General features: G+C 47.2%; 1 protein-coding gene and 1 non-coding gene across 2 annotated transcripts; one reads left to right on the top strand and one right to left on the bottom strand.

Annotated features, from left to right (window-relative positions):
- Positions 1-1562: 1562 nt before the first annotated feature.
- Positions 1563-1635, bottom strand: TRNAT-UGU (transfer RNA threonine (anticodon UGU)). The gene has a single exon. It is a non-coding gene; the product is annotated as a tRNA-Thr (tRNA).
- Positions 1636-21519: 19884 nt separating this feature from the next.
- CHRFAM7A (CHRNA7 (exons 5-10) and FAM7A (exons A-E) fusion) lies at positions 21520-72879 on the top strand. The gene is made up of 12 exons (XM_056866033.1): positions 21520-21708; positions 21863-22395; positions 27737-27780; positions 29985-30124; positions 48222-48266; positions 54846-54955; positions 64701-64780; positions 66251-66418; positions 67930-68124; positions 70378-70464; positions 71683-71792; positions 72321-72879. The coding sequence occupies exons 1-12, from the start codon at positions 21520-21522 to the stop codon at positions 72834-72836; spliced, it is 2217 nt and encodes a 738-aa protein (XP_056722011.1). The 3' UTR covers positions 72837-72879.
- Positions 72880-126486: the final 53607 nt, after the last annotated feature.

Genomic DNA, 126486 nt, shown 5'->3' with positions numbered 1-126486 from the left:
GTTCGCCTATTCTTAAGAGGGCTGAATTCATAAGCTCGTCCTTTGGCCCGGCAGAGAACCTGTCTGAGGAATGTCTTCTTCGACACAGGGGATCATAGAATCATAGAGTTGGATGGGACCACCAGGGTCATCTAGTCCGACCCCTTGCACAATGCAGGAAATTCACAACTACCTCCCCCAAATACCCCCAGCGACCCCTACTCTATGTCCAAAAGATGGCCAAGATGCCCTCCTTCTCATGAACTGCCTAAGGTCATAGAATCAGCCTTGCTGACAGATGGCCATCTAGCCTCTGCTTAAAAACCTCCAGGGAAGGAGCGCTCACCACCTCCCGAGGAAGCCTGTTCCACTGAGGAACCACTCTAACTGTTAGAAAAATCCTTCCTAATGTTTAGATGGAAACTCTTCTGATTTAATTTCAACCTGTTAGTTCTGGTCCGACCTTCTGGGGCAACAGAAAACAACTCGGCACCACCCTCTCTATGACAGCCCTTCAAGTATTTGAAGATGGTCATCATGTCCCCTCTCAGTCTTCTCCTCTCCAGGCTAAACATCCCCAGCTCCTTCAACCTTTCCTCATAGGACTTGGTCTCCAGACCCCTCACCATCTTTGTTGCCCTCCTCTGGACCAGTTCCAGCTTGTCTACACCTGTCTTAAACTGTGGTGCCCCAAACTGAACACAATACTCTAACGTTTGGATCCTTCCAGTGGGTTGTGACATCGGGGCTCTCTTTAATAGGGTCATCTGCTCTGGGTTGGGAAACAAGCTGGATATTTTGGGGGCGGCGCCTGAAGAGGGCGAGGTTTGGTAGGGGAGGGACCTCAATGCCACAGAGTCCAATGGCCAAAGCGGCCATTTTCTCCAGTTGTAATAGCGGGAGATCTCCAGCCACCACCTGGAGGTTGATACAAATAAAACAGTAGTAGGCAAAAGTAATAAAGCAATAGGCAAAAGATAGCAAGCAGCACAAACAGCAAAGCTGTCACTGTATTGCAACCACCACCTGGAGGTTAGCAAGAAAAAAACAGCACAGAGCTCTATATATTTCAGTTACAAAAACTATAATAAATTGATACTATACATGACAAACAATGTGACCAATGTGAATAACCACCAAAAGTGTAACAAAACAAACAATACAGACATAGAAGATCATCTCTCAATATGCATCAAAAAAGTTATGCTTTCTTCTTTGCACATAACATTGTTGCAAAGTTCTTCAGTAGTGCATCAATTACAAATTTCTTCTTTTCGCCCGCTTTAACATTGTTGCAAAGTTCTTCAGTAGTGCATCAATTACAAATTTCTTCTTTTCACCCGCTTTCCGGTCCTGATCTACCAGCCACCTTTTGAATCAATGGGACACGTTCAGAAAGGGTGGTCAGACAGACCAAGGATGGCTCTCCTCCTCCATCTAATGGCTGATCAGGAAATAACACCGAACCCCTGAATGCAGAACCTTAGTCCATCAAGGTCAGTATTGTCAACTCAGACTGGCAGCGGCTCTCCAGGGTCTCAGGCGGAGGTCTTTCCCATCACCTACTGCCTGGTCCTTTCCACTGGAGATGCCAGGGATTGAACCTGGGACCTTCTGCATACAAGGCAGATGCTGTTACCACTGAGCCACAGCCCCTCCCCATGAGCCTCTGCACCATGAGGTTAAACCGGCTTCAAGAACTGCTTCTTGCTTACCAGCAAGGCAGAGAGAAAATTATCATTTTAAAAATAGCTCTTCCTTTCCGCGAACTGCTTCCTCTTTCTCTCTTCTGCTTTCCTCACCCCCGAGGAATTTTTAGAATGAAAAGCAAAAGAGAAGTAAAGCAGAAAGACTCCTCCGGTTCTTCGTTTCGAGATGATGCTTTTCGTGTTGATCCTCCTTTTCCCAAGAGAAACCCCAGGTACGTGACCTTCCCGGAGAACTCCCTTTTACTCCCTCGCTTTGGGTTTCGGGGTTTAGGAGCCCACAAATTCTTGCATGATGCAGTTTCGGTTCCCGGGGATGTTGTGGGAAGGAGCCTTGTGACACCTCGAAAACAAGTAATTGATTGTGGCGCGCGCTTCTCTCGATGCATGAAGTGTATCTTCAGCAAGCAGACATAGATATACACAGTTGTCGAGAAAACGACTGGTCAACTGTGTAGTTAAGACACCAAGCAAAGGCAGCGGAGGGTATCTTCCAAGATTCGGATAATGTGGCCTCTAAGCTCTGAACGCTTCTGTCTCAGTCTACTGTGTTTTGGCCACATCAGCAAACTACAATAAGCCTTTGTGGGATCCATCCAAGGCATGTGGTCTAAAAACTATAATTCGGGGAGTGAGGTTAACATATAGGGTTGCCAGGCCCCTCTTTGCCTAAGGAGGGCGGGGTTTGGGGAGGGGAGGGACTTCAATGCCACAGAGTCCAATTGCCCAAGTGGTCATTTTCTCCAGGTGAACTGATCTCTATCGGCTGGAGATCAGTTGTAATAGTGGAAGATCTCCAGCTAGTACCTGGAGGCTGGAAACCCTAGCTGGAGATCAGTTGTAATAGTGGGAGATCTCCAGCTTGTACCTGGAGGTTGGCAACCCTATTAACATATCCTTTTTAGTTTGTGAAGTTCAGGGGCAAGATGGGCTGTATGAAGTTGGGCAAGATGGGCTTGTGAAGTTCAGGGGCAAGAGGGAATCCCGATAGACGGGCTTGAAGTCTGGGACCCTGCAATATTGTTCATTCACGGACTCTTTTCACAGGGGCTACCTTCTTTCACCAATATGACGAACATGGAAATCACACATTGAACTGCAGCCAATCGGCTACTACGTACGTCTGGTGCAAAGGTTCTCAATCCTCATCCGTGCTAGAGTTTGAACCGATTGGCAGCCCTCCAAACAAGACAATGCCACAATGCCCAGGGTATTACAAAGAAAAGGTCTTACCCACGTCTGCTTCCTCTGCTGGTGGAATATTTGCATGCGGACCCTGGACCGAGAACTGTATGTGCCCCCTTTTTACTAATATCACTCACTGCAGCAATTTCGACTTCTTCATAGTTGCAGTCAGAAACCATATGGAAGGTGAGAACCGAATTGATGGTGCAGGTAGGGTTGCTAGGTCCCTCTTGGAACTGGCGAGAGGTTTTAGGGACGGAGCCCGAGGAGGGCAGGGTTTGGGGAGGGGCTTCAGTGCCCTAGAGTCCAATTGCCAATGCGGCCATTTCTCTCCAGGGGAACTGATCTCTGTCGGCTGGCACAGGGGGGAAGCGGGTAGGGTTTGGCACCTCTTGGCGTGGGATTATCAAGATCCAGCGCGGTGGAGTCGTGAAGAGCGGTGGACTCTAATCTGGAGAACCGGGTTCGATTCCCCACTCGTCCACATGAGCGGTGGACTCTAATCTGGTGAACTGGGTTGGTTTCCCTCAATCCTACCCTTGAAGCCAGCTGGGTGACCTTGGGCTAGTCACAGTTCTCTCCGAACTCTCTCAGCCCCACCTACCTCACAAGGTGCCTGTTGTGGGGAGGAGGCGATTGTAAGCCGCTTTGAGACTCCTTAAAGGTAGAGAAAAGCCGGGTATAACAATCAACTCCTCCTCCTCTTTTTCTAGTGCTTGGCGTGTCAGGCTAGGATGGGTGGGAGACCCCAGGTTCGAATCCCCACTCTGCTGTGGAAGCTCGCTGGTTGACTGGGGCCAGCCTCACCCTCTCAGCCTAACCTACCTCACAGGGTTGCTGTGAGAATAAAATGCAAAAGTGGAGGATGATGGAAGCCACTCTGGCTCCCTATTGGGGGAAAGGGGGGGGGTAAAAAAAGTCAATAATTGTGTTCAGGTGACCACAGGTGAGACCCAGCCAGAGGGGCTGAGTTGAATTTTGGGCCAGGAGGAGGCTACTCATATGCAGCTAGAGCAATGTCCCATTTGGGGAGAGGGAAAGAGAGAGATGGGTTCATAAGATTCTGCGGCCTGGTCTTTAATACAGCCCATCTCCTTGTCTCATGCCTTAATTACATAAGAACATAAGAAAGGCCCTGCGGGATCAGACCCAGGCCCATCAAGTCCAGCAGTCTGTTCACACAGTGGCAAACCAGGGGCCTCTAGAAAGTCCCCAAACAAGACCACTGCAGCAGCACCATCCTGCCTGTCTTCCACAGCACCTAATATACTAGGCATGCTCCTCTGATCCTGGAGAGAATAGGGATGCATCATGACTAGTATCCATTTTTGCTAATAGCGATGAAAAGTCCTCTCCTCCATAAACCTGTCCCCTCTTCAAGCCTTCCAAATTGGCAGCCATCACCACATCCTGGGGCAGGGAGTTCCACAATTTAACCATGCTTTACGTGAAGAAATACTTCCTTTTATCGATTTCAGATGTCTCCCCCTCCAGCTTCAGCAGATGACCCCACATTCCAGTATTATGAGAGAGGGAGAAAAGCTTCTCCCTGTCCACTCTCTCCACACCATGCATAATTTTATAGACCTCTATCGTGTCTCCCCTTAGCCACCTTCTTTCCAAGCTAAACAGCCCTAAGTGTTTTAACTGCTCCTCATAGGTTAAATTCCGGGGTACGTCAGGCAGAAGCATCTCAGACGGCTGACCTCGCTTTTGAGTGTGGTCCAAGTCTCTCCAGATAGAAGAGAGGAGCTTTGGCATGTTCTTATTCAATAGTGTGAGAAACAATTTCACCATCTCCCGGGTTTGTTTCATTTTGCATGCAGAAGAGAAGGCCTTCGGGAATGTCACGAATCAATCAGAACCTGTCACGGACGTCCCAGAAAAAGGCAATTTCACCCTGACCTGTGAATTACAAATTAAGCACAACTCCACAGAACTGACCCTGTACTGGATTAAGGAGACCGCTCCAAGCCAATGTCTTTTTTCTGCTACAAACGAGGGCTGTTATGGTCACAATTTTTCTTACGACGTCAGTTGCTGTGTGGACACCGCTGTCAAAGAGAGGCGGATCAATCATTTGGTCAACTTCGACGGACAACAGATACGTCACAGCCTCACCGTCTTCAATGCCAGCGCTTCCGACAGTGGGATGTATCTGTGTGTGGTTACTATCTGGAAAGGGAAACGCATGTGGAAGGTTGCCAAGAAAGTGTCCATAGAAGTCAAGAATTATACGGTGTCGCATGAGCTTACAACAGGTAATAGAATTGGCAAGAGAGGAATTCACGAGTACTCACATGAACACATGATGCTGCCTTATACTGAGTCAGACCCTTGGTCCATCAAAGTCAGTATTGTCTACTCAGACCGGCAGCGGCTCTCCAGGGTCTCAGCCAGAGGTCCTTCACATCACCTACTTGCTTAGTCCCTTTAGCTGGAGGTGCCCGGGATTGAACCTGGGACCTTCTGCATGCCAAGCAGATGCTCTACCACTGAGCCATGGACCCTCCCCAAGATAATGAACCTCAAGGTCACATGAAGCTGCCTTATACTGAATCGGACCTTTGGTCCATCAGAGTCAGTATTGTCTACTCAGACCGGCAGCGGCTCTCCAGGGTCTCAGGCAGGGGGTCTTTCACATCACCTACTTGCCTAGTCCCTTTAACTGGAGATGCCGGGGATTGAACCTGGGACCTTCTGCATGCCAAGCAGATGCTCTCCCACTCAGCCACAGCCCCTTCCCATTTTCTTCTCTTTGCCATTCCCTCTGGCTTTGCCATCTCAAGCTCTGTAATGTGCCCCCCCATCTACATGCCCTTCTCACAGAGCTGCCAACCTCCAGCTGGGGCCTGGAGATCTCCCAGAATTACAACTGGTTTCCAGACTGCAGAGATCAATTTCCCTGGAGAAAAATGGTCAAGGTGCCTCCCATCTCCAAGCCCCGCCCTCCCCTGGCTCCACCCCCATTTCTCCAGGAATTTCCCAGTGTTGAGTTGGCAACCCTACGTCCTAGCTTGGCTCTACCACCCCCTTGTTGATCTGGCTGCAGAATCCCCACAGGGGGGAAGAGAAATTGAAACGGAGATTTTCGATTCTATGAGAAATTTGGAATCATCCTTGATTTCAGTTCTAGTTTTTCCCACGTCCATTCTCTGCTCAGGCATCATTAAAGTAATTAGCTCCAAGACTGAAAAATGCACAGAGAAGTTTAACATTTAGCATATTATTAGATCCATTTTTGCAGCCTATTATCACCATAAAAATGTTTTCTAAATAATTTGAAAACACTTTACTCAGTAAACCTGCACCTGATTCAACAGCTTTTCTGCCTATAGATGTAATACTATTTCTGTTTTTTTTTTTTTTAGACTACTGTTGTACGAATGTGTTGCAAATCTCCCTAGGAGTGGTCGGGGGTGTTATTCTCGTCTGTGGCATAATATGGTTCCTTTACTGGAAGAAGAAGGCAAAAGGTAAAAAAAGAACAAAGCAAAGCGAAACGCCAAGTGTATAATTTGTTGAAGGGGTTCAAATACAGGAACTTCAGCATGCTCATTTATCTGTTACAGTAAATCCTGTTGAAGAACGTCCAAGGTAATACGTTTGCTACGCTGTAAAAAAAAAAAAAAAATCATTTTCGTGGGTTTTCTTCCAGCCAACTAGAAATGATTTGGAAATAATTTTCTATTTTTATTTAGGAATCAGACAGAAGTTGAAATGGAAGATGACTGTAAGCGTAATTCTTTTTATTAACATTATTATTCGTTTACTGGAAAGGATGGTTCACATCCCTTATAAAATAAATGAAGTAAATAAGTAAATGAGAAGGACATGTTTAGAAAGCCGCGCACGAGAGATTTCTTAGCGCATGTTTTACAGAACATCCCGTGAATAATGACCATGAATCTGACTTCAAATTCAGGGGTATGACTGGCGCACATTTATCAATTTCAGCTGTGGCGTAGGGGCGTACCAAGAATCCCTGCTTTAATTTCTTAATGTTGCAGTGAGAAGCCTTTTCATTTTGGGTGGGTTTTTGTCGGCGGTGTTCCCAATTTGCTTGCTTCTTAAATGGCCAATGTGTCACCCTTTATTCATTATATGCTATTTATCTGTGATGAATGCTAAAAAAGAGTCAAAATTGTACATTTGTAGCAGGAAAAAATCAGTGCGATTGAACTGAAAATCATGCAAAAAAATATGACCTGCAGCGTCCATTTGCACAAATGAAAATATTCGTATATGTTTCAGGAATGGCAAATTGGAAATAATTCCTAGATGCTGGAGCTGCTCTCCAAAGCTGCTGTTTTCTCCAGGGAAACTGATTTCTGTCGCCTGGAGATCAGCTGTAATTCCAGAAGATCTCCAGGTTCTACCTGGAGGTTGGCAACCCTACAGGGTCTACATGAGAGGGAGGGCACCTTGGCCATCTTCTGGGCATGGGGGTCACTTGGGGGTGTGTGGGGGGAAGGTAGTTGTGAATTTCCTGCATTGTGCAGGGGGTTGGACTAGATGACTCTGGTGGTCCCTTCCAACTCTATGATTCTGTGATTTCCAAATGCCTCTTGACGTATAGAAAACATGGGGACAGAACTATGTACGGCTTGGCTGTGAAATGAAGAACCCCTTATTTTCTTGTTCCAGTGAATTCTTGATTTGTAAACCCCTTCTCCCCAATGTATTTGGATTTCAGTCAGCAGGATCCAACCTCTGTCTTTGATCCTTTTGGTCTTACAGGCTCCCCTTATGCAGTGAGCAGTCGGAAAGACATCGACGGGAATGAAACCATGTACTCGGTCGTGACGTACCCCCCGGAACCCCTGCAGGGAATCTCTGCTTCGCCGGATGGCAAACCAGCTTCTGAATCTGAAGAGAAACTGCACACTGTCTATGCTCTGGTGTCCAAATAGAGAAATAAAGTCTTCGGCATGCAACCAGATTTGATTTTGCACATGTTCATTTGTCCTCTAAAAAACCAAAGATGCCATTTGTTTCCCAAAGGATTTGAATTCATGGAAGTTCAATTTGTGCACAAATGAATCCACAAAGGTTTTTGAATCAGATGACAGGCTAGTTTGAACTACTGGCTTGGAGCCTCAGTTTGGTTTCTAGCTGATGCACCATCTTAGCTTGGACACATGAAGCTGCCTTCAACTGAACCAGACCCTTGGTCCATCAAGGTCAGTGTTTTCTACTCAGCTCTCCGGGGTCTCAGGCTGAGGTCTTTCACATCACCTACTTGCCTAGTCCCTTTAACTGGAGATGCCAGGGATTGAACCTGGGACCTTCTGCATGCCAAGCAGAGGCTCTGCCACTGAGCCACAGCCCCTCTCCAGGGTCTCAGGCAGAGGTCTTTCACATCCCCTACTTGCCTATTCCCTTTATCTAGAGATGCTGGGGACTGAACCTGGGACCTAGGGCTGCCAGGTCCCTCTTCGCCACCGGCGGGAGGTATTCGGGGCAGAGCCTGGGGAGGGCAGGGTTTGAAGAGGGAAGGGACTTCAATGCCCTAGAGTCCAATTGACAAAGCGGCCATTTTCTCCAGGTGAACTGGAGAACTCTATTGGCTGGAGATCAGTAGTAATAGCAGGAGATCTCCTGCAAGGACCTGGAGGTTGGCAACCCTACTGGGATCTTCTGCATACCAGAAGCAAGGAGATTTGAGAAAATTCTAGGCTGGGCCTAGAAAACTTTAGATGCCTAAAGTACTTAGTACTTAACACGGGAGACCACCAAGGAAGCCCAGGGTTGCTACGCAGAGGCAGGCAATGGCCAACCACCTCTGAGCGTCTTCTGCCTTGGGAGCCTACAGGGTCACCATAAGTCGGCTGCAACTTGACAACACTTTCCACCACCACCAACCACCACACACCAGAAGTCTTCCATCAGAGCATCTGTTGGGGGGGTTTCTCTAGCTTTGCGTGTCCCCTGCTGAACCCAGAGATCCAACTTTTCTGACTTCTAAGAATAGCTCCATCTTCTTAAGGTTCGCAACCAATTCACGTCGGCTGTGACTTAACAGTAAAAATGAAAATAAAAAAAACAAGACACTGAAAATCATTTCTATGACTGCAGAGAAAACACACAGAGAGACATGTTCAGAATGGATGGGACGCCAGGGTCATCTAGTCCAACCCCCTGCACAATGCAGGAATTTCACAACTACCTCCCCCCACACATCCCCAGCGACCCCTACTCCATGCCCAGAAGATGGCCAAGGTGCCCTCCCTCTCATGATCTGCCTGAGGTTATAGAATCGGCATTGCTGACAGATGGCCATCTAGCCTCTGCTGAAAAACCTCCAGGGAAGGAGAGCTCACCACCTCCCGAGAAAACCTGTTCCACCGAGGAACCGCTATAACGGTTAGAAAATTCTTCCTAATGTCTAGATGGAAACTCTTTTGATTTAATTTTAACCCGTTGGTTCTGGTTCGACCTTCTGGGGCAACAGAAAACAACTCTGCACCCTCCTCTGTATGACAGCCCTTCAAGTACTTGAAGATGGTTATCGTATCCCCTCTCAGTCTTCTCCTCTTCAGGCTAAACATACCCAGCTCCTTCGACCTTTCTTCATAGGACTTGGTCTCCAGACCCCTCACCATCTTTGTTGCCCACCTCTGGACACGTTCCAGCATGTCTACATCTTTCTGAAGCCGTGGTGCCCAAAACTGAACACAATACTGTGTCAAAAAAAATTCGGACCCAAAAAATAAAATAAAAATCAGTGCACTTGGGATTGTCTCCAAGGAGGTTCGAGTCAATAGAAGCAGAAAGGATTTTCCTCTGAAGTCTGACGGACAGGAAATTGCAGTTAGGCTCCGATGACAGCTAAGCGCCACCCCCTTAATGCAATCGGCAAGGTTCGTGGGGGGCTTCGATCTAAGAGCAGGGCCCCTTCGCCGGTGCTGTCGATGGCTGTATCGCCAATGCCATGCGATGTCACCAGTCTTTAATCTGTCCGGGTGACGGCAGACGAACAGCCTTCCGGAAACGGTCCTGACAAGCCGCTAACGGTTTCCATTTTTTACTGTCCGGTCTGTTGTCACTTTTCATTACATTTCCTTCCCCAACGGCTCGAAGCCGGCAATTTGCAATCCGCCAAGGGCCGGTTCGGGCGGAGAATGACCCGCAGAAGATTTCGGAAGCTGCTTTTAATAGAGGGACGGGGCCGATCCTCTGTTATTATCTGGTCTCTGCTTTGGCCATTTCTCTTAATGCATCTTACCCTGCGGGAGCCCTCAATTCAAGATTTTGCTTCTTGGGAAGGCTTCCTGGCCTTTGAAAATACTCCGTTGCCATGGGAGACACACAGAAGACTCCACGTTTGTTGCGAGAAGCCTCTCTTCTTCTGAGGACATGAATAAAATAGGTGAAATGCCTCCGCTCGAAGAAGTCATCCCTGCCAACTAGGCCTGAGTGGTTATTATATCAATTTTATTTCTCGGCGCACCGGGAATAACTAGGCACTGCACATAAAAATACAACAAAGGACTTCGCCCTTGCAATTTTTTATTTTATCGTAAGGCCTCGGGCTTGCAATCGGACAGACAAGATATACAAATGAAAGGGGGATACAAAAACCAATGAAAGACACAAGAATCAGATCAGTTTGGAGGTACAACACGTTTTTGGAGGGAGACTTGTACCTGGCTTTCCAGATTTCCTTTTACAATCTTGGTGGGAGAACAAGCCTGGTTATTGGGGGCAGGTGCTTCTTCCTTTGACCCTGAGCCATTTACTCAGCAGAAATTGTCTTTCTTGAGCTATTGTTTGCCCCAACAAGGAAAAGGGCAGGCACTATCTTGTATCTGACATCCTTCTACATGGCATAACAGAAGAAGAAGAGTTGGTTTTATATATCCCACTTTTCTCTACCTTTAAGGAGTCTCAAAGCGGCTTCCCTTCCCCTGCCCGCAACAGACACCTTGTGAGGTAGGTGGGGCTGAGAGAGTTCGGAGAGAACTGTGACTGGCCCAGGGTCACCCAGCTGGCTTCATGTGGAGGAGTGGGGGAATCAAACCCGGTTCTCCAGATTAGAGTCCGCCACTCCTAACCACTACACCATGCTAGCTGCTTGGGATGGTAAATCCGCTTGGGATGGTTTTGGAAATAGCATAAATGAAAAAGAAGAGATGATTTTTACTTTCTCTACCACTTAAGGCAGAATCAAACCAGCTTACAATCGCCTTCCCTTCCCCACAACAGGCACCCTGTGAGGTAGGGTGGGGCTGAGAGTGTGACTAGCCCAAGGTCACCCAGCTGGCTTCATGTGTGTAGGAGTGGGGAAACCAACCCGGTGCACCAGATTAGAGTCCGCCGCTCATGTGGAGGAGTGGGGGAATCAAACCTGGTTCTCCAGATTAAAGTCCACCGCTCCAAACCACTGCTCTTACCCACCACAATACTCCTTACCCACCACAATACACCACAATACTGCCTTTTTCTGAATATGGCTTGCTTTTCATTGTTCTGTGTTCATTCTTCCTGTTTTTCCAGGGCCTTTAGTTTTATCAATGGGACCACGGCCACTTCTCTGCTGGACTCTTAATTCAATTGCCAACTGGGAGTGGCATCTCTTGAACATTTTTTGGGGGGACGACACATGCACACTCTTTTGATCGAGTGTTCTTAATTGGATCATAAATACTTTGCACATGCATGTTTGTACATTACTTCTTGGGAGCTGTAGTTCATCAGTGTGCATATTACGTGTGCGTACGGGGATGCTCTGCATCGCTTAGGGGACTGCACATCACTCTATGTGCATCGTATGTCCCAACGCCTGGCCCCATGATCCCGAACATGCTCGTAGTAGCTATTTCCTCTCGCTCAGGGTGATGATAATTGCTGCTGATCGCAGAGGCAAATCCTATCCTCCCCAAACAGCAATAAATACCAGAAATTTTGTTTAAAAGATGAAAGAAATAATCAATCGAAAATAATAACAAACAACCCGAGCAATCTCTAAACGCCGCACAAGGGGGCAGCACCAAACTGCAGATTCTTCTTCTGCCAACCACAGCATCCTATAATTCGCATCTTTCCCATGGTCTTTGGCAAAGCCTCTTAAACTGTGGGTCGCGAAAAATTTGGCAACAGTAAAATTATATGTATACCAAAGAATTGCTTTAAAATAAATTTCTTTACGATTTATTATCTGTAAATGCTTGATTTGTATACCTATTTTATATACCTATATACCCGGGGTCGGGTAAAAGTTTTTCGGGCAAAAAGGGGTCGCGAGCGGAAAAAGTTTAAGAAGCCCTGGTCTTCGAAATTATAGGCCACAGATGAGGAAAACACCAAGGGCATTTTTGAAAGCCGAACTCAATCTGCCTGCTGATCGCAGATCTGTGCTTGAACACATGAACACATGAAGCTGACCCTTGGGCCATCCAAGTCAGTATTGTCTACTCAGACCGGCAGCGGCTCTCCAGGGTCTCAGGCGGTGGTCTCTCCCATCACCTACCTGCTTAGTCCTTTTAGCTGGAGATGCCGGGGATTGAATCTGGGACCTTCTACATGCCAAGCAGAATCTCTACCACTGAGCCACGGCCCTTACCAATCGGTATTGTCTTCTCAGACTGGCAGCGGCTCTCCAGGGTCTCAGGCAGGGGTCTTTCCCATCCCCTACTTGCCTGGTCCCTTTAACTGGAGATTCCAGGGATTGAACCTGGGACCTTCTGCACGCCAAGCAGATGCTCTACAAATGGAGCCCTACAAGCAGATGCTCTACAAACGTGGCCCTTCCCTTTTCCTCTCCCAGGTTGTTGTTCTGTCCCACTTAGATGTGAAAAAGAAAAAGAAAATAATAATAATGATGATGATGATGATGATGATGATGGTGATGATGATGATGATGATGATGATGTAATTCCATTCAATCCCGACCACAGTTTTTCAGCGCGAACGATATGAAAGCAAGTAGTCACGTCAAGGACGCATTTCCACTCTGGGCTTTGAGTGTGATGTTTGAAAGGCTCCTTCCTTTGAAGCAAGCTCCGCTGAAATAAATTGGGCTTGCTTCTCAGGAAATGGGTTCAGGATCAGGACTCATTTGTCAACCTTCGAACCCCACGTTCAGAATGCCACCGGAAATCCCCCTTGGGTGTTTTGAGAGATGTATACCTCCAGCCGGATTACGTTCTTCGAGGTACAGAAAAAGAAATCAGAATGACTCGCCTGGGCATATTTTGAGGCTTACAAACGTTCTTCCTTTGCTCTGAAGAATGATTCTACGTGTTATTTGGAATGAGGTCCCTGAATGCTTCAGACTGGGGAGGGAAGCATGCATTTTTTTATTGGTGGCTGCGCTGTCAAGTTGCAGCCGAATTATGGCGACCCCGTAGGGTTTTCCAGGCAAGAGGTGAACAGAGGTGGTTTGCCATAGCCTGCCTCTGCGTAGCTACCCTGGACTTCCTTGGTGGTCTCCCATCCAAGTACTAAGCAGAAGCTAACCCTGCTTAACTTTAATGATCAGACAAGATTGGGCTAGGTTGGCCTATTTTTTATTAGTGCTTTAGAGCCAGCGTGGTGTAGTGGTTAAGAGAGGTGGACTCTAATCTGGAGAACTGGGTTTGATTCCCCACTCGTTCACAGGAGCGGCGGACTCCAATCTGGTGAACCGGGTTGGTTTCCCCACTCCTCCAAAATGAAGCCAGCTGGGTGACCTTGGGCTAGTCACACCTCTCTTAGAGCTCTCTCAGCCTCACCTACCTCACAGGGTGTCTGTTGTGGGGAGGGGAAGGGAAGTACATTGTAAGCCGGTTTGATTCTCCTTAAAAGATAGAGAAAGTTGGCATATAAAAACCAACTCTTCTTCTATATATATATAGAGGCGTATTTGAGGAAGCTAATAATGAAAATGCAAAAACATTCATAATTCCATATAACAGCACAGTAAAAAACACACACCATCCTACCAACTATAAAGGCAACCCACGCTTAGCACTCATAAATCCACCAGCCAATGAAAGCAGCATGGGGGAGAAAAAAAAATCTTCAGAGCGAGCCATAAAACCATCAGAGGGACAGAACGCAGCCCGTGAAATAGAAAACAAGCCACATAAAAAAAGATGGGATACGGCTTAAATTAAAAAGCTTAGGCAAAGGAAAATGCTATAACCTGGTGCCTAAACGCCACCTAAACCTAAGCCAAGCCTCAAGGGGCAGAGGGTGCCACCACTGAGAGACTCCTGTTTCTAGTTGCCACCTTCTAGGGACAGGGGTGGGAGACAGTGCTTGGAATGAAGATCTTAAATGGCAAACAGGACAGTATGGGAGGCCGACTTCCTTCATACCCTGCAGCCTCCAGCCACATTTAATGCAGACTTTCTTCCTCCCATCCAAGTACTAACCAGGGGCAACTTTGCTTAGCTTGAGAGATGAACCCATGAACCCATGAAGCTGCCTTCTACTGAATCAGACCCTTGGTCCATCAAAGCATTGTCTACTCAGACCTGCAGCAGCTCTCCAGGGTCTCAGGCAGGGGTCTTTCACATCACCTACTTGCCTAGTCCCTTGAACTGGAGATGCCGGGGATTGAACCTGGGACCTTCTTCATGCCAAGCAGATGCTCTACCACTGAGAGATCTGATGAGATCAGGCAAGCCTCAACCATCCAGGTCAGGGCCATACATTTATGAACATCTTTTATTAAGGTATTCTTAATTTCCAAAAAAACAATCCCAGCCGTGTTCCCACACCTTTCCCCCCGCAGCACAAAGATGGCATAAGGGGTGCATAAATATGCTGCATTTCCTTTCTATTTCATGGTGTCAGAAGTGTCTGTCCTTTGTGCTTTGGTGTGTATTTGTGGGTCCACATTGTGTGGCTACCATATCCAATCTATAGGACATAAATAACGGACATACGCGAGATTTTTTTTTAGATCTGAGCAGAAATATTTGCATAATGCCGAATTATCGAGGCCATTGGAAACAAACACACACCCCTTTTTACAGGAAAACAGTGTGAGGAGACAGAAAATGGTGTTAGAACAAAGGATCGCAAGTTTGATTTGCACCCAGGAGGAGAGATATCGAGTGGGGGATGTTCAAGACAGAACAGGCGGGATGAGAAATTCGTAATCATCTTCCCCGCAGCGGAGAGAGGAGACATCTGATGGGGGAAGTAGATAAAGGGTTCAACGATATTAGGAAATCCTTAGCCCTCCAATGTTATATCTTTGCTCGCTTCCAAAGATTTTATCCCAATGTTGCAAAGGTTTCTGGGGACTCGCATCTAAAATTTATGCCCCTTTAAAAGGTATATTGTGGTTCTTCATTATTCAGGCGGGGGGGGGGGGTGCGACTTTTGATCAATTGCAGTTGTTCATTCCCTGCAACGTTCGATACAGAATCATTTGCTTCCTGCCCCTCTGAAGCATACATCTCTTAGACTCCCCCCCCCAAATGCAAATGCACAGACCTCTAGCACACCAGAGATCTAAAAAGGCAAATACAATCTTGGGCTGTATCAACAGAAGTATAGAGTCCAGATCATGGGAAGTGATGGTATTGCTTTACTCTGCTCTGGTTAGACCTCACCTAGAGTATTGTGTTCAGTTCTGGGCACTACAAATTAAGAAAGATGTAGACAAGCTGGAACGGGTCCAGAGGAGGGCAACAAAGATGGTGAGGGGTCTGGAGACCAAGTCCTATGAGGAAAGGTTGAAGGAGCTGGGTATGTTTAGCCTGAAGAGGAGAAGACTGAGAGGGGATATGATGACCATCTTCAAGTACTTGAAGGGCTGCCATATAGAGGAGGGTGCCGAGTTGTTTTCTGTTGCCCCAGAAGGTCGGACCAGAACCAACGGGTTGAAATTAAATCAAAAGAGTTTCCGTCTAGACGTTAGGAAGAACTTTCTAACAGTTAGAGCAGTTCCTCAGTGGAACAGGCTTCCTCGGGAGGTGGTGAGCTCTCCTTCCCTGGAGGTTTTTAAGCAGAGGCTAAATGGCCATCTGTCAGCAATGCTGATTCTATGACCTTAAGCAGATGATGAGAGGGAGGGCACCTTGGCCATCGTCTGGGCATGGAGTAGTGGTCACTGGGGGTGTGGGGGGGGGAGGTAGTTTGGAATTTCCTGCATTGTGCAGGGGGTTGGACTAGATGACCCTGGTACCTTCCAACTCTATGATTCTTTGATTTTATCAGGGATCTGACCAGTCCTCTGCAACCTACGTTTTGTGTGTGTGCCGAAAAAAATCACTTTAGAAATGGCCCACGGGGAAGTCAGATGCACCAATATCTCTCCACCCTTTACAAATAAGGCGACAGATATTTGAGACAATTGTGCAGGGGGAAAGGTCTCATTCCAAACATTGAAGGACTGTCAAAAGCAGCGGGATATCCCAGCGGGTGCAATATTGCTAATTGCATGTATTGAATCGCTTAATAGAATGCTATTAACAAAAGCCATCAGGTTTTTGTCCTTCTGCCAAAGCCCTCATGACAACAAGCGCGATTTCTCCTTCCCTGTTCCATCATCATACAGGCCCTGCAAGGTAGGCCTTGCTGAGAGAATGCGACGCGTGATTAAAGTATTAATAAAAGAGACGCTTTACATTTTAAAAACATCTTAACGATCCCAACGTAAAGCATGGATCAGACCCAGGCCCATCAAGTCCAGCAGTCTGTTCACACAATGGCCCAACCAGGTGCCTCTAGGAAGCCCACGAGCAAGACGACTGCAGCAGTATCATCCAGCTTGTGTTCCACAGCACCTAATATAATAGGCATGTTCCTCTGATCCTGGAGAGAGCAGGTATGCATCATGACTAGTATCTATTTTGACTAGTAGCCACGAATAGCCCTTTCCTCCATGAAGATGTCCATTCCCCTGTTAAAGCCTTCCAAGTTGGTAGCCACGACCACATCCTGGGGCAGGGAGTTCCACAATTTAACGATGGCTTTGCAAGGTCAGAACCGTGCTAGAACTCAAGTTGGTTATGAATAGAAAAAAAAAAACGCTGAAATGTCCTCCTAGTAGCCATAATATATGTGTTATTCATAAGGCCTTCACCTTTTCGATTTGCCTCCAGCTTTTACAATGGGGTTACTCGGTTCTTCTTGTGCAGTTTCCTTATTCATGTTTGCTTGTGAACAGCCACTGGGTTTTCTTGTTCCTTGCCTTGTTTGGGGATAAGAAACTCTTATGGACTCTGTTAACCGCTCTCCTTTAATTATCTATGTAACAGTGATGGATGGATGGTATAATGCTTTGCGGATTTAGTGTGTGTTAAGAATGCAATAACTATGCTTTAATTAACAACCTTAGAAAGGAAGCAGAGATTCTCTAATAGTATTTACTTCTGTGTACTGTACCGAGGACAAACCTATAGGGTTACTGAGGTGTACGGTTAGGAGTTAAATGATCTGGTATAGGAAAGCTAACTAGATGCCTGGGGTTTCATAAGTGCATGCCTATATCTGAACCAGGCCTGACCAGAGTCATCCAGAACACCACCTCACAGGGTTGTTGTATGGATAAAATGAAGGAGAGAATAATGTAAGCCCCTTTGAGTTCCTGTGTGTGTGTGTGTGTGGGGGGGGAAGGTGAGGAATAAATGAAAAACAATCAATAAATTTTATGATCTTTTTCTTCAGCCAGCTCAGTTCCAAACAAGAGATCCAGTTAATGTTCGTATCATTTTTTCCCCTCTGAGGAATTAATCACTTGAGGATTTATGATTTTAAGATGACAACCTAATTGTTTGTTTACCTGGAAATGAGTCTTCACCGTTCAATGCAGTTTAGTGAATGGTAAAATATCCCCCAGACGTTAAGCTGTATAAATGAAAGATTCATAAGGGGTCTTTTACAAAGACGAAGAAGCCGTCTTGCAAATTTGAACTTGACAGCGGGTTGAAAAGTAAAATCTACGCTGTCAGCTTGCGTGTGCGTTCTCACATACCTGAGGTTATTGCCTATCAAACAATCAGAGGAATGACATTTCATTGGGAAATGGAGCTTCTCCCTTACACAATAACCAGAGTTTCAAGCCTGTTTCAAAATGCTCTGGAATAAAATTAACGTTTACCATTTGATAACCCTTGCATGAATTCTAAAGTTCTGCACAAGGAAAAGAGCAGTTTCTAGTCCCTTGTAGCTGAAAAGTATCCATGTGACGCCTAGTAAAACCTCACGGGCATTGCATAAGGAGTTACTCAGTAGGACTGTGAAGGTGGAAAGAAACCTGACCACTGGAGGTCTGTGGAACTTCCCAGGACTGGCAGAAGTAGAACATGAAGCAAATTAAATATACGTAAATCTATACAATTTGTATAGTGCATGCAGGACCGGGCCTTGGCGTAGAATGTGGGATTGTCTTGGTTACAGGATATTGAATTTTTTTTTTAAGTAAAGCTTAGCTCAAGGTGAGGTACCTTCACAGCTAGACCTGGGGACTCTTCCAAAGGATCAAGATGATTTTAAATCGACTGGAGAAACCTAAGTTGTCACGCCTGCTAGTTTCTCATTTAGTGGAGAAACCCTGTCACCTGCTATTTTTCAGATCTGCTTTTCTATCCCCCTGATGAATATGCAGAGCTAATATACATGCACCATTTCAATAATAATAATAATAATAATTGGTTTTTATATGCTGACTTTCTCTACCTTTTAAGGAGAATCAAACCAGCTTACAATCTCCCTCCCTTCCTCTCCCCACAACAGACACCTTGTGAGGTAGGTGGGGCTGAGAGAGTTCGGAGAGAACTGTGACTAGCCCAAGGTCACCCAGCGGGCTTCATGTGGAGGAGTGGGGGAATCGACCTGGTTCACTGGATTAGCCTCCGCCACTCACATGGAGGAGTGGGGAATCAAACCCGGTTCTCCAGATCAGAGTCCACCGCTCCAAAACCACTGCTCTTAACCACTACACCACGCTGCTTCCCAATAAAGGGGGGGGGAATCATCTGAACACACAGAAGGATCTAAACCCTTTCCCGAATGATCCTCCAAACCCCACAGGGTCTCAAGAATGCACTGCTGTTTCTGGGTTCAGAACCAGTGGGCATTTGTTAAAGCAAGGTGCCTAAATATCCCAACTCTCTCTCTCTCTCTCTGTGGCCTTAAACTTAAATCTGATGTTTTACGGCTGACCAGATCAAAGGGCAGTAGTACCATCTGGAATCAAGGCAGTTGGGCCCAAAAAATGCTCCACAGGGGGAGGCCAGACAGATAAGAGGTTGGCAGCATGACTAATTACAGATTAAAGGTCCCCCTCCCCATATACACATACCTGATGAAATCACTCTCCACCTCCCATATGGGCATTTCCCTTTTGGGAACCAACCCTCCCCTGTTTAGCTTTCTAATCAGGGTCACCAAGCAGCCCCGTGCGAATCTGTGCATCTTCCAATATACGTCTCACTTCGTTGGAGGCAAACAGCTGTAGAATTTGCATCTATATACATATGTATGCCCGAAGGGAAGTATTATGCACTCCAACCCAGGAGAAATCTTCACTCAGAATACACAGCGGAGCAAGTTTCAAATCAAATAATAGTCTTTCGCACGCGGGGCTTTGGAGGGTTTGAAACACTCCCCAGGCAGCGTCACGCTGATTCGCTCAGCCCTGCAGGGTAGGCCAGTACTGAAATAGGATTGCAATCCACTGCAACAATTTTTGTAAGGTATCGCCGGCTTTTACCGCATTGGGAACCCACTTTCTGTATGGTTTATCATATACCTTTGGCCTTAGCTAGCTGGTTGTTTGCCTTGTTCTCTGGTTCTGCAAACCTACGTTATTCGAGAGCTGTTTTAGGCTGTCTGATTGTTTTCTGCCCTGTAACCCACTTGGAGCCTCCAGAGAGAAAAGCCAACTCTAAGCAAAGTAAATAGTAAATAATGAGAAAATAATAACACAACTAGAGGACCACAGAGGGGAGAGAAAGTGAGAGCTGGCTGAGATCATATTGTGAAGCTTGTGACTGAAAGGAGAAAGGCACCAAAGACCTAGGGTTGCCAACCTCCAGGTGGTGACCAGATAGGGTTGCCAGGTCCCTCTTCACCATCGGCGGGAGATTTGGGGGGCAGAGCCTGAGGAGGACGGGGTTTGGGGAGGGGAGGGACTTCAATGCTATAGAGTCCAATTGCCAAAGTGGCCATTTTTCTCCAGGTGAACTGACCTCTGTCAGCTGGAGATCAGTTGTAGTAGCAGGAGATCTTCTGCTATTACCTGGAGGTTGCAACCCTATGACCTGAATTGCAACTGAGTTTTAGGCTAAGGAGATCAGTTTCCCTCTCCCTCCCAATGCCGGCTCTCTCCGGGCTTCACCCCCAAATTCTCTAGGAATTTCCTGACCCAAAGCTGGCAACCCTGTCTCATAGCTTCAGTACCTTCTGATACATGATTGGAACTACAGCTATCTTTAAACCCAGCCCAACAAAACAATTATAGTATTTCAGAGGGGTGGGGGAATCCCTTCCTTCCAATGCACCATTCCCCTCCCTTTTGCAAGCATTGCTGAGCCTTGAATGATCAGCCCCAGTTGGGAGAATTTATAGGGCAAACAGAAATGCCATTGGTCCCTTATGTCAGCTGACAAGAGGCGGGACTAGTCGTTTCCTGCGAGAGCAAGTTGCAATACCACCTTTTGGCACAGGAGGTGCTCGAGAGCAGCACTAAAAAAAAACGACAACCAACCCAACTTTTAAATCGTTACAACAACCCTGCGAGGGAGGCAAGGCCGAGTCAGCGCGACTGGGCCAAGGCCACCCAGAGAGCTTCCGTGGCAGAGCAGGGATTAGAACCTGCACCTTTCAGATCACAGGAACACATGAACTGGTGTGGGGAGGGGCTGTGGCTCAGTGGTAGAGCCTCTTCTTGGCATGCAGAAGGTCCCAGGTTCAATCCCCGGCATCTCCAGTTAAAAGGACTAGGCAAGTAGGTGATGGGAAAGACCTCCGCCTGAGACCCTGGAGAGCCATGGAGAGGGGTCGTGGCTCAGTGGTAGAGCCTCTTCTTGGCATGCAGAAGGTCCCAGGTTCAATCCCCGGCATCTCCAGTTAAAAGGACTAGGCAAGTAGATGATGGGAAAGACCTCCGCCTGAGACCCTGGAGAGCCGCTGCCAGCCTGAGTAGACAATACTGACTTTGATGGACCAAGGGTCTGATTCAGTATAAGGCAGCTTCATGTGTTCATGTGTTATACTGAATGAGACCCTTGGTCCATCAAAGTCAGTATTGTCTACTCAGACCGGCAGCGGCTCTCCAGGATCTCAGGCAGAGGTCTTTCCCATCACCTACTCGCCTAGTCCCTTTAACTGGAGATGCCGGGGATTGAACCCGGGATCTTCTTCATGATGCTCCACCACTGAGCCACGGCCCCTCTCCATGGCTCTCCAGGGTCTCAGGCAGGGGTCTTTCCCATCTCGCCTAGTCCCTTTAACTGGAGATGCCGGGGATTGAACCTGGGACCTTCTTCATGATGCTCCACCACTGAGCCACGGCCCCTCTCCATGGCTCTCCAGGGTCTCAGGCAGGGGTCTTCCACATCACCTCCTTGCCTGGTCCCTTTAACTGGAGATGCCGGGGATTGAACCTGGGACCTCCTGCATGCCAAGCAGAGGCTCTGCCACCGAGCCACGACCCCTCCCTCTGAGCCGAACAACTCTAACCACTCCACCACGCTAGGTCTCCATGTCTTCGCCGTCGAGATTTGCTGCAGGAGGGGAGAGTGCCTCTGAGCGTGGCCAGAGCGCCTCCCCCCACCTCGCTTCGCACCCCGGCCGGCGGTGCGCCTCGACTCAGGAGCTTCCAGTGTGGGCGGCTGAGCTCCTTGAGCCAGGCAAGCAAGGGCAGGCGGCTCCTCGGCCGGTCTACTCGGGAGTAGAAAAGGGCAAGAGTCCGGTAGGACCTTAAAGACTCACAAAAATATTTGCTGGTAGGGTAGGAGCTTTCGTGAGCCACAGCCCTACCAGAAAATATTCTTGCGAGTCTTGAAGGTGCTCCTGTGGACTCTTGCCCTTTACTACTACTGCAGACAGACGAACACGGCGACCCGTGTGAATGGTCTACTCGGGAGTCAGCCCCCCCCCCGCCCTCCTCGCCCGCGCGCCGCCTGGGCATCCGCCAAGCCGCTGCAGGAGCGCCGGGCTGCGCGACCCCGGGCGGCGAGGTGGGTGGGATCCGGGCGAGGGAGGAGGGGAAGCCCTATAAAAGCCCCTATAAAATCGGGGGATCCGCATTCCCTCCGCTGCTGCGAGCGCCTGCAGGCGCCTGGGGCCAACTTCTCCCTCTCCCCCCCCCACCCCCGGGTCTACTCGAGAGGAGGGAGAGCCGTCACGTGGAGGGGAGGCGATCGGCATTGGGGAGCCGGCGCTCGGCGGGGGAAGGGGAGCTCCGGCGCCGGCTCCAGCCCGGGGGCTGCGAGGGGCCTCCCGGCGTCCCTCCGGGGCTGGAGCCCCCCGAGCGGGGCCGGAGCGCCGCTGCCCTCCCGGGCCTGGGCCGCCGCCCCCGGGATGGGGCTCCGGGAGCTGTCCGTGGTGCTGATCGTCGCCGGGGGACTGGTGCAGGGTGAGTGGATGGAAAGGGGGGTCGGGTGGGGGGGCTTCGCCGCTGTCACCCTGGCTAGCCTTGGCCTCGGTGGGCCGGCCCCAAGACTTCGGAGCCGCTTGGCATTGGGGTTTTCTCCCGCTCCCCTAATGAACTCCGGAAGCTGCCTCCCACCGAATCAGACCCCCGGTCCATCGAAGTCCGGCAGCGGCTCTCCGGGGTCTCAGGCGGGTTTTTTCCCCCATCACCTACTTGCCTGGTCCCTTGAATTGGAGATGGCCGGGATGGAACCTGGGACCTTTTGCATGCCTAGCAGAGGCTCTGCCACTGAGCCCACCGAATCGGACCCCCGGTCCATCGAAGTCCGCTCAGACCGGCAGCGGCTCTCCAGGGCCTCAGGTGAGGTCTTTCACAGCACCTGCTTGCCTAGTACCTTTAAGTGGAGATGCCGGGGATTGAACCTGGGACTGTCTGCATGCCAAGCAGATGTTCTGCCGCTGAGCCACGGCCCCTCTCCGTGGCTCTCCAGGGCCTCAGGCGAGGTCTTTCACATTACCTACTTGCCTGGCCCCTTTAAGTGGAGATGCCGGGGATTGAACCTGGGACCTTCTGCGTGCCACTTCGGAGCCACTTCGCATTGGCTTTTCTCCCTCTCTCCTAATGAACACATGAAGCTGCCTTATACCAAAGCACACCTTTTGATCCATCAAAGTCAATTGCCTGCTCAGACAGGCAGCAGCTCTCCAGGGTCTCAGGCAGAGGTCTTTCCCATCACTGGCTTGCCTGGTCCCTTTAACTGGAGATGCCGGGGATTGAACCTGGGACCTTCTGCAGGCCAAGCAGAGGCTCTACTACTGAGCAACGGCCCCTCCCCATAATACTAGAGTGTGGGGGTCATCTGCTGAAGCTGGAGGGTGAAAGATTCATAACAGATAAAAGGAAGTATTTCTTCCCACTCGCATAGTTAAACTTTAGAACTCCCTGCCCCAGGATGTGGTGATGGCTACCAACTTGGAAGGCTTTAAGAGGGGAGTGGACATGTTCATGGAGGAGAGGGGTATTCATGGCTACTAGTCAAAATGGATACTAGTCATGATGCATACCTGCTCTCTCCAGGATCAGAGGAGCATGCCCATTATATTAGGTGCTGGGGAACACAGGCAGGATGGTGCTGCTGCAGTCGTCTTGCTTGTGGGCTTCCTAGAGGCACCTGGTTGGCCACTGTGTGAACAGACTGCTGGACTTGATGGACCTTGGTTTGATCCAGCAGGGCCTTTCTTATGTTCTTATGGATACAGAGAGGAAGAGGGGAGGGCTTTCGAGCATGCACAGAGCGCCCTTTCCGTTCCAGAAGAACTGCTGCCAATTCTATTCATTTCCTTCATTGGTATCCTGCCTTTCTCCCTGATGGGAGGCTTAAAAGTGGAGTTCCCTCATGTTGCATTTTATCTTGCTAACAACCCTCAGAGGTAGGTTAAGCTGGGAGGGCATGACTGGCCCAGGCTTCTACGGCAGAATAGAGATTCGAACCCGGGCCTCTCAAATCTGACAAGACACTAGTTCTGGACTGTCTTTGCAGGGAAGGGTTTGGAGACAAGGGGACGGTGAGAGTTTCGGAACCTGATGCTTTCTTGTGTTTAGATATTTTCTCACAGTTTTCAGTACCCATTTTGGGCATTAATGGGGATTATCTGGCTGTAAAATGGAGAGTGTGCTTCTGGACATGCACAGAGTGCCTTTCCATCCCTGCCAGTGATTATCTGCAGTCAATCAGCCATGCATCTGCTGCAAAGAGCAGGCTTAGAACCTGGCTGGCCCTCTTTTTCATTGAGATGTTTAGTTTTTCACCAGGAGCCTTCCATCTCATGTGTTTACTTGGGACTTTCTCTGCATGGCTCTGAAGTCTTTCCAGGTAGAAGCTAAAATTGGCTCACCTGATCATTGCAGAATCCCAGGGATGCTCTAAAGACAGACAGAGACTCCTGCCGGCAGGATGCGGGATATGAAATCCCACATCGTCTTAGAACTGGCTTGAAATGTGTCCATATTAGAACTGAAGTGGGTTGTGCGTGTGTGTGTGGGGAGGAATCCCCCAAGCTGAAATTTGCTTGCAAAATTTCATATCCTAATCTGATTTTTCTGCCCCGGTATTGCCAGTGGTGGATATTCAGGGATCCAACTAAATGTAAACTTTGAAAAATCCCACTGATAGGGAAGATTTTACTCCTCTCGTTGAAACCAACGGGGTGTAAAAGTGCTGAACTTTGGATGGATCGGTGCACTTTAAAAAAAATTGGGTTAGCTCCATTTAATATCCTTGCTCTGGTCTTATTCAAACAAATAAAACTGTAAGGTTTTTTTTGATCCCTCAAAGTTAAAAAAAATACAGATAATAACTGGCACTTAGTAACATCCTATGGTGCAATTATTAATTGCGGGAGATATAAATGCCCGGATAGGACAAAATGATGACGCCATCCTAAACCCACAACTGATACCTATTCTGACTGAACTATTTCCCTTCTTATTCAAGAGAGAGTCTAGGGACAAGAAAATTAACCTTGCTGGTAAACACCTACTGAATTTTACCCTAGAGCACAACCTGAGAATCCCAAATGGGAATAAGAACTTTGATTTTTCAGGAACTTTCCCATGTCTAACTCTGCAAGGTGCTAGCGTGGTAGATTACATAATAACCTCTTCCAGTCTTTCCCCATAGATTACGAATAACTGGCTCTTAGCAATTATAGGGGGTTACCGCATTATGTATTCCCAGCGATGTATTAAGAGTTTGAAAATGTTATAAAAAATACTGTTTGCACTTTCTATGAATTCCCACCAATGTATTAAGAGTTTGAAACTGTTATAAAAAATACTGTTCGCACTTTGTTTGGCCCCCTGAGCTGTGAAGACGTCTTCCAACCATTTTTTAGCCGTGGCATCCAAAAACCCTTTTAAAGCGGTGTTTTTTATAACATTTTCAAACTCTTAATACATCGCTGGGAATACATAATGCGGTAACCCCCATATTCAGAAACCGAACGCACCGTTTGGCCTTAATGGGCATTTTACGACTTGTTTTGCTACGTACGTGTGCACCTGCATAAAGCGCCCCAAAGTTGAAGCCAACTTACGGCAGCCCCTTGCGGGGGTTTTCAAGGCGAGAGAGGAACAGAGGGGGTATAGCAACCCCAGACTTCCTTCCTTCCAACAAGGTGTGAGACCAATCAAATCAAAGCCAGCCCTCGCCAGCAGAACAAAAGGAAATCAGAAGAGGAGCAAACCTCCTCTTCAAGAATACCACTGATTAGCGACTGATGTAGCTTTGCATTGCGGATTCCGCGGTCCCTTGGGAAAAAACTGGTAATCAGGCTAGTTGAAAGGATGGTTTGGTTATGATTAAGGCTTAGTGCGTAAATGACGGGTTAACTCTCCGCCCGATATGAGCTGATTGCCATTCTTATGGGAACACTAACGTGGCTGGCAGGTCAACTCTAGGCAGAGTTACGCCCTCCTCCGCTCGTCGACTTTAGTGGGCTGAGAAAGGCCTAACTCTGCTTAGGACCGCACTGCGAGAATCCCGCCCTTAGGCTGTCTGCGTAAGCCTGCCATCTACCATTATTATTTAGAAAAAGTATATGCTGCTCCTCCAGATACCTGTTCCAAGCTCTCTGTGCATTTATTTACTTCATTTGTAGCCTTCATTTTCTCCCCAATGGGGACTTGAAATGGCTTACATCGTTCTCCTCTCTTCTGTTTTACTCTCACAACAACCCTGTGGGGTAGGTAATGCTGAGAGGGTGTGACCGGCCCAAGGCCACCCGGCAAGCTTCCATGGCAGAGTGGGGATTTGAACCCGGGCCTCCCAGATTGTAGACCAACACTAGACCTCGTTGGCTTTGTAAAAATGCCACCTTTCTTTGAAGGAGCACAGGGGGGCATACAAAGCCTCCACAACAAACCTGTGAGGTTGGTGCGGCTGAGAGAGTATGACTGGCCCACCCAGCGACCGTCGTGGCAGGGTGGGGATTTAAACTTGGGTCTCCCAAGATCCTAACCACTAGGCCACATTGGCTCTCACTTGGCCTGGGTAATGCATGAAGGGGAACATAAGAAAGGCCCTGCTGGATCAGACCAAGGGCCCATCAAGTCCAGCAGTCTGTTCACACAGTGGCCAACCAGGTGCCTCCAGGAAGACCACAAGCAAGACGGCTGCAGCAGCATTGTCCTGCCTGCGTTCCCCAGTACCTAATATAATAGGCATGCTCCTCTGATCCTGGAGAGAATAGGGATGCATCATGACTAGTATTCATTTTGACTAGTAGCCATGGATAGCCCTCTCCTCCATGAACATGTCCACTCCCCTCTTAAAGCCTTCCAAGTGGGCAGCCGTCACAACATCCTGGGGCAGGGAGTTCCACCGTTTAACTATGAATAAGGTGGCAATGCAGTAGCAGAAATCTGGGGGTGGTGATGGTAGAATAGACTGGAGGTGAAGGTTTATGCAAGATTCCACTTTGGAACGCTCCCCTATGTTAAAAATGTAGGACCACAAGCAAAGAGATGGGCAGAATCTTTCTCCTTGCTGGTTTTCCATTTGAATGAATGGGTTTGTTTTTTTAATGCAAAGAAACATTAATGTATATGTACACACACATTGACTCGATAAAGTAAGTCACGGTCCTCAGTTTGCAAGACCTGAGCAAGATTGCCAATGATAGTATGTTGTGTGTGTGTGTGTGTGTGTGTAAAGTGCCATCAAGTCGCAGCCAACTTATGGCGACCCCTTTTTTGGGGTTTTCATGGCAAGAGACTAACAGAGGTGGTTTGCCAGTGCCTTCCTCTGCACAGCAACCCTTGTATTCCTTGGTGGTCTCCCATCCAAATACTAATCAGGGCTGACCCTGCTTAGCTTCTGAGATCTGACGAGATCAGGCTAGCCTGGGCCATTAATTCATAGGGTCACCATAGGTTGAAAGCAACTTGATGGTACGTAATACACATGCACACAAAGGACCATTCAAATCTTGCACCCCCACCCCCCACCTATGGTCTGATTCTGAAGTGGTACAGTCCATTCCTCCACCTCATTTCCCTGCATGCGCCAAGCCGAGCCGTAGAGCTGTGAACTGGGGTAGTAAACTGCTACAGGCCTGTTTCGAACAGTATCTCTTCAGCCAGCAGTGATTTATGGGTGCGTATGCAATATTTCCCCACTGCTTCCCCCATATAAACCTGCATGCCAGGGCAAGCAAGAGCGCGCAACACTAAATCCTTCTCCTTAATGCGTAGGTTTACAACATACAGGGAGGGCTTTTTTAAAAGGAGGAACGTTCTGAACGATGCTCCCCCTCACCTGCAGTCTGAAGCGATACAATGCAGATTTACAGTCCTGTCGATGCCCACGTAACAAGAGGCTCAAAGCAATCCTCACAGGGACTTTGGCTCCGTGGTAGAGCCTCTGCTTGGCATGCAGAAGGTCCCAGGTTCAATCCCTGGCATCTCCAGTTCAAGGGACTAGGCAGGTAGGTGATGCGAAAGACCTCTGCCTGAGACCCTGGAGAGCTGCTGGTCTGAGGAGACAATACTGGCTTTGACGGACCTTGATGGTCTGATTCAGTATAAGGCAGCTTCATGTGTTCTTGTGTTCATCAAACTAAGCTTAGCTGGGAAGGCAACTGATTGGGGAAAACATGTTTTGGGAGACATGTTCTCAGTTTGGAAGAGGGCAGGCCGGATTATGTAGTTCTTTCCCAGATTTCCACAAAAGTTTGTAAACTTTTCGTGTGTGTCATGTACTGTCAAGTGGCTTCTGACTTATGGCAATCCCATGAATCAATGTCCTCCCCCCAATGGCCTCTTGTTAACAGCCTTGCTCAGATCTTGCAGACTGAGAATACCACTCTGTCGATGCTCAGATGTCTTTCCCATACCTTCCAATCCACCTGCTGGAGTACCGCCCTGTAGCGTGCCACATAAAAACCACTGGCAGGAGCTGAAGTTACAAAAGGGCGCGCTGGTTTCTCTTCAAAGAGAAATTCCTTTAAGAAAAATTAGAATACGCGGAATCAATCGCTATGCCTAACAACCTGAAATTTGGAAAAAGAAATTGTCTTCCAGGTTTGATTCCCCACTCCTCCACATGTGCAGTGGACTCTAATGTGGTGAACTGAGTTTGTTTCCCCACTCCTCCACTTGAAGCCAGCTGGGTAACCTTGGGCAAGATACAGCTCTGTTAGAGCTCTCTCAGCCTCACCTACCTCGAAAGGTGTCTGTTGTGGGGAGAGGAAGGGAAGGCAATTGTAAGCCTTTAGGGGAGGGGCCGTGGCTCAGTGGTAGAGCCTCTGCTTGGCATGCAGAAGGTCCCAGGTTCAATCCCCGGCGCTTCCAGTTAAAGGGACCAGGCAAGTAGGTGATGTGAAAGGGCTCTTCCTGAAACCCTGGAGAGCCGCTGCCGGTCTGAGTAGACAATACTGACTTTGATGGACCAGGGGTCTGATTCAGTATGAGGCAGCTTCATGTGTTCGAGCCGGTTTGATTCTCCTTAAAGGTAGAGAAATAGCGGGGTATAAAAACCAACCTTCTCCCCACAACAATGCTAGTATCAGGCAGTTTCAGACATACCCCTGAAAGCTGGCTAAATTTCACTTTATTGGAGCAATGTACACATTTTCCAGACCGCTGTGGATAAAATTTAGGGAAGGCTTGGCGGTCATATATTAGGAGGTTGAATCTGAAAGCGTAATGGATCTTGACAGGTCATTCTGACTTCAGCCAACCTTGTCATTCATTCTCCTCCAGTCCCTTCTTTGCTGGAAATGCCCAAATTATTTGGATGAATGCGCACTATGCCCTCTCCAGAGCTTCCCTTCTGGACTTTACCAGGAAGGTTCAGATTGCCTGCTTAGCTGCAGCAACGGGAAAGCATTGGAGAGCCGCCTAAGTGTTTGGGCTTAAAGCTGTGGAGTATCATCAGGTACGACTCCAAATTGAATTAATTTCTTGTCTCTCCAAAGATTACTTTTTTTGGGAAACAGCCCAGGAAGGAAGCTGTTGACGGGCAAAGCAGAGTGTACTTTGTGCTTTAAGATGTTACATTCAAATCCCAAACTCAAACAGAAATCTGAGACCTGTGCAGATCACACACTTAAGTTTATTTGCTTGTGAGAGATCCTGCCAATTTGTTCTGCTTTGCATAATTCATTTCAGTTTTGCTTCTCTTCTGGAGGAACAAAACTAAAGGTCAATGGAACACTGAAATGCCATATCCAATCACTTCGAATTTAGTCATCTTGGGTTGGAAGCTGTTTCCTTCCAACAATGGTCCATCTAGTCCAGCATCCCATTTCCCTGATGCCCTCTGAAACTCTGCTTCCTTCCAACAACTTGATTTCTCAGGTACGCTGCCTCTGAACATTTAAGGTTTCACGTACCCATCGTGGCTACTAGCTATCGATGGACCCATCCTCCATGAAGTCCTCCTGGTAGCATTACTTTGAAAAACAGAGATTTCACAATAAATATTTGGCCTGTAGTTATTTTCTGAGTACTTCTTCTGCCGCCCGGTTGACAATTGTTCTTAAGCTCTCCTCCGCCTTCCGTGTCCCCAGTGTCCCTGCAAGGAGAATTCCAGAGGAAACTCTACAAAGAACTCTTGAAGAATTACAACCCGCTGGAAAGGCCGGTGGGCAACGATTCCCAGCCTCTCACCGTCTCTTTCGGTCTCAGCCTCATGCAAATCATGGATGTGGTAAGTCTATCTTTCTTGCTTTCCAGTAATCGTCCGTGCATCATTTGGGGCAATGCTCGCTTCCCGTTCATCCAAGGGGGAGTATCTTCCAGGACAGCCTTGGATAGCTTCTTTGCAGGACCCGCCCAAGGATTTTGCCAAGGGCACCCAAGCCACCCTCCTTATGCCAACAGAGGGAAAGGAGGAGTGAGTGGGTGAGTGAGTGAGTAGCCAGCATGGTGTAGTGGTTAAGAGCTGTGGTTTGGAGCAGTGGTTTGGAGCGGTGGTGTCTGATCTTGAGAACCGGGTTCAATTCCCCACTCCTCCACATGAGCGGCGGAGGCTAATCTGGGGGAACTGGATTTGTTTCCCCACTCCTACACACGAAGCCAGCTGGGTGACCTTGGGCAAGTCATAGTTCTCTCAGTCTCAACCACCTCACAGGGTGTCTGTTGTGGGGAGGGGAAGGGAAGGCGATTGTAAGCCGGTTTGAGTCTCCCTTAAGTGGTAGAGAAAGTCGGTGTATAAAAACCAACTCTTCTTCTTCTATCCTGCCTGAGACCTGTTCTATTTTTTATGATATTTTATTAGAGGTTTTTAAATTATACTATCTCTTTGATCAGATGTCACTCGCTGTGAGCTGTCTTGCATTCAGCATTATGGGAGGAAGGTGGGGTAGATGCATTTAAAAATAGAAGAAGTAAATAAAAATTTGAGGCCCCCTGTCCCAACCTGGATGGTCCAGGCGCTAGCCCAATCTCGTCAGATCTCAGAAGCTAAGCAGGATCAGCCCTGGTTACAACTTGCATGGGAGACCACCAGGGAAGTCCAGGGTTGCTGCACAGAGGCAGGCAATGGCAAACCACCTCTGAACGTCTCTTGCCTTGAAAACCTTATGGGGGTCACCATAAATTGGCTACAACTTGATGCCACTTTGCACATGCACAATATTGTCTTGAACACACGAAGCTGCCTTATACGGAATCAGACCCTCGGTCCATCAAAGTCAGTATTGTCTACTCAGACCGGCAGCGGCTCTCCAGGGTCTCAGGCTAGAGGTCTTTCCCATCACCTACTTGCCTAGTCCCTTTAACTGGAGATGCCGGAGATTGAACCTGGGACCTTCTGCATGCCAAGCAGAGGCTCTACCACTGAGCCACGGCCCCTCTTTATGCAAGCTTCCATCGAATTGGTTCATCCTGTGTGGTTTCTTGGGCGCTGAGCGATGTATGAAAATAAGGGAAAGGGAGCTGCGTTGGGACTGAGTTGCATAATTGCGGCACAGTTTAGTTTTCACGCGGCATGGGATTTATTGGTTTATTTAAGAACATAAGCGCCCCCAGTGTGTTCTGCGTTTTGCCGTTTGTTAATGGCTGGCGGCTATGAAGGCTGGTGTGGGGAAGCCACCGAATGTGCAAAAGTGCCTTTGAAGTTGGCCGACATCGCGGAAATTGGCCACGGCTTCCTGTCTGCTCTGCTGGAGCTGTTCCCGGCATGTCAGGCCTTCAAAGGCTTTGGATGCCACGGAGCACAGCCCCATGTAATTCAGGCTGCGTATCGCAAGGCACAGAGCAAAAACAAGAACACCCCACAATCAGCTACTCACCTGCATGGTATAGTGGTTTGGAGTGGTGGTTTGGAGCGGTGATCTGGAGAACCGGGTTTGATTCCCCACTCCTCCACATGAGCGGCGGAGGCTAATCTGGTGAACTGGATTCCCCCCCCACTCCTCCACATGAAGCCAGCTGGGCTAGTCACAGCTCTGTTAGAGCTCTCTCAGCCCCACCTACCTCACAGGGTGTCTGTTGTGGGGAGGGGGAGGGAAGGTGATTGTAAGCCAGTTTGAGTCTCCCTTACGTGGTAGAGAAAGTTGGCATATAAAAACCAAATCATCTTCTTTAAAATGGGCAGTAAGGAGGTGGCTTTCCGGGGGGGGGGATTTCCCAACTTCAAACATGATGATAAAGGAGTCTCAAAGTGGCTTCCCTCCCGCTACAACAGGCACCTTGTGAGGTAGGTGGGGCTGAGAGAGTTCAGAGAGAACTGTGACTAGCCCACTGTCACCCAGCAGGCTTCATGTGGAAGAGTGGGGAATCAAACCCGGTTCTCCACATTAGAATCTGAGAGCCAGTGTGGTGTAGTGGTTAAGAGCGGTGGTTTGGAGCGGTGGACTCTGATCTGGAGAACCGGGTTTGATTCCCCACTCCTCCACATGAGCGGCGGAGGCTAATCCGGTGAACAGGATTCGTTTCCTCACTCCTACACATGAAGCCAGCTGGGTGACCTTGGACTAGTCACACTCTCTCAGCCCCACCTACCTCACGTATCTTTTGTGGGGAGGGGAAGGGAAGGTGATTGTAAGCCGGTTTGACTCTCCCTTAAGTGGTAGAGAAAGTCGGCATATAAAAACCAACTCTTCTTCTTCTTCTACCTCACAGGGCTGTTATGGGGGTAAAATGGAGAAGAGGAGAATGGTAGATTTGTTTTTGGAAGAAGGCTGAGGTTCAAATTTGAAAGCTGGAAATGTAAAGTTATCCCTACCCAGGGTTTCCTTGAGACAAAAGCACTGCATAACTCCATGGGAAGGTATAGATCAGTGGTTCCCAAACTTTTCGAGCCACGGTCCCCTTGGTTCCACAAACTCAACCCCCTACCTTATCCTATTAAAAGCATGATTCAAAATAGGCGGCTTGCATGACTCACTAAAGAAGGTAATAACAATACAATTTCAAAACATTAACAATTAATTTCACATCTATTCAAAATCAAATTAAAACTTTTTAGTTGAACTTTATTCAACGAAACTGATGAACTTGGTCTAGCGGTACCAGCTATTATTCAAAGTCTGGAAAAAAAATATTCTGATAGTTTTCCCCAAATTTGCGAGCATGGTGCCATAGCTTGATCTATTGTAAATTAGTGAACAACACAGTCGAAGGGGCCCGCCTCTAGCGCCCCCTGCTGCCCCCTTGTCTCTTAGTGCCCCCCCAGGTAATCCCACAGCCCCCCAGGGAGTGGTACTGCACACTTTGGGAACCACTGGTATAAATGTTCCCATGTGCTTTGGTACAGCGGCAAGCCCAGGAGAACATCACCTATGACCATAGTTTAATTAGCTGAATTCAAGAGCCTTGCACAGCACATGAAAATGACATGTAACTAGGAAAGTACCTCCTCAATGATAAAAAGAGAAGCGAGCTATGAAATAATCTTCCCTCAAGGCCAGAATTTACAATCCGAAGGCGTAAAGGGTTCTCTCCCCCCAACGTTATGCAACTGCCATCCGCCATCGGCGTGAGCAATCCAGTGTTAATTAACAACGGTTATTTTAAGATGGACCTCTGGCCTTCCGAAGACCTCCCCTGTGTTGGAACCGTCTCAACAGCTGTTCATAGCAACTCACATTAGGAACGGATCGTGGGATGGGTTTACTTTTACCTGCAAGGGAAAATGGGCAGGAATAGCTCTTTTCCTCGCAAACTACTCCTCCGAGTGCTGGTGGGCACACCTGTGACATACGTTTGGCTGAGAGAGGCTGACTAAACCTAAGCTGAACTTCACATGAACACATGAAGCTGCTTTCTACTGAATCAGACCCTCGGTCCATCAACGTCAGTATTGTCTACTCAGACTGGCAGCAGCTCTCCAGGGTCTTAGGCAGAGGTCTTGCACATCACCTACTCGCCTAGTCCCTTTAAGTGGAGATGCCGGGGATTGAACCTGGGATCTTCTGCATGCCAATAAGATGCTCTACCACTGAGCCACAGCCCCTCCCCTACTTCCACAACGGAGTGGGAATTTGAGTCTTGAAGGGCTGTCATACAGAGGAGGGTGCCGAGTTGTTTTCTGTTGCCCTAGAAGGTCGGACCAGAACCAACAGGTTGAAATTAAATCAAAAGAGTTTCCGTCTAGACATTAGGAAGAATTTTCTACCAGTTAGAGCAGTTCCTCAGTGGAACAGGCTTCCTCGGGAGGTGGTGAGCTCTCCTTCCCTGGAGGTTTATCAGCAGAGGCTAGATGGCCATCTGTCAGCAATGCTGATTCTATGACCTTAGGAAGATGATGAGAGGGAGGGCATCTTGGCCATCTTCTGGGCATGGAGTAGGGGTCACTGGGTGTGTGTGGTGGAGGTGGCTGTGAATTTCCTGCATTGTGCAGGGGGTGGACTAGATGGCCCTGGTGGTCCCTTCCAACGCCACGATTCTATGATTCTACGAGTCCACGTCTCAGGTAGGTACTCCAGATTGGCCCCCAAAGCAGGTTCCTCTGGTATCATCTGAAGGATTGCAAAACCATCCTCGACTCTAGATTTCACCGCCTCTTGCCTGCACAGACCTCTGTTCCATCTGCCTCCTGGATATTCGGGATCCAATTCTTTGTGTTTGCTCTGGACCGGATTCCATTCGACACCCCATCTTCAGTCCCTTATGCCGTATATTCCTGGTGGTTTGCCTTCTCCCCAGCAGCCAAAACAACACAGACGGCGATGCCATCCATCCTCCTAGATGAGAACTGTCAAAACCAAAAGAAAGCCCCTCTTGCAAAAGAAGAGGAAGGAAGAAGAAATAAATAAATCTGGACAAGTGGATCAAATTCTGCTCAAATCAGCAGGCGCCCAGTGGCACCCAGAAGATAGATGTAAGCTGCTTATCATACTTCAGCAGCCTCTTTTGATTCCTGTGGCCCTGACAGAAGCTCATCAAATTGGTATTGTTCTTCTAGTTGTTTGCTTTCTGTAGGTAGAATGCAGGGATTCTGTCTCCCCTTCCTCCTCTATTTTACATTTGCTCTCTGTCACTCAGAGAGAGAGAGCTCCTTATTAACATTTCAAGCGACGTATTACAGTGATGTATATTTTCATTTTCCTGAACGTCTAGGTTGTCATTCTCCCCGATAGACGGTCAAGTCAGTTAATGAATCCAAGGAGCCCTAGAACACCACCCGTGAAACCAGGAACTAAAAAATCCAGCATGGAAAAGGCAAATAGGAATATTTTAACTAACGTGCACGATGTTCCGGAAATTAGAGATGCGGATCTGGAAACACCCCCCCTCCCGGTTCGACTGTCACTCGTTCGTTGCCTTTTGGCATGCCACAGACTCGAACTATTTGCGATGAGCCAAACTGTTCAACGGAAAATTGGCTCCCTGCTCACAACGGGCGAACAGACCGCGAACCAAGCTAGCAGGCGTTGGAGCATCCTTATTATCTGTAAGGAGGGACGTTTTAAAAAGTTCACTTTAGTCAAATTCACTTGGCTGAGGTCTTTCCTCTTCTTGTGTACTTCTAATGGCTACTTCTCTTACAGTTATGATTTATATTTTATTGAAGAATTATTTTTAATCAGGTGGCTGACTGAGTCTTATGTAAATGACCTCTGAAAGGGAGAGCAATAATCCCTAGCACAGAATTAAATATCACGCAAGGATTTTATACAGACTCACAGTCTGAACCGGTACAAGTTTACTCTTCTGAATTTCATTAGTAGAAAAGAGCATGAGTCCAGTAGCACCTTAAAGACTAACAAAAATATTTTCTGGCAATATTTTTGTTAGTCTTTAAGGTGCTACTGGACTCTTGCTCTTTTCTACTACTGCAGACAGACTAACACGGCTACCCACTCTGAATTTCATTGCGAGAGCCAGCGTGGTTTAATGGTTAAGAGCTGTGGTTTAGAGTGGTGGACTCTGATCTGGAGAACTGGGTTTGATTCCTCACTCCTCCACATGAGTGGCGGAGGCTAATCTGGTGAACCGGGTTGGTTTCCCCACTCCTACACCTGAAGCCAGCTGGGTGACCTTGGGCTAGTCACAGTTCTCTCTGAACTCCCTCGGCCCCACCTATCTCACAAGGTCTCCGTTGTGGGGAGGGAAAGGGAAGATGATTGTACGCCAGTTTGATTCTTCCTTAAGTGGTAGGGAAAGTCGGCATATAAAAACAACTCTTCTTCCTCTTCTTCTTCCCCCCCCAAGTAGGAAGAGCAGCCCAGATAGCAGCCATTGCTAAATAATAAACCAAGGGCCTTCATCCATATAATCCATGTTAAGCAAATGGCATGATCAATGCAATTTTAGCTGCGATATCCTCCAATCACACTGAGAGGTTGAAGCTTGTAATGCAATACCTGCTTTAGAAACTCCAGCATTTTCCTCATTCTAAATAGATTTAAATAATCATCCTTTGCACACTTTGTTGTGAATGCAGTGAATGCAACAGGAAACTGACAACCTTTCTTTGCATCGGCTGCGAGGGTGCAAAGGCCCCATTAATTCCGAAGGCGCGGCAGTTAATACACATCTTCCTAATAGACACATGTTAAGTGGGCATTTAGGAAGGTGCCAGCTATGATTAAAGAGTCTTTTGCTGAAGCCTTGTGAAAATGACTGGGGGGGGGGGTCTTTGAAGATTAAACATGATGGATTGCCCCGGCAGAGGCTCAAGGCTGGGACCAAAAGCATCCCCGTTTAAAACTGGAGCAAGGGCCAGCAAATCTGTATATCTCCAAACCCATCCCGGCACTAGAAACCAGCAAATGCAATAGATTTGTGGTCCTGAGTGTCATTTTTCTGCCTTGGGCTTGCAGAGTCCCAGAGTCCTTTGGGCAGGTTATGTTAAAACGTTGATTCATAGTGTCGCCATGAGTTGGAAGCGAGCGGACGGCACTTAACACACACACTAATCAATTTTATTACTGTTTTAGTCACAGACCTTAACAATATCCAGATTAAAACCATACACAATATATAACCCACAACACCCAGAGTTACATGAATAAAATTTTTAAAATGTTACAAACAGTCACGTATTACTGCTGATTTAAACATTATGGTTCCATTAAAATATTTTTTTCTATTGCAACTTTGGAGCCTAATTTTCAACAACTTTCTTCCTTAATTTAGACGCTAACATGATTTAAAAAAAAAAAAAGACATGCTAAGTGTGATCTTAGAATTAACGTCTGTCATTAAAAATCTAACTTGGCCCTCAACTGTATCAAATACATCTGGGATATTTTTGGTTAATTTAAAATGAATGGAGTCATAAGATGAGCACCTAAACAAAATATGTGGGAGGTCCTCTACTGAATTTGTGGAACAGGGACAAAGCCTTAGATTATGGGGGATTATTTTATATCTGCCATGGGTATAAGCTAAAGGCATCGTTTGAAATCATGCCATCGTTTGAAATCAATGCTCTCCTTAACCCTGGGTCCAAACGCACACACCAGCGTGGGGTCTCTAATGGATCCTACTTAGGGTTGCCAGTCTCCAGGAGAGTTTGCCAACGGCCGGGAAATCTCCCGAAATTACAACTGATCACCAGTTCCCCGGGGGGAAATAGTTGGAGGGTGGACACTATGGCGTTATACCACGTTGAGGTCCCTCCATTCGCCAAACCCTGCCCATTCCAGGCTTGCCGAGAAATATTCAGGAATTTCCCAATTCTGGAGTTTGCTAAATAGTTTACCAGGTTCAGGATTTGGCCGGTGGACTGGGCATCTCTAGAAGGAGTCGCTCAGATCCTAAAATGGCTTCTGCTCCAAGCAGGACTTTTTCAGCTCTCCATTTTCTATTCAGAGTTAAAAATTAGTATTTCAGATCTCAGATTCCTGTTTTTTTTGCACGCATACTAGAAAGGAGAGGGCCTGCAAAGAGCATTTTCCCCTTGTCGGAGAGACTTCAACTGTCCTTTGTTTCCGTACATCTCTAAAGGACGTTCCTTCTGGCAAGTTGATCGATCAACTTTCTGAACGCTGCAGACAATGCTCGGTGGGACATGTTTATCTCGAGAACAGCTTCCCTATCTGGTTTTTTTTTATAGCTTTGTTTTCCGTGTCGAACGGTTACCGAGCCTTGCTTAGCCCGGACGCCTCAGGAAGATTCCTAGGGAATCTTCCATCATGCTGTCCAGAAAACAGACACCCCCCCTTGTTCAGACGGATGAGATAATTGTGCTGCTTAAAAGGCTCCAAAAATGTAGCCCCAAACAGGTAATGGAGAATTGATGGATGAACGGGAGGAAGGGCAACCAATCACTGACTGCCTGGAGAGTCATTCTACTTGTCTGGAAGTGATCGCAACAGTTTTCCAATAGCAGTGTTCAATTCTAGGACTCATGGCGTTAAAACACTCCCCGTTTCATGCACTGATTGTGGAAATTCATCGGCGTCGCAATCGGAAACTAAGCAGGGTCGGTACTTGGAAGGGCAACCACCAAGGAAGACTCTGCAGAGGAAGGCAACGACAAACCACCTCTGTTTCTCACTTGTCTTGAAAGCTCCTTGCTGGGGGGTCGCCATATGTCAGCTGTTACTTGATGGCCACACAGAGAGATCTTAGAATCACAGAATAGAATAACAGAATCATAGAGTTGGAAGGGACCACAAGGGTCACCTAGTCCAACCCCTTGCACAATGCAGGGAATTTCACAACTACCTCCCCCCCACATACACCCCAGTGACCCCTACTCCATGCCCAGAAGATGGCCAAGATGCCCTCTCTTAAAAACCTCCAGGGAAGGGGAGCTTACCACCTCCCGAGGAAGCCTGTTCCACTGAGGAACCACTCTAACTGTTAGGAAATTCTTCCTAATGTCTAGATGGAAACTCTTTTGATTTAATTTCAACTTGTTGGAGCAAAAAGCCAGGAAACCCCAACTTCTAATACATCTATTTTACTTCTTAGAAACTCAATACAGATTTGTTAGTTCTGTCCCAGATACTATCATAAATATGTCTGGTTTTTTTTTTTTTTTTTACACCAAACAAGATTATACTGGTATGGCTTCTTTGGCAATCTCCCTGGATGAAGAATTTAGCATTCAATTCATATTGATACATCGGCATAATTAATTAAAACCTTCTGACCTGAAAATGTGAAAAAGAGCAGAGACAAATGCAACTTTGCCTTATCCACTTCTAGTTTTGCTGATTAGACTTGCAAATATACTTTCCACAGATTCTGTTTGATTGTTTTTACTGCCTAATAAGAAAGGTAATTTGTTGTGCATCAGTAAAAAAAAAAAATCCAATTAGGATTAAGCCGAGCAGTCTATTTTCATTTGCTTCAATTGCATACGCTGCGGTCGAAGAGAGGAACACTAAGATCTATAGTAGCATCGGCATTTTGTGAACTTCTTTGAAAATCTTCCAAACAGTCTATTGTGATGCCGACTTTCTCTACCACTTAAGGGAGACTCAAACCATCTTACAATCACCTTCCCTTCCCCTCCCCACAACAGACACCCTGTGAGGTAGGTGGGGCTGAGAGAGCTCTAAGAGAACTGTAACTTGCCCAAGGTCACCCAGCTGGCTTGGTGTGTAGGATCGGGGAAACAAATCCAGTTCACCAGATTAGCCTCGGCCGCTCATGAGGAGGAGTGGGGAATCGAACCCGGTTCTCCAGATCAGAGCCCACCGCTCCAAACCACGATGCCAAAATTTGTGCTCTTTGTACAACAAGAACTTTGGTATAAATTTCCACATTCAAATGCAGGTTTAATGTATGCTGATAAATTAAGGAATTACATTGACCTGGGTTAGTAACACCTCATATACTTGTTTGCATGTTATTAAAAACATATTTAAATATATTTGCCATTGAGATTAAAAACCATGCAAAGTTTTCAAGGTTATGATCGCTGAGTACCAGCAAGTTAATTACCAAAGGATAAACACTTTTGAACATCTAAAAATGTACCGTAGTTGAGTGATGCCTAGATTACACTGAAGTGGTAAATCTGTGCCTGATATTCTGGGGAATTTGGAGGGGGAGCCTGGAGAGAGAAGGAAGGCTTCTGATTGGCCATTGGAGATTTGATTGGCTGGACAGATGTTTAAAAAGTTGCTTCCGCAGCAGCTGCCCCACAGCTGGAGGATCTTCACTGTGCGCCACACTGGCTCCCCGTTCTGCAGCCCACCTTTGGAATGCCAACAGGATTGGAGGGGGTCTTCATCCATTCTTCTACAAGGACTAGGGTTGCCAGCTCCAGGTTGAGAAATACCTGGAGATTTTGGGGGGTGGATCCTGAGGAGGGCAGGGTTTGGAGGGGAAGGACTTCAATGGGGTATAATAGAATCATGGAGTTGGAAGGGACCACCAGGGTCATCTAGTCCGACCCCCTGCTCAATGCAGGAAATTCACAACTACCTCCCCCATACACCCCAGTGACCCCTGCTCCATGCCCAAAAGATGGCCAAGATGCCCTCCCTCTCGTCATCTGCCTAAGGTCATAGAATCAGCATTGCTGACAGATGGCTGTCCAACCTCTTCCAGGGAAGGAGAGCCCACCACCTCCTGTTCCACTGAGGAACCGCTCTGACTGGTAGAAAATTCTTCCTAATGTCTAGACAGACACCATAGAGTCCACCTTCCAAAGGGGACATTTGTCTCCAGGTGAACTGATCTCAGTCTGCTGGAGATTAGTTGCGATCCCAGATCTCCAGCTACCACATGGAAGTTGGCAACCTTAAGGAGGACATTGGTTCTTGTAGGTTATCCGGGCTGTGTAACCGTGGTCTTGGTATTTTCTTTCCTGACGTTTCGCCCGCAGCTGTGGCAGGCATCTTCAGAGGAGTAACGCTGAAGGACAGTGTCTCTCCAAGGGACAGTGTCCTTCAGTGTTACTCCTCTGAAGATGCCTGCCGCAGCTGCGGGCGAAACGTCAGGAAAGAAAATACCAAGACCTCGGTTACACAGCCCGGATAACCTACAAGAACCAATGAACTCTGACCGTGAAAGCCTTCGACAATATCTTAAGGAGGACGTTCCAGAAAAAGCTCAGACATATATGGTACGTGAGCCCAGACGTAATGGATACATGAGCTCATATCAGGAGATGTGGAATGAACTGAAGGCGCTTGAGACAGCAACCTTGCTCAAGCTTTGCAGGTTTGGACAATATCTGAGAACTCTACATCCACCATCTTGTTTTCTGTGGCTAAAGAAAAGCAGGATCGCAGGATAATAAATACAATCGGTTCTCTGAAGTTGGCTTTGTTGGGAGAATGGCTCCTCCAGTTGGTAGACCGCCACCCCGGACCGGACTTGACCAAAACGCAGAATTGTATTTTATTTCGTTTCAAAGAAATAAAAGATCTGTTCTCCGCCACCTGGATCAAATCTTTGCCAGGCGCCCGGGAGTTTAACCTTGCAAAATCTGAAGAAGGGTGGAATAATTACATCGGAAGCATGGAGGGGGAAAAAAATCAGATGCGAGATAATGAACTGATTAACCTCCTGGATTTCGATGGCGCAACCATCAAGTAAATAACAGCAACCCTCCGAGGGGGGAGGAAAGGAAACAGTCGTGGCGTTGGCAGAAAATTCTCTCCTTACTGCACGGATGAAGCAGATCGTGCTGGTCTCATTATGGGACGCTGCCCTGCGGGCCAGCTAGCCTGGAGGCAATGAGGAATGCATTTGGGCACGTATTTATTTCATGTGCCGCCAAGGCTTGCTTCTAAGGAATTGTGGGTAGCGTTGCTGAGCATCGTCGGGAGTTGGAAGGCATCAACGGGCTGAGAAACTGGGGGAGGGGAGTGCAGACAGGGTTGCCAACCTCCAGGTAGGGGTCTGGAGTTCTCCTGGAATTACCATTCCTTTGTCTATAGCGTTATACCCCACTGAAGTCCCTCCCCTCCCCAAACTCCACCCTCCACAGCCAAAATTTCCAGGTGTTTCCCAACTCAAGCAGACAACCCTAGTTGTTAGGAAGCGAGCGGACATATCTCTGCAAACAGTCTCACCCCATTTACTTTTAAAACATCTCACATGAACACGTGAACACATGAAGCTGCCTTACACTGAATCAGACCCTTGGTCCGTCAAAGTCAGTATTGTCTACTCAGACCGGCAGCAGCTCTCCAGGGTTTCAGGCAGAGGTCTTTCACATTACCTACTTGCTTAGTCCCTTTAACTGGAGATGTTGGGGATTGAACCTGGGACCTTTTGCATGCCAAGCAGATGCTCGACCTCTGAGTAGGGTTGCCAAACTCCAGGTAATAGCAGACGATCTCGGGCTATTACAGCTGATAGAGATCCAGCCGATAGAGATCAGCTCACCTGGAGAAAATAGCCGCTTTGGCCATTGGGCTCTATGGCATTAAAGTCCCTCCCCTCCCCAAAACCCGCCCTCCTCAGGCTCTGCCCCCAAAATTTCCCAACGATAGCAAAGAGAGACTTGGCAACCCTACCCCTGAAGTGGAAGAAAAAAGAGGGGAATGAAACCCAACCTAAAAACAAAAGCTGGGTACCCGGGGTTGGGTGAGAGGAAAATTTATGTAAGTCTATGTGGAAATATTACAAATATATTTTATTAGAAATGCTATACAGATTTTAAAATTCTTTAAAAGCATTAAAATGGCACAACCCTACCCCTGAGCCACAGCCCCTCAAAAGGATGTGAGTTCGTTTTATTGTCTGTATACAAGGGAAAATACCAGCTATCAGCTCTGTTGGATACAAATTTACAACCTCCTATGCTTTCCTGGTGTCAGCGACCTTCTTTTCATTAATTGCTTGGTCTTCACCTATTACTGCAATTAACCGTGCAGCAATTTAACTTCTGTGGAAGAGGGAGATAGTTTACTTGGCCAGTGACTGACGGAGGAGAAAGGGCTAGCTCCACTCCAAGAAGGGCTGGGGCAAAGGAGACCAGAAAAACCGAGTGAATTAAATGCTGCTCTAGTCAGCTAAATGGGTTGACCATTCATTTGTCCCCAGCCGGCTCTCAACCATAACTCTTCTTTGATTTAAGGCTGGCCATTAAGCGGAAAAAGAACTTCCTCTTACGGGTAAACAAACACCCACCTCCCTTCCTTCCCCAAGAAGTCATTTTCTTACTGGTAAGCTCAAATGCTTCTTCAACTCCATCCATCCCCCACCCCCGTCATAAAGATAGGACAACCACTAAGTCCTTGGACAGTCAGGCAATCTGGAAATATAAGGAGGCATGCTCTTAAACCCATGAAAAAACGGTAAGGCGTTCAGATCTGCAAAACTTTAACATTGCGGATACATATTTATCTTTGGGGAAAATTATCACCTGATAGGGTTGCCTGCTCTGGGTTGGGGAATTCCTGGAGTTTTGGGGTTGGATGCAACCACAAGTACAACAACGCTTCTCCCACAACAACCGAGAGTATTGTGTTCAGGTTTGGGCACCACAATTTAAGAAGGAGTAGACAAGCTGGAATGAGTCCCGAGGAGGGCAACAAAGATGGTGAGGGGTCTGGAGACCAAGTCCTATCAGGAAAGGTTGAAGGAGCTGGGTAGGTTTAGCCTGAAGAGAAGACTGAGAGGGGATATCATAACCATCCTTCAAGTACTTGAAGGGCTGTCATATAGAGGAGGGTGCCGAGTTGTTTTCTGTTGCCCCAGAAGGTCGGACCAGAACCAACGGGCTGAAATTAAATCAGAAGAGTTTCCTTCTAGACATTAGGAAGAATTTCCCAACAGTTGGAGCAGTTCCTCAGTGGAACAGGCTTCCTCAGGATGTGGTGAGCTCTCCTTCGCTGGAGGTTTCTAAGCAGAGGCTAGATGGCCATCTGTCAGCAATGCTGAATCTATGACCTTAGGCAGATCATGAGAGGGAGGGCACCTTGGCCATCTTCTGGGCATGGAGTATGGGTCACTGGGTGTGTGCAGGGGAGGTAGTTGTGAATTTCCTGCATTGAGCAGGCGGTTGGACTAGATGACCCTGGTGGTCCCTTCCAACCCTATGATTCTATGATTCTAACCCTGTGAGGTAGACCAAGCTGAGAATTTGTGATGGGCCCATGGTCACTCAGTGAGCTTCCATAAAGGAAGTGGGGATTTGACATCGGGTCACCCGGGATCCTCGTCTGCCCCTCTTTCCACTACACCACACCGGCTCTGATCCAGTTCCCCAAGATTATCTTACAGCATGCTCTTAAAATTGGGTCAGGAGATGAATGTTCTCATATGGGACAAACTGCAAAGGAAACCAACACAAGCGAGGCTCTGGAAAACGGTTTCCCGAGCCTCTTCCCTCGTCCTTCTCCTTAAGAAGTTAAGCGCCACTGCGGTTCAAAAACCGCAGAAACGTTTTGGCATTTCACCGAGAAACTTTGGTTCCCCTGCAAAAGGGTGTGATTTATCCTTTTCCTTGCAAACGCGAAGGATTGATATTTTTGCGAGGAGGATCCATTATGCTCACTTTCCGGCGAGAGACGCTAACCACCTGAAGCCGGCCCTTGTGTTTCCAAATGAAGCTGTTGGAGAGGCAGCCAAGAGGAACAAAGCTTCTGGAAGCAGAGGCCTGCCAATCTCTCTCTTGTCTCAGTGAGAACCGTCCAAAAACCCCTTTAGCGCAGGCCCTGAAAACCCAGTCGCAGAGCTTTGGCAGTCGTGGAGGTTTTCACGGTTGAGTAACAATCGCTCAGAAGATGGGCGTTCGGGGAGGGAAACCTCACTGCAGCAATCCAAAGGGGAGCGATTATGCCCCCCAAAACGCTTATGCATTTTAAATGTTCTACGCAATGAAAGACACAAGAGGGAACTGGCGGGTTACTGGAAGACGCTTTGTCTTTGCCTATGCTCAGCCGCTAGACAAGACCGATTAGGTTTGCAGGGTGGGGATAAAAAGAACTGGGATCCTGTCGATACAGAGCAGAAGAAGAGATGTTTTTTCTTTGCCAACTTACTCTACCACTTAAGGAAGAATCAAACCGGCTTACAATCCCCTTCCCCTCCCCACAACAGGTAGGTGGGGCTGAGAGAACTGTGACTAGCCCAAGGTCACCCAGCTGGCTTCGTGTGTAGGAGTGGGGAAACAAATCCAGTTCACCAGATTAGCCTCCGCCGCTCACGTGGAGGAGTGGAGAATCAAACCCGGTTCTCCAGATCAGAGCCCACCACTCCAAACCACCACTCCAAACCACCACTCTTAACCACTACACCTGAGCACAAGAGAAGGAGGCAGTAGAGCAGTCTAGGAAGATCAGGGTCTTCTTGTCTGCTCTGCTGCCGCCTCTTTGCTTACCTAGAATGCAACTCTTAGAGGTCCCTTCCTTTCGGCTAACTCTTTAGCCCTGTTTACAAGTTACCGCGAATGCCCAAATAGCACGTGCCACATACGCTTGTTTGTAAGGAAGAGCCAACCTGTGTTCACTTTATAAATGAAACTGGGGACCAGTACCTGGACGAAATGTGTGGTTTAGGGTCACCAGCTCCGGGTTGGGGAATTCCTGGCAATTTGGGGGCTGAGCCTGGGGAGGGGAGAGTTTTGGGGAGGGGCTGGAGCTCAGCAGAGACATGATGCCATAGACGCCGCCTTTTCATGCTGCCATTTTATTCAGGGGAACGGATCTCCATAGTCTGGGGATCTGTTGTAATTGTGAGAGAGCTCAGGCCCGAGGGCATTTCCCTCAAAGGAACACCTTCAGCGATAGATATCGGAGTGTCGAAATGGCTTTCTTTCGGCCTGACCCAAGCTAGCCTGATCTAGCCTGGGGAGGGGCTGTGGCTCAGTGGTAGAGCCTCCGCTTGGCATGCAGAAGGTCCCAGGTTCAATCCCCACCATCTCCAGTTAAAAGGACTAGGCAAGGTAGGTGACGTAAAAGACCCCCGCCTGAGACCCTGGAGAGCTGCTGCCCGTCTGAGTAGACAATACTGACTTCGATGGACCGAGGGTCTGATTCAGTCAAAGGCAGCTTCGTGTGTTCATCTCGTCAGGTCTCTGTAACTAAGCTGGGTCAGCCCTGCTTAATACTTGGATGGGGGACCACCAAGGATGTCCAGAGTTGCCACGCAGCGGCAGGCAATGGCAAACCACCTTTGTTCATCTCTTGCCTTTTTTCAGGTTGGGTCCTGGGATTTCAATTCCAGCCCAACGGACTAGTCATGAAGCTTGGCTTCGACTTGATTTAAAAACCACATTCATGTTTAAAGAGTGTTTCTATGAAGAATTCCATTGGGTTTATTCCTTCCGGTCTGTCCTGGGGTTTTACTGGGGGGGGGGGGGATCAATGAAGTTTTTACCGTCGACTCCAGCGGGCATACGCTCAAGGGCTAGCTATATTGATTTACGCCCCGTGCATGTGGGACTTCCACGCGCTGTGAGGGTTTTCAAAAAATACGCAGACGCTTCGGTGGGTGATGCATTACCCAAATGTTTGTGCGGCTCAGAAAAGGAGAATGTGGCCATTAGCGTTGATGAGGTTTTACTCTGAAGCTCCGGCAGTTATGGCCAACACCTTTATGAAGCCATTAACAAAAGCCTCCGAGGAAGCGGCGTGCTGATTATGACTAATGGGTTGTTTTTGTGTGACTTCCACACAAGGCATTAGTGGGGAAAGGGAGTCCTTTCTCCCCCAAGTCCTTAAATCACGTTCAGCTGGAAAGTTGGCATTTGCTAATGAGAGATGGAGCATGACAAGGAAATCTATAAGTCTTCCATAATTCTGGGGGGGCGGGAACCATTCCTGTTAAGTTTTATGGATACAGTACACACAGAAGGGAAATGCTTGCCTATAGGGGCTCAGGTATTTGCTTCTTTAATTCCCTTGTACCCCACCTTTCTCCCCAGCGGAGACTCAAAGTGGCTTACATGGTTCTCCTCTGCTCCGTTTTATCCTCACAACAACCCTGCGAGTAGGGTGGGCGGCTCCGGGTTGGGAAATACCTAGGGATTTGGGGGGGCAGAGCCTGAGGAAGGCGGGGTTTAGGGAGGGGAGTGACTTCAATGCCATAGAGTCCAATTGCCAAAGCGGACGTTTTCTCCAGGTGAACTGATCTCTATCAGCTGGAGATCAGTTGTAATAGCAGATCTCCAGCCACCATAGGGTTGCCAGGTCCCTCTTCGCCCCCAGCAAAAGATTTTTTGGGTGGAGCCTGAGGAGAGCGGGGAAGGACTTCAATGCCATTGAATCCAATTGCCAAAGCAGCCATTTTCTCCAGGTAAACTGATTTCTATTAGCTGGAGATCAGTTGTAATAGTGGGAGATCTCCAGCTACTACCTAGAGGTTGGCGACCCCAAGCCACCCCCCGGAGGATGGCAACCCTACCTGCAAGGTAGATTAGGCTGAGAGTGTGTGAATGGCCAAAGGCCACCCAGAGAGCTTCCATGGCAGAGTAGAGATTCGAACCTGGGTCTCCCAACTCTAAGCACTACACCACCCTAGTGCAGGTTGTACTCTTTTGTCTTAGATTTGTTTTATGTTTTTTCAGCCAGGTTTGGGGCTCTGCTTTCCCTTTTGAGTTACAGTTGGGTACCCGCGGCACATGGCAACGTGGGTACAGAGCTTATGCCAGGCATATGTGTAAAGCCGCTTGCTGATTTAGTAGCATGCAATTTGTGTGGGGAAATGAGGACATTCGATCCTAAGCGGGTCTACTCAAGATCTGACCTGGGTCAATTCAGTGGGGCTTACTTCCAGGAAAGTGGTTTTAGGATTGCACTGTTGATCGGGGGTGGGGGAACAGTGTCAAGAGAGAGAAGGTGGCAAGAATATTTTTAAAATGGCAGGTTTGATTTGGACATGCAACTTTCTAACTGCTGTTTTATTCATTGAGAGGAAGGACAAAAAAGATTGGATAAAAAAGATGCTGGAATTGACTGAGATGGCGAAGCTTACAGCTTTGATAAACCAGAATGATAATGTACAATTTTGGGGGGAATGGGAGGCTTGGAGAACCTACTGTGAAAATCAATTTTTAATAGGACCATTTAAAGGATACTCTTTGATCTAATCCCTTATCTATACTTTGTATTAATTATATATTAGGTACTGATTTTATAATGTTGGATAGGATAAGAACAGTTTAATTAAAATAATATTGGGATTCGCTCCGTTAGCAAAAGTTTATACCATTTATTTTTAGATGGGAGAGGGGGAAGTCATTTTATTGTTAAATTAGTGATATTACTGTTTTTTAATTATTATTACTATTATTTTTAGTATTGGATATTGTTTCTATGTTGATATGTTAAATGAAGAAAATAAAAAATTATTTAAAAAATAAATGAGAGGATTGAACACTGTGCTTAAAAGTCCCAGCGGAGGAAAAACGGGGGCTTCGGCTCTCTTTGACAGCCATTTTATCTCCTTTTTCTCAATGCAAATGTTGATTTTCTTCCATTTCTTTCCTTCCGCAGGATGAAAAGAACCAGGTCTTAACCACCAACATTTGGCTACACATGGTGAGTTTGCAAAAACCGACGACAAAAATCGACCTCGCCACTATAAAGCAGAGGGTCCCCACCAACCCTTTTTGAGCCAGCGTGAAGTCCTTGGGTTGCGGTGGCCGTGGCTGCCAAAGCAATGTTTTAAAAAATCAGCACAGCCAATCAAATCTCCAGGGGCCAACCAGGTGCCTTGCTGGGCAAAAGTCCTGCCCACTTTCTTGCTGGACTCCAGGAAAGGGGTTGGTGGGAACCATGGCCACCCATGGCCACCACATTGAGGACTAGGGTTGCCAACCTCCGGGTACTAGCTGGAGATCTCCTGCTATTACAACTGATCTCCAGCTGATAGAGACCAGTTCCCCTGGAGGAAATGGCCGCTTTGGCCATTGGACTCTATGGCATTGAGGTCCTTCCCCTCCCCAAACCCCGCCCCCCTCAAGCTGTGCCCCCAAAATCTCCAGGTATTCCCCAGCTATTGATAGGGGTGCCAACCTCCAGGTACTAGAAGGAGATCTCCTGCTGTTACAACCGATCTCCAGCCAATAGAGATCAGCTCACCTAGAGAAAATGGCCGCTTTGGCCATTGGACTCTATGGCATTGAGGTCCCTCCCCTCCCCAAACCTTCCCCTCCTCAGGCTCCGCCCCAAAAACCTCCCGGCGGTGGTGAAGAGGGACCCGGCAATCCTACTGGGGACCCTTGACATAAAAGGCTGACAAAAATTTAAACTCCGCTTCAATATTGGCTTTTTGTGGCTTATTCAAATGAACGAAGGCAGTTGCTGAAAAAGATATTACGTTCGACTGCGTGTCATCGTTCGGATACTGTCAAAAGACGGCCCCAGTGGCACGTCACCTGTCAGCAAATGATTGCTTTTCCCTGACAGGCCTTGTCAAATACTTTTTATAAAAAAAGTATGAGCATTTTCCTATTTGTACCAAACATACCCAGAGCATTTAAAAAACACGAATGCTGGAAAAAGAAAACAAAATTCGTTTTTATAAATGTACCAAATGCTTAGGTCGATTCGGAGGGGGGGAAGCAGCAGATTTTGAGGTTGCTGCTGCATCAATCCAGAACAGTATGGAAAAGAAGATTTAGGAGACAGTTCAATGGCCTAATTAGGGTTACCACCCTCCAGGTGGTACCTGGAGATCTCCCGCTCTTACAAATGATCTCCAGATGACCAAGATCGGTTCCCCTGGAGAAAATGGCTACTTTGGAGGATGGACTCTATAACATTGAAGCCCCTCCCCAAACCCCGCCTCCCACAGGCTCCACCCCCAAAATCTCCAGGTATTTCCCAACCCAGACCTGGAACCCTGAGCCTTATCCTAATGCCTGGCATTGGGTAGGTGGTGTTGCGGCTTCAACTGTTCTGTCCATTCCTGCCCATTTGGGCACAGCATTTGAAGGTCCCAGGTTCAAACCCCGGCATCTCCAGTTAAAGGGACTAGGCGAGCAGGTGATGTGAAAGACCTCAGCCTAAGACCCTGGAGAGCCGCTGCCGGTCAGAGTAGACGATACTGACTTTGATGGACCAGAGGTCTGATTCAGTATAAGGCAGCTTCATGTGTTCAATCACAGCACCACTTCGGTCTCCGCTTCTACAGCTGCAGATAGGTCTTCTTCAGCAAGGTGGAACGTGTCGAGAACTGGAACGGGTCCAGAGGAGGGCAACAAAGATGGTGAGGGGTCTGGAGACCAAGTCCTATGAGGAAAGGTTGAAGGAGCTGGGTATGTTTAGCCTGAAGAGGAGAAGACTGAGAGGGGATATGAGAACCATCTTCAAGTACTTGAAGGGCTGTCATAGAGAGGAGGGCGCCGAGTTGTTTTCTGTTGCCCCAGAAGATCGGACCAGAACCAACGGGTTGAAATTAAATCAAAAGAGTTTCCATCTAGACATTAGGAAGAATTTCCCAACAGTTAGAGCAGTTCCTCAGTGGAACAGGCTTCCTCGGGAGGTGGTGAGCTCTCCTTCCCTGGAGGTTTTTAAGAAGAGGTTAGATGGCCATCTGTCAGCAATGCTAATTCTGTGACCTAAGGCAGATCATGAGAGGGAGGGCATCTTGGCCATCTTCTGGGCATAGAGTATGGGTCACTGGGGGTGTGGGGGGGAGGTAGGTGTGAATTTCCTGCATTGTGCAGGGGGTTGGACTAGATGACCCTGGTGGTCCCTTCCAACTCCATGATTCTATGATTCTAAGGATTGTCATAAGCTTTGCGTCCTTTTGTAACCTAATTTTTAAGTTTAAAAAGGATGGAATTGACAGGCAAGCTCTGCAGAACCCTGAGCTTGCAGTCCCGGCGTTCAGAGATTCCATCCAGATGGTTTCTGCTGCAGCCGAAAGAGCTCTCCTGAAGGAGTGATTTATTTTCTGTTTGATCCGTTGCCATTCTGTTCAAGGGGGCAGCAATCTCTCTCTGTCAGTTGCATTCACAGCCTGTCTCCTTTGTAAAAAAGAAACACACACGCACAAAAAAACAGAAAACCTGGAAGGGGATATTAATTCAATTTGTCATGTATCGGCATTGGCCTCGCTGCCAAAGCTTCGGAAACAAATTATTTAAGCGCCGGCGGTCCAGAAACTATTGTGAAAGCAAGAGATGGTGTTTAGGAGACCGATTAAAACCTTTGACTGCAAAATGGACTAATTAAGGAAACGGATCTGCAAGGTAAATTTGCTGTGCAGGTTAGCTCTGATCTACTTTTGAGGGATTCTAGGTGCAAATCTCTCCCCCCCCTTTCTGAAATCAACGTTCCCTCAGCAAAGCTGCCGAAGGGAGTTTTGAGTTCTAGGTCCGACCTAGCAGCTGAAAACACTATAAAATGATACAATCTAAACCCCAACAATTGGGTTATAGCCACATGAACACATGAAGCTGACCCTTGGTCCATCAAGGTCAGTATTGTCTACTCAGACCGGCAGCAACTCTCCGGGGTCTCAGGCAGGGGTCTTTTGCATCACCTACTTGCCCAGTCCCTTTAACTGGAGATGCCGGGGATTGAACCTGGGACCTTCTGCATGCCAAGTAGTTGCTCTGCCACTGAGCACACGAAGCTGCCTTATACCGAGCCAGGCCACTGGTCCATCAAGGCCAGCATTGTCTGCTCAGACTGGCAGCAGGGTATCAGGCAAAGGTCTTCCACATCACCGAATGGCTGATCCAGCATGGCATAGTGGTTAAGAGCAGCGGACTCGAACCGGGTTTGATTCCACTCCTCCACATGACGCCTGCTGGGAGGCCTTGGGCCAGTCATGGTTCTCCTAGAGCTCTCTCAGCCCCACCTACCTCACAAGGTGTCTGTTGTGCGGAGAGGAAGGGAAGGAGATTGTAAGCTGGTTCGATTCTCCTCAAAAGGTGGAGAAGAGCGGGGTTATGAAAACCAACTCTTCTTCTTCTTTAAAAATAGGTTCCCTAAATAAATACATAAACATGAGAATCAGAGCACCATGCAAATCCCAAAGTGTGTGATTTCTCGGCCCTCCACACAGGCTGCTTAGGGAGGGGGGAGGACAGAGGCCTCAGTTCATCGAATACTCCAAAAAATCTCCAATGCAAAGATCATCTTCGCAAAAAACAAGGTTGACTTATTTAGAGCGTTTAGCGCAAGCTGTTTACTATATGGCATTAAAACTGTCGAGTGCCATCTGCATTTGTGTCGGAGTTACAGCACGGTCCGACCAGTAAGATTTAAAACCCAAGACTCAAAAGGAGCTCCGCACTGAATGTCTTCAGCTTTCAGCTTTTGGCTTAAAATAGTGACTCGGTTGGGGTAGAGATCCCCCCCGCCAGCGCCCTTACACTGCAATCCTATGCAGAGTTTCTCCAGTCTAAGCCCATTTAAAAGAGCCCCGTGGCACAGAGTGTTAAGCTGCAGTACTGAGGTCCAAGCTCTGCCCACGACCTGAGTTCGATCCCAACGGAAGTCGGTTTCAGGTCGCCGGCTCAAGGTCGACTCAGCCTTCCATCCTTACGAGGTCGGTAAAATGAGTACCCAGCTTGCTGGGGGTAAAGGGAAGACGACTGGGAAAGGCACTGGCAAACTGGTAAACAAGGTCTGCCTAGTAAAAGTCGGGATGTGACGTCACCCCATGGGTCAGGAACGACCCGGTGCTTGCACAGGGGACCTTTGCCTTTACCTTTAAGCCCATTTAAAATCAATGGGTTAAAAGAAAACTTTTAAAAAGACATACATAAAGACAAAACTAGAACAACACTGTAGGCGGATTTACACACAAGCTTCTATAAATGGTTTCCAAATATCTGGAGATCAGTTGTGATACCAGGAGTAATACCAGGAGATCGCAAACCCCCAACTAGAGGTTGGCACCCCTAGCAGGAAAGGAATGCTGGAATTTGGCATCATCCCTAGGCTTCCATGATGGGGAGGGGCCGTGGCTCAGTGGCAGAGCCTCTGCTTGGCATGCAGAAGGTCCCAGGTTCAATCCCCGGCATCTCCAGTTAAAGGGACTAAGAAAGCAGGTGATGTGAAAGACCTCTGCCTGAGACCCTGGAGAGCGACTGCCAGCCTGAGCAGACAAAGCTGACTTTGATGGATCCAGGGTCTGATTCAGTGTAAGGCAGCTTCATGTGAGGGGAGGGGCCGTGGCTCAGTGGAACAGCCTCTGCTTGGCATGCAGAAGGTCCCAGGTTCAATCCCCGGCATCTCCAGTTAAAGGGACTAGGCGAGCAGGTGATGGGAAAGTCCTCTGCCTGAGACCCTGGAGAGCCGCTGCCGGTCTGAGTAGACAATACTGACTTTGATGGACCCAAGGGTCTGATTCACTATAAGGCAGCTTCATGTGTTCATTTGGCTTGGCTGCGCTCAGGTTGCAGGTCATCAACCCAGTGGTTAGAGTGTTGGTCTAGGATCCGGGAGACCCAGGTTCGAATCCCCACTCTGCCTTGGAAGCTTGCTGGGTGACCTTGGGCCAGTCACACTCTCTCAGCCTAGCCTACCTCACAGGGTTGTTGAGAGGATAAAACGGAGGAGAGGATAACAATGGAAGATGCTTTGGGTCCCCATTGAGGAGAAAGGCAGGGCATAAATATCTAAATAAATAAAAATCAGGCCTCATAATTGAGTAATCTGCCTTTTAAGTGTTAACTCACAGGGTTAATACTTTGGGGAGGGGCCATGGCTCAGTGGTAGAGCCTCTGCTTGGCATGCAGAAGGTCCCAGGTTCAATCCCCAGCACTTCCAGTCAAAGGGACCAGGCAAGTAGGTGATATGAAAGACTTCTGCCTGAGACCCTGGAGAGCCGCTGCCAGCCTGAATAGACAATACTGACTTTGATGGACCAAAGGTCTGATTCAGTAGAAGGCAGCTTCATGTGTTCAACTGTTCCTAAAATGTCTTTCCCCCCACCCATAAGAACAGGGAAATATAAAAGGAGAATAATTTTCACCATAGGCATTAAATAATAGACCAATGTTGTTTCTTTGGAGAAGTGAATTTGATCGTGAGCCTTATCAGCAGAGAGACTTTGGGCAATCCAGCCTGATATGCTTCTAATCGGTTATTACAGTTTAATCATTTTCAGCTGAAAAAAGGACTACCCGTTATGGCTCTAAAGAGAGATGTAATTGAAGCAAACGCGTAGACTTTAAAAATACTGCTATATTCCAATTTTATGCTCGAGATGGCATGAACTGTAAGCCGCAAACATATTGAAATTCCTTTCGCAGTCTGTTGTGGGCAAGTGGGAGGTTGAAGAAATGCAATTTTAATGTTTTCAAAGCTCACCCCCCACCACCAAGTTGCCAGCTCTGGGTTGGGAAATACCTGGAGATTTGGGGGATGGAGGCTGGGGAGGGCGGGGTTTAGGAAAGGAAGGGACCACCCTCCAAATCAGGCATTTTCTCCAGGGCAACTGATCTCTATAATCTGGGGATAAATTGTAATTCTGGGAGATCTCCAGGCCCACCTGGTGGTTGGCAACCCTATCCCCCATGGCTAAACACAAAATTTGTAAAGAGTTTTATCCCACTTGGCTGCCAATTGAAAACTCCATTGGATAGATGGGGGCACCTCCTTTAGGGGCCCATAAAATTGGACCCCCTGACCCAAACTTCACCAAACTTTCTTTCTTAGGAGCAGCTTATGCTATTTGGTGCCTCTACCTTGAAAAGCAGCCCCGCCTAGAGACACACCCCCCCAAATTCCCCATAGACTTTAATGGAGCTGAAAATGTTCAGATATCCAAAAAAAGCTGGAAAAAAAATTATCTGTATGGGTAGGGTTGCCAACCTCCAGGTAGTAGCTGGAGATCTCCTGCTATTACAATTGATCTCCAGCCGATAGAGATCAGTTCGCCTGGAGAAATTGGCAGCTTTGGCCATTGGACTCAATGGCATTGAAGTCCCTCCCCTCCCCAAACCCCGCCTTCCTCAGGCTCAGCCCCAAAAACCTCCCGCCGGTGGCGAAGAGGGACCTGGCAACCCTATGTATGGGTATTTGGCTTTTTTTCGGCTTTTCCAAAAATATTTGGGTCTAATAAACCCGCATACGAAAAATAGTGGGGGGAAATGATGCACACCTCTAATTATTAGTAGAAAATCAAATTAACCATTTTGTTTCTTTTGTCAGTATTGGACGGACTATTATTTACAATGGAACGTGTCTGATTACCCTGGCGTGAAGAATGTACGGTTTCCTGATGGCCAGATATGGAAGCCCGATATCCTTCTATATAACAGGTAGGCATATACAGGAGAGCTCGAGAGCGATTGTTTCTTCTGTGTGTTGGAAGAAAAGGGAAAGAGTAGCCAACGGACAAACACTTCGTTGTGGTGCCGACAAAGCCCTGGATACAACAAGACGTGAGCAGAAAAAAAAAAAGGCAGTTCCCCTCGCTCAAGATTTTGTGCAACACCTAGCACTTCCTATATATTGTAGGGATCCGAAATTGGGGGCATGATCATGCGCAAACAGAGATGCGAGTGGGAATACCATAAGTCCGATTTAGCAATGGCGGCTGCCGTGGTCTTTTTCTAGCCCCTCTGCTTGCGCAAGAGGTCTAGGGCAAGTGGACATTTTGTATTATACCCTGTTGAGGTCCCTGTCATCCCCAGACCCTCCCCTCTCCAGGCTATGCCCCCAAATCATTAGGTATTTCCCCCCCTGGAGTTGGCAACCATAAAAACATTAACAAATCCTGGGATCTTATCCAAGACCTATTACACATGCGTTAAACTGTGTTTGAATGTGCTACAGTGCATTCCTTAGCAGAGTTAGCCCCTTTTAAGACTGTTGGAGTCACTGGGCTCAGAAGGATGCGACCCTGCTACACTTGCCAACCTCCAGGCAGGGCCTGGAGATCTCCAGATTTACTATTGATCCCTAGACTACAGAGACCAGTTCCCCTGGAGAAAACAGCAGCTTCAGAGAGGTGACTCTAGGGCATCACATCTCCGCTGAGGTCCCTCCCCAGACTCCAGACCCAAATCTCCAGGAATTTCCCAACCTGGAGATGGCAACCCGAGGCCCTGCTCAAGATTGTACTGCTAACACGTGAAAAGTGATCCTTGCAAAAGAGAACAAACTTGCCCCTTAATGGCACAATATTATTACTGTTATAATAACACTTTCATCAGAGCCTTAATTACAAAGGCACATTTCATTACGGAAAGAGGACGTGAAAGAAAGCACTTAATTTTTTTTTATTCTACATAATTCAAATCTATCCCAGAAACGTTGCTCTTTTAATGGCAAAAGCAGCCGTTGCCTGAAGAGACTTAACAGGGACTAATAAATATGGATCTCATTTGTGAACTAGGAAATCTCATTAGCCCTTAATAATGCGCTCCACAAAAACAATTTGTGGAATGGTCCCAATATGGAAGCAGGTGAGATTATAAAATTTTGCTATTTAAATGGACAGGGCTAGCTGAAAACCAAGCATAATGTTGGGCACCATTTTTTTTAGAGGGTTAAGTATCCACTCAAATTTCAGCCCCCTTTTGATGGCGCACGCTCTGCAGTCCAAGCTCTGCTCACAACCTGAGTTCGATCCCGACGGAAGTCTGTTTCAGGTAGCCAGCTCATGGTCGGCTCAGCCTTCCATCCTTCCGAGGTCGGTAAAACGAGGACCCGGCTTGCTGGGTGTCAAGGGAAGATGACTGGGGAAGGCGCTGGCAAATATAGTCTGCCTAGAAAACGTCGGGATGTGACATCACCCCATGGGTCAGGAATGACCCGGTGCTTGCACAGGGGACCTTTACCTTTTTTTTTGATGGCACATCTGATTTAAGGCTTTGTTTTTTTAGTAATTTTGCATTAATTTTCATTTTGTGTTCCACTCCATTTTGTTAATATTTACTTAATTTAGTCATTTACTTCGTTTAGACCCCTCTTCCTTTGGAGAGCCAGCGTGGAGTAGCGGTTAAGAGCGGCGGACTCTAATCTGGAGAACCAGGCTTCATTCCCTTCTCCACATGAGCGGCGGACTCTAATCTGGTGAACCGGGTTGGTTTCCCCACTCCTCCACATGAAGCCAGATGGGTGACCTTGGGCTAGTCACAGTTCTCTCCGAACTCACTCAGCCCCACCTACCTCACAAGGTGTCTGTTAGGAGAGGAAGGGAAGGCGATTGTAAGCTGGTTTGATTCTCCTTAAAAGATAGAGAAAATCATCTTATAAAAACCAACTCTTCTTGTATCCTGCCTGAGACCTGGAGGTAGAGTTCCCAAATTGGCAGCACAGCTGTAAGGGACTCTCCTTTCACGAACCCCAAAGTTTGGTGAAGATTGGGTCAGGGGGTCCACTTTTATGGGGTCTGGAAGGGGTCAACCCCCTGCCATAGAGAAACATTGCAAACTTTGCAATGTTTTCCTATGGGGAATGGGGGCGACCCCTTCTGGACCCCATAAAAGTGGACTCCCTGGCCCAATCTTCACCAAACTTCAGGGTTCATGCAAATCGAGTCCCTTCAAGCTATGCTGCAAATTTGGGAATGCTACCTCCAAAAATGCCCTCACAGAAGCTTCAACACCCCCCCCCCCAATAGAGTACAGTGATCCTATTTCATATGTACTGGGAATTGCCAAGCCAATTTACCCTTCACTGGTTTCAATGGGCCCATGTGAAGCAATGGGAGGACAGGTCTAAAAGTTCTAGTGGAAAAGCAGAAAGGTATGTGAGTAAGCAAAGGCCGATGCCTCCCTCCCCAAAAACCCACGCAAGCCCTACACAACCAGACATCAACCCAGTCCAGCAGCACAACAAATCACATAGAGAAGTCTAAGGCCAAATATGCAAGGTCAATTTTGATGTTCGCTCAAAGATCTTTTTTTTAAAATGCGACCTTTAAAATGCCTTTTCACGGTCCCGACGCAAAAGGAGAAATTCCACCCCCACACACACACACACACACTCGCCCACTCCTTTGTTCCTTCCATTAGCAACCGCCGTTTGCATAGCTAATGAGCAGCTATGATTTTGCACGCTTCCTTGAGGGGATTCTTCGAGGCGGGGGCCGAGCAAACACAAAAGGCCACGTTAAAGGGGCCCTTAAGAAATGCGAAGCAGGTATGTGCCGGCTTCGCTGTCACTTCCTGAATGACTGTTCAGTGTGAAAAACTCGGAAAAAAAAATATGCGGGGCATTTCAGCCCGGAATGCAGTGCTAATTACCGAGCATAAATGGCCTAACGGAGCCAAGAGTCTTTACACAAACCCTGAAACACAACAAAATCAAAAGTGTGGGGCACTTTTGCCATCCCATACGAAACCACAATCCGACACTGTGCGCAAGGAGGAGGCCAAACACCAGCACCCAGGCATACTCTGGCGGCACCCCCCCGACAAAACCCATGCCCAGCCACACAGTGCCAGGTACCTGGAGGTCTGGGGGCACCGCTGCCAGCCCAGAAGTGGTGCCAAGCCAATGCGACGCACAGGGCAAAACCCGACAACAACCAGGTGCTCAACAAAGATACATACCCACACTTTTCCCTTGGAAAGAAGGCCTCAGAAAGTGAGAGGGAAGAGGTCTGTCATGCACCCAGATCCTCCTCTCTCTGCAGTCTCGAATACCATCACAAAAATGGAAGCAGGGCCTCCCCCCAAAAAATAATAAAATCACCCCCTCAAACTAGCAACCCCCCACCCTCCAACAGGCCAAGGCCTGCTGGCTTAAGCAAAGTTTAGAAAATAAACCCCAAATACAACAACTGGTTTAAAAGGAAAACGATGATATGCTCTCAAACCTTTCGGTGTCTTCTCCTCCAGGCAGCAGGCAGGCAGGAATCCAACCCAAGCAGCAGGTAGTAATCCAGCCGGTCAGGATGAGGTGCCAGGGTCCAGGAACGCAGAGGGAGGATCCGGCAGCAGGCGCTAAAGCCAAGCTTTGCCATCAAACTCTCTCAGACCTCTGAGGAATGGCCCTCCCCAAACCCTGACCTCCTCAGGCTCTGCCCCCAAAACTCCTGATGGTGGTAAGGAGGGACCTGGCAACCCTGAACCTAGCACTTCTCCTACACTCTTGATGAGTGTACTCCTCTTCCTGCGTCCCGGAGTTACAACTGGCAATGTCAAACCCAAGAATCCACAGCAAACCCCAAACCCGACACCAACCAACTTGGGCAAAGAACGCAACCTCGCAAGACCAAACACAACCAGCTTCAGAATCAAAGCCAAAACAGGGCAAGCTGATACCAAGCACTGGGAAGACACAGAGACACAGCAAAATTAAAGAAAAATAGTCCCGGGTCCCTTAAAACATTGGCTCTTGATATTCTCGTTTACTCCTGAATATTTCCTCAACTTTTCGGACCCATTGCCCGGTTTCCTGGAAAATCCCAGCCACCAGCCAGCCAGCCAAACATATCCAGAAAATATTGATAAGGTATTGATATCTGGATGCACAGCTAGTGGTTGCAGTGGTTAAGAGCAGTGGTTTGGAGCGGTGGAGTCTGATCTGGAGAACCGGGTTTGATTCCCCACTCCTCTGCATGAGCGGCGGAGGCTAATCTGGTGAGCTGGATTTGTTTCCCCACTCCTACACACAAAGCCAGCTGGGTGACCTTGGGCAAGTCACAGCTCTCTCAGCCTCACCTACCTCACAGGGTTTCTGTTGTGGGGAAGGGAAGGGAAGTGTTCTGCCAAGGAAGAGGTTCTTTAAGATTTGGAGGCAATGAAAATACTAGTAGGTGGAGAAAAGGCAATGCTTTACTTATAAAGTAACACAACATTCTGCTTATCAGCTTATAACCCACAATACAAAGTAATAACACTTTACATGAGTCTCTCTCTCCTCCTTGGCTGCAGGGGCTCCATGTGCAGCATCCAGAGAGATCCCAGGGTCAATAGTCTGGTCACACAGCATCCAGGCTGATCTGTGTAGAAGCCCATCATTTGTCTCCTTTCTTGGGTTTTTCACTTAGGCCAGGTACTTTGGGTTGATTCAGGGCACCTGGCCCACAGCCCTGCCTTCCTGATCATGCACACCAGCTGCTGCATGAGTCAGCATAGACTGCCTAATCAACTAGTGAGTACATCTGGCACTCCCCAGTGGTAGTGGTAACACTACAGAAACGAACTAAACCAGCATTCATTACAGAAAACTATACTTTCATATAGGGAATATGGAGGGATATGTGACATGTCAACCTAAAACTCCTCGTACAATATTCTTCCGCGTACTGCCACTACAGGAAGGCGGTTCGATTCTCCCTTAAGTGGTAGAGAAAGTCGGTATATAAAAACCAACCCTTCTTCTTCTTCTTCTATTTCTGTTAGCACTGTGGAGGATGGTAGAAGTAATTATTTCAAGTGTTTCCCATGTTTATCTGTACAGCATAGATGAAAGAACCCCAGTATCGGGCATATGAGTCAGAGGGAAGCAGCAGTAGTTCTGTACAAAGCCCCGATGTACAAAATTCTTGACTCACAGAGACCTGCTTGCGGGGAGCCAAGAAACTCCGAAGTGATATATTTTTTATCTACAAAAACGACATGCAAATCACTAAAGAGCGCTCGCGGTCCCCTCTCAGGCATTCCTCGGCCTCCCGCCGCGTCTGCTGGCAAATTGCCGCTCAAAATGGCCTTTCGCCTCCACGGCTGCTGGCGCCCATTTATTTTGCAAAGCAGGCCACTGGGTGCGTGTGTGGGAACTGATATTTATGTGCGGGAGAGAAGGGCTCGCCTGGTGACCGTAGCGGAGAGGAGGATTAAGCTCGACAGCATGTTTGAATATTCCCAGGTCACTTGTCATTTTGTTTTTGCCCTCTTGTTCGACTCGACTCGTTCGATTCCCGTTGACAGAGTCGGTGGCGGTCGTGGAATGCCACGTACCATTCTCAGCTGAAAACCAGCCGCTTAAGCTTGTGGATTGTTTCCGGTTGCTGCAGGGGTAACAGTCAACCACAGCCTGCGGGACTCAGGACCTCCCTAGCCAAACGCAGCCTGCTGTCCATAATCACAGAATCAGTTATGCCTGGCAGTACCTTATAAGAACATAACATAAGAACATAAGAAAGGCCCTGCTGGATCAGACCAAGGCCCATCAAGTCCAGCAGTCTGTTCGCACAGTGGCCAACCAGGGTGCCTCTAGGAAGCCCCCAAACAAGACAACTGCAGCAGCATTGTCCCACCTGTGTTCCACAGCACCTAATATAATGGGCATGCTCCTCTGATCCTGGCGAGGATAGGGGTGCATCATGACTAGTATCCATTTTGACTAGTAGCCATGGATAGCCCCATCATCCATAAGAACATAAGAAAGGCCATGCTGGATCAGACCCAGGCCCATCAAGTCCAGCAGTCTGTTCACACAGTGACCAACCAGGGGCCTCCAGGAAGCCCACAAGCAAGACGACTGCAGAAGCATTGTCCTGCCTGTGTTCCACAGCACCTAAGATAATAGGCATGCTCTTCTGATCCTACAGAGAACAGGTCTGCATCAATGACTAGTATCCATTTTGACTAATAGCCATGGATAGCCCCATCATCCATAAGAACATAAGAAAGGATATTCTGGATCAGACCAAGGCCCATCCAGTCCAGCAGTCTGTTCACACAGTGGCCAACCAGGGGTCTCTAGGAAGCCCACCATCAAGACGACTATAGCACCATCCTGCCTGTGTTCCACAGCACCTAATACAATGGGCATGCTCCTCTGATCCTGGAGAGAATAGGTATGCATTATGACTAGTATCCATTTTGACTAGTAGCCCTCCCCTCCATGAACAGGTCCACTCCCCTCTTAAAGCCTTCCAAGTTGGCAGCCATCACATCCTGGGGCAGGGAGTTCCACCATTTAACTATGCGTTGTGTGAAGAAACACGTCCTTTTATCTGTTTTGAATCTCTCACCTTCCAGCTTCAGCAGATGACCCCTTGTTCTAGTATTATGAGAGAGGGAAAAAAGTTTCTCCCTGTCCACTCTCTCCAAACCACGCATAATTTTATAGACCTCGATCATGTCTCCCTTATCCTTGGTATGCCCAGGTTTATAGCATTCACCAAAAACCATGGCTGGTGCCAGACGCTGCACCATGCATCTTCTTTGCCCCCAGGAGCATGTCCCATTGACTGAGCACGTCCCGCTGAACTCATCAGGATGTAGTTGCAAGTCATAATGTGTCAAAGATCAGAAAGGAAACTGCCCGAAGCGATGGCCCAAAACCAGGGTCCCTGATTGTTTATCCTTTCAGGGCAGGATCTCAAGGCCTAGATCCTGCCCCCAAAAGATAAACAATCAGGGACCCTGGTTTTGGGCCATGCCTTTCTGTGGTCAGCTTGTGTAGCAGAGATTCCTGATTTCTCCCACTGTTTTTTTTATGAATGGCAGCAAAGCAACTGCTTTGGTGCTTCGGTGGAGGTTTCAGTTCTCTTTGCCATACGTCTGTTGATGAAACGCCTCCCTGCTGACTACAGAGAAACCAGCATCCCCGCCTCCCCCTTCGAGAGCATCTCGTTTTTGTTTCAAAGACAAATGAAGTGGCCGATATGTCAGCTCCAGTTGCGCTTCCCCTCCTCCCGCCGGTCCGCCAGATGATTAATGTGCCCGTCGCAGGTGCGATTGACTCATAATATTGCTTTAGCCATCCACCCAAAGACGGGGCTCCTGTCTCAACCACCTGAGTGCTTCTTCTATCAGTCCTGCCAAAGCCAGTTGCTTACCACGTGCGTCACGAGTCTCTCTCTCTCTGTGGTGCACTGAATGTTAAATTGTTTGGGCTGAACCCTGCACGGCAGTTCATTGTGCCAAATGCATCTGTCTGTCAAGCTCGGTCATTGTTTTCAGCAAAAGCATCAGAGTCATGACTTGAGACATGCATATATCAAAAGGGGGAACTAGCTGATGCCCCACCTTCTGGGAACATTATAAATAAGAACATAAGAAAGGCCCTGCTGGATCAGACCCAGGCCCATCAAGTCCAGCAGTCTGTTCACACAGTGGCCAACCAGGTGCCTCTAGGAAGCCCCCAAACAAGATGACTGCAGCAGCACCATCCTGCCTGTGTTCCACAGCACCTAATACACTAGGCATGCTATGCACCATGACTAGTATCCATTTTGACTAGTAGCCATGGATAGCCCTCTCCTCCATGAACATGCCCACTCCCTTCTTTAAGCCTTCTGATTTGGCAGCCATCATCACACCCTGGGGCAGGGAGTTCCACCATTTAACTATGCGCTCTGTGAAGAAATACTTGCTTTTATCTGTTTTGAATCTCTCACCCTCCAGCTTCAGCAGATGACCCCGTGTTCTGGTATTATGAGAGAGGAAAGCTTCTCCCTGTCCACTCTCTCCATGTGTGTGTAAAGTGCCGTCAAGTTGAAGCCAACTTATGGCGAGCCCTTTTGGGGTTTTCAAGGCAAGAGACTAACAGAGGTGGTTTGCTAGTGCCTTCCTCTGCACAACAACCCTGGTATTCCTTGGTGGTCTCCCATCCAAATACTAACCAGGGCTGACCCTGCTTAGTTTCTGAGATCTGACGAGATCAGGCTAGTCTGAGCCATCCAGGTCAGGGCCCTCTCTCCATACCATGGATAATTTTATAGACCTCTATCATGTCTCCCCTTAACCGCCTTCTTTCCAGGCTAAACAGCCCTGAGCGTTTTAACAGTGGGGCTGAGAGAGCTCGAAGAGAGCTGTGACTAGCCCAAGGTCACCCAGCTGGCTTCATGAGTAGGAGTGGGGAAACAAATCCAGTTCACCAGATCAGAGTCCACTGCTCCAAACCACCGCTCTTAACCACTATACTATGCAGGGCATGCCAGAACTTTCTTGGGCATCTGCCCAGCTTTCCAGAAAGTGGGATGGGTCATTATGGAGCGCCGACCCAATGCTTGCAAACTCAAGGAAAGCGTTGAGAAGAGAATTACGTCTGGTTGTCCCTCGGAGGCTAGCTTTCCCAGGTGGCAGACGCAGCTGTAGCCTTCCGCCTTCTCCGGCGGCTGATTTCATATGTGAGTCTTGCCGAGAAAGTGACAAATATATTAAGCACGCCATTGGCAGCCCTTCTGCGCACAACTTGAGAAACCAGAGAGCGACAGCTGGGGAAGTTGATTCCTTTGGAATTTAGCTCTCAGCTCCGTTTGCAAACTGTTCATAAATCAATCCCGGTGTTCTCTGAAATGGTTTTGTTATGTGCGTGCTCGATAAATATGGACTGTTTCCCTAAGTTTCTTCTTGGGGGAAAGATGGCATCCAAAACTGAGCATTACGCTTTTCAAACCATGGTATCAGTAGAATGTAACCATCAGTTGAAAGATGGGAGAGAACTCTCTTTTTTATGAGCTCCTTATCACCCCCTGCCACATGCTAAGGTTATTGCATGAGATCTTACTCCAAATTTCTTCTTAATATGAAGTTGAATTCATAGAATAATAGAATCATAGGGTTGGAAGGGACCACCAGGGTCATCTAGTCCAACCCCCTGCACAATGCAGGAAATTCCAAACTGCCTCCCCCCGCCACACCCCCAGTAACCCCTACTCCTTGCCCAGAAGATGGCCAAGATGCCCTCCCTCTCATCATCTGCTTAAGGTCATTACATTGCTGACAGATGGCCATCTAACCTCTTCTGAAAAACCTCCAGGGAAGGAGAGCTCACCACCTCCGGAGGAAGCCTGTTCCACTGAGGAACCGCTCTAACTGTTGGAAAATTCTTCCTAATGTCTAGACAAAAACTCTTTCGATTTAATTTCAACCCGTCGGTTCTGGTCCGACCTTCTGGGGCAACAGAAAACAACTCAGCACCCTCTTCTATATGACAGCCCTTCAAGTACTTGAACATGGTTATCATATCCCCTCTCAGTCTTCTCCTCTTCAGGCTAAACATACCTGGTTGGTCCTGAAAAGTGGATCTTACTCTACACTCAGACTTTCAAAAATTAAAAGCCGTCCTGATGTTCAACATGGTTCTCAACTCCAGAAAGCTGCTACTTAACAACAAAATCCGGGTTTCTTTGTTTTAATTTTTCCTTCCTTCCAGTGCGGATGAACGCTTTGACGCAACATTCCATACCAACGTTTTGGTGAATTCTTCAGGCTACTGTCAGTATCTCCCTCCAGGTAAGAAGCAGATGTCAGCAACAAATCAATTGTGTAGGCTGCTGAGAAATTTGACGGTTAGAAAGGGTGCTGAGAAATTTGACGGAAATGTGATTGCCAGTTGAGCTTACTGGGAGCAAACTGATTGTTTGCACTCGACTTGGATCCCTGTTTGGTTTACCTCTGTGTTTTGTTAAAAGTTCGAACGAGATGCCGGGGAACACAATTTTCAGTCCAACCAATAGCCCCTCAGAATGCTTTCTCCGCAGAAGCTGCTTTGTGAAAACAGAGGTGGAGCTGAACAGGAGATGTGTGCATGTGACTTTTTCGTTTGTCGCGGCACTCCCAAAACGAGATACTAAATTATGGGTTGAACTAGGTTTATTAATAGCAGAGCGGAATATTATTAAGCGTTCAGTGTTAATGTGGGTGATAGTGGAGGGCAGATCCGCTGGCTGTTAGCATTTCTGGCAGCCCACCCCTGGCTCCAAACTCAGCCGGCCAGAAAACAGTGGCAAAAGCGGACAAATGTCACCTTCTCCCTCCGTGTGCCATAAAGCAAGCTGATAAGCGGTAGATTTGGGATGGACAAAAGGAAATTCTTTACACGAAGAATTATTAAAATGTTGATGAGCTGCCAGAGGAGTTAGCGATGGGCACAGAGTCAGACACAGATGCCTTTCAAAGGGGATTAGACAGATTCGTCGAAGAGTGGTCCTTCAGTGGCTACCAGCCACAGAAGATACAACAGAGAGCCTTGTGGTATTTAGAAGACTAACAAAGATGTGGTGGCGTCAGCAGTTGTGGCCCAGATGAATCTGACCACGTAGATGCTGGCTCAAGAAAACTTTGCTATGATAGATAGGTTAGCCCACAAGACTTCGTTGTATTGAATGAAGGGATTTTACTTGCGGCCAAAGACCAATAAATACACACTACATGTAACACAGCATTTCAAATAAAATAGGATATAAAAACTTATCAAAATTTAAATCAAATTGCCGCATAGTAATTGGACTATTCCTAGAAACAAAACAGCCAGCAGGTTTCTCCACTTTTGAAATCCAGTAGTTTAAGCTCAACTTTATCTGCATCTTTGCTTTTTAATTTTCTACATCCTTTAATCTCCGCAACGCAAAATTTGGCAACCTGTCTTGTGGTTGAAGGGTTTTCGTCCGCCAGTAGTTTTTCCAAATTTATATTTGTTAGAATAACCAGATAGATTTTCCAATTGTGGGGATAACATGGCGAGTATTTATGGCAACCCATCATCCCGCTGGGATTCTTCAAAAGACTTAGTTAACAGAATGTCATCAGTCAGTGAATAGCAATATCAATACCTCAATTTTCGATTTGGTATATTAAAGACGCTTCCAAAGAGATAATTGACTGTCCGTGTCAGAGGGTGAAGCGTTTTCCTCTGAGCTGTGATCTCTAGAAAGCAAGTTGCTGTGAAACATCTATCTCTTTTTCCTTAAACTTTCACCTTAGGGATATTCAAGAGCTCCTGCGAAATCGACGTGCGCTGGTTTCCCTTTGACGTCCAGAAGTGCAAATTGAAATTTGGATCCTGGACTTATGGTGGATGGTCTTTGGACCTACAAATGCAAGAAGCGGATATATCGGGCTACATCTCAAATGGCGAATGGGATTTAGTAGGTACGCTTTAGGGATTGCCTTCGTCAACATGGCTGCCGCACTCTAGCGAGAGAGATTTGCTTGTGCTCAAATGCCTCCCAAGCTAAGTCAGGGTACCACAGGGTACCACAGGTGCTGTGGCTCAGTGGTAGAGCATCTGCTTGGCAGGCAGACGGTCCCAGGTTCAATCCCCGGCATCTCCAGTTAAAGGGACTCGGCAAGTAGGTGATGTGAAAGACCTCTGCCCGAGACCCTGGAGAGCCGCTGCCGGCCTGAGTAGACAATACTGACTTTGATGGACCAAGGGTCTGATTCAGTATAAGGCAGCTTCATGTGTTCATGTGTGTGTTGGATGAATCTTCCAAGGTGAAGTCACATCCTTTTACTACTATTGTACGTGGCTAGTTGCGTACAACAAAAAGCATGTGGAGGTCATAGCCTTGTTCCCGTATGTTTCTGTTTCTTGGTTTGCAAAAAATAAATAAAATTAAATTAAAAAAAAGTATTTACAGGATAGATGAGGCAGCACAATTTTTTTCAAGCTGATGCCCTTCTGCAGAAGCACAAGGGAGAAGCTGGTTCTTTTAGATGACTTTGGCAGAATAAAACCAAGACGACATTCAGAACTTCTGAAAAGAGGCCTCGGGGAGAGATTTTTCCAAAACTGTCTAAGGGGTTTAGGAACACAAGTGGGCCTTTCTTGACTAAAGCACCTGATGGATTAGCAAAATCTCTGCTAATGCTCTTTTAAATTGCTTGTGTTAGAAACTATTAATCCCCATAAGCGTGAATTCGGGTTTAGGCCCTTACCTTATGCTTAAAAGGTATTACTGACCCATTACTGACATCACAACATAACATTTACTAGGCAGGCTATGTTTACGGGGTGGATTGCCAGTGCCTTCCCCAGTAGTCTTCCCTTTACCCCCAGCAAGCTGGGTCCTCATTTTACTGACCTCGGAAGGATGGAAGGCTGAGTCAACCTTGAGCCGGCTACCTGAAACCGACTTCTGTCGGGATCGAACTCAGGTCGTGAGCAGAGCTTTTGACTGCAGTACTGCAGCTTACCCCTCTGTGCCACGGGGCTCTGTTAACTTATGACTGCACGTTTTAATTGGACTATCTGCACTGCAAATAGGTACTGTCATGGAAGGGGGTAATAAAATGTGGAAATTGTCCCCAAGTACCTTCAGAAAGGAGAACATCTTCACTTGACAATAAATAACCAGTAGAAAAGTAGATGGGAGGAACACCTTCCTAGATTTTATAGTAATTCTTGGCCATCTTCTGGGCATGGAGTAGTGGTCACTGGGGGTGTTGGGGGGAGGTAGTTGTGAATTTCCTGCATTGTGCAGGGGTTGGACTAGATGACCCTGGTGGTCCCTTCCAACTCTATGATTCTATGATTCTAAATGACTCGTTCTATCAGAACAATCCTGAGCATCCTCCAGCTGAACACTAAGGCCAGAGAGATACCAGAATCCTGCTCCAGAATAAAAACCCCTCCCCTTTCTTTCATCCTACCCACACAGGAGTCCCTGGGAAAAGAACGGAGTCGTTCTATGACTGCTGCAAAGAGCCGTACCCAGATGTGACTTTTACCGTGACGATGCGACGCAGGACTCTGTACTACGGACTCAACCTCCTCATCCCGTGCGTGCTGATCTCCGCTCTGGCCCTCCTGGTTTTCCTGCTCCCGGCAGATTCAGGGGAGAAAATCTCATTAGGTAAATTCTAAGTCTAAGGACAGTTTAAATGCCTGGAGATCTCCTGCTATTACAACTGATCTCCAGCTGATAGAGATCAGTTCACCTGGAGAAAATGGCTGCTTTGGCAGTTGGACTCTATGGCATGGAAGTCCCTCCCCTCCCCAAACCCCGCCCTCCTCAGGCTCTGCCCCAAAAACCTCCCACTGGTGGCAAAGAGGGACCTGGCAACCCTACACTCCACCGATCCGATGATTCCAGGAAGTGAGACAGGCCGGCTGATCTATAACAGTTTTGGATCCTTCCCCCCAAGGATCTTAGGGCAGTATATCTAGCTCTCCTCCTTTTATCCTCACAACAACCCTAAGAGGTAGCCTAGGCTGAGAGGTTGTGATTGGCCCAAGGTCACTCGAGCAAGCTCTCATGGTTGAGGGGAATATTGAAGCTAGGTCTTCCCAGGCTGAGTCCAACGCTCTAATCACTATACAACACTGTTTCTCTGCACCCCTGGGGCAAGGAATAATGGCAGAGATATCTCAAGCCAAGAATTCTGGGGTTTTTTTTTAGCTTTCTCCTGGACTTTAAAAAAAATGATTAATTTCTCACATTGCCTGGTAATATTATCTGGTAGTATTTCATTATGATTAACTTCTCATCTGCTCACCTAATATTATCACCACCATAAATTCTAATCACACCATAGCTCATTACTTTCAATTTCGCTCTTCTGCAATGTAAAGAAACCCCTCTTAAAGGAAAGAATACCAAATCCAGGAGGCCGTTTGGCAGAGAAGGATTTCAAAAGTGTTCCGCCAAAAACGAACACATAAATAAATGCAGAATTCCTGAGCCACAGTCCCTCCCCACTCCTCATTCTGCAAATTTTCCCATTACCTAAGTATCTGCTCTGTAAAGCTTTCTTTTTGGCACAAGGTTTACGAGCAGCTACAGAAAGGCCTTCGGTGTAAAGGATGCCGCTGGAACCAGTGGTGCCTTTTTCCGCTCCAAATTGGCATGGCACAAGTGATGAGCAATGCAAAATGGAGAGCCAGGGGTTGGCTTTTGCAACGCTGCAGAAAAAAACAACCACCTTGAGCTCTTTCCAAACAAACATTCCACTGGAAGATGCCAGCGAGGACGATGATAACTTTTTGCTTAAATTCCTTTTGGCTTTTCTGTGCCCCCAGTGGGATTCTAAAGATGGCTGTGAAATAAATATTTTATGGATACTGGTTGCCGTATGACGCGAAATGACCGGCTGGGTTGTTCATGCAGGCATTTCTCTACAAGCAAGCTGGAACTCTGTTCGAGTTGTATCTGGATGCTGGCCGCAGCAATTCTTGTAACCAAGATGGCTGGGGAAACATTGCAAGAATTGCATGAGTGTATTTTGGAGCCTGGGTGGCTAGAGGAACATCTGAATAACCCTATTCTGGGGACCCCTTCTTTTGACTAGTTCAGTGTGCGCCTAGAATATATTGGATTCTTGCTTGGCTTGTCATTGACTGCAGTCCCAGGATTTTGATCACAGGCTGTCTGGGATACCCAGGTTAAAATCCCCCAATGAGGAGGAGGAGTAGGAGTTGGTTTTTCTATGCTGAATTTCTCTACCTTTTAAGAAGAATCAAATCGTCTTACACAATCACTCAGCTGGATTTATGTGGAAGAGTAGGGAAAACGACCAGGTTCACCAGATTAGTGTCCGCCGCTCCTGTGGAGGAGTGGGGAATCAAACCCAGTTCTCCAGATCAGACTCCACCGCTTCAAACAACCGCTCTTAATCACTACACCACGCTGGCTCTCCAGCTTGCTGGGTGACTGCGGGCCAGTTGCTTACCTATCTCTCAGGGTTTTTCTGAGGAAAAATGGGAAGAAGAGATCATGCATATTGTCCGGAGCTCCAGGGAAGGAGGACAGGATAAAAATGTATTCAATTAATAAATAATAAATATCCCCCATCCTGTACCAATATATACGATTCTTTTTTGCCAAAGCTCAACGTGGGGAGTGACCCAAGGAAAAGAGTTAAACCCTCTTCCTTCTGTGCCTCCAACTGCCACCCCCCCAAATACTAGTTACAGTTTAAGAAACAGTGGGACTTTGCTTCACATATCACCCATTGCTGACTCTAGTTGAATTCCGAGTTAGTCAAATAATGCAACGAAACAAGAGAATACCCTGTTGGAAAGATATTTCTTGTGATATTTTGTCTCTCTTTTCCTCAGCACCAAGATCCTTTTGCCCTAATTCCATACTACATTATTTGTTTTTCAGGGATAACGGTTTTATTGTCTCTCACCGTTTTTATGCTCCTGGTGGCAGAAATTATGCCAGCCACTTCAGATTCGGTGCCATTAATAGGTAAGCAGAGGCAATATTTCTTTTCCACTCGCTCGTTTGATTTCAGACAGGCAGCGCAGCCGCGCAATAACGCCGGTTTGGCGGTGGGTATTTTGCGTCGTTTGACCAGGCTGAGGACAGCATTGAAAATCAAAACAATCGAGTAAAATCTCAACCATAAGGGCAATATTTTTCAGCAGCACAAACACAGCAAAGTAAAAAATCATTAGAGTCCAACGAGATTATCGGGGTATGAGCTTTCGTGACGCAAAGCTCCCTTCGTCAGGTATCTGATTGGTTTCATGATTGGATTCACGAGTCCTTTATTATATTGTAGAAGTTATGTTCTTAACTCCAGGGCTCAGTAGGTGAGCATCTGCTTTTCATGCAGAAGGTCCCAGGTTCAATGCCTGACATCTCCAGTGAAAAGGATCAGGCAGGAGATAATATGAAACAATTCTGCCTGGGACCCTGAAAAACCACTGCCAGTCTGAGTAGACAAAACTGATCTTGATAGACCAGTGGAATGGCCTGATTCAGAATAAGGCCTGTTCATGGGTGTAAAAGCATGTCAGGTAGCCCAGACCCTGGAAGATTCAGTGCCAGATGGAATGCATGGGGGTTAGGCTAAATGAGCTCATGTTCCCACTCAGAAGAAAACAGCTTTAATAGCTGTTGAGTTGAACTATCTCAGTTTTCAGGAGCCAACACTGCACCGACATCTATAGCACAGCAAAAATCTATGTATAAAAACTCAGGATTTTGCAATGATTGTCAACAGTGTTAGGGGAAAAAATGCTTCTTTTCCCAACATTTTGATACCCCTTGTAATGTTCCGGGTTCATTTATATTGCTATCACTGGATCTCTTTATTGAGCTGTATACTGACTTCACCTGCCCTTGGGGGAGTCATCCCATAGGTAATTCTGATCAGCTATGCACCCCATTGCGATGTCATTTTGTTCAGGATGTGACCCCTGGCTGGCTGGTCTCTTCAGGAAAGGGAAGCAGCAGTCAGGGGAAATCACTGGAGTGAAGCAAGACAGCCAGGGAGAAACAGTGAACCCAACAATTTATGTCCGACTGAAGTGGTTCTTTGCGACCCCAGCATTGTCACCGGGGGAGGTGTGGGACAGCCGTAGGCAATGTGCAGGCAATTCTTGAAACAAAATAAAATAAAGCAGAAATCTCTTCTTTTTCTTTATGTCCTCGTTGCCTTTCTTTCGTTCTTTGTCACAGCGCAATATTTTGCCAGCACCATGATTATCGTCGGCCTTTCCGTCGTCGTCACTGTGATCGTTCTGCAGTATCACCACCATGATCCAGATGGGGGCAAAATGCCAAAATGGGTAAGGGCCAAACACAGCTTGTTTCTTCTGGATCAGCTCTCATATCAGAGTTCTGTCATAGGAGCAGGTGATCTGTTTTTGTTCCCAAAATACTGTGTCAACGGGGAAGAGAAGGAAAATTGTTTTGACATGGATGCCGTAATTACATGCACACACCTGCAACTGATCTGAGTATAAGCTCTGCCCATGGAGCTTTGTTAAACCACGTGAGAAGTGAGGGGAGCCAGCATGGTGTAGTGGTTAAGAGTGGTGGTTTGGAGTGGTGGAGTCGGATCTGGAGAACCTGGTTTGATTCCCCCACTCCTCCACATGAGCAGCGGTGGCTAAGCTGGTGAACTGGATAGTAGTCGTGAATTTCCTTCATTGTGCAGGGGGTTGGACTAGATGACCCTAGGGATCCCTTCCAACTCTATGATTCTACGAACATGGAGGAGGGAGGAGCAATGAGCTTAGGCTAGGTAAGTCTGGGAGAATATACATTCCAAGTGGCCTATTGTATGTAAAAACAGTTGTCCCCATGTTTCCCAGACCAGAATCATCCTTCTCAACTGGTGCGCCTGGTTCCTACGGATGAAAAGGCCCGGGGAGGATAAAGTACGTCCAGCATGCCAGCACAAACGGCGGTGTAGCTTATCAAGCGTTGAGATGAACACCGTGAGCGGACAGCAATCCAGCAATGGGAACATGCTCTACATTGGATTCAGAGGGCTGGAAGGGGTCCATTGCACTCCGACTACTGATTCTGGGGTGATCTGCGGGAGGATGACCTGCTCCACCCCAGATGAGGACAACCTTCTTCACAGCGGACATCCGTCGGAAACCGACCCGGACCTGACTAAGATCCTGGAGGAGGTCCGCTACATCGCCAACCGCTTCCGAGACCAGGACGAGGCGGAAGCCATTTGCAACGAGTGGAAGTTTGCGGCTTCTGTGGTGGACCGCCTCTGCTTGATGGCCTTTTCGGTCTTCACGATCATTTGTACAATCGGCATTTTAATGTCCGCGCCCAATTTTGTAGAGGCAGTTTCTAAAGATTTCGCTTGATCTGCGCTCCTGAGCTTGCAGAATGTCAGCACTCAAAGGGGGAAAAAAATTGTTACATAGCAATAGCGTATATGGGGCACTTTGCATATACAAGATGCGTGGATGCAACATTTCGAGGGGTGTGGTATTAGGCAGTATAACGAAAATAGGACAGTATAACGAAAATAGCCCTAGCAGTTCCCAGGGCTGTGTGTATAGTCCAAAAATCTTTCATGCACCCACCAAATTTGGTGTCCGGAATAAATTATTTAAATTAAGTCAATTTGCATCTTCTTTGCATTATTTATTTTGCTTCCGATAGAACTCTCCCTAGAAGCTAAAACGACTAAACTGAGGCTATTGTCCTTTGAGCACATTACGAGAAGGCAAGAGTAACTGGAAAAGACAAGAATGCTAAGAAAAATTGAAGACACCAGGAAAAGAAGGAGACCCAACGTGAGATGGATCGACTCAGTCAAGGGAGCCACGGCCCTAAATGTGCAAGATCTGAGCAAGGCTGTTAGCGAGCGGATGTCTTGGAGTTCATGAATTCATAGGGTCGCCATAAGCTGGAAGGGACTTGATGGCACTTCACACACGCACAGGTTTCTAATTAATTCCAATTTTTTTGAAGGTAAGGACTGGATGGTAAAACAGGCAAGCTCACAATGTGCTCCAAACAAGAGGGCAGAATTTGAACGCGGCGCAAGGGGCTGCCACCGGTCAATCACTGATGGTACGGTTCTTCGCGAAGAGACATGGATGGCTTCCTTCATTGTACTCCCACAACAACCCTGCTTGATAGACTAGGCCAGGGGTCCCCAAGGTGGTGTTTCCTGGTGCCCACCACAAGTTCTTAGAAGGTTGGTGGGGCCACATGGGACTTTTGCCCAGGAAGGCTTCTAATTGGCTGCTGGGGATTTGATTGGTTGGGCAGATTTTTAAAAACGTTGCTTTGTTAGCAGTTGCCACCACAGCACAAGGATCTTCACCGTGTGCCTGAAGGTAAGCTATTTTGTGGCTGCGCCCACCACGCCGTGTTAGAACGCCCAAGACGCCCGCAAGGCTCAAAAAGATTGGGGAGCTCTGGGTTAGGTGGAGGGAAAGCGATTTAAGACAAACTCACCCCACGAGCTTCAAGGAAGAGTGGATTTGAACTCAGGTCTCCCAGATCCAAATTGAAGACTCTCGTTAGGACACGACACACTGGCTCGCACGCTAGGGTTGCCATGTTAAATGACGGGTCGTTGGTGATATCGGATATACCTAGCAAGCTGTGGTAGAGGAGAAAGATTATGTACAACATTTCATGCCAATAATGTATATTCTTTCCTCTGGGGTTCTTTTTGTATTGTCTCGGCTGTATGAAATACGAAAAAGCATTTTGCAAACAATGGGCTTGAAGGGGGGGGCTAAGTGTAATGATGCCAAGAATCTATAATGTTGACATTTTTGAAAAAGCTTAAAACCATCTTAGAGGATCATATTTAATATTTAAAACTGTATGTTATTTGATACAGGAAAACAATATCGCAGGATGACTTCTGAAACATGTAACGATTGTTCCAATTCCCTTTGTGCTGAATGCAGCTGAAGAGATTAATCTTCTTATAGACGCAGCTGCTCCACTTTTTCTAGTCTGTAATAAAAAGAACCCCCAAAACCCACACAAAGTCTTATTTTGTGGGGAGGGGGCTTGTTCCGTTATTATTTGCCCACGTCCTTCGGAACAAAAGCGCAAGACTCAAATTGCTGAGTTACAAGAGAGATGATAACTTTATTAAACAGCTGATCTACAGGAAGAAAATCCTACTTAAGAATTTCCTATCCCTTCATTTCCCAGAAAGGGCTGCTTTATGCTTTAGGTTCCCTCTGGCCTCCGACATTCAATCAACCCTACCCTAGCTCAGATTTCCACCCACGAACTGAGAAGGCTCTCCCCTTTCATAGAATCATATTGGAAGGGACCACCAGGGTCATCTAGTCCAACCCCCTGCACAATGCAGGAAATTCCACAACTACATCCCCCCCACACCCCCAGTATCCCCTACTCCATGCCCAGAAGATGGCCAAGATGCCTTCCCTCTCATTGTCTGCCTAAGGTCATAGGATCAGCATTGCTGACAATCTTCATCTGCCTAAGGTCATAGAATCAGCATTGCTGACAGATGGCCATCTAGCCTCTGCTTAAAAACCTCCAGGGAAGGAGCACTTACCACCTCCCGAGGAAGCCTGTTCATTGACTAGAGATCTTTCATTGACTAGACATCTAAATATGCACTGGGAAGGTACCAGCAGCACATCTATCTATGCAGGTTGTCTGGACTTAGAATTCGATGCTCCTATTTGACACCAAGCAAGCCCCCTTCACCATTTCCCGTTGGGTCTGACAGCCCTAAGGGATAGGGTTGAGTAAACCTCACAACAGCAACAAAAACAACCACCTAAAAACAGGGAGGCTTGATCACTCGCTGGCTCAGTTTGTGCTGTTCGCCAGTGTCAACCAGACAGCCAATTATTTGTTGAGTCACTTGAACATTTCAGAACAATTCAGATGTGTTCATTACCATGATTAGACTGTTTTCTCACAGCTGCAGATGCCACCAGTTGTTAAAAGGCACATCATTTAAAGGGGGAATAAAAGTTTGAGACTTTTGAGTTGGGACTTACTACTTTAGTGTCTCTGTGTGTCTTTGGCGTCTGCCCAGCAATGTAGCTCATCTTGAAACCTGTTCACTGATTACTTTACAAATAGATGCTGTGACTACACAGGCATAAAAAAGGTGACACAGTGCAAGCAATGGTCAGTTTAATGATCTAGCCATGACATTTATGGATAGTTGCCTTTTCTCTAGTAATTTAGAAGATTTACTATTTTATTCTGTGTGTTTCATCTAAATTGCAAGCCACCTTCAGCTTTGTCAGGAAGAAAGGTGGCGAATAAATGTCTTAAATAAAATTTTAAAATAAATAAAAAAGGCACTGATAATAAATGAGAGGACATTTATTAATTGTCACATTTGTGAGTGTATTTTCAACAATCGAGCCCTTCCTCTGGGAAGCTGAAAGCCATATGTTATTACTAAAAAAATTAATAGTTCACATTAAAAAACAAAACAAAATAGCCACTGTAGTTTCCCCTTCTTTCCCCTTCCATCCCAACTTGTCAAATGGCTTTAGGAGTAACCCGCTTCTTCAACAAGGACAATGAACAATTCTGTGCATTAAAAAAAATCTCTACCAAGATGCTTCATAACAACAACTGATTTTGCTGAGTGTTCAGAAATGTCTGCTCTGTTCCCTTCGGATGAGCTGAGCTCACCGGCCATCAATATCCTTTATTGGAGCATCACAAGCCGCATAATTGATTTGCAAAGTGACGCCTGCCAAAAACCGTCGCGAGCCAGCAGATAATCTATAGCCCCTTTTCTGCAGACCGTAGGGGCATCGATTCCCCATTCTCCGGTGGGGGAGAAAAATGGACGTGCTGTAAAAACCCATTTAAAAATGTTTCCCTTCTTCTTAAATAAGGGACATGTCAAATTTATTCGTCGGACTAAAACTCGAGCGGGATGAGAAAATGCAATCGATCAGGGCCGGGAACGGAGGAACTCGACTGTCACCAGGTCTCAACACTATCGCAGAAGATGCCGGTGCTCCACCCTGGACAGTTTGAAACGACAGTGACTGGGAATGACCGGGCACCCCCTTTGCCCCCCAAAATTCAATTTGTGGTTGAGCTCAGAAAGCCAAGCCCTTTTATAATGAAATAAAAACAGCTCAGTTCGCTGCAGCTACCGGTGAGGTAGGTGAGGCTGAGAGTGCGTGAATGGCTCAAAGTCAACCAGCAAGCTTCCGTGGCAGAGTGGGTATTTAGGGTTGCCAACCTCCAGGCAATAGCTGGAGATCACCTGCTATTACAACTGATCTCCAGCCGATAGAGATCAATTCCCCTGGAGGAAATGGCCACTTTGGCAATTGGACTCTATGGCACTGAATTCCCTGCCATCCCCAAACCCCTTCTTCTTTGAGGCTCCACCCCAAAAATCTCCTGCTGCTGGCGAAGAGGGACCGGGCAACCTCAGCAGGGATTCGAACCTGGGTCTTCAGGATGCGAGTCCAGTGTTTCCCAATGTGTGTTATTGGTGTGTCCTACTGTGTGTGTAAGAGTCCAAACTCAGTTTCGGCCAAACTATCAGAAGAGGGTCCCGAGTCCAGGGGACAGGGGAATCAACTCTTCATTGCAAGGACGTGGTGGGCCAGACACCCCTGTCTGGGGAGGGGCCGTGGCTCAGTGGTAGAGCATCTGCTTGGCATGCAGAAGGTCCCAGGTTCAATCCCCGGCATCTCCAGCTAAAGGGGCCAGGCAAGTAGGTGATGTGAAAGACCTCTGCCTGAGACCCTGGAGAGCCGCTGCCGGTCTGAGTAGACAATACTGACTCTGATAGACCGAGGGTCTGATTCAGCAGAAGGCAGCTTCATGTATTCATGTGTCTTTGAGACCGGCAATGCTCGCTGGCCAGTTGATCAATGGTGAGGGTTCCCCTGCCCGTGGTGGGGGTCTGGCAACCCTAAGGGGTGTATATGTGTAAGATCTTCCGCATTAGAAACCACCACAGCCCAACCTCTCTTACTTACAAAGCAATCAAATGTTTCTGCAATCAGTTGTCTGTTTCTGACTTGTATTGACGTCTCACAAGTTCATAAAAATACCCCAGGCCCCAAGTCTAAAACAAAAAGGAAAGATTCCTTAATTAAAACAAACACGCAAACTGGCTATTTCTCCTCCCGTTGGAAATGTAACCCAAAGGAAATGGTGTGCTAATGCAATCCCATTCTCGTTTTGCAAGAAAGAGAAGGGGGGAAAGGGGGACGCAGCCAGGGTGTTCTTTTCCAGCGGCACAGGGGACAGCCTTGTGCTGAGTTAGCATACGCTCAGAAAGAGGAGACGGTGACAAAGGCAGCTGACCACCAGAAGCCATTATTTACCCAGCCAGTTGGCAAAATCTGTGCGCAAAGTTAAAAAAAAAAATGCAATTCAATTAAGTCAGAAATACAAAACTGCTCTCCAAACCCACCCTCTGCTGAGCACCGGCCGAGTCTCCCGACGCGGTTCTTCCACGCGGTTCGTGCTCGGCACGTTCCAAAACTCCAGGCAGAGGACTTTCACACCACCGACTGCCTGGTCCTTTTAGCAGGAGATGTCGGGGACAGAACCTGGGACCTTCTGCATGCGGAGCAGAGGCTCAGCCACCGAGCCATGGCCCACTCCCAGAGGAGATGTAGCCAACAGGCGTCTGTTTGTGCATGCAGTTTTATTGTTGCTTGTAAACCCCTTGAGGGTCATTTGACTGTAAAAGTGGGGCTAGCTTTGCACAGCGGACTTGTGTTGCTTACGGCGCTGATTAGAAATAAGTTCACGCTGAGGCTTGTGACTTTAGAAAAGAAATTGGGGGTGGGGGGGAGCCTGGGGAGGACAGGCACCTCAGTGGGGTACAATGCCATACAGTCCGCCCTCCAAATCTGCCATTTTCTCCAGGGGAACTGATCTCTGTCATCCAGAGATGAGCGGCAATTCCAGGGGATCCCCAGGTCTCACCTGGAGGCTGGCATCCCCACATGGACCTAGGGTTGCTAGATCCCTCTTTGCCACTGGTGGGAGGTTTTTGGGGCAGTGCCTGAGGAGGGTGGGGTTTGGGGAGGGGAGGGACTTCAATGCCACCAAGTCCAATTGCCAAAGTGGCCATTTTCTCCAGAAGAACTGATCTCTATCGGCTGGAGATTATCCTGCCCTTGTTCCACAGCACCTAATAAAATAGGCATGCTCATGAGCACATGAAGCTGCCTTCTACTGAACCAGACCCTCAGTCCATCAAACTCAGTATTGTCTACTCAGACCGGCAGCAGCTCTCCAGGGTCTCAGGCAGAGGTCTTTCACATCACCTACTTGCCTAGTCCCTTTAACTGGAGATGCCGGGGGTTGAACCTGGGACTTTCTGCATGCCAAGCAGATTCTCTATCACTGAGCCACAGCCCCTCCCCCAGTTGTAATAGCAGGCGATCTCCAGCTACTACCTGGAGGTTGGCATCCCTACATGAACCCCATGTTCCCATCCATTTCACCATGCAAATGGAACTTCCAATATCATCACACCCCCAGGCTTCGTTCTTCCCGCCTGTCCTTATTTATACACCACAGACACTAATTTATTGGTTCTATCTTGCTGTCGCTGCATTGATTTTGTGTTGTTAAGTCCCTGCAAATATGTTTATGTGGAGATGCGGGGCATAAATCTCCTTAAAATTAAATACAAGCAGGGGCCGGACTCTTATCTTTTGGGAAGCCTGAATAACAAAGTACTAATATCCAGCAAAAGAAATTTCCTGAAATGAGGCTGATATATGCATGCAACATTGGAAAGGTCAAAAGTGATATTTACCCATATATAATTTTACCCATATATAATTTTCCAATTTTCTAGGAGGAAAATAAATAAAATGAAATGAAATCATTTTGTAAATGTTTGGCATTAAAAACAACAACACCCTTACTACTTCATTTGAACTATGCAATCTTCAGAGACATCATTGCCTGCCTTGTATAGTGGCATCATATTCAAAATAATTTCTTTTTTTTAAAAAGCCAGATAGCCATTGCAAATAGAGTATTACAGTAACGCCCATGTGAATTTTCTTTGTTTTCTTTTCCTCTTCGACAGTTTATATTTCAAGGCAGATCGATTCTTTTAAGACGCACAATCTTTCTCAAGCTTTTATCAGCAACCACAGATTGCGTCTGCGGAAAAAATATTTCCCCTTAAAACTACTTTATTTCAGGAATGGAGGAGGGGGGGGGAAAGAGAGAAACCTTGAGAGGAGCAATGGAGAATTATTGGAAGGGATTTGGTTTTGAGATGGTGCTGATTTCCATTCCCTTCTTTCTCGCACACCCCAAAATTAAGCAGCTTAAGCGGAAAAAGATAATAACTCTCCCCGGACCAGAAAAGGAAGTTCCAATTGTGAGCAATTAAAATGGTAATAGGATTAGCAGAAATTTCATTTAAAATCAGAAGGGATGATCCGTCTTCACTTTGGCATATCCTCCTCCACACGGGGGAAGAATCCGTGCTGAGCTCAGTCTGGGAGGACACAGAGATGGGAGATCTCCCGCCTACCCTTTACACAAAGCAGGGGGAAACATACATCCCTCCAAAAGTTTTGATCCATCACACCACAAAAAGTGAAAAATATATTTACCCCATCTCTCTCAGAGCTTCTTCTGATAAGTAACGATCTAAATAAGTTCTCAAGGCTACCTTTACCATCTCCTGCTCTCCAAATAATGGAACTCCCTGCAGACACAAAATCAGTTTTTAAATCCAGTTTAGCCGAGCAAACCTTTTCTCGGCGGTGTTTTCATTTCGCCTGCCGGGATCGGTTTCTGTCAAGTTTAGTTTCTAGCCTCCCTAAAAAAATTTTTTTTAAATGGAATGAAGTTGAAGCAAATTCTATTCCGCAGAAAAAAATAATATGTAGCATAAGGAACCCTCCAGAACGGGGTCTGTAAAGCCTGGCACACCTAAGAAAAAGAAAATAGTTGGTTTTTATATGTCGACTTTCTCTACCACTTAATACCATACAGTCCAATTGCCAAAGTGGCCATTTCCCCCAGGGGAACTGATCTCTATCGGCTGGAGATCAGTTGTAGTAGCAGGAGATCTCCAGCTACTACCTGGAGGTTGGCAACTCTGCTCATGGTACTTTGGGCTCAGGGCCATAGGACTGACGTAGCATGCAAGCATTTGGGGCGGGGCGGTGGCTCGGAGGGAGAGGATCTACTTGGCATGCAGAAGGTCCCCACCTATCCTGTTAAAAGGTCCAAATAACTGGGAATTGTGAAAGACCCTTGCCTGAGACCCCGGAGAGCTGCTGCCATTCTGAGTAGTCAATAGTGACCTTGATGGACCAGGGGTCATGAGGAACATGATGCAAATCCATGAGTTACAGGCACACCGCCGTGGCAACAATTTCTTTTGTACCGGGCTGTTCCCCATAATGTTCTCCTAAACAAGAGGCTCATTTATCTGCCAACGCCGAAAGACATTCCAGTGACACCATCTTTCTTTCCGACATGAGTTACGGTAAAGCAAAACCACAATGCTGAGCGAGTGAATCGCTCTCTGCTGGTATATAAATATGATCCGTTTGGAACAGCAATTTTATGCCTCTTGATCGCTTCTGTTGAGAAGTCGTTCTGTCTTTTGGACTATGTCCTTCCCCTTCAAGACCCTTCCTCACTGTGCTTGTCTCTCCGTTTCCTTGGAGTTGCAAGAGGCCTGGATCAAGAACCTTTACTGCAAAGTAAATAGGGATACCATGGACTGCCAAAAAAATAAAAATAATCAGTGGGTTATAGATCAAGTCAGACCTGAACTGACTGTAGAAGCTAAAATGACTAAACTGAGGCTATCGTATTTTGGTCACAATATGAGAAGACAAGAATCACTGGAGAAGACAATCATGATAGGAAAAGTTGAGGGCAGCAGGAAAAGAGGAAGACCCAACAAGAGATGGATTGACTCAATAAAGGAAGCCACGGCCCTCAATTTGCAAGATCTGAGCAAGGCTGCCAAAGATAGGACATTTTGGAGGACTTTGATTCATAGGGTCGCCATGAGTCGGAAGCGGCTTGACGGCACTTAACACACACACACACACACACAAATAGGGATAAAAAAATGTTCTTGACATTACCTTCGGTTCTCTACCTGCACCAGAGGAAAGCACCACCAATGGATCCATCGGATCCATCCCATCATGTCTACTGCCCTGGTACAGGTAGTCTATAGCTACAGTGGCCAAACCAATAATTTACAAAAAAGTATTCTGTATGTGCCTTGACTTGGATGGCCCAAGCTATCCCGATTTCAACAGATCTTGGGAAGCTAAGCAGGGTCAGGCCTTGGTTAGGGTTGCTGACCCCCAGGTGGCATCTGGAGATCTCCAGCTATTACAGGCATCCCTGGAGAAAATGGCGGCTTTGGAGGGTGGACTCTATGGCATTGTACCCTCCCCTCCCTGCCTAGGCTCCACCCCCAAAAACTCCAGGTATTTTTCCAACCCATAAATGGCAACCCTAGCTTTAGTAAGAATTTGGATGGGAGACCACCAAGAAAATTCAGGGCTGCCATGCAGAGGAAGGCCATGACAACCCACCTCTGTTTGTCTCTTGCCTTGAAAACCCTACAGCTATGGTTGCCAGGTCCCTCTTTGCCACTGGTGGGAGGTTTTTGGGGCGGAGCCTGAGGAGGGTGGGGTTTGGGGGAGGGGAGGGACTTCAATGCCATAGAGTCCAATGGCCAAAGCGGCCATTTTCTCCAGGGGAACTGATCTCTATCGGCTGGATATCAGTTGTAATAGCAGGAGATCTCCAGCTAGTACCGGGAGGTTGGCAACCCTACCTACAGGGCTGCCATCCGTTGGCTGTGACTCGCCAGCACTTTCCACCACGACATAATTTTGTAAAAGCTGGTGGTGATGGAGGATTTCCATGGTTTTATGATGTTTAATACTGTGTTTAAATAGGGTTGCCAACTGCCAGGTAGTAGCAGGAGATCTCCTGCTAATTCAACTGATCTCCAGCCGATAGAAATCAGATCACCTGGAGAAAAATGGCCGCTTTGGCCATTGGACTGTATGACATTGAAGTCCCAACCCCACCCTCCTCAGGCTCTGCCCCAAAAACCTCCTGCCGGTGGCAAAGAGGGACCTGGCAACCCTAGTGTTTAAAGGAGACTCATTAGATCACCTAGGCCTGACTTCAGAGAGTAAATAACAGCAGAGAATAAATCTCTCGTCCTTCTCCGATGGGTCTCTGTCTTCTCGAGTCAGTATTTTGACACTGATCTGAGGGAGAGTTGGCAGCTGTGTCCTTCGGGGGTCTCATCCAGATCCCCCTGGCTTTAATTACTCCTGTCAGTTCTTCATGTTCCATTACCTTCACTTAAGATTTTGTCTGCATAAACCTTTGCGGATTTCCCTCCCCAATACCAACCCTATCAGGAGACGGCATCGAACCATCTGCTCTTTGGACGCACATTCTTCACCTTGTTAAGCAGCTGATAGATTCATGATCCCGTCCTTATTAATATCTAAATTACCCGATTCTCTCTCGTCACGCCAGAAGAGGCCGGGGTTATGGAACGAACCTTGCAAAACCTTGTCAGAAATAATTATAGCATTCCCTCCCCCCCGCACACACAAAAAAGGTTGTTTTCATTTTGTTCATGGTGGCGGAAGCACATTGATAACCTTGGTAATGTCTTTTTTATATTAACAAAATGAAATAAGAACATTTAATAGAATGAATAATCTCACGGATCAGTTGTTATAGGGCAGTTGCAATGGGAATGTGTTGTGCCACGATCACGCTCCACAATACTAGCTACAAGTGCAGGACAGGAAGGGAAGGGGTATTGAGTCCACCAAAAAAGAAGTCACTATGCCACAACCTAAGGGAATCTGGCTGCATAATTGGAAGAAGAAGATGAAGAAGAGTTGGTTTTTATATGCCGACTTTCTCTACCACTTAAGGCAGAATCAAACCGGCTTACAATCGCCTTCCCTTCCCCTCCCCACAACAGACACCCTGTGAGGTGGGTGAGGCTGAGAGAACATGACTTGCCCAAGGTCACCCAGCTGGCTTCGTGTGTAGGAGTGGGGAATCAAACCCGGTTCTCCAGATCAGAGTCCACCGCTCCAAACCACCGCTCTTAACCACTACACTACACTGGCTCTCTTAGAAGAAGAAGAAGAAGAAGAAGAAGAAGAAGAAGAAGAAGAAGAAGAAGAAGAAGAAGAAGAAGAAGTTGGTTTTTATATGCCAATTTTCACTACCTTTTAAGGAGAATCAAACCGGCTTACAATCACCTTCCCTTCCTCTCCCCACAACAGACACCCTGTGAGGAAGGTGGAGCTGAGAGAGCTCTAAGAGACCTGTGACTAGCCCAAGGTCACCCAGCTGGCTTCCTGTGGAGGAGTGGGGAAACCAACCCAGCTCACCAGATTAGAGTCCGCCGCTCATGTGGAGGAGTGGGGAATTGAACCCGGTTCTCCAGATTAGAGTCCACCGCTCATGTGGAGGAGTGGGGAATTGAACCCGGTTCTCCAGATTAGAGTCCACCGCTCATGTGGAGGAGTGGGAAATTGAACCCGGTTCTCCAGATTAGAGTCCACCACTCTTAACCACCACACCACACTGGCTCTCAGAGGGAATTTCAGAGTAGTAGGGAAGTGTATTAGTAGAGAATAGTGTCTGGGTAGAGAATACTGACTTTGATGGACCAGTGGTGGAAGAAACATGCCATGGGCTTAAGATACAGGAAGATAAATTTCAATTTAGCATTAGGAGACACTTCTGACAAAGAACACAGGGAAAGTTGGTATACTGCGCTTTGCTGATGGTTTTCAAGCAGAGGCCAGAGAGATGTCTGCCCAGGATGCTCTAGATTTGACTACCTGTCTTGAACAGGGAATTGGACTAGATGGCCTCAAGGAACCCTTAAAATCCCGTGATTCTATTATTCTCAGATTGTAAACCATGAAAGAGTTCACCTGCGTCAGCAGAAGGTAGGATCTGTGATGTGGTTCTGCATCGAGAGATGTAAAAGTTTAAGTACACATGGAGATCACATCTCATATATACATGGGATATCCAGTTCTTCTGTTTCCCCAAGGAGCTTTATTCCATGCAATGAATATGCATTCAAATTTAATAGAAGATATTCACATGCATTGACTGGAAAATAGAGACGGATATTTTACTGACAAAATCTTAAACTGTGTTGCTATTATGCGCTAAAGGGGCTGCGAGCTGTTATGGAATGTGATAAAGAATTTACTAGCATTATCAGCTCAAATGGACAGAAGTAATTTAAAGAGAGGGTGATTCACGGATAGATTAATAGAGGGAGAAGCTCTTTTGAGTCTTTTCATCCTCTTTTTAGTTTGATATGTTCAGGTTTTTTCTTAGGGGGCTTTCAAATTACTCCCGTTCAGGGACTGTCGATGCTTGCGCATCCGTCACTCACTGACGAGGATGTGTGAATGCGCTATCACAGATCAGTCGCCAAAAGCGGTACTGGTATATCAACCGTCAAATGTAAGCATAACACTTTGCAAGAGAGATAACATCCTATATCAAGGGAGCGGAGTGTCACACTAGGATCAGGGAGACCCAGGTTCGAATCCCAACTCTTGCCTTGGAAACTTGCCGGGTTACCATGGGATGGTCACACCCTTCCATCTTAATTTACCTCGCAGGGTTGTTGTGAGGATAAAATGGAGGAGGGGAGAATTTCGGAAGCCAATTTGGGTCCCTACTGGCAGGTGATTGTGGACTTTGATGGACTGAGGGTCTGGTTCAGTAGAAGGCAGCTTCATATGTTCATATATAGCATGCAAAAGGCCCCAGTTTCAATCCCCGGCATCTCCAGTTAAAGGGACCAGGCGAGTAGGTGATGTGAAAGACCTCTGCCTGAGACCCTGGAGAGCCGCTGCTGGTCTGAGTAGACAATACTGACTTTGATGGACCGAGGTTCTGATTCAGTAGAAGGCAGCAGTAGGTAAATACTTATTTGTTTTGTTTGGCATACCCCTGGTAATGGTTACTGGCTCTCCTGGGTCTCAGGCAGAAGTCTTTCCCATCACCTACTGCTAGGGGCACCGGGGATCGAACCTAGGACCTTCTGCAAGCCAAGCAGAAACTCTTCCACTTACCCACAACCTCTCCCCATCAAGTTCAGTATTGTAGATGGGAAGCAGCTCTCCGGGGTCTCAGGCTGAGGTCTTTCTCAGCACCTCAAGCCCGGTCCTTTTTTTGAAACTGGGAATGCCAGGGATTGAACCTGGGACCTTCTGCGTGCAAAGCAGATGTTCTGCCACTGAGGCACAGCCCCTCCCTTTCACAGACCACATCTTGCCCCTGCAGATGAACCACAAGAGTGATCCGAAGCCTCAGATTCATCTCTAAAAAGGGGATAAAAGGGAGAAAAACCCCTTTTCGAGCAGAAAGCGGAACACTTTCTAATCTCCATTTCCGTCTGAAGGTGAGCGGAGGCGAGCAACGTTTTCATCCTGGGAAACAGATCCGGCAATCTAATGAAAACAATCTTTGGCTTTAATGGAGACGCTTGAACTGTAGGAGACGGGATAAAGAGGAAGCTTCTGTTTCTCCATCAGTGACCAGAATGCGAATGCCCTGCAATTTGCCAAGATAGGCAGCTCCTATCTGTAAATTCCAATCAATTCCGGTCCCAAGTGTGTGACGGTTTCTTCCTGTCAAAGGGAGACCCTGCTAACAGGGCCCAGAGATTTGAAGCTTCACCCTATTGACCTGCATTTGTTTGTTCAGATAGACATGCCAAAAAAAATGTGGATATATTGTTTTCGTTCAAGAATATTTTTAACAGGAAAATTTATCTTGCTGGGCTATACCAAAAGCACCACTGTATATATGCATGCATGCATATATGCATGCATGTATATATATGCATGCATGCATGTATGCATGTATGCATGTATGCATGTATGTACGTATGTATGTATGTATGTATTTGGGGGGCCCTGCTCTAGAGATTCCTCTCCACTGGTTTGCCCTCCTGAACTGCAATTTCTATACATTACCCTGTTCGAAGTTTATTGAGCCCCTCTTATCGAGATTGAGACCTGACAGGGCAGGTGAATGGTTTGAGATGCTCCTACAAGGGGGTAATCCTTCAACCACTCTTCAGGTTGCGAAATTTTGTTTAGCAGCAATCAAAATTCATCGCCTTAGAACAGCGCAATTGACAGATGTGTCCCAGCTGTAATTCCTTTTTAAATGTTTTAAAAATGTTTTAAGACTCGGACTGTAATTCTATGATTGTAAGAATCTATTAGTCCATGCTTTCCATTTTGTCATGTTTTGACTGGCTAAGTGCCGCAAATAAATTATCTATCTATCCTCTCCACTGGTGGTTACCTTCTTTCCCTCCTGAAGGGTAATTTGGGGAGGGGAGGACTGGGCAAAAATGGGCTATGTTTGGGGTTTCCTCGAAAAACCTTAGCAATACCATAATTTCACACTGAATTCCAGGCAATCTGGGGACAGGGGGAGCTTGTTTATCCCTGAGTGAACCTAAAGCATTCCCCGTTAAAGTCTAAAGGTCTATCTACTATATCATGTTGGGGAGCAAGACGATTGCTGGTTCTACAGCTGGTCCCGAATGAGTAGGATCCCATGTCCCAAGTAGGATTGCCAACTCCAGGTAGGGAGAGTCCTGGAGATTCAAGGGATGGAGACTGTGGAGGGCGGGGTTTGGGAAGGAGAGTGGTCTCAGCAGGGTCCAGTGTAGGGTTGCCAGGTCCCTCTTCGCCACCGGCAGGAGGTTTTTGGGGTAGATCTGGAGGAGGGCGGGGATTGGGGAGGGGAGGGACTTTAATGCCGTAGCGTCCAATGGCCAAAGCGGCCATTTTCTCCAGGGGAACTGATCTCTATCGGCTGGAGATCAGTTGTAATAGCAGGAGATCTCCAGCTAGTGCCTGGAGGTTGGCAACCCTAGTATAGTGCCATAGAGTCCATTCTCCAAAGCAGCCATTTTCTCCAAGGGAAGCGATCTTTGCAGTCTAGAGATGAGTTGCAATTCCCAGAGATCACTAGGCCCTACCTGGAGATTGGTAACCTTAGTCCCAAGCTAAATAATGAACTGCAGAGCAGGGCAGATCACAACGTTTCTTTTCCCCCAGCCTCCACTTGTTCTATTTTTTAAATATCCTGCCTTTTCAGTGAATAAGGCCTTGAAGGCAGCTTACGCCAATCCATCAAATAACGACAGGAAAGCCATCCTTCGAGGATCAAACGAGCAATCGAGCAGCCGCAAAAAAAAACCCAGTTGAAAACAGCCGGTTCTGACCGAGCGGCAACCACTGAAGGCGCAAGCCTCAAATAGACAGCCTGGGATACAACGAAACAGCAGGGAAATGGAATGAAACAGCCAATAAAGCAGCAATAAGAAGTCCTTTAAGAAATCAAGCAGATCTTTGCCAGCTGCCAAAAATGTGGGAAACAGGAAGAGACCTGGAAGATAACGCAAACACAGCCACATGAACCCCTTTCGGTCAGAAGGAAGAAGAAGAGTTGGCTTTTATATGCCGACTTTCTCTCCCTTTTAAGGGGAATCGAACCAGCTTACAATCTCCTTCCCTTCCTCTCCCCACAACAAACACCTTGAGAGGTAGGTGGGGCTGAGAGTGTGTGACTGGCCCAAGGTCACCCAGTTGGCTTCATGTAGAGGAGTGGGGAAACAAACCCAGTTCACCAGATTAGGGTCCGCTGCTCATGTGGGGGAGCGGGGAATCAAACCTGGTTCTCCAGATTAGAGTCTGAAGAAGAAGAGTTGGTTTTTATATGCCGACTTTCTCCACCACTTAAGGAAGAATCAAACCGGCTTACAATCACCTTCCCTTCCCCTCCCCACAACAGACACCCTGGGAGGTGGGTGGGGCTGAGAGAGCTCGAAGAGGACTGTGACTAGCCCAAGGTCCCCCAGCTGGCTTCATGTGTAGGAGTGGGGAAACCAACCTGGGTGGCCAGATTAGTGTCCCTGCTCATGTGGAGGAGTGGGGAATCAAACCGGGTTCTCCGGATTAGAGTCCCCTGCTCCAAACCACTGCTCTTAACCACTACACCGTGCTGAGATCTCTCCCCTCCCCATGCTGTCCTGGGAAGAGCTATCCACGGAAGATTTTTGTGGGCTGATAGAAAGATGTCCAGTTCCAACTCTCTATCAGTCTCCCCGTGACTAGCGCAACTGCTTCTCCAAAATGAAGAGGCTTTTCCAGCCTTTCTGCCGAACAGCTGGCCGAGAGGTCTTCCACATACTGCCTGTTTATTAAACAGACTCTTAATTACAGTCATCATAGATCAGTTCAAGGACTGTTGTCATTAACTGCTATTTAAGGAGGCCAGAAGACGCTTTTAATGCTCTGGCGGAGAGAGAGGCTCTTGTAACCAATGAAGAGATCCTCATTAAAGTCGAACACTTTTGGGATGGTCAATCCCATCAAGAGGAAGCAACGTCCGCTTGGGTTATGGTTGCCAGTTCTAGGATGGAATATTCCTGAAAGTTTGGGGGCAGAGCCTGGGAAGGGTGGAGTTTGGGGAGGGGGAGGGAACTCGGCAGGGTCGTGACGGCATGGAGACCAACTCCCAAAGCTGCCTTATCTGTTGTCTGAACTGTAATTCTGGGAGATCTGCAGGTCCCACCTAGCGGTTGGCAACCCTACGTTAAACACACACAAAGCTGCTTCATACTGAATCAGAACATTGGTCCACCAAGGTCAGTATTGCCTACTCAGACTGGTGGCAGCGGCTCTCCAAGGTCTCTGATGGTGGTCTTTCACATCACATGAACACATGAAGCTGCCTTCTACTGAACCCAGACCCTTGGTCTATCCAAGTCAGTATTGTCTAAGACTGGCAGTGGCTCTCCGGGGTCTCAGGCAGAAGCCTTTCACATCACCTACTTGCCTGGTCCCTTTAACTGGAGATGCCGGGGATTGAACCTGGGACCTTCTGCATGCCAAGCAGATGCTCTACCGCTGAGCCACAGCCCATCACCTGCTGCCTGCTCCTGTTTAAGTGGAGATGCTGTGGACCTGGTGAGGCATTAATGCACTTTTTTTTGTGCCACACAGAAGACGCAGAAACGTTTGTGGTGCAAGTCGGCAAACGGAAGTCAATGAAAAGGGTTGCAGCAACCCCCAAAAGGAAAACGTGTAGCAAACTCCACCCAAACTGATTTGCTTATTCCTATTTATCAACGTCAAAACCGGTTTGTTTTCCCTTAAATTATCAGAGGGGTTTTTAAAGGCTTCCCAAGGATGTTTGCAATGGGAAAATACCAATGATAATGGTGTTATTTATCATGTCAGAGTTAATTCAATAGGGGACGGTCTTTGCGTTTAATAACCCAAAACAGCAGGGCTAGTGTTTGTAGGCTTTTAAAAAAAATATTCGACAAATATTTATTTCATTTATCTTTAGAGGACATAGCGGGAAACAAACAAGTCATTTCGAATAGAAGCGATTTGGGCCAGTCAAAGGTTTTCGCCAGGCCTGCCCTGGACGTGAGGAGAAACAGGCCAGAAATATTATCGTTCATAAACTCATCCTTTCAGTGTTTTCACAGATGAAAACCTGTAATGTGCTCATAACACCCTAATTCTCACACGGCGACTCTGCTTCAGTTTTTCCCCATTATGTGTTGCGTAAACCACAGCCGCCTCTTCTCCCCTGATCTAAAAGACAAGAGAGCATTTGCCTCTGGGTTCAAGCTCTACTGGGAAATCATCATTGTCTTCTTACACCTTATCAGCAGTTTCCTCTAATCTCTCTGCCTGACAGTGGGCATTATTTTTCATGCGCATACATTTGCATGCGTTAGAGACTCGCTTTTCTTCTTGGAAAGTTTGTAATAGGGTATCGATGCTCAGCCCTAGATGTCGGATTGCCAGCCTCCAGGTACTAGCTGGAGATCTCCTGCTATTACAACTGATCTCCAGCCGGTAGAGATCAGTTCACCTGGAGAAAATGGCCCCTTTGGCAATTGGACTGTATGGCATTGAAGTCTCTCCCCTCCCCAAACCCCGCCCTTCTCAGGCTCCACCCCCAAAATCTCCACGTATTTCCCAACCCAGAGCTGGCAACCCCACCTAAGATGTGTGATTTTGCCACTCTGTTTTGTTTCTGAGAAAGGGAGACCCCTATTCTCTGGCCCCGACCTGGATGGCCCAGGCTAGTCTGATCTGGTCAGATCTCAAAAGCTAAGCAGGGTCGGCCCTGGTTAGTATTCGGATGGGAGACCACCAAGGAAGTCCAGGGATGCGATGCAGAGGCAGGTGATGGCAAACCCCCTCTGAACGTCTCTTGCCTTGAAAACCCCACGGGGGTTGCCATAAGTCAGCCGCAATTTGACGGCACATCACACACACACAATATTCTCTGAGGGGACTTGAAATGAGCAAAAGTTCCCAGTCCTCCCAAACACCAAAAGGTTCACATTTGAGTTACAATACATAGCCAGTGGTACAGGTCAGATGTGATAACGGCGCGGCTTTGAATATGGAAATGCAATCTCCCCAAGGCTACATTGTCAGTGGCAAGATTTGTTTCAGTCCTTATATCCCTCCAACACTAGATATATGCTGCTCAAGATCAGTTGATCAAGGAGCTTCTAAGGGATAAAAGGAAAAGGAAAGGAAATGCAATCTTCCGATTGGACAAGAGCCTCCGTATCGCTCACCTCTGCGCAGATAAAGGGCGTTTCTCCATTCTGCACACTTAAGCCTTTCCAACTCAAGGTCTTCGGTAAGAGCAAACTTGGCACGTCTCATATAAAATATTACGAAACTTTAATTAAAGTTTATAAAGCCTTCGGGGAAAGGTGCGACCGGAGAGCAAAGGAACGCTCACGGTTAACATGTTGAAGGAGAAGAAAACGGAGGGGTGGGAGGGAGCGTCTTCTTCTGTTCCATTTGAATTGGCTGATAAGGAAGGGCAATAAGGTGGACGTCCCCTAGGTATGCCAGCCTCCAGGTGGGACCTGATCCCCAAATCTCCTGGAGTTTCCCCACCTGGATCTGGCAACCCTACCCTCATCTCCTGCCGGTGGCCGGGGGGAAGCTGGCAACCCTCCTTGTCACAGAACCAACGGAAAATGGCCTTCAGAATGAAAAAGGAATGGAAAGATAAAACGCTTGAGTATGCAAACATGGCCAGATTGACTTTCTGGATGAGTCCTACTGCAAACGAATCATCAGAACAGTTTAATGATAAATGGCAACCATTTTACAACTATTTTCTACTTAGTTCATAAATATATGTAACTAGATAGCATATTAGTATGGTAATGAATGTTTAATGTGATTTAACCACAAGCAGCAAAAAAAAAATACACACAGTAGAAGGATTTTTTAAGGGTTTTATGAACTTATTAAATTGATAAGATTTCTTTTTTTTAATCTCTGTGTTTTTGTATATTACTTATGTCTATTGCAGACGGATTCCTTTTCCCCTTTCCCCTTTTTTCCTTTTTGTATCCCACAATTTTAAAATAAAATAAAAATTAAAAAAAAAAGAATGAAAAAGGAAGACACTGCAGGATTCTAGCCCTCATTGTTATTTTTGTCTACAGGAGGCTTAGAAATCAGAAAGGAGTTGGTCTAGTGCCCCCAAATATTGTGTGAGTATGTGGGGGGACGGGACGGACATTGAGTCAGTCTTCCACGTTCTGTACCCTCGAAAGAAAGAAAAAAGCGAGGTAATTTATATGAAAATCTGCTTAATCACAGCCACTGAGAAAAGCCACGGATCTCTAGAGGATCAGCCTCCAAGCAAATGTAAAATCTCTTTAGCAACCGATAGAGAAAATTTCCCTTTTCTGAGAGCATCTGAATAGCAACGTAATGAAATCAAGGTGCACTTGAAAAGGATGTAGGAAAAAACCTTTGTGCTATTGAAGGTCCCGGAATTTTTCTTATAGTTCTCATTTTGAAGGAGTGTGCTGCTGTTGGTGAAAATATTAATTCTTTGGCATTGAAATAATCTTTTCAGATATGTTTCCTGGCCGGGGGGGCGGGGGGAATGCCCTTTCTTCATTTTCCGAAAAGCACTTTTCCTTAGTGAAGGCATTTCCTGGTATTGTGGAACAAAGTAACATCTTTTAGGATTAAACCCCACGTGAATTTGAATGCTAAGTGGAGTTGGCGTGGAACCCTTAAAGCAGGTAGTGCTTAAAGAAAGTAACGACGAGAGGCATCGATTAGAGTCATATGAAACGTCTAAGGGGCTTTTCAGCAAAATAAGAAAAAAAAATCCTTTCAGCATTCTGGTCTGTTTTGGTATACAGATCTCACTAGCCCTGTTCACAAGTTACAGCGAATTCATGTACTAACCATAGAATCATAGAGTTAGAAGGGACCACCAGGGTCATCTAGTCCAACCCCCTGCACAATGCAGGAAATTCACAACTACCTCCCACACACACACCCCAGTGACCCCTACTCCAGGCCCAGAAGACGGCCAAGATGCCCTCCCTCTCATGAAGTGCCTAAGTTTATAGAATCAGCATTGCTGACAGATGGCCATCTAGCCTCTGCTTCAAAACCTTCAGGGAAGGAGAGCTCCCCACCTCCCAAGGAAGCCTGTTCCACTGAGGAACTGCTCTAACTGTTAGAAAATTCTTCCTAATGTCTAGATGGAAACTCTTCTGATTTAATTTCAACCCATTGGTTCTGGTCCAACCTTCTGGGGCGTCTTCATTGTACACTTGATTTTTCTTTCAACAATGCATTGAGGAATTCTCGCATTACATTCAATGCAATGTACCACTCAACATGTGATTGAAATCCCACATTTATCCAGGTATTGGTCTCCGGTTTCATTTGTGTCCTGAACCAGCATTGGCTTTTTCTTAATAACAGATGTACACATGGGGTGAATCAGACCCTTGGTCCATCAAGGACAGTATTGTCTACTCAGACTGGCAGCGGCTGTCCTGGGTCTCAGGTCGAGGTGTTTCACATCACCTTCTAAACATAAGAACATAAGAAAGACCCTGCTGGGTCAGACCAAGGACCATCAAGTCCAGCAGTCTGCTCACACAGTGGCCAACCAGTGGCCTCTAGGAAGCCCCCAAACAAGACGAGTGCAGCAGCACCGTCCTGCCTGTGTTCCACAGCACTTAATACAATAGGCCTGCTCCTCTGATACTAGAGAGAATGGGTATGCAGCATGACTAGTATCCATTTTAACTAATAGCCATGATTACCCCTTTCCTCCATGAACATGTCCACTCCCCTCTTCAAGCCTTCCAAGTTGGCAGCCATCACCACATCCTGGGGCAGGGAGTTCCATCATTTAACTATGCGTTGTGTGAAAAAATACTTCCTTTTATCTGTTTTGAATCTCTCCCCCTCCAGCTTCAGCAGGTGACCTTCTACCTGATCTTTTCAACTGGAGATGCCGGGGATTGAACCTGGAACCTTCCGCATGCCAAGAAGATGCTCTACCACTGAGCCACAGCTCTTCCCACCAACATCCCCGCCTTCCCCATCACCAAAAATGGGAGGCTATGACTTAATCCTCTAAAAATAAAATCTTGAATAGGTCTCACAAAAAGATCTAATATTCCACACAAGGGTAAGCCTATTCTCCATCTCAGAGAAATTAATCATTCTCTGACCGTTTGTTATTTTTAATAGGTCTTTATAAAGTAAACAACTTTGAATTAACACACCAGTGGGATCTTTGCAGGAAATTTACATTTTGATATACAGTACCATCTGGCATTTTTTCCCTCCTCTTTTTTATTTATCGACCGAGACGTGTCTTTGCCTTCAGCCTGACTCGTGTCAAGTTTTAAATAATTTATGTCGCTCGCCAAACAGCCAATACGAGTCGGCTTGACATAATTATCTGAGACCTTTCCGTCAGAATACGAGAGGTGAGAACCAAAGCGATCCCAGCTGTGGAGGAAAATGACTAGCATGGATGAGGAATCTCTCGTAAAGAAATATTAACTTTTTTAAAAACGTAAAAAAATCTATACTTATTAATACACAACCCACATGGCCTTGATGGCTGAGAGGGGATTTGAACCTGGGTCTCCTCTTTATTAATCTTACCCTCTGTCCACTGTGTGACATTTCTCTGCCATTTGGCACAAAAGTTCTGGCACCCAACAGAACAGGCAAAAAAAATTCTGACTCAGGTACCCAACAGGAGGAGGAGGAGGAGGAGGAGGAGGAGGAGGAAGAAGAAGAAGAGTTGGTTTTTATATGCTGACTTTCTCCGCCACTTAAGGGAGAATCAAACAGGCTTACAATCACCTTCCCTTCCCCTCCCCACAACAGACACCATGTGAGGTAGGTGGGGCTGAGAGAGCTCTAAGAGAGCTGTGACTAGCCCAAGGTCACCCAGCTGGCTTCGTGTGTAGGAGTGGGGAAACAAATCCAGTTCACCAGATTAGCCTCCGCCGCTCATGTGGAGGAGTGGGGGAATCAAACCCGGTTCTCCAGCTTAGAGTCCACCACTCCAAACCACTGCTCTTAATCACTACACCACGCTGATGGTGTAGGAGTTATGGGACCTCACACCGTCTATCCAATTGGGGGGCATGGCTGCACCAAATACAACAATTTTTGAGAGTCAAATCGCCGTTCATCAGATATCCTGAAAATCTCATTAGTCTCTAAGGTGCTCCTGGACTCAAATCTAGCTGCTCTACTATGGAACAACATGGCTACCCTCTGTAACTTTCTTATACTGGAGGAACTTAAGTTTGGGGAAGGCTGCTTAGTTGGAGGAAGGTCTTTTATGCATGGCTGTTTCCCTCCCTGTCACCCCCTCTGATGACTTCAGAGGTTGCCTTGCTCTCCCCCAGCATGGTGTCGTGCTTAAGAGTGGTGGTTAGGAGCGGTGGACTCTAATCTGGAGAACCGGGTTTGATTCCCCCACTCCTCCACATGAGCGGCGGAGTCTAATCTGGTGAAATGGGTTGGTTTCCCCCACTCCTACACATGAAGCCAGCTGGGTGACCTTGGGCTAGTCACAGCTCTCTTTGAGCTCTCTCAGCCCCACCCGCCTCACAGGGTGTCTGTTGTGGGGAAAGAAGGTGATTGTAAGCTGGTTTGATTCTTCCTTAAGTGGTGGAGGAAGTCGGCATATAAACACCAATTCCTCCTCCTCCTCCTCCTCCTTCTGTCCCTGAAAATACAGGCAAAACCCGGGGAATGCAGTGGGAGAGTGAGGCAGGTGGAAACAACATGCATACTCAACATAAAGACCCGAGAGGGAAACAGTCATGCATAAAAGACTGAAGACTAGTTGCAGGATGGATCACTGAGTTGGATCTTGTGCCTCGGTTTCGCCAAGGGTTTGCTCCCCCCTGCACAGTGCAACTTTTACTGACACAGAAGGCTCTTCCTCTCTTTATTCAACTCCCCGTGACCAACTATTGCCGCAACTTGGTTCCCACTGCACGGAATATTTCCCGCTGTGACTCGACCCCGTTGCATAGGCTCATCCCTGAGCAAAAAAGTTGCGCATGTCTGGCGACATTTCCATAGTATTTCCAAGCTCTTTTTTTGAGAAGTGTGCGTGCGCGCACGGTTTGTAAGAACAATGGGTCCATTAGTCCCAACACAATCACAAAGACGTGGGAAAGGAAACACTGCCAGTTGTCTCTTGTAGCTGAAGCCAAACAAACCAATCAATCACAGCCTCGACAATGACATTGCGTCAGGCTAGAGAAAATGCATATTGATCCTTTCTTAATGAACTAACTGTTCCCCATCAGCAGAAAGGATCTCATCTGCTGGGGTGGGTGATGCGGGGTGGGGAGAGGAAGAAAGAGATTGGACGGATATGTTTTTGCCGTTCAGCGGACAGAAAATATCCCCTGCATTTATAGCACCTCAACATTCCCGGTATATTCTAGCACCAGCTGCATATTTAAACTCCCTGGAAAGGAACAGACATAGGAGGGCCTATACACTGGCCAGATGTGTAGCCCTACCATCTGCCATATTAGATGGGAGATTTAAGAAGATCCCCAGGGTGGAGAGACTTGGCCGGGGAGCTGGAAACCATTGAGCATGTATTTTTTCGACGACGTCCCCTCTACAAGTCAGCCCGCTTCAATGTTATTGACCCTTTGATTAGGGACATGGGCTCTGGTGAGGAGGGTGGATGGACCGAAAGGTTTCTGCTGGGAGACAGCTCACCAATCACCACGCAGGTTGCAAAATACTGTGCAGTAGCAATGAACCACTGTGCAGTAGCAATGAACCTGAGCTGTTTCAGCTCGGGAACACCCCCCCTTTTTTAGCAGAGATACGCCAGCTTTTTGCTGCGCCAGGTTTTTCGGTGCCGGGTGGCGGCAACACCACTGGGTTGCCTCCTAAGCCTGGCACAGGCATTCCTTTCAGGAATGCGGGTTTCCTAATTTTGTTGGCCTCGGTTGCAAACATCTACTCTGTAGGGTCAGTTTCTGTTCTACCTGTTTTATCTGGCACAGTAGCCGCAAATAAAATTTATTTATTTTTTATATCTATAGATGCTTGAAAAATTGCCTGCGGTGTATGCGACACCCAAGCTGCCTTGGGTTCTATTTAGATTGTGCCGAAATTTAAGATCAGATGAGTCCTCTTGTCATGATAAAAAACCTTTAAACAATATTTTGTTTCATTAGGAAGCTGAACTCCTCTTCTGGGTATGTTGTCTTGCTCCGAGTGTATTTTCCCTGTCTCAGTGTTCACTTGAATTATCGACTTTAATTAATTAAAGGAGAGTAGTTCAACCACGTCGCTCGGGCAAGTAATCCAGTAAAACAGCCTTCTGGCTGAATCACCGTTTGACAAGAGATTGGAAACAGCGCTGTCATATACTAAAAATAAATAAATAAATAAAAACCTCGCTGGTTTCCCCAAATGTGGTCATCATTTATCTGCATATATCCTGGTTTTAAAAATTTATTTATTTAACTTAAAATGGTCACATTAAAACGTCATGAAATATGCAAACTAGGTGAATAATAAGAACCCCCATAAACTCCCATCAAGCTGCAAAACCCACTCTCAAAAAGGGCAAAACAGGCCACGAAAGGACCAATGCCCCCCATTAATACTGTCAGAACCATTGTACAACGTTGGGAGATCGTTCAGTGTCTTTGACAAGAAGAAAAACCTACAAATAGAAATATAACACACAGATGCCAGGGTGATTTCAAATGGAAATCACCTCCAACACTAAACACTCTTTTTTTTTTGCGAAGCAAAAACATTTTTTCCCTAAGACCGACAGCTCTTCGATCTTTTTGGCCTGATTTCAACGTTGACGAATTGACCTTGCTTTGACAAATTCACCTAGCAATTCCCAACGGCCCGCCTTTGCCAAGATGTTCCTACATGGAGCATCGCCGAACGCAGAGTAAAACCAAGACATTCCCTGCTTCGTTCTTAATTAATTCGACCTTGCGATCTGCATAGGAGCCTGATACGCAAACACGAAGTTAAGTCCTCACCTTGCACCGCTCTTAATCGTGTTTCCAGTAAAGCGAAACCATCTGATCCTCACCATCATCTGATGGGGGAAGGACTGTTCCCCCGTTCCCCAAAGAATCACACAACAACCCCTCTGAAGTGCAGAGAATAAGACCTATACATCAAGGAGACAACTGCTCGAAACCAGGGAATTGGGGTTGGCTTCTGTCTTGCTCGAACAAAACACCCGAGGCAACACGCTCTTTTTCCTTCTTCCTTATTATTAGTCATTACCCGGAAAACTGTTTTTTGAGGTCAAATTGCATCGGAAACGCTCTCCTACTCACAGCTCCACGAAGTGATAAAATGTACAAAACAGTGTGCGTCGGGAAGGGGGAGGAGAGCCAGTGTGGTGTAGCAGTTAAGAGCGGTAGTTTGGAGCGGTGGGCTCTGATCTGGAGAACCGGGTTTGATTCCCCGCTCCTCCACATGAGCGGCAGAGGCTAATTGGGTGAACCGGGTCGGTTTCCCCCACTCCTCCGCACAAAGTTAGCTGGGTGACCTTGGGCTAGTCACAGCTCTTAGAGCTCTCTCAGCCCCACCTACCTCACAGGGTGTCTGTTGTGGGGAGGGGAAGGTGATTGTAAGCCGGTTTGATTCTTCCTTAAGTGATAGAGAAAGTTGGCATATAAAAACCAACTCCTCCTCCTCCTCCTCCTCCTCTTCTCCTTCTCCTTCTCCTTCTCCTTCTCCTTCTCCTTCTCCTTCTCCTTCTCCTTCTCCTTCTCCTTCTCCTTCTCCTCCTGTTTTTTAAATGACCTGCATCTGTTCCATAGATAATCTTTCTGCTGTTTAGGTCCAACAGCTTGTTTTTATATTGTGACATCATTTTAATTGTAAGCTGCTTTGAGACGCCTTCAAGTTACAGAAAAATCAGGGTATAAAAACCATCTCCTCCTCCTCCTGCTGCTGCCACCACACTACCACTACTATGTGGCTCCTTGCATGGCCCTGTTCTGTGCGCGTAAAGTTAGGCATATACTGTCGGGCTCACTTTCCCCACGTCCGCCTGCTATGCGCTGTTTAACATTCCTTCCCCGCATCAACTCCATATGAAAAAAGCAGCCAGCTAGCCCAGATGATGCACTTTTTAGAAGCCTGAGTCCCTTGAGACAAAACCTCTTTGATATTGTCCCATCTTGGTGCCTAGTCAAGTAGCGTTGCTCGACTTTATATAACACTCCAAGAAGTACCTGCAAAAAAAACCCCAAACCCCTGAACACTTCTTCCCAAAAGCACAGCTAATGGATTTGTGGAGAGATTTAATAAGAACTCAGTGTGTTTGAAGCTTGAATGGTCCACATCAGGGAGAACTACTTGACATCTGAACGAAGAATTCCTGGCTGAATTCGATCTCCTCCAGCTTAGAACACAGTGGGAAAATATTTAGCATTTGCATCGTGGTTTTGCCCTTTGAGTTATTTATTTAAAACATTTCTTAGCCGCCTTGCGACCATGTAGGAACTCAGGGCGGCTTACAATGTCAAGGTGAGAGCCAGTGTGGTGTAGCGGTTAATAGCGGTGGATATGGTTGCCAACCTCCAGGTTCAGGCTGGAGATCTCCTGCTATTACAACTGATCTCCAGCCGATAGAGATCAGCTCCCCAGGAAAAAATGGCCACTTTGCCCATTGGACTCTATGGCATTGAAGACCCTCCCCAAACCCCACCCTCCTCAGGCTCCACCTCACAAACTTCCCGCAGGTGGCAAAGAGGGAACTGGCAACCCTAGAGGTGGACTCTAATATGGAAAACTGGGGTTGATTCCCCACTCCTCCACATGAGCAGTGGACTCTAATCTGGTGAACCAAATTGGTTTCCCCACTCCTCCACAGGAAGCCTTCAGGGTGACCTTGGCCTAGTCACAGCTCTCTTAGAGCTCTCTCAGCCCCACCTACCTCACAAGGTGTCTGTTGTGGGGAGGGGAAGGGAAGGCGATTGTAAATCGGTTTGATTCTCCTTAAAAAGGTAAAGAAAATCGGCATATAAAAAACCCAACTCTTCTTCAATAATAATAATACATTATATAAAAGCCACAAGTTATAATCAATCGTTTAAAACTGCCGTCAAGTGCCGTCAGGAATAAAACTGTCTTGAGCTGCCTCCTAAAGATCGAGAGTGAGGGGAGGGGCTGTGGCTCAGTGGTAGAGCATCATGCAGAAGGTCCCAGGTTCAATCCCCGGCATCTCCAGTTCAAGGGACTAGGCAGGTAGGTGATGTGAAAGACCTCAGCCTGAGACCCTGGAGATCTGCTGCCAGTCTGAGTAGACAATACTGACTTTGATGGACCAAGGGTCTGGTTCAGTAGAAGGCGGCTTCATGTGTTCATGTGCTCAGGGGGCCAGGCGATTATGGAGTTACGAAACAGCCTTCCCATGAACAGATCTGACGCACACTGGACAGATCTCTGCACTGGAAAAGAAGATGGACATTTGTACATATATGGCCGAGTGCCTTTCAAAACTCAACAGAGCAAAGCTCTGTGAAGCCCAGATAATAAACATCTATCACCTGTACCCGCAATTTGCAAACCCTGTTTAAAAATTGATAACTGGGCGATGAGAAAATACACTCGACAACAATGTGTCCGGGCCTTAATACACCCTTTGCATGTTTTGGGGACTGTGGTCGCTCTCTGCCCGCGCATCCCTCATTACGAACCCATCGAGACTGGCGGCGGTAGATTATTTTCCTTACATCATAAAGCGAAGAATTGCAGTTGGTTTGGGCAGCACATATACGAACGCCGAGTCCGGAGCCGGTCATCGCAATGGGAGAGGCGCATAATGAGATTTTTATATGCCATCCTCTCGCCTTGTAAATATACCTGTCTCGCTATCGGTGAAATGGTGTAATTAAGGGAAGAGAAAGATGGAAATTTATGAGTATTTTCCTTTCCAGGGCGCTCGTGCAAGAGACGTTCCTTGGTCAGCATTGCCAGCTGTAGCTTAAAACGCGATGATCCTATACATAAAACCAGAGAGCCATATTGGGGGTGGGGGTGGGGTTTCCTTTCGAGTGCCGTGAATTGCTCATCTTTATCTCTTATTGCTAACTTGATGGTGCATTCCTTGTATAATAAAGCTCATGTTCACCGTGAGCCTAAATGGAGGCAAAAACAAGGCCCCCCCTCCACGATTGGCAGGAAAAACAGCTTGCTCTAGCTGCAAACTGTGGATGAAGACTGGGGGGGGGGATAGAATTACACTAAGCAAAGAGAAAAAAATATTTGTAATATATATAAGCCCTGCATATTACAGTGTACGACACTGGCTGGCGGCAGCTGTTTGGGCTGAGCAATGGTTCATTGCCTTAAGAAAATAATGCATATGTTGAAAAGGCAGGTTGAAAAGGGTTCCGTGCGCCAAGGAATGATAGAAAGAAATCCCACCGCAATAACCAAGTGGATAGCTTGATTTCCCTAGAAGTAAGCCCCACCGCGGTCCCTAAAATGGTGTGGCCGTGAAGTGTGAAGGAAGCATCGGGAAAGGCACGTGAAGGAGAGGCCGTGGCTCAGTGGCAGAGCATCTGCTTTGCGTGCAGAAGGCCCCCAATAAAAAGGATCAGGTTGCGGTGGTAGACAGTGATGTCAAGTTGCAGCTGTCTTATGGCAACCCTGCAGGGTTTTCAAGGGACAAGAAGAACAGGGGTGGTTTTGCCATTGACTGCCTCTGCGTAGCAACCTTGGACTTCCTTGGTGGTCTCCCGTTTAGATACTGACCAGGGCCAACCCTGTTTAGCTTCCAAGATTTGATGATATCTGGCTAGCCTGGGCCATCTAGATCAGGGCAGACCAACAAGGGTGGTTTGCCATGGCCTGCCTCTGAGTAGCAACCCTGGAGAGCCAGCGTGGTGTAGTGGTCAAGAGCAGCGGATTCTGATCCGGAGAACTGGGTTTGATTCCCCAGTCTTCCACATGAGTGGTGGAGGCTAATCTGGGGAACCAGGTTGGTTTCCCCACCCCTACACATTAATCCATCTAGGTGACCTTGGGCTGGTCACAGCTCTCTCAGCCCCACCTACCTCACAGGGTGTCTGTTGTGGGGAGGGGAAGGGAAGGTGATTGTAAGCCAGTTTGATTCTTCCTTAAGTGGTAGAGAAAGTCAGCCTATAAAAACTAACTACTACTCCTTCTCTTCCTCTTCTTCTTCTGTCTTTTGTCTTCTGTCTTCCATCCAGGTACTGACCAGAGATGAGCCTGCTTAGCTTCCAAGATCTGATGATACCTGGATAGCCTGGGCCATCCAGGTCAGGGCAGATGAACAAGGGTGGTTTGCCATCACTTGCCTCTACATAGCAACCCTGGACTTCCTTGGTGGTCTCCCATCCAGGTACTGACCAGAGCTGAGCCTGCTTAGCTTCCAAGATCTGATGATATCAGGCTAGCCTGGGCCATTAGTAGTAGCTGATGCGAAACAGACTAGCGACCCAGAGGAAAGAAGGCTGACTTTGACAGACCGGTGGGGCTGACTCAGCAGCCTCACGCCCTCACGTGTATCAATGACAGCCAGCAAACTGAAGCGAACCGATGACAACAGCAACGTCCCAAATCAAAAAGAAATAAAACAGCCGTACCATCTCGTCCCTAATTGCAAGCGGCATCTGTGAACACTCAAAGAAGATTGATTTTCATTTAGAGTACTAAATTGGCTCATTTTTTTTTCAACTTTACAATCTCATACGGCTGCTTCAGAATCGTCATGCACATATGGGGAAAGGCAGCAGGACATTCTTCCAAGCCTCTTTTCCCCCTTCCAAAACTGTTGGTCTTTGGTCCATATTTACTAGTGCAAATCCTCTTGCAGAGGAGGAGGAGGAGGAGGAGGAAGAAGAAGAGTTGGTTTTTATATGCCGACTTTCTCTACCACTTAAGGAAGACTCAAACCTGCTGACAATCACCTTCCCTTCCCCTCCCCACAACAGACACCCTGTGAGGTAGGTGGGGCTGAGAGAGCTGTGACTAGCCCAAGGTCACCCAGCTGGCTTCGTGCGTAGGAGTGGGGAAACCAACCCAGTTCACCAGATTAGCCTCCGCCACTCATGTGGAAAAGTGGGGAATCAAACCCGGTTCTCCAGATCAGAGTCCACCGCTCCAAACCACTGCTCTTAACCACTACAGCACACTGGTCTCTGGTACTAGAACAAAAAAGGACAAAGGTAGTTTGCATTGCCTGCCTCTGCGTAGCAACCCTGGATTTCCTTGGTGGTCTCCCATCCCAACACTAACCAGGACTGGCCATAGCTTAGCTTCCAAGATCTGTCAACATCGGGCTAGCCTGGGTCATCTAGGTTAGGCTGAACATCACACCCTGATTTAATTCTCCCCCATTTCCTTCCAGCCCCTATCAGCCGACACAGTTTAGGAGTAGAGCCCAAAATGAAATGCCCAATAAAGATAATAACAGCAGAACAACAACACTTGCTACAAACAATAGCAACCACTATTGGGGAGGGGCCATAACTCAGTGGTAGAGCATCTGCTTGGCATGCAGAAGGTCCCAGGTTCAATCCCTGGCATCTCCAGTTCAAGGGACTAGGCAGGTAGGTGATGGGAAAGACCTCTGCCTGAGACCCTGGAGAGCTGCTGCCGATCTGAGTAGACAATACTGACTTTGATGGACCAAGGGTCTGGTTCAGTAGAAGGCAGCTTCATGTGTTCATGTGTTCACTACACTCTTCCTGACAAAATCATATGAACGACAGAGTGATAAGGACCAAATCTCCAGGAGGATGTTGAAAACATGAAAGGAAATGGGGGAGGGAGGATGAAATTGTCTTTCTCGAGCCCTAGAGAATCCTGGCAGGGAGGGAATTGCAAATTTCCCCTTGTGAGATTCCTTGTGGGTCTCAGCTTGCATATATTTACTGAGTCAAAGCTAATAAGCCAATTAAACAAGAACGTCCTGGAGGGTAGCAGCTTTCTCAGATGTGCTCCCCAAAAGGCAAACTTTGCTACTGACCAGATAATTAGTAGAGATGGAATGACTTTTATGCAGACGTCTTAGTAGAAGAACCTTCTCTGGAGAATCAATGGGGAGGGGGGAGAGATGGATCTAATAGCAGCATGGGAGCAGGGAAGGGCTTTGGTAGAAGAAACGACGAGGGAGACAGGATTAACCCCCCCCCCCTCATAGCGTCATGGTTCTGATTCAATTCATTCGTGAAGCTTTAACAGAATCAGAGGATTCCCCTATATCTCCCTAGGCTTTCAGTCTGGTTGCATCAGGGAAAGAGGTGAGATGGGAACATAAGAAAGGCCCTGCTGGATCAGACCAAGGCCCATCAAGTCCAATAGTCTGTTCACACAGTGGCCAACCAGGGGCCTCTAGGAAGCCCACAAGCAAGACGACTGCAGCAGCATTATCCTGCCTGTGTTCCACAGCATCTGATACAATAGGCATGCTCATCTGATCCTGGAGAGAATAGGCATGAATCATGACTAGTATCCATTTCAACTCGTAGCCATGGATACCCATCTCCTCCATGAACATGTCCACTCCCCTCTTCAAGCCTTCCAAGTTGGCAGCCATCGCCACATCCTGGGGCAGGGAGTTCCACATTTTCTGTTGGCGTCCCTGGGACCAAATGCCGATAAGACTCCTGCACCCAAAAAATATCTCCTGCAGCAGCCCTTCCATCCAGTCACCATTAGACTAATTTATAATGTTTAATGTTGACCCCTGAATTGGCTCGTTCTCCTCTTCTTTTCCTGTCCCCCTTTTTTTAGTCATGTGAATTACACTCTAGGTGTCAGTTAAAGCATGACTCTGCCCCCAACCAAGTCAGACCAATTTCCCACCTGCCCCAGTATCAACTGCTCAAATGGGCAGTGCCTCTTCAGGGTTAGGGTTAGAAGGTCAGTACCGACCACCTGAACCCATGAAGCTGCCTCGTACTGAATCGGACCATCTGTCCATCAAAGTCAGCAGTGGCTCCTCAGATTGGCCGCCGCTCTTCAGAATCTCAAGCAGAGGTCTTTCACATCACCTGCAGCTTGATCTTTTTACATGGGAGAGGCCAGGGATTGAACCTGGGACCTTCTGCATGCCAAGAAGATGCTCTACCACTGAGCCACGGGCCTCCCCTGATTCACCTCTCTTTCCCATCCTCTAGTGCCTGGTCCTTTTTATTTGGAGATGCCGGGGGCTGAACCTGGGACCTTCTGCATGCCATGAAGAAGCTCTGCCACTGAGCCACGGCCCCACACCTGTTCCTTTGGAATTGCAAACCACTTGTAGAAATGGTGGTATATAAATGCATCCAATAAATAGCTGGGCCGTCTGATTTCACAGCTGCAAGAAGCTTCATAATAAACTGACTTCCACTTTCTGCAGGATTTCTGGGCTCCCACGATTAGTCAAAGAGCGCAAGAAATGAAGCCTGTCGGAAAGACATGCAGATCTGTCTGCTTCTACTTTCCCCCATTTCTTCTCTGTTTTGTGATACTGAAAGGTTTTGTTTGCATTAAAAAAAAAACCTCCCATCGTATTTAATCTTTATTATACGACTTTGGTTTTGTGCCTGCATAAAAGCTGGCTGATTGCAGAGTAGCGTTTCGGTGACATTTTATAGTGCCGCTCATTATGAAACGGAGAAGAGCTTTTGTCTAACCAAGTCGCTGGGTCCCCAGGCCAAGGAGGGAGGGGACCCGAATCTTTCTGCCTTGGAATGTGGCGAAGAATAATGACAGACAGTAAAAGTTACGGCGCGGCGTTAATTAATTCCAATATCAGCGGCAATGGGCATTTTGTTCTATGACTCTCGAGGTATTATAGACTAAGTGAATCACATTATGGGATAATCGATTTTCCAGAAACTTGTTTGCAGAAAAGGGAGATGGTAAGGGCTTGTCGAGTGGACTCAGCTAGATAAAACAGGGAAGATTCCAGAGTTTGCCTTCCTCCAGGACCTGTTCAACCAAGAATTATAAGAAGAGCTAACACTCAGAATCCTGCTTCCAGCTGAGGCCGTCCTGATGTTTGACCCATGTGCTGAGATGGGATTTTAAAAGAAACACTCAACACCCCCCCCCCAAAAAAAACTGCAATGGGAATAAAATGGGAATAAAGATTCCTCTTTGCTTACAGGTTTGCTATAAGTTTCACTGAGATCATGTATGCATGCAATAATGCAAGCTCTCAAAGAACACAATATAAATGCAAAGAATTACACGTAACTCAGGGGTTATGAGCTGGGGGGGGAAATGGATCTCCCTTAGCATATCTAATTTCTGATGTTTAATATCTTTGTGGTACTTGCTTCATTGTATTTATTGTGGAGCTCCCTGCCCCAGGATGTGGCGATGGCTGCCAACTTGGAAGGCTTGAAGAGGGGAGTGGAAATGTTCATGGAGGAGAGGGGTATTCATGGCTATTAGTTAAAATGGATAATAGTCATGATGCACACCTATTCTCCTCAGGATCAGAGGAGCATGCCTATTATATTAGGCACTGTGAAACACAGGCAGGACGGTGCGGCTGCAGTCGTCTTGTTTGTGGGCTTCCTAGAGGCACCTGGTTGGCCACTGTGTGAACAGACTACTGGACTTGATGGGCCTTGGTCTGATCCAGCAGGGCCTTTCTTGTGTTCTTATGGAGGATGGGGCTATCCACGACTACTAGTCAAAATGGATACGAGTCATGATGCATCCCTATTCCCTCCATAGGATGTGATGATGGCTGCCAACTTGGAAGGCTTTAAGAGGGAAGTGGACATGATCAAGGAGGAAAGGGCTATTCATGGCTACTAGTAAAAACGGGTACTAATCATGATGCATGCCTATTCTCTCCAGGATCAGAGGAGCAGGCCAATTACATCAGGTACTGTGGAACACAGGCAGGATAATGCTGCTGCAGTCGTCTTGTGGGCTTCCTGGAGGCACTTGGTTGGCGTTTGTGTGAACAGACTGCTGGACTTGATGGGCCTGGGTCTCATCCAGCAGGGCCTTTCTTGCATTCTTATTTATGGAGAAGACGTTCCTTTCCATTGCACAATGGGTGGGACTTCCTTGCTTATGCCTCACTTTCCTGCCCCTCGCTGCAGGTTTGCTTCCGATTTCAATGTTCTCTCTCTCTAACGCATGCGCGCCGATACCGCCGCATGCTCCCGGCAGTTATCTGTTGCTCGCAGAATATTCTTTCCACCTCACAGGTGGCTGATTACAAACCGCATGCCGAGGCACGGAAAATCCAGCTGGGCTCGCCGGCTTGTTGTTCGCCGCTTAGAGAGGAGACTAAATTCTCCCGGTTTAATTGGATTAACGAGCGGCACAGAGCCGCCCTTGAACTCGGCTGGTCGTCACGTTCCCTGACAGTGAAGAGCTGCTCCGGTGGATTATGGCAGACATAAAAACAAACACAGAGGAAGAGAGGCACAAGGGAGAAGAAAAATCAGAAATGAGGATCTTCAGATCAAACCAGAGGGTTTTCAAAACTGGGTCCCATAGAATCGTAGAATCATAGAGTTGGAAGGGACCACCAAGAGTCATCTAGTCCAACCCCCTGCACAATGCAGGAAATTCACAACTTCATCCCCACACACACCCAGTGACCCTACTCCATGCCTAGAAGATGGCCAAGGTGTCCTCCCTCTCATCATCTATTTAAGGTCATAGCATCAGCCTTGCTGACAGATGGCCATCTAGCCTCTACTTAAAAACCTCCAGGGAAGGAGCGCTTACCACCTCCCGAGGAAGTCTCCTTTGACTTGGTTGTAGAGCTTACTTGGGCTGTCCCCTCCTATTTGGACCTGAAAGTCCTGGTTCGTACATTTAAGGCCCTAAACAGTTTGGGACCAGGGTACTCGAAAGACCTCCTCCTCCCACACTGTCCAGCCCACCCGTTAAAACCTTCCTCCCAAGCTCTGCTCTCCATGACTCCGCCAGTAGAAGTGATGTAGGCAGCATCTTGATACAGGGCTTTATCAGTGGTAGCACCTCACCCTTTGGAGTGGGGGTTTGGCCTGGTGCCTACTCTACTATTTATACCCCTACTATTTATACTAGTCATGATGCATACCTATTCTCTCCAGGATCAGAGGAGGAGGCCTATTATAGTAGGTGCTGTGGAACACAGGCAGGACAATGCTGCTGCACTCGTCTTGCTTGTGAGCTTCCTCGAGGCACCTGGTTGGCCACAGTGTGAACAGACTGCTGGACTTGATGGGCCTTGGTCTGATCCAGCAGGGCCTTTCTTATGTTCTGCTGTTCTTATACCCAGGTTTTTAACTGAGGGATCCCATCTTCTAAAACAGTTTTACTGTTCTGCTTCTAGGCTAGGGTTGCCAGGTCCCTCCTGGCTACTAGTGGGGGGTGGCTGGTGACTTTTCTTAGGTCTCTCAACAGAGTCACATCTGCCCACTGTGGTGAGGGAGGAGGGCTCAGGCGCATGGATCCAAGACAGAAAAGGTAGGTCTGTGGTGCTCTCTCTTCTTCTCCTCTTGCCCCTAAACTAACCCTTTGCTAGTACCCAGAGCTAAGCTGACAGGAAAATAAATAGGGTTGCCCAGATAATAACAGTGATTAAATGAAAAGGATCGCAGATTCATATGGCTGAGCAGAAGGAGGTTGCCAAAACCATTGCATAGGACAATGCGCTCCATTGACTGTGAAAATCCCTCAGCGAGGCATTGCTAAGATTATTCACCATCTGCCTGGCAAGCAAGTATCCAGCTGGACTTTTCTTTCTTTTTTAAAAGGGTGTTTGTAAAGAGCAGATAATCAGCTCGATTCCTTTGCTAGTTGCACACCTTAAATTTGGTCGCTTTCTTGCTTCTGAATGCAAACAGGACGCTGAGAAATTAGATCTATTCCCTTCTCCAACATAAAGCAAAACTCTTTAATATTCTATCTCTCCTTCCGCTGGAGTCAGCTCTACTTTCCTTTTCTTTTTTCTTTTTTAATTTTTTTTTTTTTTTTTGCAGAGGAGGGAAAAATGCTTTTCAGGCATATTTTGCTGCCTTTGCTAAGAGCAAAATAAAATTGAAGAACTAACCAGGATGTCATTTTGTATTAATTAGCATAACAGAGGGTTGGCTTAATAAGATCAGGTTATTCCTGCCGACAGCCGACTCACCGACACATGTTGCGCTTATTGTAAGCTGCATTAAAACGGTATCCGGGTTAGAGTTGTGTGTGGCGAGACGTCCGCGAAAGGAAAGAGTCGATACCCCATAAAGTCATCTTTCGCCTCAGCTGTGGCTTCAGGTTTTACTAGAGAGCCAGCGTGGTGTAGTGGTTAAGAGTGGTGGTTTGGAGTGGTGGACTCTGATCTGGAGAACCTGGAGGTCCCAGGTTCAATCCCCGGCATCTCCAGTTAAAGGGACCAGGCAAGTAGGTGATGTGAAAGACTTCCGCCTGAGACCCTGGAAAACCCTTCCATACCCTAGGGGTAAATCAACTGGGAAGGGGCTGTGGCTCAGTTTGTAGGGCATCTGCTTGGCATGCAGAAGGTCCCAGGTTCAATCCCCGGCATCTCCAGTTAAAGGGACCAGGCAAGTAGGTGATGTGAAAGACCTCTGCCTGAGACCCTGGAGAGCTGCTGCCAGTCTGAGCAGACAATACTGTTTTTGATAGACCGAGGGTCTGATTCAGTAGAAGGCAGCTTCATGGGGATAGGCCATGGCTCACTGGAGCAGCCTCTGCTTGGCATGCAGAAGGTCCCAGGTTCAATCCCCAGCATCTCCAGTTGAAGGGACCAGGCAGGTAGGTGATGTGAAAGACCTCCGCCTGAGACCCTGGAGAGCCGCTGCCTGTCTGAGTAGACAATACTGACTTTGATGGACCCAGGGTCTGATTCAATAGAAGGCAGCTTCGTGTGTTCATGTGAGGGCTTGAATGCTCCATGCCCCGGGATCCGTTAAAACCTGTGGTTGGACTTCTTCATCAAACAGCCTACGGAGGCAGGTAGTCACAGCCTCCAGGATTCAGAGGTACGCCGATCCCTCTTCTTTCCCCTGTCCCAGATTAACTGGGTTCCACTTTCCATCCAACCCGGAAGGGTGTAGGTTGGCATTTGTTGAACGGCCAGTTTCTCCAGTCAGTTCACACGGTCCGCTGAAGGGCCGCTGGCCAACCGGCAGCCTTCCCACCCTGGACACGGTCTGCGTTTGTGGGATGGAGCTCCGAGCCACCTGATCCGGGGTGGCCAATCCATCGCCCCTTTTTCCGGCAACCCAGCTGTCAAATGACCGCCGCTGCCTTAGATTTGATTCCCGTTGCCATGGGAACCGGCTCCCAGGCAGGGATGCTCTCCACATCTGGAAGGCAGCCAGAGTCTCCTAGGCAGAAAGAGGAAGCCAACGAAGACTTTACGACAAATTAAACCTCGCCGTTCCTTATAATGTTTAATTGATGAGGGAAGCCTGGTGCGGGCCTTGCATTGCGGTTTTACAAGGGCACCGGAGATGAGTTGTGATTGTTCCAGTGGAGCATTGAGGGCTTAGTGGTAGAGCCTCTGCTTGGCATGCAGAAGGTCCCAGGTTCAATCCCCAGCATCTCCAGTTAAAGGGACCAGGCAGGTAGGTGATGGGAGAGACCTCTGCCTGAGACCCTGGAGAGCCGCTGCCGGTCTGAGTAAATACTGACTTTGATGGACCCAGGGTCTGATTCAGTATAAGGCAGCTTCATGCGTTCACGTGTTTGGGATAAGTTTCTCTCTGGCTGATGCAGAAAAAGAAATACTTGGCGGTTCTCTAAACGGACACATGGCAGCCGAAGACTTGTCCACGGAGGACCACACTTTAAGGCCCAGCTTTTCTGTCACTACGCAGAGGGGTAAGCTGCAGTACTGCAGTCCAAGCTCTGCTCACAACCTGAGTTCGATCCCAACGGATGTTTGAGGGCGGAGGGCGGAGTTTGAAAAAGAGAGGGGCCTCCGCAGTGTACAATGCTATAGAATCCACCTTGGGTGACCATCGCAAACTCTCAGCATGGCCAACCTCACAGGGTTGTTGTGAGAAACAGAGGAGGTTCTAAGCTGCTTTTAGTCCCAATTAGGGAGAAGAAGAAGAAGAGTTGGTTTTTATATGCCAGCTTTCTCTACCACTTAAGGGAGAATCAAACCGGCTTACAATCGCCTCCCCTCCCCCTCCCCACAACAGACACCCTGTGAGGTAGGTGGGGCAGAGAGTGTGTGACTAGTCCTAAGTCACCCAGCTGGCTTCATGTGGAGGAGTGGGGAAGCGAACCCGGTTCACCAGATCAGAGTCCATGCTCCAAACCACCAATGTACACCATGCTGACAAGAAGGATTTAATTAAATAATAAATGCAAAATAAATCTGAGCGTCATGAATACTGTGAGTGTCTATATATTAAAGCTGTAATCACAGAAGGGTATTAGAGAACAGGCAGCTAATCTGATTTCCTTGGACTGACGCTAATTAGCTGTTACCACACAGTTAACAAAGGGATGTAAGAGTCCCCCCCCCCTTTCCTCCCTCCCGGAAATAATTTGAATAAGTCATATGGATACATTGCCTTTTGTGATCCGGACTAACTAATTTGTTCCAAATCCTTTGATTAAAGCAATCAGTCCGTAGCCCCCGAAGAGGAACATTTGTACTGTGTCGCCGACGAAAATATTTTTAATCAGTATCTTTTCCAAGGGAAAAAAAAAGGTTTGAAGCTGATGTGAATAATCCCCCCTCTTGTGTTTAATCTCCGGCAGATATCATTATCAGTCCATCTCATAGTAAACACGGCGTCCCGTGGATGCCAATCATGGAAGCGACAAAGCCCGCCCACTCAGAGAATCAGAACCGTGCAGGAAGGGAGGACAGGATTTCACCCTTCAATCTTGCTTTAGTTTTGCTAACTAAAACTAATGCACTAATATTGGCAGGTTTAAAGGGTGTGTGTGACAGGCAGGGTTGCCAGCTCTGGGCTGGGAAATCCCTGGAGGTTTGTGGGTGGAGCCTGGGAAGAGAGCGGTTTGGGGAGGAGGCAAATCTCAGTAGGGTACCATGCCATATAGCCCACCCTCCTAAGCAGATATTTTCTCGAGGGGAATTGATAGGGTTGCCATCCTCCAGGTAATGCTGAGACAAAAAGAACGCAGGCTCTATATCTCTACACACCTATTTAATGTGAACATATATACTAAAGGAAACTTATAGAAAGGAAACTTATAAAAACTATCGCACCCTACCTTAACTCTAAGTGCGGATTCTAACCTAAAACCTAACTAAGCATCTCTAGCAAACTACAGTCTCTAGTGCTATATACTCTAACCAACGGCAAGTTAACACACAAGAGACCATATGTACACACAAATAATAGCCCCCATTAAATAGCCCACAAGATCTCCCGCTATTACAACTGATCTCCAGCCGATAAAGATCAATTCCCCTAGAGAAAACGGCCACTTTGGCTATTGGACTCTATGGCATTGAAGTCCCTCCCCTCCCCAAATCCCACCCCCCTCAGGCTCCGCCCAAAAACCTCCCACTGGTGGTGAAGACGGACCTGGCAATCCTAGGAATTGATCACTGTTGTCTGCAGATGAGTTGAAATTCTAGGAGATCTTCTGACCTCACATGGAAGTTGTCAACCCTAGTTTTCTGCCCCACCTAATCTTCTCATTTTCCCACCTTGTTAATTTCTTTTATGGCATTTAACATTACTTATGCACCATTTCTAAGTCATATGTCAGGGTTGTCCCATTTATGCACAAAAGGGGTGTTCGTCTTACTGGCGGCAATTTTTTGTGTGCGCGCATGGTTGGGGGGGGGGGGGAAAGACGGCTGCGGTTTGCTCCCGAGTCTGAAGAATCCACGTCAGAAACGAGAATTTTCGAAGTGAAACAGTGTGTTCGTGCATTTTGGTAAGATCTGCAAATAAAACACCAAAATCTGAGGAGCCGTTCAAATTAGGAGAATTTCAGAAGCGTTTCCAGTAAAAAGCTATTTGAAAAGAAGAAGAAAACCACCCAAACAAAACACAATCCAGGAGGCAAAACTCTCTCTATATATATATGTGTGTGTGTGTGTGTGTGTGCGTGTCTGCTTTCAAGGCCCACAGCTGACTTATGGCAACCCCATAGGGTTTTTAAGGCAAGAGAGGTTCGGAGGTGGTTTGCCATTGGCTGCCTCCATGTGGGCTGAGAGAACCGTGACTGGCTCAAGGTCACCCAGCAGGTTTCATGCAGAGGAGTGGGGATTCGAACCTGCTTCTCCAAATTAGAGTCTGCTGCACTTAACTGCTATGCAACTCTCTCTCTCTCTCTCTCTCTCTCTGTACACACACACACACACACACACACACACACATTTATATTCCTATTCTTAGATCATTTTTGGAGGAAAAATAATGCTTAAGCAGTGACTGGAAATGTTTTTCATAACATATTAAACATTCCTTTCTTGAAGAAAGCTAGACTCCCCCCTCCCATTACATGACTGCAGTTTTGGGCTTTTTATTTATTTATTTTTTGTTCAAAGCAAACAAGTAAACATCACGTCAATCTTTTATTAATGATATTCTAATATCATTGTCATCACGTTATATTAACTTGCACTGTACTGCTGTTCTCTGTCGAAATAATGTTTTTAAGATTATTATTTGCTGGAATAACTTCTGGAGCTATTTGAGAATATTTCCCTTTCCCCGCATGCCATAGGTCGCTGGTTGTGTTCCTTTCTTTCCAGCAATCGCTTGGTTCTGGCTCCTAGGTGAACCGTAACACTTTAAAAATTAAACGGGTTTATTTTAATAATGTTTCATGCTTGACTATTTGATGAAAACTTTGCAGTATATTTCAGGCCTCTGACATTTATTTTTTTTACGTCGTATTCATGGGAGGTTTGTGCCAGAAAATGTCATTACTCCCATTGCTTGGATTCCACAAAGTAATTTAAGAAGTCACTTCTTTTGAGCATAACGCCCTAATTATTCATCGCACACACACAAAAATCCACAGGATGTGTCTCATGGATATATTTAAATTGTCACGTCTAAAAATTTACAGTGACACTTAAAATTGTGTTGGGAGTGGCTCGGGTTCTATTGATCACTTGGGAATTGCAACTGGGGCCCATAAAATAAAACCCAATAAATCACTGAAATAATGGCTGAGAGAGAGAGAGAGAGAGGGAGAGGGAGAGGGAGAGAGAGAAAGATCATCATTCATGCAACTCCACTGATATTCAAATCAACAAATATATTAAACCAGATTGTTCAACATTCAGATGGGCAACCGAGATGATTAAGTGATTCGAGCAACTTTCCTATGAGGAAAAGCTGAAGAGTCTGGGAATTTTCAGCTTAGAAAAGAGTTGACTAAGGGAGGGCATGATGGATGCTTGCAAAATTATGCATGGGTAGAGAGGGCAGGCAGAGATAACTTCTTCTACCTCTCCCAAACACTCAAGGGCACCCAATGAAGCGGATGGGCGGCAGATTCATGAACACATGAACACATGCCTTATTCTGAATCAGACCCTTGGTTCATCGAAGTCAGTATTGTCTACTCAGACTGGCAGCAGCTCTCCAGGGTCTCAGGCAGGGGTCTTTCACATCACCTACCTGCCTAGTCCCTTTACCTGGAGATGCCGGAAATTGAACCTGGGACCTTCTGCATGCCAAGCAGATGCTCTGCCACTGAGCCACATTCCCCCAACCCTGAACCCTGCCCCCCCCCCATACATGTACTTGAACACACACACTCATTCTCCAGGGGCTAATTTCTGAACTTTCACACCCTTCGCTGCTCATTAGTTGGCAAATGTCATGTTTTTTTACTTGTCCAAATGGGGAGCATCTTGTAAGAGTGTTGACGGCAGGCGATAATTAATACACTCCAGAGGTGAACTGAATTACCAAATGATTGTGAAGGCTGGCTGGCTGGCTGGGGGTGGGGGAGAGAAGAAGCCGACAGCTGCTGCGCCAGGAATGGAAACGTCGCCCCGGTATGGGGCTCCAAATGCAAAGGGAACGCGCAACGAACACTTCGGATCCCGGCTTCAACGGGGTAATGAGAGACCTTTAGCCCGCAGCGGGGCAGTGGCATTTCCAGCTTAATCGGGAGGCGATTCATTAAGGCGATCCCCTCCCTCTGCCGTGATTACGAGGAAAACAGAAGCGAAACACCCACCGTGCTGCTTTCCATCTCAGGACACACCGATCGCTGTGCCCGGTTCTATCTCAGGACATCCCGTTTCCCTTTCTCTGGATAAGAGGTTGTCATGATGCATACCTGTTCTCTCCAGGATCAGAGGAGCATGTGTATTATATTAGGTGCCATGGATCACAGGCAGGATGCTGCTGTTGTAGTTAAAGTCTTGTTTGTGGGCTTCCTGGAAGCACCTGGTTGGCCACTGTGTGAACAGACTGCTGGACTTGATGGGCCTGGGTCTGATCCAGCAGGGCTTTTCTCCCTGCCCTAGGATGTGGTGACGGCTGCCAACTTAGAAGGCTTTAAGAGGGGAGTGGGCATGTTCATGGAGGAGAGGGCTATCCATGGCCAGTAGTCAAACTGGATACTAGTCATGATGCACACTTATTCTCTCCAGGATCAGAGGAGCATGCCTAGTATATTAGGTACTGTGGAGCACAGGCAGGATAATGCTGCTGCAGTCAAAGTCTTGTTTATGGGCTTCCTGGAGGCACCTGGTTGGCCACTGTGTGAACAGACTGCTGGACTTGATGGGCCTGGGTCTGATCCAGCAGGGTTTTTCTTATGTTCTTATGTTGTGGCTCAGCAGCAGAGCATCTGCTTGGCATGCAGAAGGTCACAGGTTCAATCCCTGCATGTCCAGCTAAAAGGATCCAGTAGTAGGTGATGCAAAAGAGACCTTGGAGAGCTGCTGACAGTCTGAGTAGACCATACTGACCTTGATGGATTCAATCTAAGGCAACTTCATCCTGAACCCTGGATGGTCTTGGCCCAGAAGAGGATGGATGTCTAAAATCTGGTGGCTGAGCTCCCCTCCCCCAACTTTGAGCTCCCCCTCTTTCTGCAGTTCATAAAAATAGGAATATTTTTACATGACTTACGTCCACCCCCACCAACAAGATTTCTACCTGCCTTCTAAATGGGCATTACAACCCACATTATGAAGAGAAGCCTTTTAGAGGTGAGAAGAAGCTTGAAGCTTCTCGCTAAGATTATTCTCCGTGATTATTTTAATGGTAGCTGACACATTTGGCTGCCATTATATTCAATTAGGGCTGAGTCAAAAATTCACGTGCACGAGAAAGAGAGCATGCTTTTCATAAAGGTTTTCACCCTTGAGGGGGAAAAAGTCCTATTTTTAAATTATTAATTTATTTATGCATGCCTCTCCATATAGAATGCCAAAAGTCAACTAGGTTGACTTTTGGTATTTCAAAGTGGCATACAAGAGCCCCCCACAAACCCTCCAAATAAATTAAAATCAATTGGGACAAATTAAAACAAAATGGTCATGCTCTTCAGCCTAAATGATAAAGCATAAAATGGGGATGGGCATACCGTCTCCAGCCCCGATTCCCCCCCCCCCCGTGGTTTGGACTGATCAAAAAGGATCCTAACAGAGCCTTTTACCTTTCTGATATCAACTTTCATAAACTTAGAATAACTTCCAGAGCAATCTGCTTCCAAACTATGCCAACAGCCATGTTAATGAGTCATTACATGCCAAAAACCTGTAACCCCACTCCTGTGTCCCTGTGCAGACCCCAGAGTAGAAGATCAGTGTGGTGTAGTGGTTAAGAGCGGTGGTTCGGAGTGGTGGACTCTGACCTGGAGAACCAGGTTCGATTCCCCACTCCTCCACATGAACAGCGGAGGCTAATCTGGTGAACTGGATTTGTGTCCCCACTCCTATGCACGAAGCCAGCCAGGTGACCTTGGGCGAGTCACACTCTCTCGGCCCCATGCACCTACATCACAGGGTGTCTGTTGTGGGGAGGGTGATTGTAAACTGGTTTGATTCTTTCTTAAGTGGTAGAGAAAGTCGGCATACAAAAACCAACTCTTCTTCTTCTTCTTCTTCTTCTTCTTCTTCTTCTTCTTCTCTTCCTTCTCCTCCTTCTCCTCCTCCATTCTCTTGAGACCCTGGCTCTAAATTGGTTGTGGCAATTGAGTCCAGCAGTTGAGAGAATGATTTTTCTTCCAGCTAATGTAGACCCACATCCTACTCAAATGGCTTCATTATTTGCATTTGGCTGCTACCAAAAAAAAAAAAAAAAAAAAAAACCAAGCTAAAGTCATGCTTGGGGCATTATTTGTTGCTGCCTGATTTGTGTTTTCGGGCCAAGACATCTTTATCGTCCCCTCGTTAATTGTCGTCTAATCTGCTTTTATTGTTATTCTCTCATTAACCCCTGCATTTTATGTGTTTTTAATTTAACTTGAGCTAGTAATGGCCTTTGGACACTGGTAATAAATTGGATTACTCTACTTTACTTTGCACGTCATGCATAAAGGCTGCATTCGCTGTAGATACGCACCTCCCAGAGCCTGCGTAAGGTGGTCTCTGTGTCATCCTCATTTGAGGATGGCACCTGCCCTGGTGAACTGGAGAGTTGTAGCAGGATTTGGACCACGAAGAAAGCTGGAAGGGAGAAGGCTGATTCGTTTGAAAGGTGGTGTTGGAGAAGAGTTTTATGGATACCATGGATCGCCAAAAAGACAAAGAAGGGGGTTGTAGATCAAATCAATCCTAAAATGACTAAACTGAGGCTGTCGTACTTTGGTCACATTATGAGAAGACAAGAGTCACTGGAAAAGACAATCATGCTAGGAAAAGCTGGAGGCATCAGGAAAAGAGGAATATCCAACATGAGATGGATGGACTCCCTCAAGGAAGCCATGGCCCTCAATTTGCAAGACCTAAGCAAGGCTGTTTTCATAGGATCATAGAGTTTGAAGGCACCACCAGGGTCATCTAGTCCAACCCCCTAAACAATGCAGGAAAATCCAAACTATCTCTCCATTCCACACCCCCAGTGACCCATCCTCCATGCCCAGAAGATGGCCAAGGGATCCCTCCCTCTCATGATCTGCCTAAGGTTATAGACCCAGCATTGCTGACAGATGGCCATCTAGCCTCTGCTTAAAAACCTCCAGGGCAGGAGCGCTTACCACCTCCCGAGGAAGACTGCTCTGCTGAGAAACCGCTCTGACTGTTAGCAAATTCTTCCTACTGTCTAGATGGAAGTCATTGATTTATAGGGTCGCCAAAAGTCAGAAGTGCCTTGACGGCACTTAACACATACAAACAACAGGATCTCCACTAGTTACTTGGGTAGTCAGCACCTTGGATAGCTCATTGTACAGAGGCAGGAAGAATGGTCAGGACCGTGGACAGTTCCCTAAGAGCTGAAAGACAAAAATGCAGAGGAAGTTGCTGGAAGTATTAATTTGTCTCTCCAGCGGTTAAGAATGAAAGGGGTCATCACAGAATATTTACTGGAAGACAGGGTGACTTATATTTCATATTCCGTAGCAAAATTTTGCTCTTATGTTTGCTGGAAACAGAAGGCATTTATGAAGAATAAAGACCTTATGGGCAAACCTTCAGATTAATTAGTACGGACGAGATGTTATAAGCTGTATAATTTTATCATAGGATATATCTTTTATATTTTATGCTGGCCTTTGGCAGTAATAAATAAATGAAAATGAAAGCGGTCATGCTAATGTCTGGAGACGCATGCTCCGCCATAGAGATCCCCCAACCTTTTCGAGCTCACGGGCACGGTGGTGGGAGCAGCCACAAAATGGCTGCCACAGGAGGCGGGGCCAGCCAGACAATTGTCCGACAGCCTCCGTTTGATAGTGACCAAAGTACGATAGCTTCCGTTTGGTCATTTTGGCTTCCAGAAAGAGTTTAGGCTTGATTAGATCTAGGTAACACTTATTTGTCTTTTTGTCAGTATCCATAAAACTCTCTTCCCACACCACATTTCAAATGAATCAAGTTTCTTCACGTCAGCTTTCTTAGAATCATAGAAATCATGGAGTCGGAAGGGACCACCAGGGTCATCTAGTCCAACCCCCTGCACAATGCAGGAAATTCACAACTACCTCCCCCCACAAACACACATCCAGTGACCCGTACTCCATGCCCAGAAGATGGCCAAGATGCTCTCCCTCTCATCATCTGCTTAAGGTCATAGAATCAGCACTGCTGACAGATGGCCATCTAACCTCTGCTTAAAAACCTTCAGGGAAGGAGAGCTCACCACCTCCCGAGGAAGCCTGTTCCACTGAGGAACTGCTCTAACTGTTAGAAAAGTCTTCCTAATGTCTAGATGGAAACGCTTCTGATTTAATTTCAACCCGTTGGTTCTGGTCCGACATTCTGGGGCAACAGAAAACAACTCGGCACCCTCCTCTCTATGACAGCCCTTCAAGTACTTGAAGATGATTATCATATCCCTTCTCAGTCTTCTCCTCTTCAGAGTAAAGATACCCAGCTCCTTCAACCTTTCCTCATAGGACTTGGTCTCCATTGAGGACTTCATTGTCCAACTTTCAGAACCATACATATTAATGGGGAATACGAGATACTTAAGAAGTTCTAATACGTTTTTGGTCCAAGGGAGACAAATAAGACTTTTTGATAAAGTATTTCTCACTTCCATTATAAGCCCCTTTCTGCATTTTTCCTACTTGGGAACACATGCAGAGAGACAGACGAATGAGAGAAAGAAAGAAAAATTACTCGTCATTTGTTTTGAAGATGTTGCAATTTTGTTCTTAGGGCCAGGCGGTCAGTAAACATCTTAGCATATACAAAATGAACAGTATAATGAGTCGCCGGGATAACAATGTCATCGAACAAATACATGAGAGCTTTACTAAGCCCTCTAAAATCCTGCCCCTCGTCTTCTTATTCTCTTGGAAGGAAGCCTTAAAAATCAATTTCTCCTCTTCATTCTGGGCAGTGGATGCAGAGTGAAGCTGCCACTTGGTCTAAAGAAACCTCGCAGGGGGGATATGAGTAGGAAAATCTAATTTATTTCTCCTGTGCTTCACTTCTACTGAGATGCACAAAAGATTAGCCTCAGAGGGAAAAAAAATACAATATTCCTTTTGAAAGCGTCAGGATGGTCTTATTCACCGGGTTGACGGAAAAGACTGCAGACGTTTTGGCACTCTGGGTGAAACAGGAAAATGCAAAACACGCGTCCTTCAACTTCCATGACAAAGTAGATTACTTTCCCAGCCTTTCCTGTGTGTGCGTGTTAAGTACCGTCAAGTCGTTTCCGACTCATGGTGACCCTATGAATGAAAGTCCTCCAAAATGTCCTGTCTTTGCTAGCCTTGCTCAGATCTTGCAAACTGAGGGCTGTGGCTTCCCTTATTGAGTCAGTCCATCTCTTGTTGAGTCTTCCTCTTTTCCTGCTGCCCTCAACATTTCCTAGCATGACTGTCTTTTACAGTGACTCTTGCCTTCTCACAATGTGACCAAAATATGCTAGCCTCAGTTTTGTCATTGTAGCTTCTAGGGTCAGTTCAGGCTTGATTTGATCTATAACCCACAGATTTGGGTTTTTTTGGCAGTCCACGGTATCCATAACACTCTCCTCCAACACCCCATTTCAAAGGAATCCACTTTCTTCCTATCAGCTTTCTTCAATGTCCAGCTTTCACACCCATACACACCCATACAAGGGAATACAAGGGCATGAATTAACTTAATCTTGGGGGCCAGTGACACATCCTTACACTTCAGAATCTTTCCCAACTCCTTCATGGCTGCCCTTCCCAGTCTCAATCTCCTTCTGATTTCTTGGCTGTAGTCTCCCTTTTGTTTGATGATGGAGCCAAGGAAAAGAAAGTCTTCAACAATTTCAGTTTCCTCATTGTCAACCTTAAAGTTGTGTAATTCTCCTGTAGCCATTACTTTCTTGTCCCCCCCCCCAAAAAAAAAATAATATATCTATGCACTTGATTGGAGCATTTGACTGCTTTATCTCTCTGGTTCCAAGAGAGCCCTTCATGAATCAGGAATTATTGAATCAGGATCCCTATAGATCTCTGTATTATGTATCAGGCAAGCATCGCAGCAGCTGTTTAAAAGTTTCTAGTCCTCAAGGCTATAGAACAAAAAGTGGGAAGTGCAAAGGAAACCCCAGCTATTTTAACTGTTTAGCTATGTTCCTTATTCTCGGTGGTGCTGTCATAGGCAAACTATTTTTCTATGAAGCGTGTAGGATCTGAGTGTCAAACTTTAAAATACCATGAGATTATGCAGTACCTTGTTAAGGGATTTCTGGTGCCAGACGCTGTCTTTGATATTGCTGAGTCTACACTGTTGGCAAACAAATTAGCATTTCAAGTTAGCCTTGGCATGCAATTGTAATGCATATCGGGTCCTTGACTAGACCTGTATTCACAGGAACCTACCAAAGGCCGAAATCGCAGGCATTAAAAAAGTGCGGGTAGACCAAACCTAGCAATGAATAAGCCCTCCTCAGTTCAAACAGCAATTTGATCACAAATCACAAGCAGCATCCTCGAACACCGAAGAAAAAGGGTTCGCTTTTCAGCAAACGCTCCAAATTGCTCTAAATGATTCTGCAAAATGTTTTTCCCTCCGCTTTCTCATGGCTGCCCCTATGCTCCTGTTGGTTGGAACCCAGCTGCCCCAATAGAGGCAAAATTTACATGCAAAAAGAGGTCTTTTCCCTTGGCTGTCATGATTCTACAGCGGTGATGGAGGGGAAGATGTGTCTTAATGGTCACAACCCCGGCAGCTACATATCACCTTCATGTGACTCTAATGCAAAATCAGCTGCTATGAGCCACTGTGGATGTGGAATGGTATAATAGAACCCAATCGCATATATCAGAAGATAAGCAGGGTCGGTACTTGAATGGGAGACCACCAAGGAAGACTCTGCGGAGGAGGAGGAGGAGGAAGAGGAGGAGGAGGAGGAGAAGAAGAATTGGCTTTTATATGCTGACTTTCTCTACCACTTAAGGAAGAATCAAACCAGCTTACAATCCCCTTCCCCTCCCCACAACAAACACCCTGTGAGGTAGGTGGGGCTGAGAGAGCTCTAACAGAGTTGTAACTTGCCCAAGGTCACCCAGCTTGCTTCATGGGGAGGAGTGGGGAAACAAATCCAGTTCACCAGATTAGCCTCGTGGGGAATCAAACCCGGTTCTCCAGATCAGAGTCCACCGCTCCAAACCACCACTCTTAACCACTACACCGTGCTGGCTCTCAGTGTGGAAGGCAACGGCAAACCACCTCTGTTTAAGCGCTCGCCTAGAAAACCCTATGCAGTTGCCACAGATCGGCTGCGACGTAATGACATTTTACACCCACATATTAATCATTGGCTGAGCCAACTCTTAGAAGCAAGGGATGTGAGCATGGAAAGATGCAGCTCCTACATTTAGACTGACCCTGTAGGAACAAGAGGTCTCTGGCTGGATTTTGCTTCCAGCTACTGCGTTTGCTACCCAAACAGGTATGGGAGTAGCTGCTCTGTCCCCGTTCCACACAGTCCCCAGGGAAGGTCTTACCGACTGTTTATCCCAGATAAAACCCTCATTTAGACCGTCGGAGCAGAGATTAGAGTTTCCATTCATTCAAGTCGCCCACTTAAGGTAGCTTTCCAATTATGATTATTATGGATTAAAAGATAGGTCTCCCTGGAGCGGCTGTTGCCATTGCTCACCCAGAGTCCATTCGTACCCGTCAATCATACAGATTTAAGGACTGTTCTCCCCCCCCCCATAGGGATGCTTCTACATCTTTCTAAAGTGATGCACTTTCTCTATCTCTGAGGGGGATCATAGTCATGGTTGAAAGAACATTTTGTTTTAATTTGCCTCCCCACCCCTGGATTATGAATAAAAAGGCGACAGATAGGTGGGCTCTCAGCCCGTCATCTGAACACAGTGAGCTATCTGTGAAAAGAGAGATGTTCACACTGCTGATCTGTTTGTGAATTTGATCATTTAGTAACCCTTGGTGGTGGAAAGTGCCGTCAACTCGCAGCCGACTTCTGGCAACCCCGTAAGGTTTTCAAGGCAAGAGAGGAACAGAGGTGGTTGGCCATTGCCTGCCTCTGCGTAGCAACCCTGGCCTTCCTTGGTGGTTTCCCATCCAAATACTAACCAGGGATAGCCCTGCATAGCTTTCGAGATCTGATGAGACCGGGCCAGCCTTGGACCGTTCAGGTCAGGGCTAGTAACCCTTGAAAAGATAAAGGTAGTCCCCTGTGCAAGCACCAGGCCATTCCTGACCCATGGGGTGATGTCACATCCCAACATTTACTAGGCAGACTATGTTTAGGGGTGGTTTGCCACAGCCTTCTCCAGCCATCTACACTTTACCCCCAGCAATCTGGGTCCTTGTTTTACCGACCTTGGAAGGATGGAAGGCTGAGTCGACCTGGATCCGGCTACCTGAAACCAACTTCCGTCGGGATTGAACTCAGGCCGTGAACAGAGCTTGGACTGCAGTACTGCAGCTGACCACTCTGTGCCACGGGGCAAAAACCCTTAGCAAAGTGAAATTGGATAGGCACAGGGGACCTAACACAAGAATCTAAGAAGAGTGTACAGGTTTATATAAGTGTGTTATTATTAGTTTTTAAAAGTTGAAATATATGACATAATCCTAGGATAAAGAATGATTTAAATTAGAAAATATATGCAAAGGGAAGTACTAAGAGTATAAATGGATAGAGGAGGATGGAGGGGAAGTCAATATTTTTCTTTTTTCTTTTCTTTTTTGACATTGACATTAAATTAGTAATGTTTATATCTTTTTAAATCAATATAATACATATTGTTCTAATATTATTTAAAAAATAAAAACTTTTTTTTTTTAAAGAAGAGTTCTTGCTGGATCAGACCAGTGGTCCACCTCGTCCACCACCCTGCCTCGCCCAGTGGTAAACCAGTTCCTTTGGGGAGTCCAACAACGAGGCATAGAGGCCGAGGCCTTCCCCTTATGATGCCTCCTGGCACTGGGAGCCAGACATCTACTGCTCCTGAACATGGAGGATCGCCTTAGTCACCTTGGCTAGAAGCCACTGATAGACCTCTCCTCCGTGAATCTGCCCTAATCCCCTTTTAGACGACTTCCCCGGGAGGAAAAACTTAGCGTGTTCGAATTTTAGCTTAGCCAAAGACAATCAAGTGGTGTCGTGGGGTGGGGGACAAACTGGGAAAAGTCCTCACCCCCTGTCCTCAGGTGACCCACGGACGGCAGCTGGGAACCGTCACGTCAGGGCTAATTCTATATTAAGCTGTCCTTTGCTCAATCTCCCTTTTTGTTATCGCTTTTAGAAAGAAGTGTCTCAACATTTTAAGCAAGAAAGAAAAAACCCACAAAGGTGTTCCTCCAGTCGGTAAACAAGCCAAGTCTCCCAAGTGTTCTCTCTGGCAGGCGCTTTTCCTTGGCAGGTTTTCTTTTTGTCCCTTGTCTGTGGGTTTAAAGAGGAGTTGGAAAACAATGCCACCCTGTTTGTCTTCTGAAGAGATTAAGCACGTCCTTGAAGAACTGAAGTTTTATGCTTACAAGGTGAAGGAAAACAATTCCATTAGGAGAGTATGTTCCTGATATTTGTGGCTTGGCTCGAAGGAGAAGAGGAAGAGTTGGTTTTTATACGCCAACTTTCTCTACTTTTTAAGGAGAATCAAACCAGCTTACAACCATCTCCTTCCCTTCCTCTCCCCACCTTGTGAGTCAGGTGGAGCTGAGAGAGTTCAGAGAGAACTGTGACTAGCCCAAGGTCACCCAGCAGGCTTCAGGAGGAGGAGTGGGGAAACCAAACCGGTTCACCAGATTAGAGTCCGCTGCTCATGTGAACGAGCCGGGAATCAAACTTGGTTCTCCAGAGTAGAGTCCACCACTCTTAACCACTACACCCCGCTGGCACATGTCGGACATGAATGCCACCAACCTCACTTTTATCCTGCCTTTTCCTCTCAGGTGCTCAAGGCGCACGCATACGTCAACTTCCTCCATTTTACCCTCACAACAACCTTGCGAGGTAAGTTAGGCTGAGGTAGGGTGACTGCTCCAAGGTGACCCCCTGATAGGGTTGCCAGGTCCCTTTTTGCCACTGGTGGGAGGTTTTTGGGGCAGTGCATGAGCAGGGCGGGGTTTAGGGAGGGGAGGGACCTCAATGCCCTACAGTCCAATTGCCAAAGTGGCCATTTTCTCCAGGTGAACTGATTTCTGTCAGCTGGAGATCAGTTGTAAAGGCAGGAGATCTCCAGCTAGTACCTAGAGGTTGGCACCCCACCCCACTGAGCTTCGTGGCAGAACGGAAATTCGAACTCTGATCTACCTGATCCTCTTCCAGCAGCCTAACGACTAAACCATACTGGGTCTAGTCCTTCATGCACCCTGATTTCCCAACTCCATCCTGGTGCCTGAGGGGCTGGGCTGGACTGGAGGGAAATTCACTCAGGCAACTGTCCAGGGCCACCAGACATGGGGGGATATATTTCATACTTTACTGAGATGTCCCATTAACAGCCAAAGGAAATAGCGCACACAGTTCATTCTCACTTGTAGAGAATCATAGAATCATAGAGTTGGAAGGGACCACCGGGGTCATCTAGTCCAACCCCCTGCACAATGCAGGAAATTCACAACTACCTCCCCCCCACCACACACCCAGTGACCCCTACTCCATGCCCAGAAGATGGCCAAGGTGCCCTCCCTCCCATGAACTGCCCAAAGTCATAGAATCAGCATTGCTGACAGATGGCCTTCGAGGCTGTGCTTAAAAACCTCCAAGGAAGGAGCGCTCACCACCTCCCGAGGAAGCCTATTCCACTGAGGAAACACTTTAACTGTTAGAGCTATGAGTTCAGCACTGCATTTATGTGGGTATGTATGTATTTATCAGGGCTGAACAGACCTTAGAAGAAAAAATGACTAAACTGAGCTATCGTATTTTGGTCACATTATGAGAAGACCAAAGTCACTAGAAAAGACAGTCATGCTAGCAAAAGTTGAGGGCAGCAGGAAGACCCAAGAGATGGATGGACTCAATAAAGGAAGTCACCACCCTCAGTTTGTAAGATCTGAGCAAGGCTGTCAAAGATAGGACATTTTGGAGGACGTTGATTCATAGGGTCGCCATGAGTCGGAAGCGACTTGACGGCACTTAACACACACACATTTATTTATTAGCCACCCTGACCTGGATGGCCCAGGCTAGCCTGATCTCATCCGATCTCAGAAGCTAAGCAGGGTCGGCCCTGGTTAGTATTTGGATGGGAGACCACCACGGAAGTCCAGGTTTTTCCAATTCAGAGGCAGGCAATGGCAAACCCCCTCTATTGGTCTCTTGTCTTGAAAACCCTACGGGGGTCGCCGTAAAACAGCTGCAACATGACGGCACACCCCACCACTGCGTCTTTATTTAATTTGCAGAAAAATATACAACCCACGCAACCGACAGCCCGCTTGCAATATCCGCCGTAAAAATAATTGAGTCTCGTGAGCTCGAGCGGGCCGCCAACCCGCATCGACTCGACACCCATCGATCATCCGACCCGACAGGCGTAAATCGAGTTTGCAAACTGGAGAAGCCGTGAGGCGAACGGCCGGAGCACAACGGGC

The sequence above is a fragment of the Euleptes europaea genome, chromosome 20, assembly GCF_029931775.1.
Source record: "Euleptes europaea isolate rEulEur1 chromosome 20, rEulEur1.hap1, whole genome shotgun sequence".
Lineage (NCBI taxonomy): Eukaryota > Metazoa > Chordata > Lepidosauria > Squamata > Sphaerodactylidae > Euleptes > Euleptes europaea.
The sequence above is the reverse complement of the archived record's forward strand: the minus strand, read 5'-3'. Positions and strand labels throughout refer to the sequence as shown.

Excerpts from the sequence above, each read along its gene's own strand:
- CHRFAM7A (XM_056866033.1), top strand. The coding sequence starts at position 21,520 with ATGTCTTCGCCGTCGAGATTTGCTGCAGGAGGGGAGAGTGCCTCTGAG. Across the intron at positions 27,781-29,984 it reads ACAGTCCTGTCGATGCCCAC|TGTCCCTGCAAGGAGAATTC; the intron begins GTAACAAGAGGC and ends CCGTGTCCCCAG. Across the intron at positions 30,125-48,221 it reads TCATGCAAATCATGGATGTG|GATGAAAAGAACCAGGTCTT; the intron begins GTAAGTCTATCT and ends TTCCTTCCGCAG.